The sequence below is a fragment of the Cyprinus carpio genome, chromosome B23 (assembly GCF_018340385.1).
Source record: "Cyprinus carpio isolate SPL01 chromosome B23, ASM1834038v1, whole genome shotgun sequence".
In the NCBI taxonomy this organism is placed as follows: Eukaryota; Metazoa; Chordata; class Actinopteri; order Cypriniformes; family Cyprinidae; genus Cyprinus; species Cyprinus carpio.
Genome location: NC_056619.1, coordinates 18,726,015 through 18,848,719, shown reverse-complemented (window position 1 = coordinate 18,848,719; position 122,705 = coordinate 18,726,015). Strand labels below are relative to the sequence as shown.

Sequence of the window (122,705 nt, the reverse complement as noted above, 5' to 3'; positions counted from 1 at the left end):
CGACAACTGCCCGTTTAAAAATAGTATTTGTCATTGAATCGTTCATTCAGGAGATTCCAACTGTGAAACAGGTCTTTGTGAAATGAGACACTAACTCTTTGATTGATTTTTTTTTTTTTTTTTATTTTGTTCAAATAAATGTATTTTTGAAAAAGACTTAAGCAATGAACATTTTGTCAGAACCACTAGTAAATTACGTTATTTTGTTTAATTTTCTAATATTTTTTTTCTTCAGAATCGTGAGAGAATCATGATCTGCAATTTATATATACAAAACATGATTCTCAATTCATCCAGAATCGTGCAGCTCTAGTTTACGTTGTTTATTGCTGCATATAATTCATTAAAACATAAGTTTAATTTCATAAAGTACAAGGTGATTTCAAAATGCACCTACTTTTTTGCATTTTGTGTTTTTCAGTTGAATAAAAGACTATTTTCCCCTATAAATTTAATCATTGAGGATTTCTTTAAAAAAAGTCTAAAAATCTTGTCTCATCTCGTGAACACAGTCTCGTGTCTCATCTCATGGGATAAGTGTCTCGTCACACTCCTAATATATATATATACATATGTATATATATATATATATATATATATATATATTTTCAAATTTCAGTGTTTTAAACAAAATATATATATATATACACATGCACAAACCCGATTCCAAAAAACTTGGGACACTGTACAAATTGTGAATAAAAACAGAATGCAAGGATGTGGAAGTTTCAAATTTCAGTGTTTTATTCAGAATACAACATAGATGACATATCAAATGTTTAAACTGAGAAAATGTATAATTTTAAGGGAAAAAGAAGTTGATTTTAAATTTCATGGCATCAACACATCTCCAAAAAGTTGGGACAAGGCCATGTTTACCACTGTCTGCAAACGTCTGGGGACTGAGGAGACAAGTTGCTCAAGTTTAGGAATAGGAATGTTGTCCCATTCTTGTCTAATACAGGCTTCTAGTTGCTCAACTGTCTTAGGTCTTCTTTGTTGCATCTTCCTCTTTATGATGCGCCAAATGTTTTCTATGGGTGAAAGATCTGGACTGCAGGCTGGCCATTTCAGCACCCAGATCCTTCTTCTACACAGCCATGATGTTGTAATTGATGCAGTATGTGGTCTGGCATTGTCATGTTGGAAAATGCAAGGTCTTCCCTGAAAGAGACGACGTCTGAATGGGAGCATATGTTGTTCTAGAACTTAGATATACCTTTCAGCATTGAAGGTGCCTTTCCAGATGTGTAAGCTGCCCATGCCACACGCACTCATGCAACCCCATACCATCAGAGATGCAGGCTTCTGAACTGAGTGCTGATAAAAACTTGGGTTGTCCTTGTCCTCTTTAGTCTGGATGACATGGCGCCCCAGTTTTCCAAAAAGAACTTCAAATTTTGACTCATCTGACCACAGAACAGTTTTCCACTTTGCCACAGTCCATTTTAAATGAGCCTTGACCCAGAGGAATGACCTGCACTTCTGGATCAGGATTTAGATATGGCTTCTTTTCTGACCTATAGAGTTTTAGCCAGCAACGGCAAATGGCACGGTGTATTGTGTTCACCGACAATGTTTTCTGGAAGTATTCCTGAGCCAATGTTGTGATTTCCATTACAGTAGCATTCCTGTATGTGATGCAGTTCAGTCTAAGGGCCCGAAGATCACGGGCATCCAGTATGGTTTTTCCGGTCTTGACCCTTATGCACAGAGATTGTTCCAGATTCTCTGAATCTCTGGATGATATTATGCACTGAAGATGATGATAACTTCAAACTCTTTGCAATTTTTCTCTGAGAAACTCCTTTCTGATATTGCTTCACTATTTTTTACCACAGCATTGGGGGAATTGGTGATCCTCTGCCCATCTTGACTTCTGAGAGACACTGCCACTCTGAGAGGCTCTTTTTATACCCAATCATGTTGCCACTTGACCTAATAAGTTACAAACTGGTCCTCCAGCTGTTCCTTATATGTACATTTAACTTTTCCGGCCTCTTATTGCTACCTGTCCCAACTTTTTTGGAATGTTTAGCTCTCATGAAATCCAAAATGAGCCAATATTTGGCATGACAGTTCAAAATGTCTCACTTTCAACATTTGATATGTTATCTATATTCTATTGTGAATAAAATATAAGTCTATGGGATTTGTAAATTATTCCATTCCTTTTTTACTCACAATTTGTACAGTGTCCTAACTTTTTTGGAATCGTATCATTATACACATTTTCCAAGGTTTTTATTATTATTATTATTATTATTATTACATTTTTAAATGGTATTAATTTGGTCATTAGCATGTTTTTAAAATTGTATTATTATTATTATTTTTATTATTATTATTATTATTATTATTACATTTTTAAATGGTATTAATTTGGTCATTAGCATGTTTGTTCTTACTGTGAAGACATAAAAAATCTATTTTAAATCTGAAATGTTTTAAATCAATGGGTATCAAAAATCAAATTTGTATTATTTTCATTTTATTTAGATATCTATCATTTTTATTTAGCATTGTTTCTATTGAAAATAGATATTTTAACCATCTCATAATTTATCTATCACGTGAGTGTTATCATCACTAAGTGCTATCATACTAACACCAATCAGACTCGAAACTCGCTTAAATATCTTTCTGACGGGTTTCTGCTCCTTTAAAGCATTACCGACGCCTCACGCCTGTCTGTCAATGGAACATCAGCCGTGCTCAACAAGTGGTGACGGACAGGGGCGCGCACGTTGCCATGGCGAAGCGTCACTATGACACCGGTAGCAGAAGACGAGGCGCGGATTCAGAGATTTCACCAACTCCTTCAGTAAAGCACATATTCCTCTTCAAAAGCTACAATCTCCGCCATAATCGACCTCAGAAACTACCGCTTTCGCCCTCTGTTTACCGGATCGAATAAGGTTTTGCTAATGGTTTGGCGTCGTCTCTACAGTAGAGTGTGTTGTGTGTTGTCCTAGTTGCACGATATAATCCCAGCTAGCTCATGTACGTTAGCTGGCTAGCGAGTCTGCGAGCCGTTAATCGAGCCACATTATGAAGAAACTGACTGTATAGATATGAATACTTAGAAGGGCAAGAAACTGGTAAGTAACGTTACTTTTAAAATGATTTCACGAGCGTTGTTGCAGCAGTGTACGTACAGCGTTTGCTATTGCTTTTGCCACTTTTTTCATCAACACAAAGTACGAACAATCAGGTTGTAAACAAGAAACACTAGCAACAGCTTAAGATATACATACACGTATTAAGATACAGCCTTGCATTGTTTTGTTTTAAACGAAGACACGTTGATCGGTTTGTTTATTGTTTAAGGACAACTTATTTATTGTTAATAACTCCATTATTGTAAGTTCATCACAATATTATTTTATATATCTCTGAATATAGCCTATATAGTTTTATATCATCACTTTAGGCTCCTATTAACTCAGATTTGAGTCAATTTTATAGAAATATCAACCAAACTGATTGACATTTGTTGCTGTTATGGTTTCTAAGGCCATTCAAACTGGCGTCAAGTGCAGATGCTAGCATGTCATATATATCCAAAACACAACGGGCTCCTCATTGGCAAAATACTATTTTTTACTATTAGACTATGCATAGAAAACTCTCTTAACTTGTGTGGTATTGTATCTTTTTTTTTATTTGCGTAAGGTTCCTTACCTAAAGGCAAGACGGGTTCTTGGCAGAAAAAATGGATTTCAATTTCTAATGGATCCAGATCTTTATTCTGTTTTATTACATTTTTGCTTTTATTATGATAGGGCAGATCAGAATCTGACAAGAAGGGAAGTGGGAAAGAGATTGGGGGGGTGGGATCGGGAAAGGTTCTTGTGTCAGGATTTGAACTCGGGACGCCCAGAGCAACAGCACTGTATGTCGACATGCTGCCCGCAAACCTATCGGCACCGACATGAATGCAAATCCAATTTATTATAATTTGTTTATTATTATTATTATTATTAGTAGTAGTAGTAGTAGGTCTGCACCTGCAGGTAGGAAATAGGGCTGATATTTATTTGGTGAAGGCCTCATATAACTCAGGATTTCCTTAATTCAGATATTTAAATATTAACTTTAAATATTTGATCCTAACTTTTAAAGAATTTGTTTCTTTTTGCAAAAATAAAGATTCATGGCACTTCATAATGGGTGTCATAAACATTTTACCAAAAAAAGAGGGAGGTGAAAGGTCAGGCAGTAATTATTGTGTTTAGCATGCCATTATGGAATGAATGATATTATTGGCCACTTACAAAAGGGCAGACTCAATCTCCATGGTGACGGTGACCAGAGAGGATATCAGGATTCTGCAGGTTCTGGGAAAGAAAGAGGAGGACTTGCCAGTAGCCTTACAAACGGGTCATAAATCAAGCTTTTTTATGAGGATACAACCAATCTCCTGTAGCTCATTTTTGTCTTTTTCCAGCTCTATTGTTTTTTGTACTTTGTGACACTGGGTGATTCCTTATTTGTACTCCTGATCTTTATCAACTTTTACACTTCACAAACAACAATATATGCCCTGATTTGATAAGACAGTGTCTGGTTAGAACATAATACCAGTTGAATATGCAGTCTAAATGGATTAGTGTTCGAGACATGCTCAGTTGTGACTAAATAATATTAATGTACTTAATTTTATGGCTGAATACATATGTGTTAGTGGCTGGACACTATATCCCCAGCCACATTGCTAGATGAGAATTAATAACACGTCACAGTTGTTAATGAGCAACAAACATGACAGTGGCTTGATGAAGCCTCTCAGACAGCTTGAGTGTTTAGTGTCTGGTTTTATGTCACGATCCGCTGAAGGCTCACACACGATCTAATTTGCATACATGCCGTGCCATAGCAATCATGCCTTTTCTGATTTGTGTGTTTGGATGTGTGTCTGCTGCTTATTAATTGTGAGTGAAGCACACATTCAGTCCAGTCTCAGTCTGATCTGTCTCGATCATTGTGAACTGTATTGCAGGGAGAGACATGGACTTGCATGGGGATAATCAGGAATCAGAGCACAGCCGATTGTCTCACCATAGTGACGGGAAGATCTCAGAATCTCCTTTTCGATCTGGAAAACAGGAGAAATATCGGAAAGACATCGAAAGCTCGGTTGGGGATCAAGCACGAACCAGAACGCGAGATCCGGCTGGAGATCCAGACCGGGATCGGTGTTCGGATGGAGAGCGTAGCAGTCCCTCTTTCTACTCGGATGATTATGAAAACGTCTCACACTCAGATCGGTCTCTCTTGCCGTCAGCCTCTCCATCTCCACAAAGAAGAGGGAGGTCTAGGAGAGTGTCCAGCAGCCCCTTACATCGAGCAGGTATGCGCACACTTTATATGTAAACATACAATTCTGAAGTCATATTAAAAATCTATGTTGAAAATGCAAAACGCAAACCTATAAATAAACAGGACTTTTAAGGATTTTGAAACAAAGAAACTTTATGATGTAAAACGATGAATAAAAATGTATATCTAGGTCACTAATCTAATAAGTACATTTGTAAGTACACTGATAATGTGAACTCATTAACATGATCATCACAATTTGAACAAACTTGTTGAGTACACATACTGTATAACTTCAGCACTGTACCATATTTATGTAAAATCTAGTTTACTTCTCCTTTTCACACATCATAATGGAACAAATTCATCTGCAATTCAGATGGTCAGATCATTTGTGCACATCTTCTGAAGCACATGAAATTAGTCAGACGTCTCCTCTTATCCACCATTTACAGGTATAATGTCATTAACATGATGATCAAGGCCATCAGCAACTGAATCCTGTGGTGATTGGGCATGGCCATTTTTTATTTTTTAAATTTTTTTTTGGGCCCAATCATGTTTCTTGAGACTCTTTGATTGCTGTGCTTCAACCCAGGATCTGAGGGATGGGCGGCAGTGTAATTTTCTCACTCAAAAAATACTTGGTTGTGCAATCATATAAATGAGTCATTGGTTTATATTTCTCATGAAACCTGTGAAGGACATGGCCAGGTCACATTTCACTCCAAAAACTAAAATAAATAATTATATTTTGCTTAAACAATATAAAGCCAATTTTGAGGACCAAGATTTTTGACTTATAAAAATCTGTTGTGTTCTGCAGTACCAGTAATGACCAGCAGATTGCAGAAGAGACATTTAGCGTTGTGTCATGTAAATGGAAAACTATAATGTTTTTTTTTTTTTTTACTTAAATACATCAAATTTGCCAAAAATTACAAAAAAGACACAAAAAATACTACAAAAAAAACACAAAAAAAAAAATGATACAAATAAAAAATTCCCTTATTAAAAACATATTACAAATAATCCTGAAAAATATGCAATTTTTGTGTTTCCACAAAATATTAAGCAGCACAACTGATTTCAACACTCATAATAAAAAGATCTGTTTCTTGAGCACAAAATAAATATTTGAATGATTTCTGAAAGACACTAAAGGCTGAAATTTTAGCTTTGCTATTACAAAAATAAATAACACAAATGCTCTATAAATATTTATTTTATAAAAGTCTATATATATTTTATATTTATATAAATCCCATATATATTTATATATATATTGTATTTATTTATTGATTAATTTTTTGTGGCTTGTAATTACTTATATGTACTTACATTGGTTGTTCTTCTCAGGTGTACGTAAAGGTGTGTCACGCCGTCTCCCACCCCACTCCCATCATCCTCAGCAGCGGTCAGGAGACATCCGATCCCAAACTTTGAGTAAAGACGCTCCATCCAAAGAAGTGGACCCGGTCACCAAACGCATGCTGTCTGCCCGCCTGCTAAAGATCAACGAATTGAAGAACGCATTGTCTGAGCTGAGGTTGCATGCAGACGAGTTGCAGCGTGAGAACCGTTTATTGCGACAGATGCAGCTGCGGCAAGAGAAAGCTCTGCATCGCTACAATGACACAGACAGCGAGATCTCGCAGCTGTTGTCTCGTCACAACAATGAGACTCATGTACTGCGTGAGAGGCTAAGACGCAGTCAAGAGAGCCAGCGCACAGCTGAGCGCAGCCTCAGGGAAACAGACACCCAGCTCCAGCGCTGTCGCAGCCAGCTGCAGAAACTGCAGCAACTCGCAGATGACCAGAATCTTGGAGAAAGGGAGGAACTCTCACGAAAACTAACGTACACTCAAAGCAAATTGCAAGAAAGTGAACGCAGAGTGAAGGTAAAAAAAAAAATTACAATCAATCGCACAGTGCAGGGCTCAACAATAAGGATGGCCCACTGTCCCAGGGCGAACGGTCACTTGTTGAGCTAGCACTATATCTTATGTTTTGATAATTTCTATGCACTTTTATGCCTTGCAAACTTATACATTTGGTTGGGAATTCTGCTTATCAACTTTTCAAACTTGTACCACAGGTCAAATTATCCACTGGCAAAAAAAAAAGTTATATTTGGCCGTCATAATTTCCAGAAGTTTTTATGAATTTGTGATCTCTTGTATAATTATAATGTATATATATTTTTCTTTTTAAAGAAAACTTATTTTCTTGAATTCTTATTTATATGTCTGAAATGAATAATAATAAATTATATATTTTTTGAAATTATAATTTTATAATAATTAATTTAAATAATTATTAATTATATAATAATAAAATAAATATTAATAATGAAATACACTTTAAAAATCTAAATATAACATTTACACCTTTAATTTAAATTTATACGTCTATTTTTTTTTTTTGTGTGCGCCCTTAAGATAATGTCTTTCCATAAGATGTAAGTGATATCCTTCTTGTCCAAACCTTCTTATTTTCTTTATATGTTTATTTTTATCATTCTTATATTGATGGAAAAATGAGTTTCAGACATTAATATGCATACATCTGTTAACAGAGAAAACTAACTTTCTTTCAGGTTCTACAGTTTATAAGTAGATTATAACAGATTATAATTACTTCATCCTTCATCATGCAGTCAATGTGTTTGTTTTTTTTTTGTTGTTTTTTTTTATGGCTCTGTGTGTGTAATGTGTGTAATGTGTGTAATGTATGTAATGCATCATCAGGAATTGGAGAAGAACATGGAGCTGAGTAGTGGGAGCTTTCAGAGGCAGCTAGCTAATGAGAGGAAGAGAACTCATGATGCACAACAGGAAGTTAAAGCACTTCAAGAGGAAGTGGAGAGGCTTTGCACTAAACTAAAGGTACCAAATACTTACATAAAACACCCACAAATCATATGCAGATTTTAGTTAGATTTGATTCATTTAATCACAAATCCATCATGTCATAGGTTAATTACTTTTTTGCATCTTATATCAGGAGAAAGAAAAGGAGCTGGATTCTCGGAACATCTACGCTAATAGGATGCTGAAAGCTTCCTCCAGAAAAGAAGCTGAGAATGGCAGCAAGCGAAAAGGTAGATCTAAATCCCATTACACAGCTGTACTAGGCACCTTCCTCCCAGGGCCTTCTTACACACTTAAACATTGGATTCATAATTATTATTAGCAGACAGGTAATGACTCCACAACAAACATCTTCCTATGGTGATTCTATTCTCGTGAGATTCACTAGTGACTCCAGCTTTAATTACAGTGGTTCTGTGGATTAGATATATCACTTTCACATTCATATAACAGACTTCATTCAAACAAATCAAGTGTTTGAAGAGATATTTTAGGGGCTCTAAAGGGTGGAGTATTACATTATGTATATCTGTGTGCCTTTAACCTATGCATTTTGCCACATGTTTGTTTGTTTGTATATGTATTAGTCTCCAATACAACCAGCACTAAGGCAGTACAGACAGAGGACAGGACGTCCTCACTGGACTTCCCATCACCGCCTCCAGCTCTTACCAACGAACTCCCACATGACGACCAGACTGATGATTACCTCTCCCTTAAGGCATGTATGATCTGCTCAGTAGAGATCTTATAAATTACATGTCTTTTTGTATTTCATTTTCTGAATCTTATTTATTTATTAAACATAAGAGAACTGTTAACTGTTAAAATTGCGATTAGCTTCAGTTTGAGATGTCATGACTGTAATTAGACCAATGTTCTATATAGCTTTGTTTAAAAATCTAGTGAGCTGCTTGTTGTCTTCGACAGCAACTCGCAAATAGCACTCCATTTAGGAGATTTCAATAGATTTTGAATAGTGAGAATGAAAGTACATCACACTCAGATATATATATCTTTTTTTTTAATGAATGCTAAATAATAAATAGATATAAATAATTTATATATTATTTATATATATATATATATATATATATATATATATCTTTTTTTTTAATTAATGCTAAATAATAAAATATATATATATCTTTTTTTTTAATGAATGCTAAATAATAAATAGATATAAATAAATATTTTATCTTGTGAATAACTTATTTAATTTATTTGTATGTAATGTTTATTATTATTAATGTTAATTAATTTTATTTATTAAGTAATTAATTTATTATTTCTTTTCTGAGCTCATTGAACTTCACAGTATTTTTTTCTGTGAAGGATACATATAATGATTCCTTAGTTTTTGGCTTAAATAATCTTTTGAAATCTTTTGGTCAAGCTCCAAAAATGACACCATAGAGCATCATTTAAGTAGACCATATTCTCTGCAATAGCTGTTTTTGATATATTTTCAGATACGTTGCAGATGTCAAATGTCATTGATTCTTGTGTGTCTTTTAACTGATTGCAAACTGCCAAATTAAAACATCATCAGGATTTTGTGCAGACTTAAATAGTATTTCATTGAGCAAACTTTGTGTTTTACTCTAATCCAGTCATTTGTTTGTCATCCATTTTCTTCAATAATATATCAGCAGGATCAGCAAGGCAGGGAGCAGAGTCCAAGAGAAGCAAAAGAATGGAAGATTCAAGAGTTTTGGAGGGAAAGGGAGAAAGAAAGAGACATGGAATCTGAGATGGTACGAACAAGGGAGAAGGAGAGAGAAGAAGAGGGAATGCTGCTGAAAGAGAAGGAGAGGCAAAGACTAGATCAACAGCAGAGCTCAAATCAGAAGAACTCAAAGGGAAACAGAGGTAGGAAAATAACTGGTCATAGATGCCATCCTGCTGTCTCAGTTAAAAACAAATGGACGTACACAAATAAATTATATAATTAACAGAACAATTTGAGTAAGTTAAATACTGTTAGCTAAAATATAGTTAAAATAGTATAACCAAAAAAGAAGCTCAAATAACTAAAGTTTTCAATCATGTACAGATGTATAGGATGACAAATATTTAATGTACACAACAGTTCAAAAGTTTCTTATTCTCACCAAGTCTGCATATATTTAATCAAAAGACAGTAAAAACAGTAATATTGTAAAATATTATTGCAATTTTAAATAACATTTTTTAAAGTATATTTTAAAATGTAATTTATTCCTGTGATTGTAAAGCTGAATTTTCAGTAGCCATTACTCCAGTCTTCACTGTCTCATGATCCTACAGAAATCATTATAACATGCTAATTTGGTACTCAAGGAACAATTCTTAATATTGTTCATGTTGAAAACGTTGAAATGTTATACTTTTTTTTTTCCAGGATTCTTTGATGAATAGAAATTGCAAAAATAAAATGTAATATAAATAATTTTTTGTAACAATGTAAATGTCTTTACTGACATTATTCAGTGCATCCTTGCTGAATAAAAATATTATTGGTACTGACCCCAAACTTCTGAACAGTACTTGTTGAAATGCATGTTCGCATCTACAGTAATTCTGTTTCTTTTAAATAGGCCTGGACAGAAAGGAAGAAGATTGGAAGAGGATTGGCCTGTCTATATCTCAAAAGGAGGAAGAGAGCAGGAAGCAGAGTGAACTAGAAGAGGAACAACTTAAAGCAAGGAATCTGAAGATCCAGGCCGTCAATCAAGAGAGTGCAGAAGAGGAACATCAGCGCAAAGAACAGCTACTGTTTAAGATGCGTGAGATTGACATGCAGACTCAAGGTCAGGACTCAGACTTCTTTTCCGATGACACAGGAAGTGTCCGCTCTCCTCCACAGTTGTCCGAGCAACGGAACCACAGCGGTATTTTCAAATCCACAGAACCAAAAGAGAACACAAACACACTGGTGAGTGGGAGAAGAGCTGGTGGTCTCCGAACACATGGACCAAGTGAGGATCTTAATCTTGCTTTTGGCAGCTACGCCCCTTCTTTTGGTAAATCTGCTCCCCGTGCTGGTTTAGGTGCACGCAATGCAAATCAGCCACCTCGAGAACTAGATGAAGGGCTGGATCTGGGTGGGCTAGTCAAAGAAAGGAAGTCCAACCTCATGCAGCAGCTTTTTGGTGCCTCTGCCACACCACCTCCTTCAGATCCATCCAGCAGGATGGAGATCCTAAGCCCCCCTCTAACAAGCCAGTTCCCATCAGGACCAGTGGGTGGACGCAGAAGGGACACAGACACACCGAATGGACTAAACATCAGTTCTCTCCCCAACAATAGGAGCACTCTGCATGTCTCTGAGAGCCGACCCGCGGTCAGGGCCATTACGTCATTTGATGATGACATAGAAGAAGTCACACTCTGAATAGGGTGCTTTCATAGCCAATACGAAAGAATCCAGAAACGTCTGATATTTTGTTCTGAGCTCCCTTATGAAGTAATCGCTGATTAAACAATGCTTAGTTTGCTAACATGCCTCTGTTTTCTAACACTTCCGGCAAAATCACAGAGGAAGACTTTTTCAGTGATACTTTTTTCATGGTTAGGTTTGCAAAGCATCCAATATTAACACTCGCTGCACACTAAAGGCTGTAAAAGCACGGAAGGGAGTGGAAAGTTCTGTGGATGATCTGCTGACATTGAGCAAATTAAAGAACACAGACACATCCAGATCCATAACGACCGAAGTAATCTACCAAGAGCTGCGGCAGTTAGCAACTATGGCTGCCATGTCAAATGCAAAATGGGTTAATTGGTGGCAAATATTTGGTAAACTGAGTTTGTATGATATATTTAAATACTCCCCACCTATATATTTTGCATCTGAAAGGGAGATTCCTACAAATGCATATACTTCGCAGTAGTTTTTTTAACACCAACTGAGGGTTTGCGCTGGCGCAAGCTTTTAGCAAATCTGGCCCTAAATGTAAAAAAAAGTCAGGTGTAGGCAAGTAACTTTTAAGGAACCACAGTGTAATATATGGTCAGACTGTAAGAATGATGATCTAACCCTTGCTGATGTAATCAAAAAGAGTGATTCATATCAAGAATGTACGACCCGTCGAATAGGGAAAACATCCGTTGTGACTTGCACGTCGTCTGAACTTATACCTCAGTGGAAAATTATGAAGTTTATCAGAGACGCTTAAAAGGATTTAGGTACTTATTTTTTGTCAAAAATCAGACACATAGTGACCTTGCTGATCATGTTTTTGTTTTGGTGGCCAAACATTTTGAAAATTGTGGGGGCAAAATATCAGGTATTTTGTTTAATAAAAATAATTCATAAAACACTTTCATGTTGAGTAAGAAATATTTAAGGGCTATAAAACTTTACATTGCGCCCTTGATTGGTGTGGGAGACTAGGTCATTTTGGACTTTTCCTCTGTGTGTTGTTTTTATTGCTGAGAAACTTCCTTGCATACCACATGGAAGGAAGTTAAAGTTATTGTTGCATTTGGATTTTCTCACCATTTTACAAGAACGTGATATTTCGAGCTAGAGGGTGGTATGCATTATCTGATAGACTTGTGTAAGATTCAGTTTATGCTCTGCACTTTCAGTACTGATATGAGTGTGACAGAGCTTTGCCCTCTCAGAGAGCTACGCTGCGGCTTGGCTGACTCAGGCCTGGCCTGCGTCTTCTCCCACACATCACTTTTAGTCCTTCTCCCCTTCTCTCATTTTAGACAGATGTTAAATGTAAAGTTTGTGGTTTATAGATGAAACAATGAGACAAATACTCAAATTATATCTATACAGGACACCCACAAATATGGAGAGTTACAAATGTGTGAATTTCTTTGCATTAGATAGCAAAATATCTAACCAAGTGGCATTTTCTCAAATCGAAAACAAACCAGTCCCAATTTGAGATTTTGTTGCACTATTTAACATTTATAAAGCTTCTGATTCTAAATTGAACTGGTGCTGTTAAATGGCTCTTGGTTTGATATTTTATTTAATACAGTGATTCTATGTGTGGTACGTGGGGGCCAATGTATACGTTTTTGATTATGTGCACAGTATGATCCTTTTTACTTTAACCTTTTAGTAACCAGAAAACTCTGAAGTAATTTGACTTGCACTTGAATTCTCAGCTAATACAGTGTCTTTGTTTGCCTGCTTTCACATAATGAGTTTTCATTTTTATAAATGCGGGGTTATCTGTGAGAATTTTTCAAGTGGTTGTGATAAATTTTTTAGTGTAATTAGAATATATGGTTTGCTCTATACAAACTGTAGTAATTTGGTATTTATTAAAGCATTTCAGGGTTTGTCAAGTACTAAGACATCTGTTGTGAAATACTAGAAATAATGTGGTTGATGTTGCTTATTGTGACTTTTTAATGAGGGATGTCACAATTTATACATGGACTTAAAGCAAGATAGATTTACATTTGTAAGACACTGTAAACACGAATCAAATACTTAACTATGTTTCATTTTCAAAATACTCCCAGACTTTTCATCTCATGGCCACCATTACTCAGCTTTTTTAAAAGAACAAAATCTGGCAATAATCTAGTACTCACTGGTGAGTTTTATTGTTCTGTCAAAATTCTCACTGCAGACAGACTGATGCTTTTAATGGTGATTCATCAATCAGTTTTCCAAAGCACTGCAGCATGTTACTGTAGCGCTAAAATGGTTCATTGTGAAAGCAAATTCTATTATTTATGATATTACAATGGCTTGAGGTTGATTTTGTGCATGTTTTTTGTTATCTGACTTTGTATTGTATAGTAGATTTTGAAATGGTGATCCTCGATGATCATTCAAATACAGTTTTTATGGTTAAAGTGTGTTTATGTCTTTCCACAAGCTTTTGAAAGAGAGATGTCATCAACATCATACACACTGGAATACGCATAACCATTAGTCAGCACATGACATTGTGTATGGAGTGATCTCCAGAATCAGATCCATAGACGTGTGTGACCTAGAAATTTATGTTTGCTACATGAACATCCTCTGTCATTAACAGGAAACCTCTGATTGTCTTCTCTGGAGTGGCAGCAAGCTTCCAGAGGTACATGTGTGTTGTGAAGCATGGTACAATGTTAACCATTGTCAAGTTACTATAGAATGTCATCCATTGTAAGGTCGTGGCAGAGATGTGCTGTTGTGAGCATGTGGGCGAATGGTTCTGTGCATTTGATCTCAATCACATGACTGTCGTGTGAATCAGTTATATCAGTTATATCAATGATGAGACAATTATAGGTTTATAGTGTGAATCTTGTGACACCTGTCAAGAAAATGTCACATTTCTGTATGTAACATTTTATAAAGATGTTTTGCCATGTATCAGAGATGCCCAAACCAGGGCCTGTGGGCCAAAGTTGGTCATGATAAACTTTTGATTTAGATTTAATAATATATTTAAATATTATTATTTTATTTTTTTGTACTTTTAAAAATTTATAAAATAAAATTTTTAAAATTAAATATAATAAAAAATAATTAAAATTATTTTTGCATTTAAATGTTAAAAAGCAATATTACTAAAACTGATTAAAATACCTTAAAATAAAACATATATATTTACATTTTTTCTTGAATTATTTAATTTTATTATAATATAACTGGATATAATGCAAAATGTCCCTCAGACAGGTTTGATTTTTGGCCCTTTGTATTATAAGTTTGGGCGCCTTTAGGCTTGTATAAATAATGGACAATGCCATGAAGATATTTTTTGCCACATAAATTGACTATAATTATTTATTAAATCATGGTGGTATTTATTGTATTACTTTCAATGTATGTTTATTAAATAGGCCATTTTTGGGATTGTGTATTACAGTCATTTTAAGGCAATTTAAGGTTTAAGGTAATGTTCTTTTTTGATTTTGGGGTGAAATGTGGCCTTGTCTGTGACCCTTCTGTGATATTTATAACTTTAAGTTGTAATATTCCAGTTTGAACATTCATTTCCTTAATTCATTCATATTTATTTAACAGGAGTGATACTGAATTAGAGGCGTCAGCGGAGGTAAGTAAATGTTATTTTAATACAAGTAAATGTTATTCTGTTATTGGATACGTTGCAGAGTTACTTAGCACATTAATGGTCACCATTTCTCCATTTCAGTGTACGCTTGCATTTCTTTTGAGGCCGCGCATACGTTTCCCATACAGCCGAGCGTGCGGTGTCAAGCTTGGATTGGTGTGTCGTCGCTTTATCCCCCTCTCACGCGGACCTTTAAACCCATCCAATACAAAGCGCTCTCATTTGCATACAGTGAGCGCGTAACCAATGAGGTTGGGCGGCTAAAGAGCTTTCCTAAACTCAAACCAATGACTGAGCGCGTTAACATTAACATATTTGCCTCGCAGACCAATCGCTTTGAGGAATGGCGGGTAAGTGTGGACCGAACTGACCAATGGACAAAGACGAGGGTAGAGTCTGAGGTCTGCATAATATTAACATGTTATTACCAGAGGTGTTTTAGATATTGATCCTGTAGTCGGTGGTAGTTAAACTCACTCCCCCACTTCACAGGTCCATACCTGCTTTTCTAATTTAATAAGACAAGTGACAGGAAATTTTGTAAAAATGCCCAAGAGGAAGGTAAGCCAGTTTATACTTTAAAATCCTCACATATCCTTGATTTTCCCTGATTTGTTTTAATAAATAGCGGCTCGCGTTTCAACGACGAGAACGTACGCAGCGTCGAGCAGGTAAGACAAGGATCAAGTTTTTAAAAGCGTTCTATTGGATTATGGAATCCTGCAGAAGCAATGGAACGTTCGGTCTTCTTTGCATTCGATCATCGTCACATTTGCTGATTTCCTCCATGATAGTTGGCGGTTTAATAACCCGATGCCTCTTTCGCAGTGAAGTCGCCACTTTGTGCGCACTTGTGCTGAATGTCACTTTGCGGTGATGCTTCAGTCGCTCTCGCTTAGAATCAAAACCGAGCGCTCTCCTCTCGCCGAATGCGTACGATACTCGCTCACCTCCATTTTAAGATGTTCGTTTCTTATTAGCTCATTTTCGTCGATCGATAGAGGTCCTCATTATTTTTGTATAGCCATGTTTGAACCGACAGGCTCTTCCTCCACCCCCATTGCGGAGCGGCAGACCCGTATGTAACCGAGCGCTCTTTCAGTCACACTCAACTCTCTATAAAGGCGATTGTGGCGGTTAGACAAAACAAAACACGGTTGAACTGTGGACTTAGTAGGGGAAAAATGATTAACAAATAACCATACTAACCACAATATGTTTCATTTTAAAAAATGCTCAAATGATGCTTTATTGATATTGATCCACAGTCCACCGAGCTTCACCGTCCTACATCAGCGGAAGACATCGAATAATGCCTAGCATTGTGGGGATTTTTTTCTTCCAGAAATCAAAAATCTATCGAGATTGCGCTCATGCTTTATCAAGCAGAGATATGTTCATGATAGAGGCGCTGAAGCTTGAGTTTCCCGAGGGGGAGTGTCTCTTCAATTACTGAGGCTAAACAAATAATGGACACTTTACAAGAATAGGCGCCAAAATAATGTTTTCTACCATATATAAAATAAATTAAGAGCGTTTTAAGTTTTTTAAATTGAGCTGCCTACCATCCAGACAAAGTTCAACCACAACCACAGGTCAGATTATATGAGCAGCTTTAGTTTCTATTCAGTTTATAGTATGGGTTTAAAACAATGATTTTGTTTGTTCCCCCCATGTATAAACATTATATAAACAAAATAGAATTAGTCCAAATTTATTGAAACAAAAAAGAGAAAATGAAATGATATTATTTAAACGTTTTTCTGCCATGGTGTAAATATTACCTTTTGGTTCTCAAAAAAAAAAAAAAAAAAAATGTACTAAGTGTTTTTGTAAGGTGGTATGTATCAATATTGCAGATAAAATGTAGAACACAAATAAATAGTATGTTTTTGGTCGTTAAAATAACCTCATCAAATATTTCATCACAATGAATTGACTATCAACAGATTATGTCAAATTACATTGTTGTATGATTTAATGGTTGGATACAATTGATAAGGTGTAGACCTCTGAGATGAAGCTACTTTATTAAATAATGGTTCATAATATCTACTATAATATATATATATATATATATATATATATATATATATATATATATATATATATATATATATATATATATATATATATATAAATCTATTAAACAATGTATAGTTCTCACATCAAGAAAAGATTAGATTTGTGTATCTAATTCTCTCATGTATACACATGTGTATATATAAACTTTGAGTATATTATGAAATGTAATAAATACAGATCCACAGCATTAGTTAACAAAACAGCAAACTACCAGAGCCAAATTACCAAACACACTGTAGGCCTATGTTACATCTGTGACCAAAGTGGTATATCTGATTATACCAGTGAAGTCTGACAGACAAAAGCTACTGAACATTGTGTATGAACTGAACTGAATTATCATTATCTTTGCAAGTTTCACTTTATCAGTTAAAAAGATATCACCCTTTAGATTCCAACAGGTTAAGTACTTTGTCTCAGAAGTCTTTTGGAATCTTATTTACTCTGTATCTGTCACATGAAATAAAAATGTATTTGTGTGAAGAAATGTCTGTATGTACAAATTCTGCATGTTTGTTTTGTCTGTACAGTCACCCGAGGGAGCAGAGGCCAAAGACGCCACCAAAGTTACAAAGCAGGAGGTAAACTACCATTCAGTTTCATTTCTTTTTCAGATGTAGAACTGTGCAGTTTAACCCTAAATATCAGTTTATGTACATATTTGTTTGACTGACATTGCTGATGCCAATAAAATCGATTAAAAATGTCATTATTGTGGTTTAGCTATTGCCAATTTGATCAACTTTCTGCACGCTTTCAATGTTTCTTCTCTTAGCCCACTCGGAGGTCAGAGCGTCTTTCCTCAGTAAGTGTCTTTTCTTTCTTTCCATACGCCCAGATGTCATTTGCACATCCCCTAGAAGGGTTAAAAAGCAGAGGAAACCAGTTCTAGGAACGAGTTTTTCATAAACATAAGCAATAAAGTGCTATCACATGCCCTCTAGGTATCTTCAAGTAAAAACACATTGATAGTGTCTATGTATTATTCAGTGATATGGTTAAGATGTGTTTGCTTTAATTGAACTTGCACCTAACTACTTTATTATTGTAATGCATAAATTTGCCATTTTTTGTGGGCTTTGTGTTATCGGTTTTGAAATCCTCACATTGTTTTTAACTTCTTTCAACCCGTAGAAACCAGCTCCTCCTAAACCTGAACCAAAAGCCAAAAAGCCAGCTGCCAAGGTAATAGCTCTCTTTTCTTATTTTCTGTCTCTATCTTTGTGACATTTTAGCATGTTTTTGCATGTGCTTTGCATTGTAGATAAGTTCTTTCCTGAATATATGAAAGCATGTTGAAGTTTGTGTGTTGTATGGATGTTATAAACTTTTAGTAGCCAGTTTAGTAGCATTTCCACAGTAGAGAGAACTGGCGCGATCTGGTGCTGGCCGGTGTATTTTGGAGCAATTAAACTGGTTTGGGACAGAATTATTTAACTCGTTGTCCCATTTGTGTTTTCTGCACAGAAGCCATCCAATGACAAAGTGGTAAAGGAGAAGAAGGGCGGAGCCAAAGGAAAGAAAGAGGAGAAAGAATCGGCGCCCACTGCAAATGGAGAGACCAAGCCAGAGGAGGTGCGCTAACTCTTTTTGGTTGCTAATACCATTGTGTTGCATTTGCAGTAAGACCTTATGAATGTTTGGCCATTTGAGAAAATAAAAGGAATATCTATGTGGCCTTAATAAAGAAAGAGTGTGAATTTACTCATGAAGAACAAATTAAGTATGACCCTAATGATATTTACTCCTAAGCCTTTGTTTTTACATTACCATTCAAAAGTTTGGTGGTGGTAAGATATTTTGATGTTTTCAAAAGTGTTCTCTGAGGCTACCATTAATTTAATCTAAAATACATTAAAAAAAAAAAATAAATAATATATATATATATATATATATATATATATATATATATATATATATATATATATATTATATTTTAAATAATGCAACTTATTCATATAGTTATGTTATAAATTAAAGAAAATGATAATTAAAAAATATTCCTGTGATAGCAAAGCTACATTTTCAGCATCCGTTTCTCCAGTCTTTAGTGTCACATGATCCTTCAGAAATCATTCTGATATGCTCATTTGAAAAACATGAATACTTTTTTCAGGATTGTTTGATTAATAGAAGATTCAAAAGAACAGCATTCATTTGAAATAGAAATATTTTGCAACATATTAAATTTCTTTACTGCTATTTTTGATGAATTAATGCATGCTTACTTAATAAAAGTATTAATTTCTTTAAAAAAAAAAAGTAAATCTTATTTACCCCAACTTTTTGAAAAGAACTGTATATCTACTTTTAGTTTAGCATTGGTCATTTTATATTGTATATGGCATATAAAGTTGCTATGTAGCTATTACATGAATTTTGTCTCCCCTTCCTCAAAATGCTCTGAGATTACTTGAATCGTACATGAAAATTATTTGAATAGAACATTTGTTGTGTGCACGAGAATGAAAGAGCAGACATGTGAGGGGGGAAAGAATGACCTTGTTATAGGCATGTTGTGGTGAAGTGTATTCCGGAAGGTTTGCACTTAAATGACTGGGTGTGAATTGGTGGTATTCATGTAAACTTCAGATGGGCTGATAGCGCCAATGGCAACTTTGATTTTGAGGCTTTATTATTGCTTTAAAAATAATGCAACTTAAATGATAATATTCCTTATTCTTTTGTATTAAATGTGTTGTTTCGTCAAATTAACTACTGTAAACCAGCTATTACTCTTGTAATCTTAATCATTTTTCAATTTCGTTAAATAGTCACAAACAGCATATTTCCATCCTCATATAATTTGTCCTTGTTTCCTCCTTGCTTTTCCAATTTTCGTGTCAAAATGAATAAGGAAACATTACACATCAGGATTTTTCAGTGCTCTGTACTAACATGAATTACATTATATTGACCAAATGTCTAAACATCTTTTGATATATCCCTTTTCATGGCTTCTGAAACACCTGCATGTGCCTGAACCCTCCCTCACTCACACACACGCACGCATGCACAGATCTGTGTCTCACGCTCATCTGTCAGTGTGTCATCATGGAGAAGTTCCGCCCCCTCCTTCCTGTCCATCCGAGGGCAGAGTGAGAGTGTTAGAGTCAAGGGTATGAGAGTTTGTAGAGTGCAGTGTGTGCTTGTGTGCTCTTCACCATCAGATCTAGATATATTCAACCATCTCTAACAAAAAGCAGAATTAATTACATTGTGAATGATTGGTAGCCAAGGTTACCAAAATGTTCAGTGCATTAATTTTTTTTGATATTATGGATCACACTTTTTTGTGATTTTGAAGTGTGATATTCCAGAGTGTACCCAATTGTAATAATAATTACTGTTTTCAAAAAGGTTTCCTGAACATTCATTGGTCAAATAAACACATTTTGTCAGTCTATCCACATATGGTTAGGATAAAAGAAAGTGTTTATTTAAAAATACACACTTTTACCTTGAATTTAATTAATTAAAATTTAAGTTGATTTACTTGTAATTACGTAAACATAAGTATATGAATGCACTCTTTTATCTGTTTTGTTCTGTTGTTTATTATAAGGAAAGTTGTTGAGTTTTAAGGAAAAATTCACCCAAAAATGAAAAATTGCTTAAAAATGTACTCACCCTCAGGCCATCCAAAATATAGATGAGTTTGTTTCTTCATCAGAACAGATTTGGAGAAATTCAGCACTACATCACTTTCTCACCAATGGATCCTCTGCAGTGAATGGGTGCCATCAGTATGAGAGTCCCAAAAGCTGATAAAACCATCAATAATCCATAAGTAATCCAAACGACTCCAGTCTGTAAATTAACATCTTGTGAAGCGTAGAGCTGCGTGTTTATAAAAAACAAATCCATCATTTAGACGTTTTTAACATCAAACCATTACAAGTCCTCTTTGATTAATACTACATTCTGTAGTGAAAAAGTCATCTCATCTGAATCAAGAGAGAAATATGCTGAGATCAAGCACCACTTCAAAACAGTTAAAGATAAAACACCTTAATACTACAAACAAAGCAGCTTTTCACTTTACAGGATACTAATTAATGGACTAGAGCTTTGCCGATTACTTGTGGATTATTGTGATGTGTTTATCTGTTGTTTGGACTCTCAACTTGACGGCACCCATTCACTTAAGAGGATCCATTGGAGAACAAGTGAAGTGCTAAATTTCTCCAAATCTGTTCCGATGAAGAAACAAATGGAAATAGAATGAGTACATTTTCAGCCATTTTCATTTTTGAGTGAACTATTCTGTTAACATATTCTTTTATGATTTCCAATATGAGGTAAGTTGTGGTCATCATTTGTATGTGGATTTACTCATACTAACTGAGTGGCTTTTGTTCTGTCTGTCTGACTTCACATCAGGTAATCTAACAGTTTTAGAAAAACTTAAGTCCTATCAAAACATTCTATGCATTAGGAAATCATATTCTTTTTCTTCTGTGCTTTTTTCCCCTCTGTATAGGAAACTGAGCCCAAGACTGAGGCGAAAGAGTGATTGAAGTTATCTTTGAATTACAAAGAACATTTTTATTCCTATTGAGTATTTTGTAAAATGCAAACTTTTTTTAGACTTACCGTACTAGATATCCTTAGCTAAAAGTCGACTCACACTCCCCGCTGAAGCACCGTACCTGTCTCCTTCTTTTTCATCTGACAGAAAGATAGATTAATTTCAAGGAAAAGCAACAGTTATTCTTGAAAATTTCACCAGCAGCTTGCCTGCCAGATGCAGCCACTTGGAACATGTCACATCCAACCTGTTAAAAGCAACCAGTTCATCTTTTGCCACCAGAGCGCATACCCTTAGCTCCATATATATGGTTACTAAGGTGCAAGTCTTTGGTGTGTATTGTCTTTAAGTCTTGTTATTTAATTGGTTAAATATCATTAAAAAAAGAGTGAGTGATACAGAAAGAGGGAGCAAATGGCGCCGAGAGATTTAAATAGTAACCCTTTGCTTATTTATCTCCTTTGTAGCATTTTGAGATTCAAATGTGTTCTTTTAAAATTGCTGAATTAAACATGACCCTTAACAGTGGCAGAAATCCATAGCAATAAACAAGTGGTGCTTTGTGCTAGAAGGTTAGGAAGACTCTACAAGAACTGAATCTCAGAAAGATGTACAAGTCCACTGAACTGGTTTGAGATACTCTGTAAAATGTTTTCAAATAAAAGATGAATAAACGGTCAATTGACTCTTGTGTGTTTCTTACTAGTTGTTGCTTTAATGCTTCACAAGTACTAGACTCTCTTTATACAAAAGTTCAAAGCAGGCTTAGTGTTGGGCTAATATTTTTGACTACAATTAATTTGTAATTAGAATTGAGTGAAACTTAATATCCTTTAATAATGCTCTTAAAGGCCTAGCTCACTCTCAGTTGGCATTTCTTTATAATATTTCTTTTTTTTTGTGAATACATGAAATATAAAACATAAGCTTATTATTTATTCAAAAACACAACTACATCCCTTTTTTCAGTAACAATTGATGGCACTATGAAACTGCACATGATGAAATTGACATAAAAACATGTTTATTTTTCCGCTGTGGCTTGTATTTTTTCAGTGTATTATAAAATTATGTTAGATAAACATCTATGAACGAAAACAGGTATTTAACTTCTCGATGCATCAGAAATTCAGATATAAAAAAAAAGGTAGTGCATTTTCAGCATGTGTCTTCCTCAGGAAAAATGTTGAAATATGACATCAAATGTTGCATGATTTAAAACAGCATTTTACTGGTTACTATAAAGACTACTTTTAATTCCAAAAATGCAATTCACAGGGAGAAAGACAATAAAAAAAATAATGGCAACACTGTAACATAGTTAACTTTGTGGAAAACTCTTGAGGGTCCAGGGTGTTTAGTCTAAAGCTACAAAAGCCTTTCAGTATAGTTCTTTATACACAGACACGTGACCCTAAACACACACGCACACACTCACTAAATACAACTGCTGATGTCAGAAAGTGAAAGGTCAGCAATGCCATGTGGAGGCAGGAACAGAAAAGAGGAAATGAATGGACTGACAGCACTCGTTGGTCTGGACTCCTGTCTTTCTGCAGGCCCAGCCAATAGACCAAAAGCACCATATTGTAATAAATCTGTTTAATGATCACACAAGCAACATATTTCTGAAGTACAGAAATGAAAGTGCTTCTTTCTTTTTAAAAGTGATCGAGTTGTTTTAAAAGATCTACACTTGTCAGGAACACTGTTACTTGTTTGTGATAAGGATGCCTTTACAACGTAGACCCACTAAATTTCATGAACAGACATTTAAAATAATTATTTAACACTGAATATTAGTGTAAATGTGCTCTAAATAAAATGGAACAGGAAACTTTATTCACGTTATTCTTATCATCCACACTGCTTAAGTTTAAATAAACATACCATGAAAACTATATGTAAGAACAAATAATATTGCATCAACAAAATCGAGATATATTATGTAATATACATTGAAGTATAGAATTAAGCCCAGATTTATGTACTGATTAATTCTGATACAGAATTGTTGTGGATGATGCTTACATTATTATATCCCTCACTTTAAATATTTTTATAAAGCCAATATTTACTGATTATTATTAGAGATTACTCTTTGTGAAGTGTTTTTAATCATCACGCTTTCATTAATAATTATTATTTTAGGAAACTATAACAATCTGGAATGCTCTGTTGAATCTACCAAGATCCAAGGAGGCAAAACCCTCCAACTTGATTTATTTACCCTAATAACCTTTGACCCATGCTTGGCCCCTGAACTCATCAACCAAAATAAAAGACATTACCTACATCCACAAGAAAGAAAAAATAATGCAACCCACCAACAAACAAAAAAAAACATTCTTCCATTTTAGAATCTTTAATCCAATATATTTTAAAAAGGAGTTTATGATTTGTATTTTTAGTATTCTGGATCAAAATGAGTCACACTTTAAAAGGATTTTTTTTTTCTATTGTCAGAACTTACTTGTTAAGTTTAATGCCTACTCAGCCACTTCACCAGATCATCCCTGTTACTCAAAAGTGTGATAAATTGCATCAGTTTTTCTTAAGTAGCCTCAAAGCCAAAGCTGCTATATTCATGTAGTCCTTAAGTATATGACTGCTTTTCTCCTCCACACTTATACTCCTAGTGTCAGTAGTTTAGCAAGTGTTACACCACCAAATGCAGTTAAAACTAACTGTTGAACTCAGGATTGCTCTAGCAAGGGCACATAGCAAAAAGTCACAGACTGTATGTATCAAAGTCACCTTTTTAGCTCAGAGGAAAAACGGAAAGGCAAACCTCAAACACTTCCTTTGTCTAATGCCTCACTTTGATGCCTCACCCCTTAAAACAAGAGTGCAGTATATCTTTCTGAATTTGTGGTTATGGCAATGTCAGTATGTGCAGACATACATAAATACAATGCTAACTAAGCATACAAATTTTCAATTATTATTTTATTTTGCAGTTTTAGAATTTTTTTTATTTACTTATTTATCAAAAAGGGACACCCTGAATATCCTTAAAGAATAGTTTTTTCAGATTTAACTCCCTTTTGGGGATTATATTGGTAAGTGCATACACACATTCAACAATTCACGAACACTATTGTATATGTGAAATGTATATGTAAATGTGCATCATATGCAGATGAAAATGCATTCAAAATACATAAAACGACATGAAAAAATCTGTTAAAAATAGTCTATAAAACTATGTTATTATATTCTTTTAATGCTTGCTGGGATATTAAGCCTAAGTTTGAATAAGTTTGAAGTTTGATTTGCATCACTTGCAAAATATGGTCAAAGCAAAAAAGTAGGTTTAGCCTCTTGAACTTCACAAGCATTGGCTGTAAAACAGCTGGTGGTGTTTATTTAACGTGGATAACTAATTAGGGAACTTAGTATTTAGACTGGTTAGATCATGAACTCCACCACTACTTTACTCAGCACTGTCCTTACAGATGGTGTAAACTCAACAGGCCTTTTCAATGTCGTATGACTTACTCATAAAAACTTTATCTAAATTAAGTCTGTAGGACACATAAAGCACAACTTCAGTTGGCTCATTTAAAGCAGACATCCTCACTGCTTGCTTATGCCTTTGATTGCTTAGATAAGAAGAAAAAATATATATAATACTTATATGCAATGAATATAGTGTTGTGGACAGAAGCATTAAAACAAGTTTTACACAACCTTTAACTAGACATGGACACAGTCTGTATGTTGTTTCTTTAAAATAGACAGACCTTATGACATATAAATATGATCACCAATGTCCTATTTTGTCTGGTGTTGCTATTAGTCACTGGATTCCTGTAACTTACAAGGTTTAATTCATTACATTCTCCCTGTTTACAACCCTTCCCCCATTTTACTGCCCGCTCGCTTTTGGGAAAGAAATGGAGGACTTCTCAATCCAAATCACTACCGAGAGAGGGGGTGGGTTCCTGGTTTAAGATTAAAACGAATGGACTTTTACACACTTTACAAACACACGAATACGGGGGTAGTACTCAGGTGTTTGATAGTGAGCTTCAATATGCTGTTGTGAGAGAAACATGGTGTGAGATCCGAGCTTCGCTGCCCGAAACGTCGACAGACCGAGGAACAAGAGGCGCCATTATAGCTCAGGGTCTGGGACTTAACAGACAAATAACCGTAGCCTGAATAAATAGTTAAATTATTGCATAAAATGAGCCATTGCATTCCTTTCCCCCTTCAGCGTTAGCATCGCAGCCTGCCTGACAGCACAGTCCTGCGCGTACGTACTAGACGCTACTCGTGTATTCATGCGCAAAGAGGTTGTGCTTTTTGGAGGAAGGAGGGGGGTGAGGAGCGTAAACCGAAACCCAAAATATTCACGAACACCTTAAGGTGCATTAAACTGCACGTTTTAGAAACATCGTTTCTTGTCCACCCCAAAAGCCCCGGCGCTCGGGATGCTTGTCCGCATCGACGCGTGGCACGTTGTTCCTGAGAGCGGACTATTTTGCGAGAGCGCGGAAGCCTCGCGCGATGTGCCGGATCTGCTTTCTGTGTGTGTTGGGTGAATGGAGGCGCAGCTCTTCCTGGTGAACAAACAACTATAGGGCAGCCTAGCGATACCCGCTTCCCAGAACGGCCACACACACCTTCTCCTTCACCCCCAAAAATGGCTGCTGAGCGTAAACACATCGCGCAGTTGAAATCCGGTGAGTAAAAGGGATTGAAAAAGGTGACGTTGGAATATTTTTATATACATCTGCCTTTACCACCACGTCCTTCTCGAAAGCTAATGTAGCTCATTCTCCCCCATCTCGCAGAACTGTACTTCCTAATAGCCCGGTTTTTAGAAGCTGGACCCTGTCAGGACGCGGCAGAGGTGGGTGATTTTGTAATTTAGGACTGTAAACGACATTTCTGGAAAAGATCGAAGCGTAATTTGCTATTTTTGTGCTTTTTTCAGACCTTGATACGGGAGGTTCAGGAGAAGGAGGTAAGCAGCGCGAGCCCTACTCGCGTCGCATCTCGCTGCGCTGCACTTCAGCCTGTTAATTTCACCCAGATTTTATATTTATGCTTCAAAAACACAAAATCGAGCCCTTAGAATTTACCTAGACCCATTTAACACTGTTTTCCCATTACAGCTGTTACCCAAAAGGATTGACTGGACTGGCAAAGAACACCCAGGGAGTTACGAAAATTTGGTAAGGCATCCCTATAACCGAGAGAAAACTTTTTAGAGAGCAAAATAAGAAATTGAATTTCCCGCAATTTTTAAATCAGGAAAAAAAACGTAACCCGAACACACGGGAAAAACCAACCTCGGGGTTAGAAAGGACCGCCAACGGGTGAACCCAGAGCCTGGCCTGACCTCAGGGATGTGAGTTTTGTCACAGGGCTGTCCGCAAGGTGTAAATAGATGTTAAAATTGATGTAGAAATAAAGAGACGTCATGAATGTGCTGCTATAAGGGGAAGGGAGCGGAGGGAGGAGGGACCAGTGCGCCAGAGACTGAAAGCGGGGAGGGATGGAGGCGCTCTGCTCCATGCAATACAACCATAGACAGGGTAAAACACTCATTTTACCTTAGTTTATTTCACTTAAACTAAGCTTTTGGAGCAGGAAGCAACAAAGCCGGAGTCGTAGAGGATCTTAACAGAGTGCTGGGGATTTTTTTTAGTGGCCCTGACAATTTGTTCCTTCGGAGGAAATTATTTTTGAACAGAAAGCACTGAGAGACTTGAGGCCAATAATACAAATGAGAGGTACTTCGAAATGAGTACGTATTGATGATTTAATTAATTACGATATTTAGAATGGTAAATAAATGATTAATCGGATTACTTGCGTTTTTCGGTAGCTCGCTTTTTCATTTAGGAATATCACTTGAGAAGGCAGTTTGATTTCGCTTTCGAAGTGAGGGATACAAAAATATCTTGATTTTAAAACTTAGTGTGTTTTGTGATCCAGCCCCTGTTATGGCCAGCCCCCAATAGGCTATATATCAGTTGCGTAACTAATAGACTCAGCTGTCTGTTAATCACACAGTCTGTTACTGCTGTGTCGCCGTCGTCTCTTCTGCACGGTGAAATTCACACACATTGTAGCGATAATCTGTTATTTTGTATTCGCGATCGTCTCGCGTCTGATCTCGCGCGCCGCTACGCCACTAGATCCCAGTTAGTGTATTATAGTGAGTGAATGCGTGCGTGTGTTTTGTGTGTGTGTGTGTGTGTGTGTGTGACCGTTCGTGGATGATTTCACTGCCGTGTCTGGAGATGTTAAAGCCAGTGTCTGCAGATTGTGGGTAGGAATAGCGCGCACGAGACTTTACCGCCTGATGTTGGCGCTGTCAATTACATTTTTTTTTTTTGGTCAGGTCTCGAGTCCCTCGATCAATATGTTAATGAGCTATGCAATCTGCATTAATTATCATTATTCATAAGATTAATTAAGTAATGACGATGATAACAATATTGCATTAAAATTGTAATGAAAAATAAATGAGGCTATATTTTAATATACATTTTTTTAAATATATATAAATGCATTTATTCTAACAATTTTTTTTTAGTAATTACTGTTTCGTCCGCAAAATAATTAATATACAATACATTAACAGCTGAACAGTATTCTAATTAGAAGGATGATTCATTAACAAAACTGTAGATATATTTAGATTTTAATTTATAATTTGTGTTTTAATACGCATATCCTGATTCACTCAATGTTAACATCGTTGTGTGTGTGTGTGCGCGCGCGCGTGTGTGGATAGATATGGAATGTGTTTGTGTGTGTGTGCGCGTGTAGACCAGTAGGATGACGCTAAATGCAATTAAAGCCACATTAATTACTGTTCTGCCTTTGGAAGCTGGATCTGCTGAACAGGCTTGATAAAAGATGCCCGGACTGACGCGTTGCACGGGGGGAGAACATTTTACACTGTAGATTAGATTCATCTCTAGGGGAAATATGGAAAGATAAAAAGCGCTTTGCAATACGGCAGTAACACTGTATTGTTTTAAAACGAAGTGTCGAATATAATCCTCTATAAGATTGTAATTATGCTATTATGTGAACGTTTTTTTTATGTGTGCACTGTCAATGTCTGGTAAATGCCTTTTTAAGTATATGCCTTTATTTTGTTATCTATTTTTTTTTAAAATACACGTTCATTAAGATAATTTCACGTTGATACTGGTTATTTTTAACGAAAGCATTCACATGACATGCTTTGATTAAATTTGAATATAGTAGTAGAAAATGTAATTATTGAATTATATAACTGTAATTATATTTAAAAGGGTATTAATGTAGATTAGCATTAAGATTGTAAATTAACTGCAAGGTTGCAAAATGTTTGCATTATACTTGCACAAAATCATGTTCTTGCATTTTTGCTTCCTTTTTCCAATATCTAATTTCTATGCATGCATTATTACAACCAAATAATTGAGCATATTGTACATTATATTAGAAATATATTTTCAAATGTGTTTAAATACAAATGTAGATCCATTTGCCTTAATGCACTTTTGTGATTGTGTGTGTATAGGTCAAATTATACAGGCACATTTCTCCAGATCACCTGTTGCAGGTGTGTGAGCGAGTGAGTCCACTTTTAGAGAGAGAAGTGCCAGCCAGCGTACCTGGAGTTAACTCACTGCTGGGAGCTGGACGCCAGTCAGTGCTACGTACAAACAAGAGTGAGTGTTTCTATTTTCTGATTAAATGAATTCATCAACCATTTTATAATAAGCTAGTTAACCAGTTTACAGCCAAGTTAAGCAAAAAAAAATGTTTTGAATGTCTTTTTTTTTTTTTACCATATTAACACCATAACTGCTGTAAAGCACTTTAATAATGAATTGATCAAATGTGTATTTTGTGCCACTGTTTTTTCTATGTAAAAAGCTGATGACAGGGAAAAATCTTAACATTGGGCAAATTCATTAAAGGATTTAACTTAATCGTTAAATGTTTACAAATGGCATCTCACGACTGAGTCAGATATATAAGCAAGTATGTGAAAGAAGGAGGAATGATAATTGATGGTGGATTTAATAATAATGCTGCCTTCAAATAAAAACAGATTCCATAGCAATTCAAACTTCAGCATGTCTATAACATTATCAAGAATACTGCAACTGGCCTTCATAGAAATAAAACAAAAGCATATAATTACACATTGCTTTACAGTGAATGTGTGTGACAATACCAGTTTGTGTAAGTGTGCCTAGGGATTCAGTCAGTTCTACAGTGTATGTTTAGTGACAATCCCACGTGTTTGTTGCAAGGTTGTAAGCACGTGGTATGGAAGGGGTCTGCCCTCGCAGCCCTGCACTGTGGCAGGCCACCCGAGCCGCCAGTCATCTACGGAAGCCCGCCCAATATTGGTAAGTCACCTCTTATTGGTTGTTTTGTTGATGTATTCCAGTGGAAGGAAGTTTCAACATTCATACACACCCTCATACCTTTTAAAGACAGTTTTTCATTGATTTGATTACTGAAATAGAATTTAAATTTCAAATATAAAAAGTAGAACATTTTGAAATCTGTGGACCATGTATTAAAAAACGTTATTTGTTGTAAATGAAATGGTTATATTAAGAGTTTACTTAGGAAGCTGAAGATTCAAATGTATTTGCTCTTGTGTGCTGTAGTGGAAACAATATACAGTCGGAGGCTGAATGGCTCATATCGGTTGGGTCAGTTGGTTCCTACAGCTGTTTACCAACATATGAAGATGCACAAGAGAATTCTGGGACACCTGTCATCTGTGTACTGTGTCACCTTCGACCGCACCGGTCACCGCATCTTCACAGTAAGACATCTGGTTTTATGACAGACTATGCTTTTTTTTATTCTGGAGGAAAAAAAATTGAAATGAGCTTTCCTTTTTTTTCTGAAATTGAGGATATGGACAAAATGTAAAGTATTGTGTATGCATGGAATTGCATGTTTTTAAAACATAGTATGTTTCTGAAATGTTATAATTAGTATTTGAATTGTGAGCCCTCCCTTTGTTTCCTTTTTGAGTACAGTATTCTGGAGTGTAGTATTACATCAGGTTATGGAATTTTGATTTGTTTGTCATGTTCTTGTGCTGTCAGTGTGCTTTTGTGTGTGTGTACAGTATGTGCTTGCATGTGTATCCGGAAACATATTTGAATGGTTTAACCACAGGGAGAAGATTTTTTGAACATATTAATTTATTGTTGCGTTTTATTGGGAGAGTTAATTGGATGGTTCGAAGAGTTTGCTTCAATATCAGCTTTTCAAAAGAGATTTCAAAAACGTTGAAAATGATTTATTTAAGTGATGAAAACATTCAGAGGGGGACTGCACGCTATTGAGTTTGTTTGAAAACACTTCGGAATAGGAAGTGTTGTTCTTATATTTATAACAGGTTCTCAAGGACATTCCAAAAAAATATATAAGGGAGGGCTGCACGATTGTTTAATTGAATTAATATGAATTGTCTTGCTATTCTAAGCTCATTTTTACTTGTTAACAATTAACCAATGATAACAAAAGTAAAGGCAAGAAAGCACTAATGATACATATTTGATATATAATCTCTGTAAAATTGTATGTATTTTAAATACTTATCCAGTGATCACAAAAGTCTAGGCCAGAAATAGAAATTTATTGGTCAGAATTTGTGGAATCCTTGTTTACAGTGTATAGTGTGCAACTCCATATATCGCACATTATAAATATGCATTTATACACCATCATTTACCATGACCTATGATGTTTTTGCTTTTAGCAATATCTAATATCCAATATATTTAAAATGTAAATAAATTCTGGAATATCTGTGTGTTCATAAATTTAATGTACTGATCAAGCAGTCTGAAGAAACAAAAACTGATGTGCAATGTAGTAGATTTAAATAGCTTTGCGTTGAAGCCAGTGTGCCTTTAATTAGTCTGTATGCCTCATTAAACTGTATACATACAACTGTATGCCTATCCATTATGGAATTTAAAGGGATGTCACTAAAGTTTTTAGGGTGCTGTTAAGTTGTCATAATAATAAAACACTTAAGGTCAAAAGCTTTAACACTGAAAATCCCCCAGTGAACATAATGGTCTCAAATGAACAATTGAATGGAGGGATCTGATCGCTGTTTGGTCCAGATGTCTGACTGGGTTTGGGTTTTTAAGGGTTCTGAAAGCAGCTGTGGTTTTATGAGTTGATCAGGGACTTGCCCCTAAGAGAGTTATATGTTCACACTGTATGTAGGTCCTCTGGTTCAAAAGTGCTGTTCTATAGTTTATAATGGAGTACCATTAACAGAGCCATTAACTTAACTTGTGTTTATTTTACATGGCATAATGGTTTGGATAAAAGCATACAGAAATATGTGTAAATGCAGATTGCTCTTATCATATTTTGAAGTGTCGCAGTATCGATTTCTGGCCTGTTTTGATGCGTCCAATCAACACATAAATAACATAATTTGCATTCAATCCAATCCAATAAATTAAAGTAAAAAGGATTATATTTTACTTTTTCTAGTTGAAAACTATTTTTTTTTTATTACAGCTTATATTATCAGCATATCAGTATAAGTCTCTTAGTATTTGGTTGTCCTCTTTACTTCAGTGACAGCAGCACTTGAGCTGCAAACTCCACAAGTTTGTGTAAAACCTGATGATCATGTTCCGTTGCATGATTTAATGATGATCCTAAGAGCATATTGTGCTTCATTGGTAAAAAGAACATCTGAAAGTCTGTCTGTACACATGATCAGTGTCAGAAATGTATGTATTTGATCAGTGACCCAGGAATAGGGAAGAAATTTAGGAATATTTCATGTCTAAGAATTTTTACTTTGTTTTACATTTTGGTAACTCTTTAGTATAGGGACCAATTCTTACTATTAACTAGTTGCTTATTAGCATGCATATTTTAAACATATTGGCTGTTTATTAGTACTTAGAAAGCACATATTCTGCATGACCATATTCTACAACCAAATACTGAAACATTGCAACTACTTTACTAACTATTAATAAGCAGCAAAGTAGGAGTTTAAAGGCAAAAGTCATAGTTAAAGGTTTGTTAATAGTGAGAATTGAACCTTGAATTAAAGTGTGATGACATTTTTCAAAATATTGAAACTTGTTTACAGGTTTGAATAAAAAAAATACAGTCTGTGGACTTTTTAAAGACTTTGCACACTACATTCAAAACTTGGGAGTCAGTAAGATACATTTTTTTAATTCATACTTTTGTTCAGTAGGGATGCATGATTAAACTGAACAAAAGTGACAGTAAAGACATGATGTAATTTTTTTTTAGTTTTTTAAACTTGCTATTCATCAAAGAATGCTAAAAAAAATGAAAACTCACAAAAATATTGTCGTTATAAATACTGCACTGTTATAAGGCTTTGCCATCACAGGAATACATTATACTTTTAAATGTAATATTACAAATTGAAAAGTTATTGTAAGACATTATTTCAGTTTTTACTGTATTACTGACCAAATAAATACAGGCTTGGTGAGAATAAGAGATTCTTTCAAAAATATACAAAAAAATCTTACTGACCCCTAACATTTGAACAGTTAGTGTGTGTCCTTAATAAATCGGACTCTATGGCCCTTTGTTGGAATTTCAATGAGTAGTTCTTTTCTTTCGTCCGATGTTGTGCTACACTGGAAACTCTGTCTTAATTTCCTAGTGACTAAAAGGGTATTTTTAGACAGTGAGCCTTCTGATCTCACAGGGACAGATAATGTTTTGACTCTGGGGTAAGTGTAGAGGTCAAAGGTTGTTCACATGTCCTGCCTGGGGAAGCATACTGTTGCTTGGTGACATCATGACGTCTTCAAACTTCTTAAAGATTTTGTGGGTGTGTGTGTGTGTGTGTGTGGGTTAGTGCACATGTTTTGATTCAGGCATTTCTCGGACATTACCTCACTCTCAGCCGTTGGCGTGAGCTGTAGTTAAGGTTTGTCAGAGCTCTGTAGGATCGTGCTTGTGTGTGTTTTGCTGATGTGTGTTTTTGAGTGTGCACTCTTGGGTTCCATTTTACTCTGCAAGTTTTTAATGCTCCAAAAATGGCTGAACAGCAAGGATTACTCCCCCTCTTTCTGCCTCTCCCTCCCTTTTCCCTCTATCTCTCTCTCCTACTCCTGTTCTCTTTGTCTTTTCCTCTTTCGATCAGGGTCTCTCTGTGTTTTCTCCTCTTTTTTTTTTCTTCCCTGTCTATAGGTCTTTTTCTCCTGGCTTGGGGGGTGTGTCTGTGCGCGCATGCATGTTGAAAAAAGTGTTTCTTTTGTGGAATTGGCTGCGAGCCACAAATAAAATCATCTCTTTCATATTCCTGAGCCATTAGCCAGTGTGTCATTGGCATTCCATCTGTGTTTAACAGATCTTCGGGAATGTTCGTCTCTGTGTGTGGCTTTGGGATCATTTTTCTTTGCTCAATTCGATATGCATGTGTGGCCTGCTAAAATCAATGTTATTATCACAGTTAATTCCAGTGTTTCTGGAAACAACTGTGATATTTTCATGTTGTTAAAATCACGTTTATTAAATGAGGAGGAAGATGGCAAGCTGATTATCTTTGGGGAAAAGCCTCTTTCAATCAAGCTGTGAATTAAAGATGGGGTTCAAGTTGTTATAGGTAGCGCTTGCTTTTTTTATGGTCCTCTGCCTGTTGTCATGGAAATGCAATGCCACAGTGCTGTGTTTTTAGGTTAAAAGCATTTTTGATTTACCTTGCAATAAATTCACATTGGACTCGATTAATGTAGTATTTGTAACAAATAGTAACATATGTGTTGGAAGACAGTTGTAATGTTTCTGCAGGAAAGGGATGATATACACTCAAAAGTTTGGGGTCAGAAAGAATTTAAGGCTTTTGTAAGAAGTCTCTTAAGTTTACCAAGGCCACATTTACTTATTTATTTATTTATTTATTTATTTATTTATTTATTTATTTTAATCAAAAATACAAACAGTGAAATGAAATATGTGTGATATGAAATATTGAAATATGTGTGATATTTGATATAAATATTAAGATAAATTAATATTAATAAAATTTCAACTACAGTTTAAAACCTTTTTCTATTTTAATATTTTAATGTAATGCCATTTATTCCTGTGATGTCAAAGCTGAATTTTCAACAGTCTTTACTCCAGCCTTCAGTTTCACACAATCCTTCAGAAACCATTCTAATATGCTGATTTGGTGAAATCAAGAAACATTTCATCTTTTTATTATTATTATCAATCTTGTGCAAATTTTTTTTTTCAGGATTCTTTGATGAACAGGAATTTTGAAAAGCAGCATTTATTTAAAAAATAGTAAATTGTAAATGTTTTTACAGTCATTTGCGCAATTTAATGTGGCCTTGCTGAAAAATTTTCAATTTATATATAAGATCTTACTGACCCCAAACCTTTGACCAACACCTTTATTTTACATATTTTACAATTAATGAATATTCAGGGTGATACATAAAAACATTTTTTTTTTTTTTTTACAATAATCAATATATTTAGTGTTAGATATTGTTAATAATACTGTATAAGCATATTAGTAAAATTTGACATAAGATAGCTTTTATGTAAGATTGGTCTGTTTTCAATTATTATCCACAAATAGCTATTTGGCTATTGGTTAACATTATCCAATTGCTCATTTTATCTAGAAATCTAAAAGATAAAATATATATACAGGTCCTTCTCAAAAAATTGATAAAAGTTCATTATTTTCCATAATGTAATGATAAAAATTAAACTTTCATATATTTTAGATTCATTGCACACCAACTGAAATATTTCAGGTCTTTTATTGTTTTAATACTGATGATTTTGGCATACAGCTCATGAAAACCCCAAAATCCTATCTCAAAAAATTAGCATATCATGAAAAGGTTCTCTAAAACGAGCTATTAACCTAATCATCTGAATCAACTAATTAACTCTAAACACCTGCAAAAGATTCCTGAGGCTTTTAAAAAACTCCCAGCCTGGTTCATTACTCAAAACCGCAATCATGGGTAAGACTGCCGACCTGACACCCTCAAGCGAGAGGGTAAGACACAGAAAGAAATTTCTGAACGAATAGGTTCCCAGAGTGCTGTATCAAGGCACCTCAGTGGGAAGTCTGTGGGAAGGAAAAAGTGTGGCAAAAAACGCTGCACACACAACGAGAAGAGGTGACTGGACCCTGAGGAAGATTGTGGAGAAGGACCCGATTCCAGACCTTGGGGGACTTGCGGAAGCAGTGGAATGAGTCTGGAGTAGAAACATCCAGAGCCACCGTGCACAGGCGTGTGCTTTTGAACCAGAAACAGCGGCAGAAGCGCCTGACCTGGGTTACAGAGAAGCAGCACTGGACTGTTGCTCAGTGGTCCAAAGTACTTTTTTCGGATGAAAGCAAATTTTGGAAATCAAGGTGCCAGAGTCTGGAGGAAGACTGGGGAGAAGGAAATGCCAAAATGCCTGAAGTCCAGTGTCAAGTACCCACAGTCAGTGATGGTCTGGGGTGCCATGTCAGCTGCTGGTGTTGGTCCACTGTGTTTTATCAAGGGCAGGGTCAATGCAGCTAGCTATCAGGAGATTTTGGAGCACTTCATGCTTCCATCTGCTGAAAAGCTTTATGGAGATGAAGATTTCGTTTTTCAGCACGACCTGGCTTCTGCTCACAGTGCCAAAACCACTGGGTAAATGGTTTACTGACCATGGTATTACTGTGCTCAATTGGCCTGCCAACTCTCCTGACCTGAAACCCATAGAGAATCTGTGGGATATTGTGAAGAGAAAGTTGAGAGACGGAAAGACCCAACACTCTGGATGAGCTTAAGGCCGCTATCGAAGCATCCTGGGCCTCCATAACACCTCAGCAGTGCCACAGGCTGATTGCCTCCATGCCACGCCGCATTGAAGCAGTCATTTCTGCAAAAGGATTCCCGACCAATTATTGAGTGCATAACTGAACATAATTATTTGAAGGTTGACTTTTTTTTTGTATTAAAAAACACTTTTCTTTTATTGGTCGGATGAAATATGCTAATTTTTTGAGATAGGAATTTTGGGTTTTCATGAGCTGTATGCCAAAATCATCAGTATTAAAACAATAAAAGACCTGAAATATTTCAGTTGGTGTGCAATGAATCTAAAATATATGAAAGTTTAATTTTTATCATTACATTATGGAAAATAATGAACTTTTTCACAATATGCTAATTTTTTGAGAAGGACCTATGTGTGTATATATATATATATATATATATATATATATATATATATATATATATATATATATATATATATATATATATAAGGAAAATAATTTAAGAGGAAGAGGGAAGGTAATAGTTTTTTATTTTATTGGTATAACATGCACTGATGAGTTGTTCACAATAAGACCAGGAACAGGAATTCAAGTAATTAAGTAAATAGACTGCATTTTGATTTCATGCTGACTTTATGAGCAAGGTAAATTTCTCAAGTGGTTTTGGATACATAAAACAATAGGTTTGATTTAGGGTGACATCTGTTTTGTTTTTGGTTATTGTTACTCACTCTTGTGTAATGTGCTTCTCTTGGCGTAGTCTGAACTTGATATCTGAGCCTATGTAATTGTATTAAGGAAATTTAAATGACTTGATATGCCCATCTTTAGAGGCCCAGGCGGGATTGGTTTAACTTCAGACGTTTGGCTGGAATCTCTGCTTGACTTAATTAATTTGCAAAACACTTGAGTAAATTCTAGTGGGTTTTATTTGGCTGCACAGAAACCAAACTTTCTGGAGAGAACTTCTGAAGGAAGGCTGAGTCTGAAAATCATTCTGACGCACGACTTTGGCAGGGTCTGAGGGGTTACCATGTGTGACGTGTCTCCTCAGGGTTCAGACGACTGTTTGGTGAAGATCTGGGCAACGGATGATGGGCGTTTGCTTGCAACACTGAGAGGTCATGCGGCAGAGATTTCAGACATGGCTGTGAATTATGAGAACACCCTGCTGGCAGCCGGCAGCTGTGATAAAATGATCAGAGTGTGGTGCCTGCAGACCTGCGCCCCGCTGGCAGTACTGGAGGGACACTCGGCATCCATCACGTCATTACAGGTGTGCGACACATTTACATTCACATTTCAACAGACACAATGTTATGAGACATGCATGAGCATTTCACCATTACAAAGAATTCTGTATAAGATTTAACAGTAATTTCTTACAATAAAAGAGTGTTGTTGTTGCTTTTAGATTTTTACTGTGAAATCAATTGCAGTCTAGGTCTTTTTTTTCTGTGGTAGCACAATAAATTACTGCGAAAGACGACCATGTTGCACACCATTCCAGGATAATAGTGTAAACAGTCACCATTATGGTGATTCATGTTTTCTTTGGCTGGGAACTTGGACCTTTTAATTAATTTTCTCCCAGCCAATATTACAGAACACAATTGGTTGTACATTGAGAAAATAAACTAATAATTGCAATTTATTGTTTTATGTTATAATGCAAAAGCATAGTCTTTAATGAACAATTAACCTTAATTGTACTCTTGTTAAAATAGTGCTGTTGTAAGGAGGCAGACTTTTATTATGAGTTGCCAACCAGGCCAGCAAAATAGTTTATTTCAAGTTGATTTGATTAGCGCTTTTCACAATACTTGTTGCTTCAAAGCAGCTTCACAGAAAATGCTTGTTTCAATGTTGCACTTAGCAGTGAAATAAATACTACTAAAACAATACAACAACATAATTTATTCAATCGGCAGTGCATGCTAGGAACCAAAGTGCCAGCCACAATATACAGAGATTATTATAATGCAGACATGGCTAATTATTGTGTGTACAGCTCAGTGCTGTTGCGTTACAGTCACTTCCTGATCCTGTTCACTGTCAAGTCAAAATATAGTGTTACTTAATTATAATAAACTGCAGAACTACTGTAAAAATGACTGTGAAACTTCTAGTAGGCAGAAATATACATTACCTTTCAAAGAAAGGCTCTGTGCTCACCAAGACAACATTTATTTAATCAGTGAAAACAATAATATTGTGAAATTTTGTTAAACTAACTGTTTTCTATTTTAATATATTTTAAAATGTAGTTTATTTATTTGATGGCAAGCTGAATTTCAAGCAGCCATTACTCCAGTCTTCAGTGTCATATCCTTCAGAAATCATTCTGATATGCTAAATAAAGCAGTTTTGCTACTTTATGTGGAAACTGTAATACGTTTTTGTCAGGATTCTTTAATGAATCAAAAGTTAAAAATTTATGTATCTGTTTGTATCTATGTATCTTTACTGTCACTTTTGATCAATTTAATGCATCCTTGCTGAATAAAAGTAATTTCTCTCTCTCTCACTCTCTCTCTAAAAAAATAAATAAAAAAAATTACTGACCTCAAAATTTCACATTAAATTTACAATGTATGTTTTGCAGTGTATATAGGCATGCACAATCACACACCCACTCACAGAGACAACATTTACTGTGTTGTAATCCTGTTTCATCTGTGTGTGTGTTTAGTTTTCTCCTCTGTGCAGTGGAAATAAGAGATTCCTGTCCTCCACTGGAGCTGATGGCACCATCTGTTTCTGGCAGTGGGATGCACGCACGCTCAAATTCGGGTGTGTTTCCTTCATTCTTGCACTCGTCTATGGGGTTTTAAGTTTTGAAATCTTTCCTTTGCTATTCAGAGCAAGTATTTAAAGCTCTTTTTGTTTAGTTGAATTCATGCAAAGGAGAAACATGGAATTGTAGCATGCCATTTTCTTTTGAACCAATCTAAAATATGTTTCAGTGTTTTGATATTTCATTTATTGTTTTTGCAATTCCATTTTAGTGCAGAAATGACACCTTTCCCCTTTAAATAAGGTCACTAAGAGAATATATTCTGGCACTCATCATGTTTCTGTGTGTGCAGGCAGCGACCCAGCAAATTCATCGAGCGGCCCAGACCAGGCGTGCAGATGATCTGTTCCTCTTTTAGTGCAGGTAGGCCAGAAGTGTCAAAGCTCTTTTCTCACCTCTACCTGCTCCCGTTTTATCAGTTATACTTTATCATTCACAGCCTGTCACAGGAACCTGTATAACAAATGCCTTTGTTACAACACTGAGCTTGTAGTAAAACTTGATGTTTTCAGAAATGGGACAGAAAACATTTTTGAGTTTAGAGAAACTGATCAGTGGTATCTGCCAGTTTGCATAACTGCTTTACAATATGACATATGATACAGTTGTGATCTTATATTTTGTATGCGATAGCAAATTAAATAAATCTTGTGAGAAAATCTATATTTATTAGGGCTGTCAACATAATGCACAGTCTTGTGTAAATGGCCCCTAAATCTTTCTTGGACAGATTGACAAGTTTGATTAAATGGATTGCTGTGGACTTTAGGCCAGTGATGGAACTAAAGTCAATAGTATGGAAATAAAAGAAACAATACTGACTCTAATTCACTTTGTCAATGCTTTTGTTTGCCATTATTACCTTAGTTTTGGGGCCTTTCTAGGCAATTATTTATATATGTGATTAATTGCAGTTAATTTGATTAATTCATCTTCAAATTTGTAATTCGACTACAAATTGTAATCAGCTGACAGCCATGATATTTAAGACGTATGCCCATGATTATATGAATTCATGTGCTCCCATAGAAACGTGATATTAAGTGATTATTTATTCCCATGTTTTCATTGTTCTGAAAGCTGATAGCAGATTATAGAGTGACAGCGGATCGTTTTGGCTTAAACATTTTTCTGCAAGTGAAGCTATAAATATCCTGTTGTCAGACAGATATCACACACTTTTTAAAAAGAGAGTGTTTAGCACTGCAGGAGCTCTTCAAATACACATTACTGAAGAAAGCAAACACACAGCTGGCTTTTACCCAGATAGACACATACACACTTACACAAAGATAGAAACAGGTTCTGGTTCCTTCCTCTTCATGTCTTTGGTAATACATGTTCTGAATTCATTTGAGTTTCTTGTTTTTGAATGAATATTGTGATTATTGCTGATACTTGCGGGATTGTGCCTGCATGAAAATTGACAAAGCGTTTATTAATGATGGACTTTTTCTGTTTTTTATGCTCATTAATACTGTGTTATTGATGATGATGATGATGATGCAATTTTTGTAATGTTAAACAATATTTGATGATATTTCAGGTGGGATGTTCCTTGCGACAGGCAGCACTGATCACATCATTAGGGTTTATTACTTTGGAGATGGACAACCAGAGAAGATATCTGAGCTGGAGTCTCACACTGTATGTAATGCTTTTTGTGTGTTGTTTGCATTTTGTTTGTGCATGTGTTTTCTTATAAGTGTAATAATATTATAGTGTGGAACCAAACATAAAATGCAATTTAGAATGGTAAAACACTCTTCTATGAAATATAAAACAAAATAATAAACTATTACACTATTTTGTAAGTTAGTAATACTATATAATTATACATATATAATAATAGTATAAAATAAATAGCATATATACTATCATATTTTATAAGTCTAATAGTTACATTATAGACAGGGGTGCACATAATTTTTTCAGCCTGGTTCTCATAAGAGAACCTGGAGATTTGGTTTGTTCCTTAACTAAACTTAAAAATAAAATGCTAATATTTACTTCTACTTTCTTTGTTTGCCTCTTTAAGAAGAATCATTTTATGTATTCCCCAATTGTAAGTCGCTTTGGATAAAAGCGTCTAAAAATAAATAAATAAAAGCGTTTTCATCATTTCATCAGGCTTTTATTTTGGCAGGTTGTATACGCGCTTCCGGATTTAGTGCTGCTGCTGATTAAAGAGTGTCAGTGAATTAATGTCACAGTTTTGCATTGTGCTTTGAAAACGGCATCGGATAGCCTAGATTTAGGCTTTCAGTTTGAAAATAAATCTTATATAGTATAGTTTGTAGAGAGTTTGACTCCTAACCCTAAGGTTGTGGGTTCGAGTCTCGGGCCGGCAATACCACGACTGAGGTGCCCTTGAGGAAGGCACCGAATCCCCATCTGCTCCCCGGGTGCCGCAGCATAAATCGCTGCCCACTGCTCCGGGTTTGTGTTCACGGTGTGTGTGTGTTCACTACTGTGTGTGCGCACTTTGGATGTGTTAAATGCCGAGCACGAATTCTGAGTATGGGTCACCATACTGTATGTCACGTCACTTTCACTTTTTTTCATCTAAAATGGTAATTGTGTATTAACAGCTGTCAACCATGTCGGTACGCAAATGCGCTGTCAGAACTTATTTATATAGCGCATTTTTTATTTTGGTCACTCATGCGTACCTGCGGACCACTTATGTTCACCCCTGATTATAGATTATACTTTATCAGGTTCAGTACTATGTATTACAATTCAGCACCTTCCCAGCGTATGTTTGTGTGTGTAATATGCTGCTGTCAAAATACAAATATGTTAATTTCGTAAAATTATTATTTTTAAAGGGATAGTTTTCCCAAAATGAAAATTATGTCATTCATTTCTCATCCTCATGATGTTCCAAACCCGAAAGACATTTGTTCATCTTCAGAACATAAAATAATATAATTTGGATGAAATCTGAGAGCTTTCTGACCATGCATAGACAGAAGTGAACTACCATGTTAAAGGCCCAGAAAGGTAGTATGGACATCGTTAAAATAGTCCATGTGACATCAGTAGTTCTACCGTAATGTTATGAAGCTACGAGAATACTTTTTGTGCGCAAAAAAAAACAAAAATAACAACTTTATTCAACTTTAAGTATTTAAATGTAAATTTAAAATGTATTTAGTAAACACAAATTTAGTCATCATAAATTAAAAAAAAATGCATTTAACAGAGGCATCAGTATCAATGTTAGTTTTGATATTTTCTTGCCTTTATTCACAGTACTTCGTAAAAAGGTGGTAGAAATCAAATAAATATAAAATATACCTTCACGTTGTTTTTAATTAATTTGGTGACTAAGTGTGAAAATAAATATGATTGCAAATTTTTAAATGCTGTGTTTATTTACAGAAAAATGTGTGGTTAATTAGTTAATTAAAACATATAAACTATCTTCTTTGATTGATTGAAAGCACTAACATATGGAACCCTGGACCACAAAACCAGTCTTAAGTGTAAATTTTTCAAAATTGAGATTTATACATCATCTAAAAGCTGCATAAATAATCTTTCCATTAATGTATGGTTTATTAGGATCAGACAATATTTGGCCGAGATACAGCTATTTGAAAAATCTGGAATCTGAGGGTCTGACAAAATCACCTTTAAAGTTGTTCAAATGTAGAGCTTAGCAACGCATATTACTAATCAAAAATTAAGTTTTGATATATTTATGGTTGGAAATTTACAAAATATCTTCATGGAACATGATCTTTACTTAATTTTCTAATGATTTTTGGCATAAAAGAAAAATCGATAATTTTGACCCATGCAATATATTTTTGGCTATTGCTACAAACATACCCCAGCGACTTAAGACAAATAAATAAATAACAACTTCAACCTAAAACAATTCTCAGAATTTTTAAAATAGTGTGTATATTGATGTATTGTTTAAAGCGTCTCATTTTTCTTCTCTTTACTGGATTCACTGTTGCAGGAATTCATTATTATTTTGAGGTTCCCCTCATGTTTTTTAATGACTTCATCTTTTTCCTCAGGACAAAGTCGACAGCATCCAGTTCTCCCATGGTGGCGATCGGTGAGCAACACTGGCTTCATTTATCTGTGTACATGTGCGATCGTGAGAGAGAGAGAGTGTGTGTGTGTGTTTGTTGGATTAATGGAACCTGGGGGTTCTTATAATTATTACAAGCTGATGTTGTCAGCAGAAAAACATCCTTGTTCCCAACACACACAAACATGCGTTTCAGATGCACATCGTAAAAGAATTCAAGTGGAAAAAATGTCTTTTTACTTAAACAACAGGCATGTGACACAACAGCTCTTTATTCAGTCTCTCCAAGCTCTTTTATGTTCCTCACTCGCTCTACTTTAATGAGCAAATGTTTTTGCATTGGGGGAGGGGGAAAATAGTGAGTGTGACAGAGAAGAGGGAGAAAAGGAGGAGTAAGAGAGAAAAGGAGAGTAATAAGATGGAGAGGTCTGTAACAGGTCCCTAAGGAATTAAAAAGATGGATGTTCACATGAACAGATTCCTTGCACCGAAGGAGACAGCATCCAGTGTTACATATATAAGAAGGGTAGAAACCTCACCAATCAATAGAACTGCAGAGTGTACTGTCAAAAAAGAAGAAAACCGTGTCACAAATGAGTAGATTGCACACAGTAACAGACAATGCACAGCAAACTGTTTCCAGTGCTGGTAATAAATCAGTATATTAGAAAGATCTCTGAAGGATCAAATGACTCTGAAAACTGGAGTAACAGCTGATGAAAATTCTGATTTGCATCACTGAATTAAATTATATTTTAAAGTATATTAATTATGTATTATATATGTATAAATAACCTCTGACATGGAGAAGTATGAAAACTCCTCACATGACCGCTAAGTTACTGAACATCTGAACATAACGAACCAAATGCACATTGACTGAGCTTCTTCCGTCTGTTCTGCAAAATGTAAACAAATGTAAATTTCTGCAAGTGTAAATATTGTGGAAATATCCATATTAATTGTGTCTAGGCAAAAGCATTCCTCCTGGAACAGAGGAGGAATGTATTCATTTCATACTCTGTGACAGCTTATTTAATGTAAAAATTATACATTGCATTTAATGTATAAGTTACACGTACAACAAACTGGTAATGTCATAGTGGTATCGTGTACTGTAATCGAATGTAGCCTATCTAAGTTATACCTGTTGAACCGTAGACAGCACACGCTGTGTTCATCTAATAAAGATCTTCATCGCTAGCAAACAATAGCCATTGCAGATTTGCTTTCAATTGACTGTAGATCCAAAGCCATGTCTTCAACGCTCTTGATGTTCTTAAACTTTCTGTTACAACTCTGAGTGAACCGCTTCAGATTTCTTTTTTTTTCACTAAAAATGTACTTAAGAGTAAAAGTACCCATCTTTAAATAATATACTCCAAAAGTATTAGTTGCCCAAAAAATTTACTCAAGTAAATGTAACGAAGTAAATGTAACTCGATACTACCCACCTCTGGATATTGTTACTGGAAAACAATACATTACTATTTGAGAAAATGTTTATTTTTTGCTGTTTAATTCACATACAGCACACATCAGTAAAAATTGTTTTATGGAGTGGTGCACATACACGTACACACATTTATGTAAATGTTAACATTAATACTACGTCTTCTCAACAATACCACTTTTATGGTGTTTATGGAGGTCCTAAAGGCATAGTAACAAAAACTAACCATATAATTTTAAGGGTCAGAAAGAGGGAAAATTGTCATACTCAATTATGTGTGTTCTCGAGAAAAATATTTAATAAAAATTCTGCTGTATGAGCACATAAGATGCCTTATAGAGTAATATATAGTCAACAATACAAGAGCCACGTTCAGTACACTGTAAAACAAAAACCCTTCATCATCCATTTAACTTAATTTTAACTCTTATTTTTGCTCAGTTTTATGAGTTTTAATTTTTCTGTAAGTAATTTCAAAATTTTTGAAGTGGAATTAATTTATCATTGTTGTACCACGTTTTACTAAACATTTTAAGACAGCAATGAAATTTTCAAATTTAGTGGATTCAAATTTTATCAGTGTGCCTCATTAATTCTTTTTTCTTGAAGCGTCAGAGTTTGTATTTGTATAGATTACATTTCTGAGCATAAACCTATGCTTGTGTAGGTTTGTGAGTGGCAGTAGAGACGGCACAGCACGGATATGGCAGCTGCAGCAGCAGGACTGGCGAAGCATTCTCCTGGACATGGCCACTAAGCTACCTGGGTAAGATAAATGTTAATCACTGTTCATAGGTATGGCTTGATTAATTGTGCATTAATGTTACATTTTGTTTGCTAAACAATTGATCGTTAACAACATATAATTACTTTGGAGCCCCAAGAGGGCCATTGATTCTGACTGCAAAGGAGCGACTGAGATGAAACCTGTAAAGCCACCAACAGAATCATGATCATGAATCATTTGAATGCATGTTTATATATGTCTTTTTGTATACTGGTTTGTCTCTCATTGCTCTTGCTCTTTAAAAAGTAGTCCAGCTGTAAAGCAAGTTAGAAATGTCACACTATTTTATATAAAGTACTTTTCTTATTTCTGTCTTTTTAGCAAGTACAACCCTCCACCTTTAGAGGACAAAGTTACCAAACTGAAGGTGACTATGGTGGCCTGGGATTGCAATGACAACACAGTCATTACCGCTGCGAACAACTTGACATTGAAAGTGTGGAACTCGTACACAGGGAACCTTATTCATATATTGATGGTAAGAGTGCAGAGATCTCTCCACAATGACTGAAAGGAGGCAATATGTGATAATATATAATATTGTCATTATGGCCTTCACCCACAGGGCCATGAGGATGAGGTGTTTGTGTTGGAGCCGCATCCTTTTGATTCCAGAGTGCTTTTCTCTGCTGGGCATGACGGAAATGCCATTGTCTGGGATCTGGCAAGAGGAGTCAAAATACGCTCTTACTTTAACATGGTAAACTGAATGGCTACACTATATTTCTTTAATCAGATTGCATCACATGCTTTACTAAAAAAAAATCTATGCAAATCTATTGATTTATTTGTGTTTTATTGTGCCTCACAAACATCCTTTCTCTACGTGTGTGTGTGTAGATCGAGGGTCAGGGCCATGGTGCGGTCTTTGACTGTAAGTGCTCTCCAGATGGGCAGCACTTCGCTTGCACAGACTCCCATGGTCACCTGCTCATCTTTGGCTTCGGCTCTAGCAGCAGATACGACAAGGTACTGAATTCCAATCTATGTCTCAGTTGCTATGTTCAGAATGAAATATTAGCATACTATTTGGTGCATTTTGCTCTCTCCATATCATGAATAGTATATTGTCACATAACCTCATCACATTGCATGTTTAATTCAGTGATTTCATTTTAATTATAGTTTAAGTTTTAGTGCTTTTGCCATTTTGTATGAGCTTTTTAATATTTCTATTTGGCATTAATTCATTTTTATAATTTTAAAAACATTTATTTTTCATATTTTATTTTATTTCAGCTTTATTTCAAATACTAAAAATTCTAAGATTTGAATAGTTTTCATTTTAGTTAACAACTGCAACAGATAAGTCGATAACTTACCAAAAACTGATAAACAGACAGTGTTGATATTTTATATTTCATTGGAATACATTAAAAAATAAAACGCTGACAAATAAAAATAATTATTTTAAATGAAGTAAATTTAGGCATCACAACATTATAATGTACAGTATAAAAAAGGATGTTCATTGAAACATTTGCTGAAGATTATATTTAATAGTGTTATTCAATTATTTTTTAAAACATTTTTTTTTAAGTGAGTGTTAAATGAAAGAAATGGTTATATAAATATAAAAAACTGGGGAAATGAGCATGAACAAATACATATTCAGTACTGGCAGATGTCAGTATTTGTATACATCAGTCAATAACTGATATGATACTAATATGTAGTGCACCCGTAGCAGAGGTAATAAGAATAATAGGTTTCTGTGTTCTGAACAGTCTGAAGCCCTGTTTGTCTTACTCAGTTAGTATATGTGTATTTGTTGTAAATGTATCTTTTGATCTGTTCTCTAGATAGCAGATCAGATGTTCTTCCACACTGATTATCGGCCGCTTATCCGTGATGCCCATAACTTTGTGCTGGACGAGCAGACCCAGCAGGCACCTCACCTCATGCCGCCACCATTCCTGGTGGATGTGGACGGGAATCCTCACCCTCCACGCTACCAGAGACTGGTTCCTGGCAGAGAGGACTGCAGAGAGGAACAGCTCATACCCCAGATGGGGCTCACATCATCAGGTAAGAAATGCAAATAGACAGTGTCTCTTTGGTCCCTTTCTGTGTTTTTATTACTTAAAGTAATTATCGGCCATTTGTGTATGCAAACATACACCTGCAAGCGGTCACTGAACAGTAATAAAGTGTTCAAATGTCTCTGTGTTTGTTTCTTATTACTTCACTCAGGGCTGAATCAGGTGGTTAGTCAGCAGGCTGCAGAAGGCTCTAGTCCTCTTGATGGTATTATCCAGAGACTACAGCAGGAGCAGGACCAGAGACTGGGGTCTGACACCAGAGCCAGCAGAGGTAATGCATACATTTTTTTGTAGTGTAGTGACATAATACTAAAATGTTTGATCAGTGTCAATAGTGAAATTTCATGATTCTTGATACCAGTTTATTTTAACATTTATCAATTTACTTACATAATCAAAAAGTACTTTATACCTCAATTATACAATTTAATAATTAAAAAATGATCACAAAACAATTGTGTACAAATTATACTGGAATTATTTATATATTATATGCTGTTTTAATTTTTTATTTTTTTTGGTTTTTCACCTAGTATTTATATGTTAATTTAAGCTTTATTTTTATTTATTTTATTTCAGTTTACATTTTTACATTTATTTTAGTTTTAGTTAACAATAACACTGAATAAGACTAATTAAAATAGCAAAAAGCACTCAACATTTTTCAGCCATATCAATTAATAAAAAATAAAAGTAAATAAGTAAATAAAAAAAACATACCAAATGTAGAATAAAAATTGTTGCATTATATTACAAAAACAATAAAACAAGCTAACTAAAAAAAAAGACAATAACACGTGCATTCAGCAGTCTACAGTTAAAACAATTAAAGAGCTAGACAATCTAATTTGACTTTATTTCCAAATCGATTTCTTCAAAAACAACCAAAAAAAGAGCCAAAATAAACAATTAAAAAAACAACAAAAAATCCATAAAAACAACTCTATAAACCAGTGGGGGGGTGATTGTAATACTGTTAACAGTATTGTTGATGCTGGTTGCATGTCTGGTTTGTGTGTGTAGGATCTGTCAGTTCTCCCACAGAGGTCTCTTCTCCACCTAACGTGGGTCTGAGACGCAGTGGACAGATCGAAGGTGTTCGCCAGATGCATAGTAACGCTCCACGTAGTGAGATTGCCACCGAGAGAGACCTGGTGGCATGGAGTCGAAGGGTTCTCGTTCCTGAACTATCACCAGCTATAGCTTGGTAAAACACACATTCATATACAGTGGACTCCAAAAGTCTGACAATGATTTTCATTGAATGAATTTTAAATCTGGCTTTGAAATGTTATTTTAATCCTTGAAAAAAGCAGAAAGGATTAAAAAAATTAAAACAAACAAACCGTATGATGTAAAATGTCGAAACATTTGTATATCTGTTTTATTTAATATTTTGACAGACACCTGCAACTCAAACAAGACCTTCTTGTGTCTTCTTTCTATTGTTTCTTACAGTGTAATGCAGTTTGTCTGTTTTGTGTGTCTGTTTGTGAATACAGTAAGCAGGAGATTTGGCGTGCAGCTAAAGGAGAAGAGGAAATCAACATCTACAGGTCAGAAAGGAGGAGACGCAGCGTGCACAGCCAGTACCACAGAGAAAACCGGGTAAATGATCATATATGATCATCAGTTTGAAAATATATACAAATCTGGATAAACTTGTCTGCCTCACTGATTGATTGGGATGAAATGTACTGTTTGTGTGCAGCATCATTCATCACCAAATTTTTACATCCAACTAAATGTTGCTAAAGCTTTAGTTGCTGTTTAACATGGAAATTAATTTGTGTATTTATCATTCCAGCATGCTACAGAAAATTCTGCGGAGGAGGGGCGGCGTCACCACCATAACAACCATAACAACCACAAAACACTATCCGCCGAGGAAACAACTAGTCGTCAGAGTGAACCCAACGAGGAAGAACACAGTGCTTCTGAGGTACTGTCAAAAGATGTCCCTTTAGGGAAAAGTAAAGTCACTGTAACTGCCCATTTAATGAACTAACACTATCATTCAAAAGTTTTTAGTTGGAAAGATTATTACAATTTAAAATAACTGTTTTCTATTTGAAAATAACTTAAAATGTAGTTAATTCCTGTAATGGCAAAGCTGATGAATATGAAGTTCCAAAAAACAGCATTATGAAAGTCTTTATTGTCAATTTTGATCTATTTAATGCATCCTTGATGAATAAAAGACATCTTACACTGTGTCCTAACTACACATGACGCAACAAGATTCCAGCGACAAGAAATTTGGGTGTCCACACCAGACGCTACGCAACACTATGACGCGACAGAATCAATCAAATATCACAGCCAATCAAAAGTGTGTGTGAGCGGGCTTTCTCTGGAAGCTCACTGCACTCGCAACTAAATGGAGTTTATAATCTAATTCAAAAATATCAAATATTTTTTACATAATTAAAGTCCCCATGAAATCAAAATTAAAGTTTTTTTGGGTGTTAGTATCAATTTGTTAGTCTTAAGTTTATCTATAAGCCAGTGTGCAGTGTGAAATTTTTTTTATTTATTTTTTGACGTACACTTTAGATTCTCATCAAATCTTCTGACCAATCAAATGCTCTCTAGAATCTGAAGCGCCCGCCCTCTACACTATAAATAGACGCTGAAGTGCCAGCTGAGGTCGGTCACTTGTTCACAGTGTAGTATTTCCTGTACGGTGAATGGCACGTAGTGCACAGATGTGTTCTCAGTTTTAACGTAAATGTTTGCTTGAATTTATTTTTAAGATCTGAGGTAAACTATCTGTTGTTACTTTCAGTATGGCTATAAGGTCACGCAAAATGATATTCAAACTCACATCAGACACGTTTAAATTTGAATAAAGCACATAATCAGTACCTGAGATTACCACTGTCATAGTTTGTATGTTGTTGTTTTAGCCGCAATGTCGCGGAAATAGAAATGTGGATGATTTAAGAGAAAAATGTATGGGACTTTCACCAGGTTATTGAGTGAATTGGGGAAAAAAGATTTCTGTATGACAGGTGGTTGAAATGTAAAAGGGCCTAGAGGCATCAATTAAAAAGGGAAGTTCCATTTCAGAGGCAGCGCAAGTTATTACCTTTAGACTGTCAGAGATCAATCATTTACTATACAAGAATGTGTATTACGGAAGAACATAGTGTCAGTTTTTACATTCATATTGACTTGAACATTTAAAACTGAGAATGTTTAATTTATTGTTAAAATTCTCTTTATTGACATCCATTCTATATAGATATTTATCCATCCATATTTATAAAAAAAATCTCTGTTAAAAGTGTGAGTGGTCTATTCACAGTGTTAATGTTGCATCCATAGCAAGTTTCTCAATCTATAGAACGAGTTATAACAGATTCAGTGTAACTGCAACTACAGTGCAAATGCCTACTAACACCAAATCATAATTTTCAGCATGAAAAAGATGAATGACAATTTTTAAAAACAAATGATCTACTTCACACTGAAATAGAATGATTGAACTGAAGATCCATATATATATATATTTTTTTTACTTTGATTTTAGAATCTTTTTTTTTTTTAAATAGCAGTTATTGGTCCATTTGGATAGCAGTCATTCTGCTCACTTTTCAAACAATCGTCAGATTGTCATCAGATCATATTTGTGAATATCTTAAACACTCTGGTTTTATTCAAATCAGGATTTGGTGTGAACAGGCTTGTTTGGGAATATTATTTACTTTCCAGTTTTTACACTGCAAAAAAAATATTTTTTTCTTAATCAGTAGTATATACTGTAGGGTCATATGATTTCCGTAATGCGGAAAACACGTACTGAATCACAGAATCCTGTCATAAAAACAGAATTTCCTGTATAATGTGGAATGTCATGGTATTTGCCAAATTCTGAATGGATACATCAAATGTTGGTCTGTACACTTAAATCAAAATGTGATTTGAACTAGTGTCTGTTAATATTAAGCAACAAAAATACCATTTAAATATGAATCCTGCATATTCTGTGTCTATGTGTGAATGAATGGTGCAGACACGCAGTTAATTTAACACACATATACTGAAGAACGTGTGATGCTCACAGTGTTTTCAGCCTTTGCCGCCTCAATATATGAGTACATGAACACATGAACATAATCTCTAAAACTACTCTGAGAGTAACTTCATGAGCATTTTACACCTTCCTTTGAGTAAAATTTTCGTCTTATCATATACAAACAGAAACCTAAAAGTCTTCATAGCAACCCGTCAAAATAAAGGTTCGGTTTAACTTGATGAAACTTTGACAGTTATACTTCTTAATGTAATCATAGTACTACTACTAATAACATTATTGTTAAAACATTATTTTTAAAGGAATATTTACCAGAATTAATTTAGCAGAAAAATGTAAATACACAACAGTATTTCTTGGAGAAAAAAAATACATAAAATGATAATAATTTACTTTTTTAATAAAATCAATTAATTAGAGATGCTTTTGATTACTATTATTTAATGAAACCATAAAGTGGAATCCAGAAAATTAATGGAAAACAGAATTAGTTAAAAATAATCTGAATTAAAAAAAAAAAAACATTTCATAGGGCCTTAAAATGTAATTTTAATATGCTTTTGATAAATTGCTGTTTAATATTGTAAGTTTCCTGATTTAAATTAATTAGACTTGCTTTTTGATGAATACAAATTTATTTAATCATTAAAACAGAGTCTAGAAAAATTAAAATGGGGAAAATATGGAATCCGGAAAATTGTAAACACACATAAAAAAAAAAAAATTGGGGAAAAATCTAAAATGAATTTCAGAGAGCCCTAAGTATAGCTAGAGAAAAATACTGAATTATAAAATGGATTTTCTGGAGTAGTGACATCAGACTTGTTGCGTATATGTGAAAACCAAATTTCAGTTTTTTAATAAAATCTGTTAAAAATTTTTTTTTGGAACCGTTGGTGTGTTCTAAGAATGGCATAAAAAGTGTGTGGTAATCTTCAGTCTCAACGTGTCTGTTGTTTTTTTTTAGGGAGAAAACGAAGCAAGACCTCCGAGCAGAGAATCATCAGATGAGGAAAGAGAGGAAAAAGAACCCTGGCCTGATGATAACAGCAGCTCCAGGTAAATGTTCATTACCCTCAAACTTCATATGACATAGTGCCATATATCTGACATACACATACGTCAGCCAGAGCCACACATATATGCTGGGTCTGTTTATAATTACAGCGATTACTCCAGCGATTACTCAGACTGGACAGCAGATGCTGGAATAAACCTGGAACCGCCCAAGAAGACCAGCGTGAAGAAAAAGAAGAAGAATGCCAGCAGCTCGGAAGAAGATGGAGAGAAGAAAAAAGACTCCAAGAAGGAGAGGAGGAAAGAAAAGCAGGACAAAGATGGTACACTACCAAAGAAGAAGAAGCCAAAGGAGAAACGGAAGGTCAGTGGTCTTTAGAGTGTTGTTTCAGCTATGGACTCCTCCCTTAAAACATGCTTATCAAGCTCACTAGTTTCTTGAATTTGTCCATTGACAATGGTCATTACAGCTTTAATGAGTGACAGAAGAGTTCTGTCATTCTGTTTTTATATACGTTTCTATAAATCATTATTTCCACCGTATCACCATTAATTTTTATGCTGGAAATAATATTGGAAACATTTTTGGAATAAAATGTGAAAAGGGAATTTAAAAAATGTTTAGAATAAAATGACAGATTCCTTTCTCTTGCCATAACTAATTTCATAGCTAGTATTTGATGTTTTCCAAATACACACAATTGAGTAATATTTTCACACTTTCTGCATAATTTTACAATAACATCTTGATTGGAAATTACATTTACTGTGAAAAACCTTGTTGAAAACCTTGATTCCTTCCCTACCTCTTTGCATTCTTCACACATCAAATGTCTCATATTTCATCTCAAGTTCTTCACTGATGTTGTTGTCTCCTTGGTAACCAAGTGCACAAACTTTTGAAAGAACTTTATTAATGGCAAATATTTGGTTGTTGTGGAAATGATGCCATAGCGGAGTCATCAGTCTTTATTTGAGTAAAAATATGACTCATTTTTATGTAATAAAAGTTCAAATATTTTATTTCACTTCATGAGGAGATCATCATGGATCTAAAAAGTCTACATCTGAGACCGAGATCTTTTTTATAATTTAATTAAAATAAAGAATTACCCCTGGGACATAGTTAATTACATTGACAGTTTCAGTTCACTTTCAGATTTGTGTGATAGTCCTGCTCTGTTTTTAAGTTAGTCTGAACTTGCTATATATAAATGTGTGTGTGTTTATATGTTCAGAGGATACCTGAAATGCAGAACCAGGGTTTGACATTAGAGGAATGGCTGCCCTCCGCCTGGATCACTGACACCATGCCACGGAGATGCCCCTTCACCCCACAGATGGGCGATGAGGTACAAAACACAGTCTTCAGTACAACAGTCTGCTAAAGCATCATAAAATGTGGAATATTATTATTTATGTGGTGTGTGGAATCATGCTTGTAGCAAAGTTCGTAGATACGGGAACCGGCGAACATTTAAACGCTTTAATAATAAAATAAACACAAAATGAAAGCAGAGCGGCAGCCCCTTGCGGACGACTGCCGCACACAAAATACAAAATAAAGTCCAGGCCCGGTCCTCTCTCATCTTGCACTGTTGTCACTCCTCCTTTTATCCTTCCGGAGCTCTTCCGTGGGACTTGAGACCGGTGAGTGGCACAAGTGTCGCTCATTATCATTAACGCTCCACTCCCACGGCTATCTCCCCCACCCCACTCATCACAATGCTTATAACAGAAAGCTGCTTGTTGTGTTTGTGAACAGGTATATTATTTCCATCAAGGCCATGAAGCTTATGTGGAGATGGCCAAAAAAAACAAGATCTTCAGTATAAATCCTAAAAAACAGCCCTGGAACAAGTTAGAGCTCAGGGTAAGTCTTCAATGAAATGAACTTTAACCTCACAGTATTTTTTATGCACATGATAAAACATACTGGAAATGGTTTGTGATCGTGTGCCTGCAGGAGCAGGAGCTGTTGAAGATTGTGGGCATCAAGTATGAGGTTGGTTTGCCTACTCTGTGCTGTCTGAAGCTGGCCTTCCTGGACCCAGACACTGGCAAACTGACGGGCGGCTCTTTCTCATTGAAGTGAGTACTGTCTGCATGAGTCACAGTGACTTATTCACCATGATCTTCACTGAGTGGCTTTTAACCTGTGACTCGCATTTCTGTTGTGGTCTTAGATACCACGACATGCCTGATGTCATCGACTTCCTGGTACTTCGGCAGCAGTTTGATAATGCAAGACAGAGGAACTGGATGATAGGTTAGTGTGTGAATTGAGTGCATTTCTGCACAGATATTTGTTTTTTACAGGTTTAAATGGGTCAGTGACACACAGGGAGGTTTGAGATGATGAAAAGGAGGTCTTTATAAAATCTAGTTCAAAATCCAAGTGCTAAATTCCTAAAAATGTCATCTTTGTTTTCATCTTGGTTTATTCACGTTGTAAAAAAAAATGCAATCTACCAAAAATTTTGACTAAAATGTCAAAGTATTTAAATAATTTTCTTAGACATTGAACAGGTGTGATTGTACACACTCCTTTTTACCTGAAATAATGTTGCTATTTCATAAAAACCTCTTAAAAACATACTGACCTTGACACAGTATTTCTATTTATCTATCACAAATTTTTAATACATTTTTAATTGTAATAGAAGAGGTATTCAAGTAATTGTCTGTATGAATTGTATTATTAAATTTTTTTTTAACTTAATGTGTTGCTTTCTGTTAATGACTGCTTGTTCCTGATACAGAGTTGATGAGTGTGTGTAATTGTGTCTGATTTGAGATGGATTTATTTTGTCAGGTGATCGTTTCCGTGCAGTGATAGATGATGCCTGGTGGTTTGGTACGATTGAGAGTCAGGAGCCTTACCAAGCCGAATATCCAGACTCTCTGTGTCCAGTGCTACAACAAACGTCTGGTCAGTTCTCTGTGTCCATCTACACATCTTTACACGTGTTATAGAGCAATTCAATTATTGTTACATTGTGTCCTAACCAGTTATGAAGCCATGAGACCACAACAGCACACATTGTTAGTTGTCTTAACCACATTAACAAATAGCCAGTTTAAAACCCACAAATCTTTCTGGATTTAATTGCTCTGTAATTTCACTTCCTCTTCAACTTGTGTTATTGTGTGATGCAGCTGGGATAATGGAGATACAGAAAAGATGAGCCCATGGGACATGGAGGAGATTCCCAATGAAGGTATGAATCACTACAGCTGTCAGTAAAATAAAAAACGTTGTCTATTTAATTAATATAAAATTATATGTGTACAGTAAATTAGATTTAATTTGCCTAGAAATAAATATATAGAGATTCTATTTGAAATTTCACAATTGTGCCAAATAAGTTGCAAGTTAATGTACATTTTTAGCTACACTACTCTTTTTTTTAAAGAAATTAATATTCTACTAATAAAATAAAATCTAACGAAAGCAAGCATACATAAAAATGATCAAAAGTGACTTTTACATTTATACATAAAGACTTGCATTACATTATTACAAAAAATATTTTTCAATAAATGCTGTTGTTTTTAACTTTCTATTCAAGAATGAAAAATCTATGTATTTTTCTTTTTTTTTTTCTTTTTCTTTTTCTTTTTTTTTTAATAAATATCACGATTCACCGTTTTATCATGATTCTTTGTCATGTTGGTTTAACTATTTTGCAAGTTGTCTGAGCATTACACAAGTTGCCAAACTAAATTTCCCTATTTTAAAAGACAAAGCCTTTCAAGGTAACAAAAAAAAGAATGACAGATATTTAGGCCAAAGAGGGTGAAGATAAAAAAAATCTTTTTTCTTATTTTTAATAACAAAAGATAAAAGAATGACAAAGATACACCATTACAACAACACATAGTATACAAATAAAACAAAGAGTGCTTTTTTTTCAGGTAATGGGTGTATTTAGCAGAGCGGTTCAAGAAATTGAATGAAACAATATAAAAATAAAACACTATATTAACTGATTCCTAAACAAAACTGTATTTACATTTTTTCAGTCAAGAGCAGTGATTTGTCGCTTTGTGTTTTGTTGTTTTATTGACGTTAAAGGAATAAAAATAAAAACTCTCTGTCATCTGTCTGTCAATTTGCTGTCATAGTGTTTTATTTTTTATACCACCATTTCCTCACTCAAAAGTTGTTTTAAAACCTGAATGAGTTTCTTTCTTCTGCTGAACATAAACGCTATTCTGAGGAACGTGGAAAACAAAACAGTTTGACTGCGTCCACAGTGACTTCCATAGTATTTTCTTTTGCTACTATAAAATTAAATGTGGACCAGCAAATGCTTGGTTCCCCACATTCTTCAAAATGTCTTCCTTTGTGTTCAGCAAAAGAAAGAAATTAATACAGGTTTGGGACAACATGACAGTGAGTCCCAACAACGACAGTCGCATGTTTAATAGGCCTACTGTCCCTTTAAGACCTGGGGTGCATCTAATATACAGGCCAACGTATACGTTTTTTCTTGCAATTGTTTACTTTCATTTTAGACATAACCAACTGAGTCTACATGTAAACCTTGTGGGTTTGGACAGTATTAGTGCAAAAGATAACTTAGTTCAGTAATCAGGCGCTGGTTGACAGGCTTTAGCGCGCGTGCTTCGGGTGTATGCGGTGCTCAGAAAAAAGCACAGGTCAGACAAGCATGCGAATGAAACATTTAATAGTACATGCAAATAATGAGAGAGTATCTCCTGTGAGAGTAACTCTACCGCTGAGTCAACACTGATGTGAATGCATGTGGCTTTGTACAGTATATGACGGAGGCGCCAGAACTGCAGCTGATAGAATGTGCGCTGTAGCACCATACTAAGATATTCTTCAAAAGCAGATCGTGGAGACATTTGTATCGTCCACGATCAAAAATCGTCATATCGCACACCCCTAGTTTGATCAAATAAATGCAGGCTTGGTGAACATATAAGGTGTATTTCAAAACAATCTTAATGATCCCAAACTTTTCTATGAATTATGACTTGTGTGTTTTTTTAACTGGATCAATTAAAAAAATTTTTTTTTTCCCTATCATTTTTAAATATAACATTGTTTTGGGTGTATTGAACCACCTGTGCTAAAGCAATAGTCTGCAGAAAATCTCACTCTCAAAAAACAGAATGAAGCTGTTGTAAGATCACATTAGATACATGCATTAGCTTAAATTTACTGATGTTAAAACATGTTTAATTAAATCTCATAGCACATTCATTTTCACAGCACTAATAAAAAGCAAGCACATAAAGCACGTTGAGAAGATCAAAAGTGACTTTTGACATTTATACATAAAGACTTGCATTACATTATTACAAAAAATATTTTTCAATAAATGCTGTTGTTTTTAACTTTCTATTCAAGAATGAAAAATCTATGTATTTTTCTTTTTTATAATGTATAATCAAAATTTATTTTTTTAATAAATATCACGATTCACCGTTTTATCATGATTCTTTGTCATGTTGGTTTAACTATTTTGCAAGTTGTCTGAGCATTACAGCCAAACTAATTTCCCTATTATAAAGACAAAGCCTTTCAAGGTAACAAAAAAAAGAATGACAGATATTTAGGCCAAAGAGGGTGAAGATAAAAATCTTTTTTCTTATTTTTAATAACAAAGATAAAAGAATGACAAAGAAACACATTACAACAACACATAATATACAAATAAAACAAAGAGTGCTTTATTTTCAGGTAATGGGTGTATTTAGCAGGAGCATTCAAGATATTGAATGAACAAATATAAAAATAAAACACTATATAAACTGATTCCTAAAGCAACTGTATTACATTTTTTCAGTCAAGAGCAGTGATTTGTCGCTTTGTGTTTTGTTGTTTTATTGACGTTAAAGGAATAAAATAAAAACTCTGTCATCTGTCTGTCAATTCTGTCAGTTTTATTTTTATACCACCATTTACTCACTCAAAAGTTGTTTTAAACCTGAATGAGTTTCTTTCTTCTGCTGAACATAAACGCTATTCTGAGGAACGTGGAAAACCAAACAGTTACTGGTCCACAGTGACTTCCATAGTATTTTTTGCTACTATAAAATTAAATGTGGACCAGCAACTATTTGGTTACCCACATTCTACAAAATGTCTTATTTTTGTGTTAAGCACAAGAAAGAAATTAATACAGGTTTGGGACAACATTACAGTGAGTCCCAACAACGACAGTCGCATGTTTAATAGGCCTACTGTCCCTTTAAGACCTGCACGCATCTAATATACAGGCACGTATACGTTTTTCTCTCAATTGTTTACTTTCATTTTAGACATAACCAACTGAGTCTACATGTAAACCTTGTGTGTTTTGACAGTATTAGCGCAAAAGATAACTTAGTTCAGTAATCAGGCTCTGTTTGACAGGCTTTAGCGCGCGTGCTTCGGGTGTATGCGGTGCTCAGAAAAAGCACAGGTCAGACAAGCATGCGAATGAAACATTTAATAGTACATGCAAATAATGAGAGAGTATCTCCTGTGAGAGTAACTCTACCGCTGAGTCAACACTGATGTGAATGCATGTGGCTTTGTACAGTATATGACGGAGGCACCATTACTGCAGCTGATAGAATGTGCGCTGTAGCACGATACTACGATATTTCTTCAAAAGCAGATCATGGAGACATTTTTATCGTCCACGATCAAAAATCGTCATATCGCACACCCCTAGTTTGATCAAATAAATGCAGGCTTGGTGAACATATAAGGTGTATTTCAAAACAATCTTAATGATCCCAAACTTTTCTATGAATTATGACTTGTGTGTTTTAACTGGATCAATTAAAAATATTTTTTCCCCCTATAATTTTTAAATATAAGATTGTTTTGGGTGTATTGAACCACCTGTGCTAAAGCAACTAGTCTGCAGAAATCTCTCTCAAAACAGAATGAAGCTGTTGTAAGATCACATTAGATTAGCTTAAATTTAATGATGTTAAACATGTTTAATTAATCTCATAGCACATTCATTTTCACAGCACTAATAAAAGCAAGCACATAAGCACGTTGAGAAATATAACACTGCTCTGATTTCACACAGGGTACCACACTCCAAACATATTTTAAAATATTTTCAGCTCTGATAAAAGACTTTGAGTGCAGTTCTTTAGGTAATTGGCTTTGTGACCTTTGTTTTATTGTATTTTATTTTTTTTATTTCCATTAAAATATAATAGAGCATGTTTATTGAGCATAAGTTTCCTATTGGGAACTCTTGGCAGGTCTCCAAAATGTTACAGATTTCAGGTTTTACTGTCCTTGTGGTGACATTTGGTCCCCATAACATAGGCAAAACACGCATGCACACACACAATGTTTAGTAGTCGTCACAGCAACCATCAGATTGAGAGTATCAACTGTTCTGATGTCCAGCTGGCATTGTTTTAATAAGTAATCCAAACAGGGTTGTTATTGTCTGTCTTTTTGTTTTCCTCCATCTCATTTTCTCTGTCTGTGTGCAGCAGCATTTCCTGACGAGTTAGGTCTGAGTGTGCCTCTAACTGAGGAGGAGCAGAAAGCCTTATTGTACAAGCCACTAGAAGGAGAGTGGGGCTCACGCACACGTGACCAAGAGTGTGAGCGCATCATCAGAAGCATCGACCAGCTTTGCACTTTGGGTATGTCGTTATCATATCTCAAAATTCTTCCTATGGTTGTGTCTGGAATATAACAGTGGTTCTTTCTCTCCTCCAGATGTGGCTGCACCATTTGAACTGCCAGTGGACTTGCAGGCATATCCAACATATTGCACCGTAGTTGCTTACGTCACAGATCTGAGCACTATCCGACAAAGACTGCAGAACCGTTTCTATAGGTCAGCACAAAGTTAATGGACATGACAGTCAAATACCTGTGTAAACACTTGATATATTCCAAAAATCAGTGTGTACTTCTAATGTAGATTATATCAAATTATATATGTATCTGTTATTTGCTTGCTTTTGTCAGGCGAATGTCATCGTTGATGTGGGAGGTACGCTACATTGAACACAATGCTCAAACCTTCAATGAACCAGGCGCTTTCATTGTCAAAACTGCCAAATTCGTATCTGACCTCATGCTACAATTTATCAAGTAAGTCAATCACAAATAAAAATTATAAATAAAACTTAACCAGTGGCGTTGAATTGGGATGCACAATATATTTATAGCAAATTGATTATCGGTCATTATCATTTTAATTTATCTGTATTGCCAAATAGTGTATGGTCAATTACGCGTGTTCATTTTCTGTATTTTTACATTTATATTACTTTTGCAGTCATCATCAAATGATCACTTAAAGTTCATATCTAAAAAAAACACTAATGATTTAACACTCTAAAATTTAAGAGTTAGCAAATCTCAGAAGTAATATACTAAGCTACTACTAAATATTGTAGAAACTTAATTTACTGTAAAGTTGCTTTGCAATGATTTGTATCGTAAAAAGCGCTATACAAATAAACTTGAATTGAATTGAATTAATATCCATTATTGATATGCATTGTTATAATTTTGTGATGCATAAATTAACTTGTAGCATTTAAATTAGATTATTATTTTTTTTAATTGTTGTTTTTATTTATTTAGACATAATAGTATACATTTTATTATTGTGCTTTTATTAATGGCAAAAAGCAATTGAATTTAATCGGTGCATACGGTGGACTGGTTTTGACTGTCTGTTTCTGTCTGTGTTCTTTAGGGACCAAAGCTGTACAGATATTATTCCACTGTATAACAGTATGAAGAAAACTGCTTTCTCAGATTCAAGCGATGTAAGTGTCATTGAAACACACACCTGTAAACCACTCATAAGTGAAAGAGATTTAATACATTACAGTGCCTTTAAGACTGTTCTTTTGCTGCCTTGCAAGCACTAAATGTAAATTTGTGTATTTCTATGACTTTCTATGATACCTTTTTCCCAACCTAGGATGAAGATGAGGATGAAGAACGCGAGGCACCTTGTACATCTAGCCGCAATAAGAAGGTAACTTTAACTGATATAATTTAAACAGGGCCAGAAAGATAAGACTTGATTATACATCAAGATTGTTTACATCTGGCTAATTGCGAGTGTGTATCTGTTTCAGAGGCAGCGGCAGCAGCCTATCCTGAGGAGTCTGCGCAGTAAACCAACATCAGACCCCCAGAGCTGGAAGGGGCGCTGCAGAGAGCTGCTGGAGCTCATCTTTCAATGTGAAGATTCAGAGCCTTTCAGACAACCTGTGGATCTGGAGGAGTATCCGGTAACACATTGACACACATAGAAAACACATACAGGTGCATCTAAATAAATTAGAATGTCGTGGAAAAGTTAATTTATTTCAGTAATTCAACTCAAATTGTGAAACTCATTTATTAAATAAATTCAGTGCACACAGACTAAAGTACTTTAAGTCTTTGGTTCTTTTAATTGTGATGATTTTGGATCACATTTAACAAAAACCCACCAATTCATCTCAACAAATTAGAATAATTCATAAGACCAATAAAAAAAAAAACATTTTTAGTGAATTGTTGGCCTTCTGGAAAGTATGTTCATTTACTGTACATGTACTCAATACTTGGTAGGGCCTTTGCTTTAATTACTGCCTCAATTCTTTGTGGCATGGAGGTGATCGGTTTGTGGCACTGCTGAGGTGGTATGGAAGCCCAGGTTTCTTTGACAGTGGCCTTCAGCTAATCTGCATTTTTTGGTCTCTTGTTTCTAATTTTCCTCTTGACAATACCCCATAGATTCTGTATGGGGTTCAGGTCTGGTGAGTTTGCTGGCCAGTCAAGCACACCAACACCAAGGTCATTTAACCAACTTTTGGTGCTTTTGGAAGTGTGGGCAGATGCCAAATTCTGCTGGAAAATGAAATCAGCATCTTCAAAAAGCTGGTCAGCAGGAGGAAGCATGAAGTGCTCCAAAATTTCTTGGTAAACAGTGACTTTGGTTTTCAAAAAACACAATGGACCAACACCAGCAGATAACATTGCACCCCAAATCATCACAGACTGTGGAAACTTAACACTGGACTTCAAGCAACTTGGGCTATGAGCTTCTCCACCCTTCCTCCAGACTCTAAGACCTTGGTTTCCAAATGAAATACAAAACTTGCTCTCATCTGAAAAGAGGACTTTGGACCACTGGACAACAGTACAGTTCTTCTTCTACTTAGACCAGGTAAGACGCCTCTGACGTTGTCTGTGGTTCAGGAGTGGCTTAACAAGAGGAATACGACAACTGTAGCCAAATTCCTTGACACAACAGTGTGTGGTGGCTCTTGATGCCTTGACCTCAGCCTCAGTCCATTCCTTGTGAAGTTCACTCAAATTCTTGAATCGATTTTGCTTGACAATCCTCAATTCCACACGTTTTCCTTCCACTCAACTTTCTGTTAACATGCTTGAATACAGGACTCTGTGAACAGCCAGCTTCTTTGGCAATGAATGTTTGTGGCTTACCCTCCTTGTGAAGGGTGTCCATTAGGGCTGTGCGATTAATCGAAATCAAATCGAATTGCAATCGCGATTTGAGACGTTGCGATTTTGCTAATGGCAAAGCCTGCGATGTGGACGTGATATAACTCTATTCCAGAGCACATGCATTACTGAGTGGCAGTCTTACTAACCAATAGAGTGAGTGCACCTCCGTTCTCAATCAAACTGAGAGACCATTTTGAAGGCTCAGGAAACCTTTGCAGGTGTTTTGAGTTGATTAGCTGATTGGCATGTCACCATATTCTTATTTTTTGAGATAGTGAATTGGTGGGTTTTTTGTTAAATGTGAGCCAAAATCATCACAATTAAAAGAACCAAAGACTTAAACTACTTCAGTCTGTGTGCATTGAATTTATTCAAATAAATGAACTTTTCCACGACATTCTAATTTATTGAGATGCACCTGTACACACAGAACTGTAGCTTATACCTGTAAATTCAGGTGGGAATTATGAAGGATGCTGTATTCTCAGCCTCAGACCACCTGCTGTTTGATGACATATCAATATTTATTACCTTTGGACAAACAAAAAATCAAAACTTGTGACAGAGCATATATTTTCCACTAATTTTCCAGGAATATTTGTGTAACTATAACAGTGTCAGCTACACGTATACACAGCCTATATGTACACACACACACACACACACATACTGTTTTATCTTGTTTTCCAGTAAAAATACCTATACATGCTTGCATCAAGATAAATAAGTAACTAGATGGTTGTCACAAAACAGCAAAACCATAAAAACAACAATTTGTCAATTGGGTAGGAAAAATAAACTTAAGTTAAATTCTCTTCTTATCTTGTCTTTTTATGATTATTTAATATAAACTACCATTTAAAGGTTTGGGGGTAGTAAGATTCAGCGAGGATGCTTTAAATTAATTAAAAGTGACAGTAAAATAATTTTTTTAGCCTTGATAATAAGACATTTTTCTTAAGCACCAAATCAGCATATTAGAATGATTTCCAAAGGATCACGTGATACTGAAGACTGGCGTAATGCCTGCTGAAATGCCAACTTTGTCATCACAGGAATCAATTAAATTGTAAAATATATAAAAAATTAAAGCAGTTATTTTAAATGGTTAAAAAAAATCACAATATTACTTTTTTATCAAATAAATGCAGCTTTGGTAAGCATAAGAGACCCCAACCTTTTCACCGGTAGTGTAGATCTTGTTTAAAGGATGTTTGGGTATTTGTACTGGAAAACAAAACAAAAATACTGATTAAGAAAATAATTTTTTGCAGTGCACTGTCTACTTGCATGCCCTGTTTATCAAAAATACCTCTCTCAGGACTACTTGGACATTGTGGACACTCCTATGGACTTTACGACTGTCTTGAACCGCCTGTTAGAAGGAGAGTATGACACTCCCATGGATCTTTGTAAAGATGTACGCCTCATCTTCAGCAACTCCAAAGCCTATACACCCAGCAAAAAGTCCAGGGTATGAGATCATGTCCGATTATTACCTTTTCATTTTAAAAACAGACATGTTGTAATGCTGTAGCTGAACCAGTTCATCTAGTTTATTTAATACATGTGTGTTTTTGTGTGTGCAGATCTACAGCATGAGTCTGCGATTGTCTGCTCTGTTTGAAGAGCATATCAGTTCGATCCTGACCCATTTTAAAGCTGCTCAAAGTCTGCACAGTGAGCGATTCACCCGTCAGCGGCTGCACACCGAGCGCTTGACCAGACAGTCTGTAAAGAGGACGAGGAGCTCTTCACCTTCAAGCTCCGCTTCTAGGTACAAACAGTATCTGATTGGTCATTGCAGAACATTATGTTCTAGAATTGGTCACTGTTTCTAAATGTTGCCTACACATTTTCTTCTTTTCTGATTTGCAGTCCAGAAAGGAAGCGTCGGGTTTCGTCTCGCGCTCCTCCTCGATCGGACAATGCAGCTCCACCCACTCCCGCTGGACCTTCCCGGGCTCCTTCTTTACGGCAAACACATCCACAGATCAACGGCAAGACTGAGCCTCCTGTTGTCCCCGGTCGGACACGAAGCTCAGCCCGCTTTGGAACCCAACTCACAGATGCACCTTCTACACTGTCAGCTCCTCCCCCTCCACCCAGCCACAGTAAGACAGCAGAGCCCTCCTCTAGAGTCCTGCGCACACAGAACTCTCATTCCATTGGTGCCTCGAGGGAAACTGAGAGCTCTGCGGTTCCCCACACAAATGAATGCGGGGCCAGAGAGTCTCGCAGGAAACTTCGGACACCTGTAAAACTCACACCAGGTCAGTAACAGATGATAAGTATTTGTTGTGAAAAGCTAATGTTATCACGGGAAAGAGGATTTTTGAATGTTTCCTGGAAACCTTCGGTGCACAAACAGTGTAGTTCCTGTAGGCTCAAAGTAATCACCTTTTTTCTGCTCATTAAAACTTTTTCCTAAATAGATTTATAACTTTCTTTTAAACTGGTTTTGTGGAAAATCTGTGAAATTTTGCTGATTTCAACATTAAATATTGTTAAAATTGCTGAGATTGCTTCTATGAATTAATTTTGGGGAGAATCTGTAGATTTTTCTAGATTTAAATGTGGTAAAACATTTTAAACTGATATGAGAATAGATTTAAATGTTTTGAAATGATTTTACCTTTTTTTCTAATTATATATAATTATTTAAGAGAAAATCTTTAGAATTTTGCAGATTTAGACGTGATAAAATGCTATTAGAGTATTACACACTTAATCTTGGCTAAAATAAATAATAATATTATTCAGAATTAAATTTACTAAAATTGATGTGACGTGTAGAATAACAGCTATGTGAAGTCTATATAAATCTGTGGATCTTTCCATGGGTCACCATGGGCTTGATTACCAGGGAACACGCATGCTGATTAAAAAATAAAATGAAATGCATTATTAGCCGCTTTGAAAAAAAAAAAGGAGCATCTGTTGAATGCATATATGTGAACAACTAAACCAGGGCTATACAACACATCCCAATCTAACACCAATCTCATTTTGTCAGTAAAGCCGGTTCCCTGATTAGCGCTAAATCTCCATCACCTGCTTTCAAATGGAGCGGCATTTAATAGACAGAGCCGTAGATCACTTACAAGCTACGCAATATCGCGTTCATTATCGCACATGAATCGCCTTCGATAATGGACGCGATATTGCGTAGCTTGTAAGTGATCTACGGCTCTGTCTATTAAATGCCGCTCCATTTGAAAGCAGGTGATGGAGATTTAGCGCTAATCAGGAAACCGGCTTTACTGACAAAATGCGCGTGACAAACGAGAGGTATATATCCCAAAGCCCTAGTTTCAACTGTACTTACATTCTAATTCTCTCTTAGGTCCAATCGATCACGACTCTTCTCCTCAAAACAGTTTGCATTTAAATGGTCATAGTCAAGTGACTCTTGGAGTGGTACGAAGAGGCCGGGGCCGACCCAGATCAGACGCACAAATACAAACGCCAGTAGCAGTACCGCTGCCCCCACTGCCCCAGGCCTCTGGAAAAAAGAGAGGGAGGAAAAGCAAGAAAGAGCTGGAGTCCCTACGAAGAAGCTCCTCCCATGAGGAGGAGCTTCATCTGTCTACTGGTGATGAGGGCGGGGCTTCTTCTACAGCCCAGGACAGTAGTCTTTCAGATTCAGGTGTAGTGACTCCAGAGTTTCCCAAACAACGAGGCAGACCACGAGTCATCAGGATGCCAGATACCCCAGCTCCTTCAAGCCCCAAAGCTCTCAGAAGGAGCAGTCGGCGTGGAAACGAAGAAACCACACCTCCTATGCCAGGCCCCACCCAAAGGGAGGAGCCTGACATTTATATGGGAGAGGATGGGAGCTCGAAAGGGCAGATGAGAACGCGTAACCAAGGCCGAAGGACAGCTTTCTATAACGAAGAAGACTCTGAGGAAGAGCAAAGACAGCTTTTGTTTGAGGATGCTTCGATTACTTTCGGCACGTCAAGCAAAGGGAGAGTCCGCAAGCTCACTGAGAAGGCCAAAGCCAACCTTATTGGCTGGTAACAGTGCCAACTTTGCATGTCCTATGTGACACAACCCCTTATCCTCGCCCCATTGGGGAGGGGGAACCATTCCTGCTGCTATCAGACTGTCATGATTATCTGAATCTTTCATTCTGACTCTCTAAATTGATTCTCATGTTTTGAATCTTTGACTCTTTTGGTGACTTCAAGAGTCACGGCCCCTTGAAATCCCCCACCTTATACATTTTCTTCCACGGAAAATCACAAATGCAGTTAAATACTGATTTTCATATGCACTATTTGAATGCCAGTGAAGAAAGGTACTTATACAGTCTTATGAATCCAAATACCTGATTTCATCTCTCAAGAAAGCACTTATTTGAGGACGTTCGAGTGTGTGTGAGTGTGGTATAACTTGAGCTTTTACTCTGTCTCGTTTCTTGAAACTGTTAATTTTATGCATTGTTTTTACACGGTTGTTGCTAAGGGCAACAAATCAAACACTTGTTCAAAAAAAATCTATTTTTAACAGATCATTGTGTAAGTGGCTGTAAAGCTGTAGTGGCGTGCAGAGAAGGACCTCATAAATCGCGTGTTGTCTTTTTAACGTCTTTCTCTGCGAGTCAAGATCAGTGGCAGTGGTAATTCACGCATGTTTTTATATAATTAGCAATACCTTGTGCCTTTTCATACATTCAATACATTTTGGCTCCTTTGTACTCCCCAGTTAGTGTGAGAGAGTGTGTTTGATGCTTCAGCGCATTGATTCATCCAGTACAAACGTGTGTTATTGATCTGTTGCTGGGATAGAGATTAGTAAGCAGCATATCTACCCATGACCACTGTGTGTGTGTGTGTATGCTTGCGTTGAGTTCATGCAGTTGTTGAGATGTGTAATAGTAGTGACATTATCACTCCAAGCCTGTTTTATCAGGCTCCCAAAATGCACTGTGATCCCTAACTAGAACCATGACTTTAAAAATACAGTGGCCACAAGAAGTGTTTGAACACTGAAAACTGTTTTAAAATGTCTGAATGTCATTGTATTAGAGAATGAAATATCAAAGCAGGTGGCATCTGCAGAAAAATGATGGTAGAGATTTTCACAGAACTAACTTTTGAAATTATTTTTTAAAATATGGCTGACAATATAATGTAAATTCGGAAATTATGTGATTAGTTAATGATGAATAATAACGTATAATAATTGTTAATTAATGTTAGTTATTTTTTAATAGTTATCTAAAAATGATTGCAAATTAATGCAAAAATAATTTTAGTTTTAAACTGATTTGACTTTTGTCAGCATTTTGGGGCATTTTCTTATTCTCACCATGGCTTTTTATTAGAAATACAGTAAAAATAGTAATATTGTGAATTATTATTATTATTATTATAACAAATTAAAGTAATTTAATATGTTAATGTATTTAATTTATAACCAGTGATTTCTTTTTAAATATATTTTATAATGTAATATATTTCCGTGATGGCAAAGCTTAATTTCCAGCAGCCATTACTTCAGTCTTCAGTGTCACATGATCCTTCAGAAATCATTGAAATGTGCTGATTGGTGTTCAAGAAACATTCCTCTAAACTATCAATGTTGAAAACAGTCATGCTGATTAATATTGTTACAGTTTTGATGCGACACTATTTTTCAGGATTGTTTAAGGAATAGAAAGTTCAAATAAGCAGCGTTTATTTGAAATGATACCTTTTGTAACATTATAGATTTCTTTACTGTGAATTTTTCAGTTTAAAGCATCTTTGTTGAATTAAAGTATTCATTTCTTTCAAAAAAAAAAAAAAACTTTGGAAGGTAGAAAACAATTACTTGTATCTACCTCAATTCATAGAACAATTATGATCAAATTAATTTTGATTCATTCTTAATCCAACAACAGCCCTACTTTTTTTTAACCTAACAATATACCTAATCAACAAATGTTTTTGTAAAATATATTGTGCTTTAACATTTGCTTTGTTCTAAAGTGCCTCTCAGTTTGATATTCTGATATTTAATGCAATGACATTCATATATTTATGGCATTTCTTGTATGTTCAAGTGCTTTTGATGCCACTGTTTGATGCTCCTTCAAACCACTATTCACAGAGTTGTTATTATTATTATGTGTGTGTGTGTGTCTCAACACTCTGCCTGTAGTTTCATCTAGCCCAGAGAGCAGGCCTCTTTCTCTGTATTAGCTAAACTCATTGAATTACCGTGGAACTGCTCGTTTCATTAGCAGAGAGGACTTTGTTTTTGCCCGATCACATTGAAACACTGTTTGATATTTCCAGTCCTGATGCATCGACTCAGCTTCAGTAGAAACCACAGGGCAGCGAATCACACAAGAGGCAGTGTGCATGTCGTAGTCTGATTTGAATGTGCCTTGACTTTTTGTGTGTATGTACGTGTCTGTGTGATGTAAAACTGAAGAATGAAGATATTATATCCCACCTTGAAGTACGGTCTCACATATGCAGCATAGTCTCTTTTTGAGAAAGCCGGATCACATTCAGTCTGGTTTGTCGCCATGTGATTTTGAAGGTTCTTGCATACTTTCAGCAGTTGTGGTCTGGGTCATCCATAACGATAGAGCTAATCCAGCCCATAGCTTTAAATGTGGATTGATGAACCAAAGCCTTTGAATGAGTGTGTGGTTGTTTGATATGCAGCTGACGCATGTCTGAGACTCTCGAGTGTATGTGATGTCCATTTCTGTGTGTTAATGTACAAGCCCCATGTTTTATTGAGCTGGTGTTTCTAATCTGTTGCTACATGAAGACTGTATTGTATCTGACTCACGACCCCTTTATTACCACCATACTGCACAGGAAGTGACATCACACGGACTGATTGACAGGTTTTAGAGTGGAGATCAAAGATGGATGCATGTTAGTATATCCTCCGGTCTTTTAAATCTGAAGGTACAGTCATGTTTGTGGGGTCAGGGTCTTTTTTCCCCTCTCCGGTCTTATATCCTCAGACTGAGAGCTCTTTCTATGTTAGTTTGTATACTTTTATAAAAAGGAAAAAGTGTAAATAAAGACGTTAAATAGAATGTATGTGTAGGGTGTACTGCTGTCACATTAGTTCATACTGATATTTTAAGGAAATAAACATTTGTGTTTCCACATATGGTCTTGTTCTTTAATTCTTAAAAAAAAAAAAGGTTTAAATCTCAGTCAAGGGAAACCTGGGTGTATCATTAAAATTTAAATTGTGATCTCCAGGCCTTAAACAAAGCCATCAAAATAAAATCTTTAAAATCAGACATTTCCGTTGAGAATTTAAAATGATAAATACCACAATGTAAATTTTGCTCTTATGATTGCAAGTATTGGTACCCACATGAATCAGATTGATATTATATGCCATTTCCTAAAATTATTCGACATAATACACTAAATCTAACCTTATGAGGGTCAAGATAACATTTAAAGAGCGTTAAATGGTTGATAAACCATTTCATGGAGAACAGCGCCCTCTTTTGTGCATTAATTGGAACGGCATGTGCAATAAACTACTCGTCTTTTATCGTTAGGAAAGTCCAACTATACACACACACACACACACACTATATAAATTTATATATATATATATATATTTATATATTTATATGACACTATTCCTGTTTTATATTAAATATATATATATACACACACACACACTATATATATATATATATATATATATATATATATTAGAATCTGCTGACATATGACATATATTTATGACACTATTCCTGTTTTATATTAAATGGCCTGTATTAGTATTCCATACATTTATATTAAATTAAATATTTTTAAAGACGTATACTCGATTGTTAATACACTTTCTCTGAAACTTATAACACATTTATCAAAACTATAGCCACAGAATAATAATTAGCTACTAAATCAACTGCACAAACCAGAAGTATGAATGAGTGCATGAGCACGTGGTGTAAACCTACAGTGTTTATAGCCTAGTTTTTAAAAAGAAAAAAATGTTGGTTATGAGTCAGGATATTTGGCTTATGAAACGGATATCAGTTGAGAAAAAAAGACCTGTAAGAGAAATAAAACAAACATGCGCATGCGGCATCCGTTCCTGACGTGGCGGCGCGAGACGCGCACTCAACTCCTCTCGTGGGCTGCCGCTATTGGACGCGCACTGTCTAATAATGTTCAACTTGAGGGCGCAGGTGTCAAACCGAAACTACCCACATGTAAATATCATGCTCAGTTTTCAAGGCAATGCTTACAGAACGCATAACAAACTGAGAGTTTCGGTGAGCTCTTCCTGTTATCAAGTTAAAAAAAAAAAAGTCTGACGATAGTGAATTCTGTTTATTCATTGAACTTCTTGTATAAGGTAAGATACATTGAACTGCAATTTGTTCAAGAAATATTGAAGAATGAATTTAGTGTACCAATATTTCACAAAATTAACATCAACCAACAACAAAAAACACAACAGTAACAGTAACTAGTAACAATGTGCTGAAGTGAATTCTCTGTCATGTTGAATGTACGGGCAGTGATGCCTCACATCACGTCAGGTGTGATCATGCAGCTGACGCTCCTGCTGTCAGCTCTACCTGCGCAGTATCTCATCTCCAAATGGACAAGCGGCACCGAGACACAACGACACATCGCCACTCAGAGGTAAACACTCGTGTGATACACTACGGGACTAGGCCTATTTAAGATGGAAAAAATGTGTTTAAAAAACAGCATTCTATTCTATCTTACACACTAAAAACAACAAATAAGTTTCAGTAAGCAATACTAAACTAAACTAATTTTATTTAGCAAGGATGGAATAAGTTCATCAAAAGTAACAGTTATTTCATTTCTTTTTAGCTTTATGTTCCCCAGAGATTCCTGTAAAAATGTATCAGTACACAACATATTAATCAACATAACTGTTTTTGACTTTGATAGTAATAAAATGTATCTTGAGCAGCAAATCATCATATTAGAATGATTTCCGAAAGAGCATGTGACACTAAATTACTGCTGAAAATGTAGCTTTGGCATCACAGTAATTTATTACATTTTAAAATGTTTTAAAATAGGAACCAGTCATTTTAAATTGTAATGATAGTCCACAGTATTACAGTTTTACTTTTTTTTTTTTTAAATCTTCTTACCCCACACTTGTGAACATTATTGTAAATTCATTAAAATTTTATAAAAAAAAATATTTAATGGACACTGCAATTCAGATTTAGTGGTTGGGTGTTTTTAATAACCTTATTTTGCACTTCTGTGGAGTGCTAAATTAATTTCCCAACTACAGGTCACTCTTTAGTTCTCATTATTGACTATAATTCTCACTATTTACTAACTATTAACTATGACTGCTACATAGCCATAATTTATATTTGTCTAGGAAAAGAGTCTCTTGTATTATTATAATCTAAAAAAAAAATTTCTTCCAAAAAAACTTTTTTTTTTACAGTTCAATCATGGTAAACAAACCATGTCTAAATTTTTGACTGGCACTGTACTTCTCAAGTACCAAGTCGAAATATTTCCAGTAGTTTAAAATGTATTTTAAAAAATTAAAAAATTATAACACACGACACTGTATGAGGCTGTTGTCACTGCTTGAAATATCCCATTACAACTTTCATATTCAGAATCCTTGAAACATGGGACTCCATAAGAAAATCCTACTTGAACACAGCTGCTTGGGTTGACTGGCTAAATACCTGGATTCCCAAACTACCGTAAGTCTATGCTAATCTCTTTTTAAAAGAATTCTGATTCACTCAGATGCTAAGGGTGGAATGTCGTGTTACATGACAGGTCCTTCGGAGAGGAAGAGGAGCAGTACCAAACTCTGGAAGATGCAAACGCGATCGAGCTGATGATGCATGACAATGAGAAAGGATACTTTGCAGGTAAAGTCTCTGAATTATCTCACAGCAGTCATTTAGATCCGCTGTTAAAACCTTCTTTGTCTGGTATATGAATGTGTATTGTAACAGAATACGATTATTATTTTATATGTGATCAGTGTCAAAGGAGGTGCGAAGCCCCAGGCCGGCATATGTGCTGCACCGTGTAGGTCAAGTTGTGATGGAGACACAGAATCAGATGGTGGGGGTGATCATGGGATGGGATGCAGGACTCAGAGCCCCACCAGAGTGGATCAAGAGAAAGAAATACTCAGATGCCGAGGTTTGTAAAATACATAAACACTGTTTTTATTTAAATGAAATAATTCATACACTCTTAAAAATAAAGGTTCCAAATGTGGATTTTCACAGTGATGTCATAGAAGAACCAGTTTTGGGTTCCCCAAAGAACCTTTCAGTGATTAGTTTTTAAAGGAACCCCTTTCTTAGTGTGAAAAGCATTACAATAATCTATAGAACCTTTAGTTTTAAGAGTGTAAATGTTCTAACCTGAAACGTATATTTGTGTGTAGCTGGAGAGAGCCATGGACACTCCTCATTACAGAATTATGTTCACTGGACCTGATTCTTCATCAGTACTGATTGGATACATTCCCCAGTATAATATCAAGCTCTTTCAAGGCTTTCAGGTGCAGAGAAAACTTTTACCTTTATTTCCTTCTTTTAACATTTGTGTTTTCTTGATAGTTTCTTAAGGTTGTTTAGAATCCATCTTAATCAGTGTTTGTGTCTGTCTTGTGCTACAGCCGGACATTCCTAGATTCCTAGAGCACTACTTTTCACACTTTGATGGGGAAAAGTTTGTTATGGAGGAATGGTTGCAAGAAATCTACCCTGACGACTGAAGGAGTGAAAACTTGAGAGAAGTTTTAAAAACACTTTGAAATACCTGGAAACACGTATGATGTCTGCTACCCTTTATTGACAGTATTATTTCTTTTAAAGCAAGGGGGGGCTTTAACGGTTTTGGGGGGGCAACAACAAAGACAAATGGAAGCAAGTAAATTTGAGAGATATGTCGTTTACATACCACATACATTGTGGAATATATGTAAATATAGCCTATGTTAAGCAGCTTTCTCAGGGCAGTACTAAACAACACAAAATGCTATATTTAATATCACTTTTATATTTTTAAAATGATTAATGTCTTGCACACTTTGCAAAAGATATGTAAAGTTGTGAGGAAAATGACTGATGTTAAAAATCAATTATAGATTAAATGAAATGTTTTGTAATATGCATTTCGATCAAAATCCACACATGTTGATCTGACTCAGATGAGTTCCAGAAAATGAATGAACTTAACTTACAGTTAATATTATAGGCTATAGCCTGTTTATTTACATGAGAAAAACAGAAGGATTTGTTGTTTAAAACAGTATTGAGAATGTGGTAAACACTGTTCAAAGTAAAGCCATTAAAACAAACATGATTTCTTAGTAAAGCCTAATTTATTTAAAATAGGCCTCCTCGAAATGGTGTCTTTCCTTCTTAAAAGCCATCAGTCTATGTGCCATTCCCATAGTGCTTTGGGAACCACCGAGTACACACTGCTCCTCTAAAAACACATTTTCATAATAGTAAAAAAAACTTTGTTTTAGCCACATTGACGATGAGTATGGGAACTAAAGTGAATGATAAAAATGATAAAGTGAACTTCTTGCAGGAACATGAAATCTGGGTATGTCACATGCCAGCATCAGGTGTTCGGCAGGTGCAGGTATGTGACTGTTTTTTTTTTTTCCTTCAGGCATTAGTTTTTGAAGTAATGGACCAGAAATAGCAGTCATGAAACTAGTGTGATAGTTCTTATGATCGTGTATTGTTTTCAAACTGTTCATGAACAGCAGATAGATGTTTGTCAATATTTAGCTTCGCTTTTGTGGAAATCTCACTATAAAATATTAGTCCGATGATAGGATGTCCTACATGCCTGTCAACCTATGTATCTCCGCACAGCCAATAGCGAGAGTTCGGGGCGTGGCTACAGTACAAGGCTGAGCCGGAGGGTGTTCAGTCTGTTATAGAGCGTCATTTGCGACAGGACTCTGGATTCCATTATTATAGAAGTGCAAGCAAATTTCGAAAACTTACCAAAATACACATAGGCAGACAACGAGTAAACATGGTAAAACAAGTGTAAACACTGGCAGTGGTTTTACAAGATGGAGGAATTTGATGGAGTGTTTGCCACACGACGAACATACAGAATGTCTTTTCGACAGGTAAACTAAACTTAAGTATTCCTAATTAATATGTTGGACCTTTTATTAAAAGTAGCAGCCTACTTATACCTGTTGACACATACCTTCGCTTTTAAACACATGCAAGAGCTGTGTTTGTGATGTTTAAGTTAGGGAAGGTTTGGCAGGTGAAAGCGGCGTTTGGAAAGGTTGTTTGAAAACATGTAGTTCCACTAGATTACAGCAGCGGTGCAGACACTGCATACTTGCAGGCCTTCTTGGACTTTTTGTCATTTGACTCTTTTGAAAGAGTTTACATGTGGCTTATGTTGTGTTTTAAACCCCGTATTCTCTTTATGATTTTCAGTCTTTGATTTTTTTTTTCAGTACACAATATCTCTCTGTCTAGAGATGCTTTTAATCATTATTATTGTTTTGTGCTCATGTTTGTGGTCTTTTCCCACCCATTGTGTTTTTTTTTTAATGGTTTATTTATTTATTGCTCGCTTGCTGTCTTTTAGGCTAAATTAATCAAGTTACTTTGACATCCACTTTGACGCCATGTTTCTTAATTTAATTTAAATCAGACCTAAGATTTGACTGTATCTCATGTCCCTTCTAGTTGTTTATTATCCTCAGACTGTTCTGTTTATACCGTCCTCTTTGCTTTTAGCTTATTTCCTTGTCTATCTACAAAAGTAGCTGCCGCATCAAACCCTACAGTGTTTTTGCTAGATTTTCCTTCTAATGGATTTTCACAAAGCCTAAATGAATCTGCTTAGGTCATGCAAGACTTGACATCTATTACAAGGGCAGGTGGTAAACATTCACCTTTATATTTTAAAAGAGGCAGAGTAAAGTATGAATAGCCTGTTTAGTGTCAAGATATATCATTTGACAGGGCAAGTGTAAGAGAATATGAAAATTGGTGTAGCATCACAGAAACAAGTAGCATATTTCACACTAGTGTACATTTTCTCCTACATCCAGTGCAAGTTTAAGTTTAGAGACAAATCATGTTAGAGGCAGTGAATAAGATCTTTCTAGTTGTCTAGCACTTGTCTAAACATATGCTGTTGTAGAAACAAACAATGATGTCATCCATTGTGTATGCAAGGCACATCCATGCATAAATATACATGTTTCCCTATTCAAACACAGGCTCATCTTAACTCTTTCATTACACTTTCTTTCAGAATTTAACGTTGTTTTCTATCAATGTTTGGAACAAATTTTAGCATTATCTTTTGAGTTGCATACAGTGCTTTTCAATATATTCTGGAATTTGGAGACTTTATTAAAGGGATACTCCACCCCAAAATGAAAATTTTGTCGTTAATCACTTACCCCATGTCGTTCCAAACCTGTAAAAGCTTCGTTCGTCTTCAGAACACAATTTAAGATATTTTGGATGAAAACCGGGAGGCTTGTGACTGTCCCATAGACTGCCAAGTAAATAACAGTGTCAAGGTCCATAAAAGGTATGAAAGTCGTTGTCAGAATACTCCATCTGCCATCAGACGTGCAATCTGGGTTATATGAAGCGACGAGAACAGTTTTTGTAAGCGAAGAAAACAAAAATAACGACTTTATTCAACAATTCCCTTGTCAACAGTCTCCTCTATGTCTCACCATATCACTGTATGCTGTGTATGCGCTGCAATGTCATCCCTGCCACAAGGATGCGCTGTTTTATTTCAAATCAAAGCTAAATACACGTAGAATCCTTGTGGAGTGGATGACACAGAAGAGCATACACAGCATACGGTGATATGAAGAGACACAGAGGAGACTGTTGACAAAGGAATTATTAAATAAAGTTATTTTTGTTTTCTTCGCTTACAAAAAGTGTTCCCGTCGCTTCATATAACCCAGATTGCACATCTGATGGCAGATGGAGTATTGTGACGACGACTTTCATTTCAGGACCTTGACACTGTTATTTACTTGGCAGTCTATGGGACAGCCTCAAGCCTCCAGCTTTTCATCCAAAATATATTAAATTGTGTTCTGAAGACAAATTTTTACGTGTTTGTAATGACATGGGGGTAAGTGATTGTGAATGACAAAATTTTCATTTTGGGGTGGAGTATTCCTTTAAGTTAAAACAACAGAAGGAACAAGAGGTAACTTTATGTTTAGGCCCTTTTGTGAATATCGGTGGACCTCTATGGTGCTTACTTCACAGGACTATGTGTTTACAGGTTAAAACAACAAATAAAAGAAACTACATGTACTATTATTACTGCTAAACACACAAAATTTTCAAAATTTCCTCCTGTTGTTTTCCTTCGGACGCAACTCAAAGGTCACAAACACGTGTGAAGAGGCATAGACTAATGTAATCCCAGTTTTCTGGTGTAGTGTTAGAGGAGAGACAGTCACTTCATGCTGGCCGCTGGTCCACTCTCGTGATTCCTCCTCACGTACAAGCAGTGGCCGCCCCAGAGCTTGTCCCAGAATGCAACACACCTCGCTGGCTTTTAGCCGGGCGTTGTCCACGGCTTCCAAACATACTCGCCGTCTGCAGAACAGACCAAAAATAAAAATGTTTAGACATCCTTTCAAACAGGCTTATTAATTAATTCTATATAATAAAGCTATGCTCAGGCTAACAGTGGAGGTTTATATGACGGCTGACATCGTTCAAGCATTGTTCACCTTAACAAACTGAGACTTTCCGCACTGTGACTGTAGTAAGGGTCACCAACACACACGATTTTGTCAAGTTTTTCAATCAAAACTGAGCGTGCTTGTTGCATCTTCTCAAAGTCTGAAAACACCACAAGCACCTGCACAGACAAAATGGATAATTAAAGAGTAAATGTATTATAAAATAGGTCAAACAGGACACATGCAACAACTAACTATGTACCTCAGCTTGCATGTGGAAGAGCTCTTCCTCTCTTTGTAAATGCTTGGTCACAGTGATGTTTTCTTCCTGTTTGGAAAGAAACTATTAGAATTGCTTGTTCTCTCTTTGTTTGGGAATACGCAAATTTTAATTATTTAGCACCTTGACATCATTCTGTCTCACAGTCTGTAGTATGTACTCCAGTCGTCGGGTAACGCTGTTAGTCACGTCGTTAACATTTTCTTTACTGTTTTTGACGCTGATGGTGACGGTGGCGCGGTCGGGAGGACACGATAACTCCGCACAGCCCGTCATCTGGACTACTCTTGCGTTGCTTTGAGCGTGTAAAGGTGTTTGTTTGCGTCCCCGGGTAAACACCGATTCGTTTTCGTCTCGGTAAACATCACCAGCATTCGGTGAAATTGTAGCAAAGACACGAGATGGGCTGTGCGCCATGTTTGTTGGTAAACCAACGTGGTGCTATGGCAACGTGTCCAGTGCATGGCGGGAAATGATGTTGTTGTAGTCATATGGTTGTAGTCACAGCGTGTTGTAAATGTCTGAAATGTTGGTAAGTTTTAGTAAGACCGTATTTCATTCTGTACATTTCAAATAGTTAGAATCGTTCAAATAGTTTAAAATATGCTTCATTTTACTCTTACAGAGTTTGAAAGCAAATTATTTTTTAGATGTGACCAGCAGATGGCAGCACAGATCAACAGACTGGTTTAAAGAGCTGAAGACCGCAAGCCATAACTGTATTTATAGACAGACACAATTTGCAAAGATTTTTTTACAAAACAAGTACATTTCCCCCCTTACTTCACTCAATTTTCAAGTATTATTTTTTTATATATATATATATTTTAACAATACAGTTTAGACAACATTTTAACATGTGACTAGGTATAAAGAAAAGGGATTCAAATAAAAAATAGGAAACTAAGAATATCAGAATATCAGATACAATCAATTACTCCCAAGTAGTAAAGCGCAATTAGTTATTCCTAAAAAACAAACAAACAAACAAAAAAGACCCTCAGCAAAAAAAAAAAAAAAAAAAAAAAAAAAATTGCCTTCTGGAATTGTACCAGCAAGTAAGAGAAAATTAAACACTAAATAATACAAGTGTGGTCACCCACTGGGGGAATTGGATAAAATCATTATTTTCAGTTGAGCAGTGGGGTATACATTTCCATATACTCAAGAAAAGAGCCCCAGATTTTATAAAAGTTCTTGGAAGAGCCCTTCAGTGAATGTCAACAAGTACATTTTTATCTGAAAATAAGGTAGACCTCATTTTGTTACGTACAAATGAGTAAATTCCAAAGCATTATTTTTTTAATTTAAAATATTTTTAGTATTTATAATTTAGATGTGTAAATAGTAAAGGCTTCATATGTGATATCACCATAGGAAAAATTTATATTGTCCTGTTTATAGCAAAATAACAATAATAATAATAATACTAATTATTATTATTGCTATTATTACTTATGTATAAACAGGACAATACAAATAAAGTCAAAATATTTAGGCTGACCTGTTTAGTATACAAATTTGTAAATATTTTTGTAGTAATTTTAGTTATAACAGTATTGAAAACAGCAGTGATTAATAGCAGAAATAGCAGTGTGTCTCTTAACACGTTTATTTCATTATTAATTTTGTTTTTTTTCAAGGATCAAACATGCTATTTTAAAACATTGTAATTGCTTATAAGTTATGTTCATTTTATAACCTAACTTATTTACTGATTTCCAAATCAGACACCAACCTTTAATAGTTTACCCAATTCAAAACATATTCATCCCAATACACTAACTGAAAACATATATTTCATAAATGTTTGTATTAAGCACAATTTTTTTTTAAAATATATTTTACTGTGACATCAAAAAGAATAGAATATTATTATTGTTATATTCTGATTATTATTGTACATATTAGAAATAAATAAAGTCAGATATGATGCATGCATGGCCACTGAAGTCCAGTCTGTTTGTTTGTATTAAACCATAAAGTCCTCTGTCTAATCTCGCTCTGAAAATGCGCAGGACGTATTTGTTGATATTGTCTCGGGTTGCGCATAGTTCTATGTTAGCTTTTTGAAATTGTTTATCTGATGATGTGTCTTTGCCAAGATACATGCAATGGCTTCTTTTATTTGCTTAGCCGTGTGGGCTCTGACTCTGGAACGCCGCCATTCTGTTGAAGGAAGGAATATTTAATGTTCAAGCTGGGATCGTGGGTGCAGGAGTGGGGTTTGGAGACACTGAGCGCTTCAAACGGACTGATAAGCGATCCGATAAGTTGCGTACGGAAGCGCAGCAGTCGAGCTGTGGAAACAAGGAAACAAGGCCAGTTCCCAGGAAATGAAAAATAGCATAAACTCTTTATCCCCCTCTCTCTGTGGCCTACATGGAGTTAAAAGAAACGACCTCTGTGTCAGCCGCAGTGAATCTGATCTATTTAAGGGCTTTAACATTTTAATACAGTACATTAACATTTTAACATTAAGATTTATTTTATTGCATTGCATTTATTTTTGTGTTAAATGTGATAAACTGGCCTCTCTCCCCCATTTATAATACTACAAAGCTACACAAATTCATCAAGAAATAGTTTCAGTAATTTCATTTTCATCAGAGATCACCTGCGTAGTCCACCTGTCTGTGATGTCATGTGACACCTCTGTCCACCTGACCTCTCTCTCATTGATTGGCATTGGTTGATCTCCAAAGTGCCCGCTTGCTGTGAACCCTGGGAAAATGCGTTTTGACTTGTCTTCCGTGTTTCTGGACATGATTAGAGACTACAGCAGGGGAGAGGGGGTGCTGAGTCTGCCCTAGGGCATGAATGTATATGTATTTGTGTGTCTTTTCCCATGTGTTAGCCCTGAGGCGCTCCAGTTTAATTCAGATATGTCAGTGACATTGGGAGGCTCTAAAATTCTGCTTGTTTGAACAGTTTCAAAATTAAGCTAAAGCATTTTAGTGGTATGCATATTTTGTGTTTTGGTGTTTTAGATAAGTTTCAACAAATAAAACAATAAAAAAACTTTTATTTAGAGACTACAGTAAATAATATTTGGTGTAAAAAAAAAATCTACATTTCTTGTGTAATAAATCTCAGAAATTTGCTAGTAAATTTCATTAAAAATTCAAATTTAAAGACAAATTGCATGGAAAATGCTAATTTCAAGACTGAAATTTTCTTTTAAAACTTCACTTTGAAAAATAATTTTTAGCAGTGTATAAGTTAAAAAATAAATTGAATAAAAGTTCTGCTTGCAGTTCACAACATTTGGAGCTCATGTTTTTTTTTTTTCTCTCTATGGCCTGTAAATACATATTAGCTCAAATAAACAAACTCATGCACGTTTCAGTGTTGCATGTCATTTGGTAAATTTTTATACACAAAATCTCAATTTTCACTCAGTTATTATTCTTGTTTACATCTTCAGAAATGTGAATGACAGTTTACATAAACATTAAACTTTGTGATAGACATATTACCTAAAATATCAAATTCAGATCAAAGTCCTATATTGTTCTACATAACATTTGTTCATTTTGTAATGAAGGGCTACAAGGATACATGTTGAAGTTATTAAAATATTGTCAGTTTATACACCACATTATAAAAAGGAATTTCCCTCCCCATTTTTTAAAAAAAGTTCACTTATAGGTTTTTACCCCTAAACATGTTTATAGAATATACAATGAAACAGCTTGATTCATACTAAAGCTGGGAAATTATTTTATTTGGTTTTTCAGAATAACCATGCAGGAGATTTTAAATATACTATTTTTATTCTTTTATTTTTACCACTTGTTTTGCTTGTCAGTATGTTAATTGAAAGAAACGTAATACTGTTGTGTATTTTGCAGTATCACGTCAATCACGTCGACCTGTCAATCATGATAAATATGATTGTTTATCCAGTTCTGCCTCATTAGAACTGGTTTGTTAATGCCCCACCTTTGGTTCTGACCAACAGGGCTTGCTATCGAGGGCCACTGCTAAGTCACATCTGGGCAGACCGCTGATGCAAAATTAAGTGCTATTAAGAGTATTCAAGTGGTTTAAGATCTATGAAATCTCTTTTAGTAAGCTCTCAGCTTTCTGTCTCTCGTACGTTTAGTTCTCCCTTGTGCTTTCAGTGTCTCTCTCACCCTCGTACTCTCAGTCTTTCTTTCAGTCTTGCTCTGTTATGCAGAAATGTGTATTTTAAAGGCTGCTTGGATTTCAGAGCTCTATTAAAAGTTCAAAGCTGCAGTTTACTGCTGTAACAAGAGCTACTCCTGATCCAAACACTCGGCTAATGAGAGAGAGCCAGCTGCACCTCCCACCTCCCACCCTGTGGCCTGTGGCACCCATATATGAATGTGTTTTGATGCATTATTGTGTGTGGATAAAGGAACCGCTTTATAAGATCGTAAGCATTTTTTCTTTCCGTCAGTCTTTAAATAGTTCTTTCTCCATGTCCGCCATCTGACTCTGTCTCTCTTCTGTTCTGCTGATAGACTGAAGTTGTAAATCTTTTTGATAATGGAAAATCTTTGCAGGACTTCTCCCTCTTCCCCTAGTCCCCACTAATCTGAAGCTGCTTTTTATTGTCATTCAGACCCTTGATACATTTTTAACCACAGAAAGAATCCTGTGTGTGTTGTTGTGGGAGATTCTTTAATAGTTTAACAGTATATTATTCCAGTATGTATCTATAACAAGAGTGAATTATTGTTCTTCTAAACTCCAGAATGTCACAAACAAATAAATAAACACTTTTAAAGGGGCCTTGTGATTATTTGGCAGCGGTCTTAGAGGATGATAAGATGAGAAACGTGTGATTTGGCTGGCCACGATTCTATTGGGAAAAATTGAGCGTGACCCACTGAGTGAGGAATGGAGTTAAAGAGGCCTTTTTGAGATCCTCCGGCCCTGTAACCTCATAAGACTGGTTCACCACACTAAGCTTTTTTTATGTGATTATTAAATATAAAAATAAAATGTTAGAGAGGAAAATACTCATCTGGGCTCAGAGGAATGGTCTTCTGGACTTCTCTTTAGGACTTTGCCATTTTAAATGCCAGAATTTTTTTTTTACCGGCTAAACTTACTAGAGAGTTTGGTACATTTGCACTTTCACTGTCTAGCAAAAGATTCAGTAGGAGTTACATTGATTTATTGCACACACTTTATTCTGGTTACTCGAATACTTGATTTTGGATTGGCAATTCATTGCATTCTGTGTTCAGATGTTTTTGTATAGTGCCTCTTGTTCCTGACAACCAATTTCTGACATTGTGCCTGTTTCATGTCTTCTGCATCACTCCATGGTCATTTATTTAATCATATGATGAAATCATTTCAATTTATTTCAATATTTAATGTTAATTTATTAATTATTTGAAAGTTAGTTAAGTAGTAAGGAGGATAATGAGCAAATTGCCAGTCACTGTGGCAAAATAAACCTTTTAGCATGATACAAGTTCTTGATTAACCTGTTCTTTGGCTTTTATTTTAATATTTTTGTTGCTGGATTGTTATGGTAATTTCTGATCTTTTTGTCTTTTTAATTTTTGTAAAATTATTTTTACAGCTATTATTGTTAATAATAATAATAATAATAATAATATATAATAATAATAATAAAAATAATTATTATTATTATTGATCACCTTGTTCTTTGTTTATATAATTGTTGAATATTTTGCTTTTTTAAAATGTCTTTTTAAAATCACTTTTATTAGTTTTACATCTATTATTATTATTATAACATGTTGTTCCTGCCAGTTTGTTTGTTTCTGCATTATTTGGGAGGCTTTATTATTTATTTATTTTTTTGCATGTATTATTAATATTATTATCATTATTATATATTTTTAATAAATGCAGTTTTCTATTCATGTTATTAAAAATAACATTATAATTTCTTAAACGTTATTAAGAAGTTAATTATTAATACATTTTCTGCATTATTTAGCAGGTTTAATTTTTATTTCTTAAGTTCATTATTATTATTATTATTGTAAATAAAATCAGAAATAAGAAACTTGTTTGTAAATATTAATTTATAATAATAATAAAAATGGTTTGTTTTCAGCATTATTTGGCAGGTAATCATTTTTTGCTTTTTTCCCCCTTTTTAAATTGTGTAACTTGCCATCTTAACTTAACCATCTAGGCTACATATATGATAAAGAAACTGTAAGAGTTTTAAGTGGTATTTTCAAAGAGTAACACTGGTAGTGCTTCCAAACTCTATAAACTCTATAAAGTAGTGCCATTCTCAGTGCTCATTCACAAGCTAATGTTCATTTTACAAGCGCATATCTTCGCCTTGCCTTGGCACAGCCAAAAAGTCCAGTTCCTCTCATCTCGCTCTCATTTAAACACTTTGGGTTTAGCCTGACTGAGCAATTGGCTCTACAGGGCAGCTCATGCCTGTTCTAAAACCCAGACCTCCCTGAGCTACAGGAAACTGCCACAGCAGAGTCGAGCCAACACAGCGCTGCTCTGGGACACGGTAAGGCTTTAACCCAGACTCCCCGAGCCAAGATGGCGCCCCTGCAGTTGAACTCAGCCTCTACTGGGGTCTCATTTAAACAGGTCCAGTATTTTGTAATGGATCTGGGCGAAACATAGAGGATGAGCCGTGATATTTCTGCCCACAGATTGAGTGGAGATGAATGGGAATGTGTGTGTGTTTGGGTAAGTCGTGGCAGTGGTGTATAATAACAGAGTCTAGAAGGGAGATTAATGTGTAGAGTTATTGGTGTAATGATGGAGTCGGCTCTCTGGGCTTCAGCTTCGAACAGATGAAATTAATGAAGTACCTATTCACATCCAGGACGCACAGGAGACCAAGCAGACAGAAAAATGGCCTTGTGTGTGCGTTTGTACTTTGTGACTGGTGAGGTTGCAGTGAATGAGTGGCGTATTTTAGACAGGGGTTGGCGGAGATATTAGGGTTGGTTTTTGGATGGTAAAAGTGTACCCAAGAAATGCTGATGTGTCTGTTTACATATGTGTTTATAAATGTCAAGGAGAGAGTTAGTGGGAATATTATTGAGTGTTTAATAATGAGAATCGCTGAGAATTTAATGATTCAGGTTCCTCCCAATGATTCCAGATCGTTAATGCTTCAGTTTTATGGTTCATTTAGTACTTTTAAAGTTGCCATGAAATAGAAATTCATGGTATCTACTTTTTATCTGATTGTGAATAATTCATCTATGCATATGTTTCCTTATTTTGACCTCGTAATTCTTAATTTTCTTCTCTTTCTGAATAAAATAGTGATGCACTTGTGTGGTAAGAATATTCTCCTGTGAGTAGACCAATAAGGTGTTGACAGAAATGCCTTCTCCCCCAAAACACACCTAGTAGTCTACCCATCAAAACCTTGAGTTCTCCTTCCTCTGGTCTTTGAACCCTTAAGTGTCAGCTGACCCTTGGATGCCACCCCTCAAAAGAATGATTGGTAGCTAGATGCTGGGGCCGAATTAAAAGCAGTTGAGTCCACAGAAGGAGAAAAACAATGAGAGAAATACTGTCATAAATATGATAAAATGGTTACTGTAAGTTTCCAAACAGTCATTTAAAATTTAAGTGTGTACATTTTTGGGATTAAAATACTTTCTTCGATCCCATCTTAATTTGCAAAGTCAACTGTAAGCAAGTCATTTGTGGGGTGATTTTACCATAAATTTTAAACACTGTGGTTGTGTAATGCTATCAAAACATCCTTTTTGAACCGAAAACAATCCTTTAACCTGTTGTTTTCCAAAATAAAAACAAATACACCAATTAATTAATTACATAATACCATTCACTGTGTTCTCTGTGTGGTTGTATTCACCAAACCTCACCGAGCGTGAGTGCGTGGAGTATGGAGCATGGCCAGCCTTCGCTTAGCAGGCGTTTTAAACGGCCGAGGTGCAAATCTACTGCCCATGTGCCAAGCGGGTGTCAATTTTTCCTTGGCTGACTGGCGGACTAGCAGATCAATAAAGTTAATTTAAAACATTCACACTCTGCCATCTGAAATCAACCATTTAATGACTCTCTGTTCCAGTAAAACTGCAAAAAGGCCCTTCGGATTTACAGCAACAATAAGAGGGAAGAGAAGAGAGGGGGGAAAAACACGGTCACCGAATGCAGTCGGAAAATACGAGAATAAAAAGACAAAAGAGAGGAAACTCTGGCCCTTTGTTTTGTTTTCACCGCAGACCGAGTGGTTTAAGACCTCATTATTGACAGTAAAGGAACAAACGTAGATGAAAGGTACAAACACAAGTCTCTTGATCTCTGTTTTAAGAAGAAATAGACCAAATGGAGGGATAAACTGTGCTGTGGACTGTAAAGAAGTTTATTGATGTGACTTTATATACTTTTAAAATGTTAAGTGTGTAATTTCTGCACCTCTAGCGTCACCAGCCTGAACTGGGGAAAAATAGGTTTCAAATAGGTTTCCCTGAACATGCCTTTTTTTGCCATTGGTCAAACAAACAGATAGTCCCACCCCCAAACTCACATCATTGGTTGAGTCAGTGTTGATTTGTCAGAATGGTCAGGTTTAATGTTTTAATAGTACCATAGCTTCAATTGTTACACTTTTTGGGGAAATAAACCCACAGATGGTTTGCTTATAGTCTGCATATTAAGATGGGATATAAGTCTTAGAAAAAAAAAAATAATCTGTAGAGAAATATTCCAGGTTCAGTATGAGTTGAGCTCAAGTTATGAGTTAACAGTATTTTTGACACTTTCTTTCTTTCTTTCTTTCTTACTTTCTTTCCTGTTAAAATTGTGCATTATTTGAGCTGTAAAACTGAATATATATTTATTATGATTATTATTTTATAATTTTTACAGTCAGGGTCCAGTTGCATCAACATATCTACTGTTATAGTTTGAAATAGTTTGACCAAGTAGCAGTTAGCCAAGAGGTAATCAGTCTTTTCTGACTCAAATTGGGCCAATCTATATTTTTGTAACAGACTTAAAGAAATCATGATCGGTCTTTAAGAAAACAAATTAGATGACTAACTTTTTAAGACTAGTCTAAGCACTTTATGCAACCGGTCCTTCAGTTTAGGGTTTTAGGCTATCTTGTCATGGCAACAAATTTGTAAAATAGTACAGACAAGTTTGAGCTTGATTGACAGGTGATCTGACCAATCATAACACTGAATCCACCATTTTGTCCTACAAACAAATCAGACAGGAGAGCAGATTAACTTCATTGGTCTTTAACTTGAAAAAGGTGTGTATTGATGTCTTTTTGAAGTTGAAATAAAATACCTTCTGATGTTCATTCATGTTTATTTTGTGCTGTAAGTAAATATGAAAAGATGATCAGCTCACATGCCGCTTGGACTGAGGCACTGCAGTGGTCTGTCCCGACACATTAAAGAGCCACAAAATGGTATTTATTGTTTGAATTTCTTACAAAATGACAAAATTTGAAAGCTTTGAATTTGTTTCACACTTAAAGTAACCTGCTCTGTCTTGTCTTTCGGTGCCTTGTCAGTTTTCACTTTGCTCCACAATGTATTTTTCACTTAGAGCACCATGGCTTGTCAGACATAGCAACAGTAACGAAGGGCTGAGTCTTTGCGAAGGGTCAGTTCAGTTTTTTTTTATCGTTTTGCTATTTTATTTTATGGGTGGACAAGTGAAAATTCTTTTTCTGGTAATTAACTGGCCACCAATGCTGTCAATTATGCTTAATTTATACCCAACCCAGAATATCCCTTCAAGCATTATTGTGGCACTTAATGAAGCATAAGCCTCTGGTCCATGTAGACTATCATAAAGCATGAAGCCATGTGTTCCCTCTTAGCAAAGTGAGCGCAGAAGCCCTGTGTGTTTTATCTTAACATTTTCACTATGTGCAAATACACCTGCGACCGGCACGTTAAAGACCTCACATCTTTACAATGCTCTAATTGGCCCTTGCGTTTGTAAAACACTGTGAGAATGAATTACTTAACTACATGCTCATGCCTTTGGCATCATCTGCTCTGGCCCTCGGTTGTTTCTAATTACATGTGCGTTACTTTGAAATGATTCGTCTCTCTTCTAACACAGTGAAGTCATGTTCTAGACTCCTCCGGTTTTCCAGTGAACCTTCTGACATGAGTTTCTGTGGCCGGAACAGGCACGGTTTGCTGTGATCGGTCTCTGGAGAAGACCCTACCTCCTGCAAACGCTTTTCCAATACTGAAGACCACATGACATGCACCATAAACACTCGTTACACCATCCGTCATACACAAAAAACACACACGCTCTCTCGCTCACATATAGTCTCTACAGGACCTCAGGGAGACACGCATTCATCATCATCCGCAACATGCCGGAGATAAGCCTGTGCTAATACACACTAGCCGATGACTGGTCGATGTTTATGAAGCGAAACGACAGAACCTCCCGTTTTCACCTTGACAATTAAATTAGCCGAACGAGGGATGGAGGAGGAGGAGGAATGGCTGAAAGATGGATGATATCATCTGCCTCCCTCTCTCTCTTTTTACAGTGATGTCTTACTTTGGCTTTACATTAAGAGAAAATCCATTTAACAGCTGTGCCTGTTTTAGCGAGATCTTGGTGGAGTGGCCTTTTCAGAGATAGCATTACCAGCTCTCTTTATTTTATGTGTCAGCAGAAGAAAAGCAGCGTATCTTAACAAGCGAGCATGGAATCGATTAGATCTGGAGTCTTTTCTCTCTCTGTTTCTTTTGCACTTTCCTTCTCTTTCACAACAATAATGTGTCAATTTTCACTTTCCTCTCCGCTCCTTTTAATGCAATATTCCTCATGACTCCTTGCTGACAGCACACATCCCCCCTCAGATGGACGTGTGTGTTTTGGTTTGCCGCTGGTTTATTTGAAGAGCCTTTGCGGGGTTCGCAAGCCAGCTTGAAAGTATATGTGCATTATGAGGTGCTGTTATCTTGCTAATTTGGTTTAATTTGATAACCGTTTGGCAGATTTGTCCAAGCTTAGTCAGACCAGCTGTATCTGCCCTGTATATTTTGGTTATATAGCAGGAAATGCACACCAGGTTTTTGCATGCTGTCTTGTCCGAGACTTCTGACAACAAAAAAACGAGTAAGAATAAGACTTGTTTTGAGATCACAGTTTACATGTTTATCCTAAAATAAAATCACACTTTATAAATAAAAAACAACAAACATAACAAACACTTCTGTTGTGTTTTCCAAAAAAAAAACAATTTAATTTAAAATTAAATCACATTTTATATATATAACATTACTAACATAACTACTAACAGTATATAGAATGTCATTGGCTGCAATATGTAATCCTCATAACAGATTTTGACTGTCATTACTCCCTAATTCTGAGGTCTGTAGCACATGTCCAGACTTTAGATTTTTATCTAAATGAATGGTAAATCAGACACTTTGAGATGAAAATAAAATTTAATCTCTAGCGCAGCCAGAGACTGGGAGTGGAGAAGGAAAGAGAGAGAAACAGGGAGGATTGAGAGCAACTCGAGCATCTGTTTCTTGTTACGGTCCACCTCACTCAAGTTTTCAACATTGAGCTTCAAATCATCTGTTTCCTTCAGCTTCTCTGGTGAGACTGGTCAACTGAAAGAAATGAGGACATTGAGTCTCCGACTGTATTTAATAAATGATGGAGAACGGTAGAATGAAAAATTGGAGACATTTTTTTATTGATGACTAATTTATAACAGGTTTTATTTATAAACACTAAGTCAAACTAAGTTAATTGTGTTTTTCTCTTTTTCATAAGGAAATTCCCATCTATATTAGGATTGTGTGAACTGATAAATCTGTATGTATGTGTGAGTGTGTGTGGTCTGAGATAGTGATTGGTTCTGTCATTCTGTGTAGGAAGTTGTCTCGCCCCCTGTTTCCTCTTGTCCTGTCATTCTCAATTTTGACCACACTACACCTCTTCAGAATGAACACTGCTCAAACACACACCACTGAGGTTTTACACACATATCCGGTGAGAATCAGCACACAGCAGAAATAATATTTTTTATGGACAACTGAAAGACAGTTAGTGGTAATATAATGCAGGGTCACACATTAGGAGAACAGAGATGATTGTAACACTTTGGATTTTGCTCATATAAGATTTTTGAGATATTAGCAGTCACTCAGCCTAATGCATAATTTAGTCAGTTTGGGATACTGAAGTAACATTCATGCCATAAAATTATAGCAAAATTAAAAGGCAGAACATTGAATAGTGGAAGTTTGTTGCATTAATTTTTTACATTTTTTAATCATTACCCTGCTCTCCTTTGCTTCAGCAAAACACGCTTTAGATACTTCAAAGAAACCATGCTAAACAACTTCAGACATCTGATTTAACAAGCATCCAGCATCTGAGAAGGGAGGTCTCATTACAAGCAAATTCTTACTCTGCCACTAGAGCTGCCATTTGTTTTTTTGTGCCCTTTAGGTCCTCCTGGACGACCTCTGACCTCTGCTATCCACACCATTTGGTGCTGGTGTACTGGAGGTCTCAATGCTTGGACACACACAGACTGTCACTTGAAAAATATTTTACAGACATATCCATACAAATATATAATATTGACACAATGCTTTTGACAAGAGACATTGATGATCCCAATTGTAATTTCCGAGTTGCTTTTTCATAGCTCAGGAGTCTTGATGGAATTATTAGTTATGTTTCATCAAAGTTTATTTCTCTAAAAAAAGATACAACTAAGGTGATTGTTAATATACAGCACAAATTTTAATGGAGAAAAAAAAAAATCAAATTGCTCATTAAAAATTGCAATTGCATTTTATAATGCCAGGTTTGCTGTATTTGTTTTGTAGGGCTGCAAAAGTGGGCTTAAATTAAAATTAATTAGTAAATATTATTATTAATTAAAAATGTAAAAAAAATATAAATAATCATTACTTAATAAAAATATTAAACAAAGTCTGAAATATAACTTGTCATTCACTGTTAACTTATATTTGTTTTTAATTTTTTTTTTTTTTTTTTTTTTTGCAGTACAACTGTAGAATTATAATGCTAATATTTGTGGCCTTCTTAATTTCTACATTTTCAGATGTTACACTAAGCTTTTACTTTGAAACACTCCTTGCCTTTAAATAATCATACTGTCCAGTGATTTTTGTTTTATTTTAATGCATCATACAGTCTGTATGTACAGTAATATTATAAAACATAAATCTTTGTTTACTTTCTGTTTTGCTCTCATCGGGAAACAATTGAGATATTAAAGAGATTTGATTTTTATTCTCATTTATGACTGTGTGTCCATATTTGAAAATGTGCGCTCACGCGTGTTCTTGTGCGTCCACTATGCGTTCAGACTCTGATGAGGGTCTGAGTTTGTGTGGTTATGTTTTGGCGCATACGGTGGCAGGTGTGTAAGAGCGAATGGCGATCTGAAGAGAAAGACGAACGTACAGACACACACATAAAGAGAAGCTTTGATATATTATACCAGGGAAATCGGAGGGAGGTAAAGTCAAGCTTAGTGTTCACAAACACACACACACATACCCGCGGTCCAGCTCTGATCTGATTCTGTTGGATGTTTTTAGAGCTTACACTCACTTCCTTGTAAACATACCCATGGCTCCCGTGGTGATTGCCGGATTTGATGCGCCTCCAGAAGAGGGCCTCGCTGTCTTCACGGAGACGGAGAACAGCGGGGCACACGCACATACGTGCACACACACGTGCATGCTCGCACACTCTTTCAACTTCGCATGTGGCCTCAGTGTGTGCGTGTGATCGCCATGGATACAGAACGGGTCCCGTTATATGGCTCTACTGCTGCTATGGATATAAAATCAAATCAAATCCCATTAAAACACCTGGAGAGGGAGAGGGAGAGAGAGAGGGAAGCTGGGAGAACTGTAGGGCACACCCTGATGATTAAGCTCCTGGCTGGTGGAGGGTTTGCCGCGGTCCACTGAACACACAAAATCCACACATACTCACCCTATACCCAACAAGTTTATGAGAGAGAGACTTACTGACAGTTTCACTATACAGAGTGTGGGAACGGCAGACCAAATGGAGGAAAGTACACAGAGGAGGGAGGCTACGGGAAAAGAAAGGCTGAAAAGGAGCAAGTCAGTTTAAAGCAATAGTTCAACCAACATTAATGTCGTTCCAAGCCTGTGTGACGTTCTTTCTTCTGTGGAAGGCGAATAGAGATGTTAAGTAAAATGTCCTTGCTGCTCTTGTCTATGCAACAAAGATTGACAGTCACCAAGGGTTATAAAAGGAAAAGGAAATGTACCATAAAAGTCGTCCAAAAACTTTATTGCAGATTTCTGAGGCCATACTATATATTTGTGTGAGGTAAAGACCAAAATCTAGGTTATTTGCTATAGATTTGAAGTCTTGTATTCCATCATTCCGTCAAATCTTTTTTTCAGAGGGATTTTGAAATGAGGTTGAGTAAATGATGACATGAAAATTGTGTATTTTTATTTTGGGTGATCTAACCCGAAATGTTTGTATTTAGGTATGAAAATCTTCAATTTCAGTTATGCTTCCATTAACTACTAAAAAAAAAGAAAAAAATCTTTTAACGAATAGATATTGGGAAAAAGTGAGTCAAATGATGAGTTAATTTCAGTAATAAATTAATTTTAAGCACTTTCCACTGTCTTTTTATGGGCGACATAAATTCAATCCAGTGACTCAACAGAAGTGTGCTAACATATTGCATTCATTAATGTTGATTGGCTGTAATCTGTATGCATTTAGTTCAGAACGAACCTGCTCATAAGAGTCATTCGTTCTGAAATAAGACTTAATTGGTTACACTGTATGTTTTTGATTCAGTAAATCAAACTGGCTCATGAGAATCATTTGGAATCAGAATTGGACTACACTGGTTTTGTTGTATGTTTTTGATTCACCAAAATGAATCCGCATATAAGAATCATTTGTTCAAGAATCAGACTGCATTGGTCATTCTGTAGAGTCAGTAGCAGTTTTGTGAAGCAACTGAATAAGTATTACAGGAAATACTGTCAGAATATTTTATGTTTCTTCCACATTGGCAAACAAATGCACTTGAATGCATTGTTAATGCAACTGAACTTAATGAACTGAACTTTTTCAATAAGATCCACTTCCTGTTTCCCAACACTATTTCGCTAAAATGATGTAATTATTACTCACTGTAAATCCTATGGACAAACTGACTGTATTCTTCTAAACCACATAAATTTTTAGCTCAGTTCCATCTGAAGGAAGGAGCACGTCTTACACAAAATTGCCATTTCTTTTAAACCCTGGTTTGACTTCATCTTTTATCTATATTTCATCATTAGATCCAGTGAGTTTCAAATGATCAAATATATAAATTGCATTTCACACAGTCTCCAGTTTTCTGCAGATCCAGATGACCGAGGTGTTGATGGGTCATATTTGGCTCAGACAGGCCTTGCATTCTCCATCTTTCTAACACTCATTTTGTCCTTCCTTTCTTTCTTTCCACCCTGCACATACCCCCCCAGCGGCAGTTGTGGCTGTTAGACATATGGAGAAAATTGAGGGAAGTTGAAAATAAAAGGAAAAATGTGAAATAAAACGTTTGAGTGGAACCCTCTCCTCAGGGCAGAGTAGACCTCTGCTGGCTCTCAGATCACACAAAACCTCTTTAACAACGGCAAAAGAACTGCTTTCATTGGAGAAATGTCAGACACTTGGACAAGTTTATGCCATCATACCAACTGGATGATAAAATACATTTAATTTATTTAAAAGAATCGCATGCATTTGATTTTTTGTTCTTTTTAACACTAAACCTCTCAAAAATAGTTTCCAGTAATTGAAATAAAGCTGAAATAAAACAGAAATATTAGATGAAAAACTTAAAGAAATGAAATGGCATCTTTGAATGTGAGACTGTATTTTACATGCTAGTAGACAAGAGAAATGAGAAACTAACAGCAGCTCTTGCATTAACAGGTGGGTGATGCGAGTGCGAGAGGTTAGGCCATGTTCGCTCTCTCTCGGTTTTACACACCCTCACACACACACACACACAGGCGATCTGCGGTTTCTCAGCAGGATGCAGAGATTATTTTATCACTGCAGGATTCCAGGACATTCCTGCTGGACTTCCGAGCATTGGTGGGATAAAAGCATAAGCGAATCCCTCCGTTCTTACTTGGATTTCACTCCCTGGGCAACGCTTCTGTTTGGCCAACAGGCTGCGGGCCCCAGGCCGGTGGTGAGAGGCAGGTTTTAAAGGCCTGAGTGTATTTATAGTCATTTCCCTACATCGCTGCACAACTCCAGCACAAATACATTACAAATTCACACTCCTAGAGTGCTGAACACACACACAAACCCCAATTTTTTACATACAAACTTCAGAGTGAAAAGATTAGGAGAAAAATAGCACAGTGTGTGTTTGTAATAGTGTGTTACGTGGAGACAGGAAGAGAGTGAGACTGAAATGGTGAGAAATTCTGCAAACCTCGATGGGGTCCTACAATAACAATATTAAAGTTTTGGGCCCTCTGATCATTCTCCATTTGCACATCAGCCCTTTTCAACTGGGTAAAACGAGTCAGCTTCAAAGGCACAGTGCAGATGAATAGAAGCATAGAGAGAGACCGCTGACCCAGCAGTGTCAAAGAGAACAACACTGACTATATTTCACCTCTGACTCAATAGCCCCGTTTCCATCGCAGGAACTTTCCCCAGGAACAAGGGACTTTGGGCCAGTACTTGGTGTGTTTCCACTGCAGGAACCAGGATCTAAATAAAGTTCCAGGTAAAAATTTGCCCCTCAGAAAGTTCCTGCTCGTGAGGTAGTACTTTTTCAAATGTCTGGAACTTTCGGGGTCGGAACTTGGGCGCTGAACATGCTGATTGACGAAGCACTGTATTTCAACCACCATATATTCACATAATTTTAAAAATATTACTGTTATTGTGTCATGAAATGTAGTTTTAAAAGTATTTCAGGCGAGAATGTAGTTGTTTAAAACTGAAATCTGCGGTTTATTTATAAAGTAAGCGCTTATTTGAAAATGTGCTTCACCGATTTCAGAGACTTGAGCTCCAGGCGATCAGCGGGCGCTCAGTGCTCATGTTTCACGACAAGAGCAGCCTCAACTCAGCTATTTGCGTACTTGGTATTGAGAAACGCACGCAAACCTACATCACCAGACTATTATCCTAATCTTCTCTGTACTTTAGACCACGATGGAAACGGAGACAGCAACACGTCTGTTTTTTTCAAATAGTTTTCAAATAGTTGTATAATAGTTTAATAGATTTTCAGATAGTTGTATCTCAGCCAGATCTGATCCTATCCTAACAAACCTTACATTAGTGGAAAGCTTATTTATTCATAAATCTCGGTTTAAAAAAATTCACCCTTAAGTTTTGTTGTCCAGGGTCACATATTATATTATATTTTATTATCAGTTCTTCCATATTCAGCTCTGATCCAATTCTGGACAGTTAAATGTTGATTTTTATTTGTGTTCTGATCTGATCTGATCTGATCTGATCTATTCTATTCGATTCGATTTGAATTGATTCGATTAGATTCTAAGGTCCTGCCATATGTAGCTCTGATCCATAATACACTACAGTTCTATTCTATTCTATTCTATTCTATTCTATTCTATTCTACACTCCTTCCATATGCAGTTGTATTGTATTGTATTCTGTTCTGATCTGTTCTATTCTACTACAGTTCTTCCATGTGCAGCTCTTATCCAATTCAGTTATGTTAAGTTGAATGTAAATTATTCTATTCTACACTCCTTCCATATGCAGTTGTATTGTATTGTATTCTGTTCTGATCTGTTCTATTCTACTACAGTTCTTCCATGTGCAGCTCTTATCCAAGGAGCATAGAAAGAGATAGCCTTATCACCCATAGATCTTAGATGTGTCTGAGGAACAACCAACAAGTTTGACTGAGAGGAATGCAGTCTATGACTAGGAGTGTATGGATGTAGCAATTCTGTAAGTTAATGTAGTGCCAGTCCATGTAATGCTTTAAAAGTAAGCATCATAATTTTGAAATCCACGCTGAACCTGACCAGGAGCCAGTGCAAAGATTCTAACGCTGGAGTAATATGACTGCCAATCCTAGTCCCATTTAATATTCTGGCGGCTGAATTTTGTACATGTTGCAACTTATTAAGTGTAGATTTGGAAGCTCTGGCTAAAAGAGCATTAGTCTAACCATGAGACAACAAAGGAATTTATCAGCATTTCCGGGACTGTAGAATTTAACATAGGGCGCAATCTAGCGATATTTCTGAGGTGGAAAAATCAAAATCAAAAGACAGATTCGCATCAAAAATAACTCCAAGGTTCTTCACTTGCCTTAATGCAGTACCAGACACACCAAACACTCTTTCAAGATGATTAAGTAAAAGACTGTGATCCACAGTATCATACACAGCTCTAAGATCAAGAAGAATAAGAATAGATGTTGCACCAGAGTCAGAAGCCATCAACAAATCATTGGTGACTTTGACCAAGGTTGTCTCAGTACTGTGAAATTTATGAAAACCCGACTGAAGAGGTTCAAAAGGATTATTAACTGTGAGATGATTACAAAAATGAGAGGCAACAATATTCCCAAGTAATTTTGCCAAAAACGGGAGATTTGAAATAGGACAAAAGTTATTGAAATCGTCCACTGCAACATTTTCTTTTTTAGGTACAGAGGTTACAGCAGCAATCTTCAATGCTGCTAGAACAACCCCAGTCTGTAAGGAGTCATTTATAATCCTGAGAAAAGCAGGATACAAAGCATCAAAGCAAGATTTAAATAAGCTAGTGGGAATAGGGTCAAGCAAGGAAGTGGTAGATTTCATGCTAGATACCTCCCGTTTAAGAGTCTCAGTATCAAGTTGAGGAAAGTTAATAAGAAGAACACCAATGAACTCAGGTGAACAGTGACATGAGGTAGTTGAAACAGGTGAAACGGAAATTTGTTTACGAACATTATCAACTTTTGAATTGAAAAAATGAAGAAATTAATTACATAACTGCTGAGAAATGGTAGAAAAAGCATTAACTTGAAGCAGAGAATTTATAGTTTGAAACAAGTGCCTCGGGTTTCCTTGGTTGTTTTCAATATCTGAGAAAAGTAAGGAGATCTTGCAGTCTTAATTAGTGCTCTGTAATCACCCAGAAGATCCTTCCAAGCTAGATAGTATACATTCAAGCCAGTGAGACGCCATTTATACTCCATTTTCTGACAGGCAGCCTTCTTAGTGCGCAGATTATCATTATACCATGGAGCAGAATGAGCGAAAGTAACCTAATTTGTCCTCAAAGGAGCAAAAGTGTCTAAGTTAGCAATCAACTTTTGCTAACCTTTGCTAACTTTTTTTACAATCAATGTATTATGCAACTGTGAAACTTTCTCGTCCAATGACGTTAAATGCAAATCACCTAAAATGGAAACAACAGAATTTGAAAAAACCTGTTTGATCAATAGATTTCCACTTCCGGAATGTTACAGTTCTAGTGGTATGCACACTTGGTGGATGTAATTCCAAATCAAAGAAGACAGCTGAGTGGTCTGACAGACCAATGTCAACGGATGATAACTGAGATGCAGATGAGCCATTTGTTAGCACAAGATTCAGTGTATGACCTTTGCAATGCATCGGACTTGTTACCAATTTTGAAAATTAAACCGTCCAGAAATGATAGAAATCCCTTTGCCATTACAGAGTCACTTTGGTCCACATGAATATTGAAGTCCCCCACAATAAGGATTCTATGGAACTTCGGGGTTAGCATTGTCAAAAAGTCAGTAAAATCAGACATAAAAGCTGCATGTGACTTAATTTTAGGTAAACAAATCAACAGTCCAAAGTATATAAAATGGCACAACCACATCGCAGCTGCAAGAGTGCAGGAAACAATAAATAAATAAAAATAATGTAGCCAAACAGGGACGGTAAGAGGAGCAGCAGCCAAACGCGCCAGCGTTCCCTCAGCAGCACCGATTCTATTCTATAGTCCTTCCATATGCGGCTCTGATCCTATTCTGGACAGATGAACATGATTTTCCTGTTATATGCAGCTCTGATCCAGTCCTGGTCCTGGAGCTCTACCATCAGTACCTGCAGTTGAGTTCCAACCCTGATCAAACACACCTGTCTGTAATTATCAAGTGCTCTTTTCAGATTCTAATTAGTTGGTTCAGTTTTGTTTGATCAGGGTTGGTGCTGAACTTTGCAGCAAGGTAGATCTCCAGGAAGAGGATTGGGCACCCTTGCTGTAAAACTTTTCATAGGAATCCTCTCTAATGTTAATGTTAAAGGGATAATGTTAATGATGTGTTTTGTTTTTACACATTAAATCTATTGGTGAAAGTTGTTATATAATCAACACCCTTTGTCAGTCAGCTGCTAGTGTGTGTGTGTTTGTGTGTGCTGCTCTGGCTAGTGTTAAATGATGGTCATGGTTAGCTGACCATGAGAGGAACTGGACCGAATCAGTCAGTGAGTGAGACTTTGCTTATGGCTTACTGTGAACACGCACACACAAAACACATACAGTATTCTTAGCATAACATATACTCAAGCAAGTTCTGAGGGCAGATCAACACCCTTGAAAAGTATTCTATAGTTGCCAATGCTTCCCTCAGGCATTATTCAAGCACAGCCAATGCTTTACACAGGCATTATTCTGGGGTTGGGAACAAAAAAAGTTTTTATTCAGAATACTTAACCAGTGGTCTCACATATCTGACATGTTTGTAGTTTTTTAACACATTTTATTTGTGTTTGTTTGTAGTTCTGAACCAAATCCTCCTCCACAGCACAATGGGATGTGTGCAATATTAGATTACTGTGTGGATCTGCTCTTCGAATTTCCAGTAGAAATAGTAGAGCACCCAGGTAGGATGAAGTAGTATGCAAACTGGGACTTTACAGTACAATACAGTACCACCAGACCAGTTACCAAACAAATGACTGTATAAAAAAACGTGCAGAGCCACCAGTGTAGTCTAAGGGGCCATTTGCACAACAACATTTTCAGCCAAAAACTGGAAACCTTTCATGCACTTAACCTGTTTGTTTACACGACAACTGCATTTTGGGGACTGAAAACTGATATTTTTAAAAACGGGATTTCAAAGTGCAAGTTTTTGAAATCGCCACCGTTGTCGTTTCCGTGTAAAAACCCAAAACGGAATCTTTGAAAAAGGTGACATCATGCATGTGCATAGTACATGTTAGGTATGTAGACGTGCAGTACGTGTCGATTTTAAAGGCAAGCGTGAACAAACATACACAACAATGGCGGAGTACATGGTACTGTTGTTTATGTTTAAGAGTTTGCTAACACTTCTTCAGCAAAGTGTAGATTTACTTCACCAATATTACAACCTACAGTGATGATGCATCATATACATACGGCAACAGGTACCGTTTACTAACAAGGTGACAGTGCTACTGGCCTGGCATACGTAATACAGCGTTTTTGGCCGTTTTTGCGGATATGTGTAAACACGAATCGTTTTGAAAATGTTGTCTTGTATAGGTGAAACTTTTTAAAACGCAAGGGAAAAACTTTTCAGTTTTTGACTACATCGTTGTTGTGTAAACGTAGCCTAATTCCAGAGCAAATGATTTTCAGTAAGTTGGTTCTTTACTGAATGTGGTACATTAATTTAACTAACTAACTTAATTACACATTTCAATTATTGGATTACATTAATGAAAAGTCATTTTAAACGTACCTTGTTTAACACTTGTTTTACATGTATTTATTATGGAAAATCTCATTATTGACATCTGTACATTGTGTTTATTTTTCCTTAACAGTACTTAATGAATCATCAATGGAATGGTAACGAAAATTGAATCGTTCAGTTCTTAAAGATTCCCATCGCTATGTTAAAGCAACCAGTGCTTTACTCGGGTCATCATTTAGATCATCTTTAGCTTTAGACAGGAAATGTAAACGTATATAGATAAAATACAAACAAAAAAAAAAAACAAAAAAAAACAAACACACACACACACACACACACACACACACAAAATGTCCTGAAACCGATCATCCAGACTAAGTACTCTCCCAGTGGTTCTCGCACACGCGCACACACGCTTACACCTATATAGACGGTGTGGCCGGGCTTGGTCAGAGTGACACATAGTAAAATTTTACAGGTGCAGTGAGGCGGGTAATTGGTGTGTTAATTCGTCCACGAGCGATCAGTGCAGTCTAATGAAATTTCCACTGGTGTTCTCTTACATCCTGCAGGTCAGGAGGCAACTTCCTGTTTGGATAAGAAACGCTTTAAAGAGAGCGAATAAGGAGAGAGAGAAAAGGGCATACTTTGACTTTCAGCTGTGCAGTGCTGGACTGGGCTGAGGGTAAAGGGGATGGATGGAATTTCAATTTGCCGCTAACCACCCGCATAACTACCTACATACACACACACACACACATGCTTCTTGGATCCCTGTCTGCAGGGGTTGAAAAGATCACAAAAGGAGAATTTGTGCAAATGACTGTGAGAGTCAGTGAGCATCCGACCAATTAATGTTGCAGGTGGAAAAATGCACCCAAGGGCTTGAGACACATGCTTCATTTGAAGAAGCCCCCCCCCTCACCAAAAAAAAAAAAACTGTCTTACATTAAATGAAGAGCTGCATGGCTGCCTAAAACAAGCTTTTGTTTTCAAGTTGAAATTGGACTTGTCACCAAATCACTCTCAGAAACTGTGTTTGTGCGTATGTGTGTTATCATCTGAGAGGAGTTGAGAGGCTCCTGTTGAGAAGACATATGTGTAAGAGCCTGACATTTGACCTTTGACCTTTGGATGGAATTTACACACACACACTCATTCCAGCTGCTGAGGAGAGATCATTGCCACTGTTACGCTTCCTCAGTATTTATTGATACTGATTGATGAGTTCTAAAGTTGTGCCGCTCTTATGCCAAAGACAATATAAAGAGGAAGAGACAATATGCATGTTGAAAAATGAATGAGAGAAATCGTAATGCTCAATACAACTGGTTTAGGAATGGAATTCCCATGTTTAAGAAGAACCAGATGCATTTTTGATACAAATATATTTGTGCATTTTTATACATATACATTTGTATATTTGAAATATGTATAAAAATGTACAAATATATTTTACATTTTATTTTGTCATTTTTATTATTATTATTTTTTAATACCATTATTGTCAGATTATGCAATCTGAAAAGGTCATTTAATATTTAAATCTAGGTAACACTTTACAATTGTGTTTATTTAGTTACTTTAGGCATTAGGTACCATTAACTATGAACTACACTTTTACAGCATTTATTAGTCTAGTATAATGTTAATCTATAAATATACTAGTAGATTTGATTATTTTAAAATCTAGTTAATCTGGTATTATTTTAAAATGGTATCAAAAATCATATAATGATTTAATGACTTATTTAAAATATTATTTGGTTTTGTTAATGTTACTTAAGGCATTATGTTTAATAAACTGACAGTGAACTACATTTTTGGGTTGTTTTACAACTTTTATTAATCTAGGTTAATGGTAATTGATAAATATATATGAAGAGTTTATTTGCAAATACAGATAACTCTTCAAAAATCATGTTTTTTTTTTAAATTATGTTATCATGTATTTATTGTGTTTTATTGTGTTAGTTAGCTAGTATTTTTTTTATACCTAATCAAAATAACCCAACTGCAGTTTAACTGAAATTAATTGGAATGCACAATGAAAAAACATGATTTTTCAAAACTGTTGTCTGTTTTTTTAAAATGGATATTTATTCATGAATTACTACTATTAGTTATTTTGTTGAATTTAGAAATATTCTGTTAAGTAATGTTTGTTCAAAATACTTTTTTTACTACTTGAAATAGCAAAAGCGCATTAATATGTATAAATTAATATTAACCTACTACGTTTAATGCTGTAAATGTATTGCTCGTGTCGTGATCCCTCCTGCTAAAAACTGTTTACATATTGCTTCGAATTGTGAAGTGTTGACAAAATATGTTATTGAAACATAATTTTGACAAATTGTTTTAGAGATTTAAGTAGAAAGTATCTTATTAACATTGCGTTTTAAAAAGCACTGTTCCTGAGATCTGACTGTGTTTCTGTGAGGTTGTGTTTATTTGCATCTTGATACCTGCCTGTCTGTTAAGCCATCTACATGCTTCAGGGTTGCATTTGCCCTTAAATCCATCTGCAATATATGAGACCAGATGTAACTTGTACTGCTGTAATGGGTGACGTGAGTTTGCATTCAAGGGTGCAATGCTGAAAAGCTGTTGTTCCTGTGTCGTCGATCAGATCCTGTGATGTGCAGACCATTCTTTCACGCTCAAACACACACGGTTAACTGCTACAGTCAGTGACATTGACATGTATGGAGTCAAAATTTACCAGATCAGCTTTCCCCTCTGGGAGGAAACTTTATAGGAGTGGCCACTTTTCCCTCTCTGTCTCCCTCCTGAAGAGGAACAGTCCGAAAGGGAATGGATTTTATATAAATATGATGGAGATATCATGTGTGTGACTAAGCCCAGTGGAACAGTAATCAAGGAGATCTGGTCAGCTAACACACACCTGGAACTTCTGCTTTAAACACATGAAACAATAATACATTCACACACACTTATGAAAGGCTCTGCTGAACCTTTGGTAAAATCATGTAGTGTTTGCAATTGGATTAATAATATGTTCTTAATGGAATGGAATTGAGTTAAAAATTGTAATATATGACTTTCATATAGTTGGCTGCTTAAAGGGATGGTTTAGCTAAAATTGATAATCTTGTCATAATTTACTCACCCTAATGTCATCCCGAGCGTGTATGACTTTTCTTTTACTTGCTGGAACACAAAAGGGGGGAAAATTATTATAATTTCTATGCTCTTTTCCATTAAATTATGATTGAGAGGGTCTTTCACTATTCAAAAATGAAGCAAAATAGCACCAAAAGTAGTAGTATTAAGATTATCAGTAAAGAGTCTTTTTTCACAAAAATTATTGTATGACTTCAGATAACTGGTATGTTGAGTCATATGGATGACTTTTGTGGTGCTTCTGTATCAGTTATGAAGACTGAAAATATCAGTCCTCATTCATTGTCATTACACTGAAAAGAAATGCTATAGCGCTGATTTATGAATTCCTTTTTTGTGCCCAAAACAAATTCAGTTTAAAATGACAATGGTGAGTAAAAATGTCAGGAATATGAGTTATGGATGAACTGTAATAAAATGTTTTTTTTTTTAATGTAAATAAAAAAGATTTCTGCAGTCCATTTTACAAGAAAATTTAATTAAATGTGTTACTTGCTGTTTCTTTAGTATTTGTGGAACTTATTAGCAATTTCTGAGTGAAAAATGTTAAAAAGAATATCCTACATCAGATGTTCTTGAGTGTAATTGTCACAACTGCAACATATGAACTTATTTGTTTTAGTAAGTAATAGGTGTAGTTGTCTATATGGATACACTAAGATAGGAACATTGTTAATCATTTTTGAGAGCAACTTTATCTGACAGATAACTGAAAGTAACAATTCATATTGATACACTAGGGGGAGCCAGTCACCATTGTCTCGGTCGCTTTCTCTTATCACACATAGACTTTTGGTACTTTAATGAGACGCCCTGTGAATTGGCAGCATTACTTTCATTTATATGTAATAAACCTTACTGTAGACTACAATGGAAAGCATTTGCTTAACATAATGAGCTGAAATAGCCATACTACTTGAAGGCCTAATCTATCTCTTGAATTTGGTTTTTGATTATTAACTTGTACAATGACAAAGTGTTTGTGGTTTAGCAATATGAATACAGTAATTTAATTATTTAGTTAAGTAAGACATAGTTTAATGACAATGTATTTTGTGTGTTTCAAGACATTAGGAAATTCAATGATCTTATTACTGTCTTAAATTACCAGAGAGTTAATGAACATATGAGATTTACAGTTTGCTTTGGGATTTAATAAATATAAAGCATTTCCTTTGCTTGGTTCTTTTGAACCAGGAAACACGGTTGTATTATCCAACAAGCGCAAAAGAGATCTCCTTCATCTGAAATTTCATTAAATGTAGGCGGTCTAAAAAAGACTGAAAGGAGCATGAGGTTGCATTTGAAGAGAGACTGTTAAAATGTTTGGGATATTTTTCACTGCGTTGGATTCAAAAATACCCTAAACCAAAAGCCACATTCTACGGAAAGCTTTCGACCCGTAGAGAAATCAAACATTTGCAAAAACATGGAAACATAATCATGCTAATCATAAAATCAGGACCAAAATGTCAATCAGTTCTTTTTTTTAAGTTCTGCTCTAAAAACGGTTCATTTCATCTAGTAATTGAAACTTTTTTTTTTTTTTTTTTTTTTTTTTGTAATTAGCTGTTTTTGGGTAATGAGTAATTACAGATTTGCCACATTTCTTTTAAAAATAAACAGACTGTTCGCCAAACGCAAATCACAGATGGAATGATCGTTCAGGCCTTCCGTTTATTTTTCTTTTTGTTCTGATCCGTCTTTTCGCCCACTGTTATTTTGTTGATTCATCTTTTTCATGATTCAAATGGAATTTTCTTATGAAGAGAGAGAGTTAAAACGCAAATTGATTCTCCACACAGTCACTTTCATTTTGTTTTGGGCAGTCATATATGAAATGCATGAAAATTTTTGAGAACCATGTATGAATATAGTTCAACATTGTAAATTATCCTGTCCAAAGGAATCGAATGTTTGCCCCCACAGTTTGGCCTCTCTCTCCTTTATCTGGACAGAGCTGGGTATACACTGGCCCACAAAGCCCTGCAGGGCTGTTTGGACATGCTGTGTATGTGTGTGTGTGCAGTAAAAAAAAAGAGGAAGAGAGAGTGTGTATGTGTGTGTGGTGTGCAGATTTTTCAAAGCCACAGACTAAATAACAAATATTGGAGAGACAGGGTGAAAGCGCATACATACATATACACACTCTGGTCTCTGGATGAATTAAATAGGCTATTTCTGTATGCCCAGTCTACATTTGTTTTGTTAACCATGGCAGAGATCACAAAAGAACACATAAGCATTAGATTCAAGGGATAATCCCCCCAAAAATGTAAATTCTGTCATTTACTTACCTTCATGTAGTTCCAAAACAATATGAATTTCATTTTGCTTTACAAAAAATGCAAAAGCACCACTAAAGTGTGCAGAAGTCGTCCATGTGACTTCTGCCTTATAAGTTCTGTGTGACTATTGAATTATACATTGGTAATTTTTCCCTTCAGTGAGTTGGTAAACTGCTAGGATGGAACATTGAATCAGTGAGTTGATGTAAAAATGAATCGGTCTATTCACTGAATAATTCTATAATTCTCTAGTTCTCCCATGCTAGCCCTTACCAAAAAGTAGTATACTTCAAGTTTAGTTATTAAGTATATTTAAGTAAAGTTCAAGTATATTTTTAAGTACCCTTTTATGTAGCAAGTATACAAATATCAGTGTTCTAGGGACTAAATTGGCCCACTTTCTAGTATATAAAAATATACTTTTAAGTTTACTTTAAGTATAACAGTAGCAAACTTTGAGTACACAGCTAGTTTACCTCTATGTCTGTAGTTTGTACTGCAATTATATTAAAAGTGAACTTATAGGTATACTGATAGTTTACTAATTAAATACTTTGTACACTTTGAAGTATAATCTCAGTAAACTACTACTAGTTTAGTTTTATACTGCAAGTATACTCATAAGTTTTCTTTAAGTGAACTTTACATCATACTTTAGGTATACTACTATGTCCCTATTTAGGTTTTAATTTGTATATATTTGTTATATGAATATTTGAACATACAAAACATCCAAAGAAAGAACAGGGTATCTGCTTGTAAACAAAAACATTTTATTCTAGCTCCATGCATTCTTTTTTTAAACACTTTAATGTGGCTAAGTTTCATAAAAAATAAAGAAATAACATTTTGAACAAAAAGCTGAAAAAAGACTATGAATTGGATTCAGAATGATAATCAAAACGTAGTCAATCAACACCCCAAAGCTTGACTGTAATTATTACTTCTTCATCTGTAGACATTTTATTCCATAACATTACAGTTTTGATGCTGTTTCATGTCAGATGATCCTGTTCGATTACATGTGTTAGTATCTGTTGTTTCTTTTTCTTCTTCACTTGTGTTTTTTTTTTGGAAATTCTGTAAGGAAGATGTGTACTAGCTCCTTCTACCATATAACAATGAAAACACAGATTCTACGAGCACAAGTATAAGCTCAAATATATTTAGACTTTTTGTAAGTATCAAAAATACACAAAAATCACATTAAAAATATATCTGAGAAGTACATAAAGCCCATTTCTGAGAAGTACATAAAAAGTAAACTAAAAGCATACTTTCCTATTTTTAGTTTAAAAGAAGTATACTAATAGCACACTTGAATAAACTTATTTTTCGTAAGGGTAGGGCAGATTTTCAGTGAATAGTAACTGAAATGTTGGCCTGTTCCTTTCACAAATCTATTATATGATTTAAGAAGATTTAGAATGAAGCAGTCTTAAGCTATTTATACTTTATGATTTTTTTTCTGGCCTTTCTAAAGCTTGAGCTCTCCAGTTCCTATTGTTTGAATATGTAGAAAGGTATAGAGGACTAGCACATTCTGCTAAATATTTCTGTTTGCTTTTACACAGAATAAAGAAGTCTTACAGGTTTGGAAATTGCATGAGTAAAAACTTTGATTTTAAACTGAATTAGCATTTTAGGGTTTACTAATCTTTTAAAGGCTAATGTTTGTCCAGGCAACAGGTTATGAAATATTTTTTCATTCCCCCCGGATACACACATAGACACAGTCTCTTCTCTTTATCTTGCTCTTACTGTCTGTGATAGTGTGTTTTATGATTCCTGTGTGAAAATGGTCTGGCTGCAGTGGGCCAGCAGGGTCTGGTTTATTGAGAGGAAGAGACCAGTCATATGCATACACAATGGAAAATATGAAAACATTACTGAGCTGCTGAATTTATGGGGAGGGTATTGATGAGACACCTGCAGACAGCACCATAAATATCTGTCATATTTTACAGTGTCAGCCAACCAATCGACAGATGTCCATCTCTGCTGAAGAATACATCAGAAATGGAGAACTAACTGGTCCTGGGTTGGAGTTTAGGATCTGAACTGAATCAAATGCACTGTTTTGTAGAATATTACAGTAGTGGTCCTAAGTTGGGTTTGATTCCGGATCCACTTTAACATAGGACAAAACTCATCAAAAAATTGTATCATACAAACATCACAAATTATTTAAATGAACTACATGACCAATAATATAGGCTGAAAAGGAAGGTTAACTGCATTGTGTGACTGGTTTAGTTTTATTTTGCTTAGTGTGTCAAGGTTGATCATTTTACCTTTTTCCCCATTGTTTTTATTTTATATATATGTGTGTATGTGTATGTTTTACATTTATCTTATTACTTTACAAGTACTATATATACATGATTACTATATACACAGAGAGTGGGTTTTTAATTATTGCTTAAAATTTACTATATTTCTTGCTTAAAATGAACCCAAAATAGGTTAAATTAGAAAACCGGACACATATTTACTAAATGCACCAGCAATAATCAAAAGGTGAACATTTATTAAGACATTTAAAAAGTGTTTATTATTTATTCAACATATTATTAAATGTTCATTTATTGAACAAATTAATAAATGTCCATTTCCAAGTGATTTTGGGTTCATTTTATGCAAGAAATGTAGTAATTTAATAGGTTGGAAATTAACATTTATTAATATGTTCAATAAAGTTTAATATTTCCAATTTCCAAGCTATCCAACCGAATTTCCAAACTATTGCTTAGATTACTATATTTCTTGCTTAAAATGAACCCAAAATAGGTTGAATAAATAATAAATAATAATAATAAAAAAATAAATTTCTTAATAAAATCTTCACCTGTTGATTATTGCTGAAGCCTCAAGTAAATATGTGTCAGATTTATAATTTACAACCTATTTTGGGTTCATTTTAAGCAAGATATACAGTAATTTAAGCAATAGTTGGAAATTAGGTTGGATAGGTTGAAAATGAACATTTATCAATATGTTCAACAAAGTAGACAACCTCTAGAGAATTAGTTGTAGCGTTTGTAAATTCTTTCTCTGAAGTGTATATGTATGTTCAGCTAATAGCATCAGCTCCCCCCTGTGCCCAAAGTACTGGAGCAGACTGGATATTAGAGGATTGTTTCTGTCTCCAGGCAGCAGAGGAGAATGTTGTAATAGTGATAATGGTAATCTGCTGGGTGCATTGAGAGTAATTGTAGATGATTTGCAGATGACAAAAAGATTGAAGAAAAAAATAATGTTGAAACCAGTACAGGCCAAATGATGTCATTTTTGGGCTTTAATCTGGTTTTGTTGTAGAAGGGTGAATTCTCTGGAAGCTTTTGAATTTCACTGGCACCTTCAGTCCTGTATCTAACCTCTCCCTAATTCTCCTTTCCTTTTAAAATAGAAATGATAAAAATGATAGAATTTAGTTTTGAATGTAACATTTCATTTCCTCATTTCATTTTAATTGAAGTGTGTGTCCTTCCCTTTCTGGCATGACTGAGATGGTAAAGCCATCAGAGGGGAGTGACAATGGGTGACACTCTCTACAGGGGGCAGAAGGCTGATACAAGACCAGCCTTAATGGATTTCACACCCTCCAACATGCACACATAATCACACATCACTAAATGCATGCAAGATTTTTTCTAAGGGACAGAGAGCACAGTGGGGCTGAAGGCTTTTATCACATTCATTCTTTACAGTCATCTTTTGTGCGTAAATAAAGTGGAGTCCTAAAGTCTAAGATGTTCTTTGCCATTGTCGCCTTATGGGTTGCTTAGTTTAAGATGCTTAATATTTGGCAATATTATCGACTTGATTGCACAGAATCTATTGGATGAGAACTGAACTGAGCTGGATGATGACAACGCTGTTTTCTCCAGAGCTGCTTTGTAAATGACTGAAACTTATTCCATAATTGATAAACTTTACACAGTTATTAAACAGAACTGAATCAACAATGAACTGACTTTAACTGAAAAATTGACTGTTTACTGTTGTCCTCTTTTTTAGCAGAATTTAAATATGTTTGCATCATTGAAACATTTTTTAACATTTTTAACATTTTTATAAGGCACTGTGTTAATAAAGGTGACTTGACTTTAGCTAAACATGCTTTAAAAACATTAATAAAAAATCATTACAGATTATATTGTTAGCATATTAGCTATTAAAAGTAGCTATATTGTGAACTTACAAAATAAATCTGACCTTTGACCCAGAAATATGAAAATGTAATATTGTTTATATTCTTTATTGTACATTAACCTCTTATACTAAATACATATTAAATATTTTCACCTTTAAAAGGGGGGAAAAAACTGTGGTTACTCACTGTTCACAGACTTTTGGACCCACAATATTTTTAGAGTATGAATATACACTATTGGTCAAACATGTGGAATAATATTTTTGATGCTAATTTGGTGCTCAATTATCATTTATCAATTATCATCAATTATTTATAATGATTCTTATTATCAATATGCCCTTGCTGAATAAAAGCAATATTTTCTTTCCTTATTTTAAATATTTTTCTCACCCCAAATATTTAAGTGGTAGTGTATCACAGTTTCCACAAAAATAGTAATCAGCACGACATTGAAACATTTAAAATAATAAGATTTTTTTTTCTTAAGCACTAAATCAGAATGATTTCTGAAGGATTATGTGGCACTGAAGACTGAAGTAATGGCTACTGAAAGTTCAGCTTTGCCATCACAGGAATAAATTAAAAATATATTAAATTAAATTGTAATAATATTTCACAATGTTAAAGTTTTTACTTATTATGATCATATAAATGCAGCCTTGGTGAGCTTATGGACATCTTTTCAAAAGCATTTGGAAAAATCTTAATTATTCCAAACTTTTGACTGATAGTATATGTACTAAATTAATTTTGAACTTTTATATTGTCACAACACATGTCTTTACTGTGTGCCATTTAGTTCTGACTTCGTGTTTCTCTTTTCACTGCATGTCTGTGTGTGCGCACTGTATGGGTAAGTGGGTGCATGAGATTTTTTACTAATGAAATCCATAATAGGCCTGTCTTTATTGCACATTTCTGGTGTCTTTATGTGGTTGCTGTTCCACTTTATAATCTGCCTGGTTATTTTGATGTATAAACTTGGTAACACAGGCATTGTGCCATTAACAAATGCCACCTCTCTCCCCCTCTCTCTGGTTTAGAATAGAAATGCTAGCGTGTCAAAAGAAGTCGTTTCCCTGCGGATGCAATTAAAACCTTAAAAAGGGAAATGCAGGCTTTTCGCAGTTCCAAAACAGGAATGTGTGCGCCTGCCTCTGTGTGTGTGTGTATGTATTGATGGAGAGCTTTTACATATAAAAATCCTTTCCACTGTTTTATAAGTAATCCACTCAGATATGTCAGATTGTAATACCTCAAAACAGAGTGTCTTGAAATTAGTAGTTTGAAGAGAACAAACAATCAAAGAAACAACCACACAAGTCACATTTCCATCCACCTTTATTCATGCAGATTTTTTCATGATGGATTTTTCCCCCTTTTTTTTATTATTAAGTTAATTCTTTCACCATCGGTTTAAAATCTAATTACTGTACACATCCAGATTTTTATTTTAAATTTAGCATGTAAATGCAGGTATCAGTAGAGTTTAGAATTACTTCAAATTTGGCATGATGCATTTTGATGTACTGATATATTTAAACAACCTAGGTTCATTAGGAAAATATTAATCTACATACTGTACTAATAGCTAATATATATACAATTTACTGTGGTTTCCAGCTGAAATTAATACTAATGGCAGTTAAACACAAACATTTATTCCTTTTCACAAATCATTTAGAGGGGCAGATTAATGATTAATGAAGGCTTATCTTCATGTGGTTCCTTGCACAATAATCTTATGACTGACATGCTTACACATACATGATTTGTTATGCATTTTGATGTTTGCATTACATAACCAGCTATATGTATGATTTTTTTGATGTAGCTACATGCTCAGTAGCCCCCCTGGTACATCACTATTTGTGATGTGGAGCACTCGGTACACATGCTGAATGACCAATGCATTATCTCACGTTTAGTGTATGTTATTTTCAAACGCGATAGAGCATAACCTTTTAACCTTTTAACATCTCTCACCATCTCTATACATACAACGACCAATGTAATAAAACATTGCCAGATTCACGTTCATCAGTTTCAGATAAAACTGAACATGATTTTAGTGCCAATCACTGGACATTTCTTTTCAAAAGTGTTACGAAACATGCACAAAGCAACCTATGCATCACAGGCAATGAGTCTGGGATGCATTTGAATGTGTGAGCACAAATGGGATTTAAGAGCTACTGTGGAGTATGGCTGCACAATTATGACAAAAATCATAATTGTTGATTATTTCCTTGAAATTGTAATTGCGATTATTAATAACGATTATCACAATTTACACTGAATGATGTTTATACCATTGTTTGATGCAACTGCATGCTGTATTTTTATATGAAAATAAACAAGCTGAAAACACTCTAACTGAAAAACTTTTAGTGCTTTTCTATACTATTACACCTCAAATGTCAACTATACAGTGGATTGGTTTCTTCTTTAAATTATAAAAAAGTAAAAATATGAATGGTATTATAATGTTATACTAAAACTAAAATTTAAATAATGGGAAAAACCCTTAAGATAACATGTAGAAAGAAAAAATGTAAATTAATGCTTAATCTCAAAGCCACTTTTGTATGGCTTCAGAAGAGTGGCTCAAGGGTATACGGACAATTTATGATGTTTAATGGCAGTTTGACAGCATCCGTCCCCATTTATATTGGTTACATGAAAAAAGAAGTCAGGGTTTAAAAACGGTTTAAAACAAGGGTGAGTAATTGATAGAACATTCATTTTGTGTAAACTAGCCTAACCCTTTACATTTAATACACATCAAGTCATCAAGGTTCAGAGGATTTTCAGGCTGATTTTGCAAAAGTTCGAGGACATACAGTATGCAGAACATCAATAAAAGTATGAAAGTTTACTGTTCATGTCCTTCAGATGTAGGAGTTTCAGTCGACTTGACAAATTCCACCTGGTTGCTTATCTTAAAAGATCCATTCTTGTTAGTTTACTATACCTACTATACTATACTATACTGTCCCAGAGTCACATGTGCATTACTTTGCTGTGTGTATGTGTGTTTAAAAATAGATAAAGCAAGAGAGCCACAGTTTTCCACATTAACGATAAGGATAACTTCTGCTGCACAAAAATATACAGTTTGAGCTTCTCAGGCGCCCCATTTAATCACTTATTCATTCCCTTCTGTCTCTGCTTCAGTGAAATCTTTCTGCTTGTCTATAGGAGACTGAAAGAACCATGTCAGATATGTAGAAAGGGAAGGAGAGAGAGAATACACACTTATGCAAACACTGTGGTTTTCCCTTAAAATCCTGTGTGGGAACAATATGGAGTAGCTGACCCACAAATAACCCACTAAATATCTTAGCGAGGATAGAACACATAGTTAACATAGTCATATACCTAAACATGTAGTATCAGTTACTCAACCAGTCAGAATCAGGTAAATTTAGCATATTCTGTAGAAAGTGAACATCTATGTAACACTTAGCTGGATTCTTCTGAATGTGTGTTTGTGACAGAAACCAGCAGTGCAATGATATGGTCTTGTTTTGTGTGTATGTGATAATGGGTGACATCTCCTGGCATCCCATCACATAAAGATAAAATAGGGGTGACATACATATGTTTCAGGGCTGTCTGGAGACGTTCAAACGTAGAGTTATCGCACATAGACGAGTCAGAGTGACGGGGCTGATAGCATGAAGTGAGTGCCGCTTTCATGGAGCAAAGATGATATGCTGCTTTTTATGTCTGATGTCACTGAGACACACTGTGTGTGTGTGTGTTAATGTGGTTGTTGACCTCACAGTCAGACTCATGAGTGTGTTTGAGTGTGTGTGACATTTGAGATTCTTGCTGAAAGACTCAAGAGGGTTGAGAGTGATGGAGGAAGGAGCACAATTGTCTGTGTGACAGGGAGAAGGATATGGAATAGTTCACCTAAAATGAAAATTCTGACCCTCACATTTATGAAAAATGTCAAAGTTGTTGAAACATTTTTAATCTGGACTTCGACTAGATGGAAATTATACCGAAGGTGAAAAGACAAGCACCTGTGGACAGGGCAAAAATGATAACAACTGCTCAAACAAAGAGAGTGAAATTATTATTAATATAGAAGTTACCAAATTTGACAGTATTAGTATTGTTTTATTCTGCTTCCTAAAGGCTAATTATTTTGTCAATTTATTTGTCATTCACTGGTCATTCAGAGTTTCCCTGAAAATAATTGCACACCTTAGAATGTTTGTCAGCCAAACAGATTCAAGCATTATAATTATGTTTAATACACACACATACACACCTCTCTTATGTTCAGCAAGGTTGCATTTTTGATCAAAAATAAAACAGTATTATTATGAAATATTATTATAATTAAAAACAACTTTTCTTTTTATTTTTATTATTTAAAATGCAATTTATTTCTGAGATGACAGCAGAATTTTCAGCAGCTATTACTTCAGTCTTCAGTGCCCATGATCCTTCAGAAATCATTCTGATATGCTAAGTTGGTGCTCAAGAAAGATTTCTTATTAATATTAATATTCAAAACATTAGTGCTGCTTACTTAATATTTAGTAAAATACTTTAATAAATATTTATTTAAAACTCTCTAAATAAAAAAAAATTGATAATAAAATCAAATATTTGAAATAATAGAATTTTTGTAACATTATAAATGTCTTTACTGTCAATTTTGATCAATGTAATGCCACCTGATGAAAATAAAGGTATTAATTTCTTTCACATAAATAAATAAATCTTGAACTCTGATATGCCTAGGATCATCATATTTAGTCCATGGCATCAAAACCAGGCCATATATGAACTAGACCATATATGATGGAGACATGAAAATGTACTTTATAACAGCAATGACCTAACTGAGTGGTTTGTGGAGGTCATTTCATTTTTCTTGCTTTTGCTCATTTTCTTCATGCTTTTCACAGTCTGTAAATGCTTTGGCAAGTGAGAAGCCAATATGAGCCGAAAAATTAAATAAAACAGAGCAAGAGAGAGCAAGCAAGCGAGTGAGAGTCAAAGACCACCTCTTTGTTTCTTGATGGCTTTCACAGATGTTAAACACCAACCGCTCACTCCGAGCTCTTTATTAGCGCCGGATGCCTTTTAGAACATGAGCATGAAAACAGCTCACACACACTTTTCCCCTCTCTCTTTCTCTGTCACTGTCTTTCCATTCATCTTTTGGCTTTTTCTTTCACACAAACCCACAAATGGCCATATTTACTCTGCCCAAAGTACTCACAGAGTAACTGTGTGTGTGAATATGTTCAATACTGTGCCATGTTTCCCCCTTCAGAGAGTCAGATTAAAACATGCTGTGTCATTAAGGTTCATAAGAAACATTTCTCAAGATTTGCTTCCCTCTAAAAGTGTGTGTGTGACATCTTCTTGCTTAATTTATTTAGCCTTAAAACAGTAAAATAATGAATTCCATAATGTTGGACTCAGACTTACAGTGGGTAATGGTGTTTTTCATGTATGTAATTGTCTGTGTCTGTGTGTGTGAGTGTGAGTGTGTGTATGTTTGTGGGTTAAGGCTCTTATGAAGCTGAACTAATGCGGCTCTGTTGTAAATCACACTAATAAGGCCGCAGCCGATCACACACTCACTCATTCCTCTCTTTCCTCATCCCTCGCTCTCCCTCTCCCCTTTTCCTCTCCTCCGTCGGCCAATAAATAACCTCTGGCCTGGCTGTGGACAAAACGCTCATACTACAAAGGTTCCCAGTCCAATATTTTCTGCGTAACGAAGTCTGAAAAGGTAGGAGGGACCGCTGCTATCAGCAAATGAAATGCCATAAATGTGATTCATGAAGGAATGAAGGCGTCAGCTTATTCCCTTCATATTATCGCTCTATCACTGGCTCCTGCTATTTTTTCCCATTCTTTTTCCCTACTTGATCCTAATTATCTTCGCAAGTGTTTTGATCAGAGTTCATGTAGTATTCCCTAAGGCCCCGCCCACATTTGGCACATTGCCATGAGGACAACTATCTGAGAGAATGTTCTCATGTCTCATCATGATGTCATAAATTATCGCCACCGCTTCCCTCTCCACTTATCAGAGGAAGATAGAGATGTCTTCCCTGCAGACAGATGGAGAGGGGAGGAGAAAGGGGGAAGATGATGTTTATGAGAGAAGTTAGAAAGAGACAGAAAGAAAGGATGGGAGTACATGGTCTGGTGTGTGTATGTGCTGTGATACTGAGCTGTTGATTTTGTGTGTGTAATAAATGAGTCAATAGTTTAAAAAAATTTCATGATGAGGTCGTAGTGTGTGGGCTGCACGATCCTCTTTGGCTTTCAGCACACTTCCTCCTCTGACTTCCTTTCCTATATATAAAACATTGCGTTTTTGAAAAAAAGTCTCTTATGTTTACCAAAACTGTTTATTTGATAAAAATATAGTAGAAGCAACACTATTGTGAAATATTATTACAGTTTAAAAGAATAGTTTTGTATTTAAATATATATTAAAATGTAATGTATTCCTACGATGGCAAAGCTGACTTTTCTGAAGTCTTCAGTGTTACATGATCCTTCAGAAATCATTCTGATATGCTGCTCAAAAAACTTTTATTACTATCACTTATACCATGATATATATATTTTTTCCTTACAGGATTCTTTGATAAATGAAACATTCAAAAGAACAGCATTTATTTATAAGATAAATCTTTTGTAGCAGTTTATGAAAATATTGTAGTCTTAATTGTCACTTTTTATTAATTTTGTGCATCCTTGATGAATCAACATACTGTATTAATTTCTTTCAAAAAACTTTTTTGAACAGTAGTGTAAGATGGGAAAATGTACAGTAATTTTACTTTGTTTATCTCACATATAATCTCTCTCTATTTCTTTCTAGGCAAAAATATAAGTTTAAATTACTGTTTTACATATTAAAAAATCTTATAAATGTAATGTATTAAATCTTAATTTGATATTAATTCAATCGTAAGCAGCCACAGTGTTTGAGTGAGTGACAATATGAGGTATAAATCATGTGCTGCTTATGTGATACTTTTTTCCCTACATTTTTTTGATAAATAGAAAGTTTAAAAGAACAGCATTATTTGAATGTCCATCAGCTTATTCTCTCTCAGAAACTCCTCTCAGTTACTGAAAGTCAGTACAAAATGCTCAAAGAATATCTTTATCTGTTAACAACATCATAAGCCCTCTTGATTTTTATTGTACTGCTAGAGCTTACAATCAGAAACAGATTGTTACTCCCTTTAATCAGCTTCTCTACCAGTGGTTATTTAATTAAGTTGGTGAATGGTCAGGCATCGACAATCATTATATACACACATGCCACTCTAAAACACAGTGCCAAGGGGCAAGAGCGTGCACATGTAATTGACCATATGAATATGGGTTTCTGTTTAAGTTTTTTATAACTTTTGAAAATGTGAAATAGTTTTTCTTTGATCTAATATTAAAGCAATGTGCTTGACCTTTGCTTGTGTTTATGTAAGTTCAGTGGGAATTGAAATATGTAAATCTGTATGTGTTTATTGTTGAGTGCATGTGGTTTATGTACAAGTGTGCTGTACTCTCGAATATCCATATGGACTTTTATGCGTTATGCTTCAGCTAATAAACCTCAGGATATTAATGTAGTGTTAATCCAGGTGCTTCCAAACAGGCAGCCATTACATTTCTCTCCAGTCATGACCTCGCTATCTCAGCCTCATTAAGTCTGGAGAAAAACCTCCTACCTACCACAACTACCGACAAAATACCAACCTCTCGCTCTCTCTCCAGGATATCATGAGTGTTTTTGTAAGCCCAGCTAATTAGTTTCTCTCTCTCTCTGGCTCTCTGTATGTTTAACTGGTCATCAGTGGTCGTAAATGTGCTGTTGATTTGGTTACTTCCTGAGACAATGGCAAAATTGTTTTATGTGCCATTCAATTAGCAGCTGCTGCTTGGCTGCTCCATCTGGAGCTCTTTATGCTGAGAGAGTGATGAGGAGAGAGAGAAGTGCAAAGCCACAACCTCCGCTGATGCAGGATGACATGACAGGGAGAACCGTGGCGTCCCCAAAAGCCTGAACCCAAACAGAGGAAAGGGGAGGGAAAGTCTCTTTGCATTTCAAGATTCTTTCAGGTGCCTGACCAGCCTGTGGACATAGATTGAAATAATTCATTAAATCAATGCTAAATTTGATTGGTGTCCATAATTGTATGTCAGTACAAACAAATGAGTCACATTTTGACACAAAAATGTTTGTAGCCTTATTTAAATACAATACACTGCAAGTATTTTATTGCATATCCAAAACATAGGTTTCTGAACTATTGGCGCTCTCTAAGAATATTTAAAGCCAAACAAAGTGGCGGCTGTTATGAAATCCTATGCTTTACAGTTGGTCTCCGTTTCCAAGAACTGTATTGCTGCCTTTCTCCATTTCTAGTTTCCCTAGGGTATAAATATGAGTTTGCACGCATGTAAAATACCTTTGTCCATCACCATGGGTAAAACCGCAGAGCTTTCAGCAGAAAAGTGACAGATGATTGTTGAACTGCTCAGATCAGGTAACAGATATAAAAGAATACATAAACAGTTGAAAATACCGCTAAGCACAAAGGCTAAAATCAAAATGGTTCAGAAGTCTGGAACAACTGCAGATTTGCCAGAAAATTATGCGTGTGGATTTTGCCCCCACACTGAGTGAGGAACACGATGAGAGAGGGGTAGAGGATTCCAGGGGTCATAGGCTCAGAATTCCACACTTGAAAATCAGCTGTTAGATGACACGTCAGTGTCAACAAGTGCTTAGGAAAGGATGCACAAATGAAGCCATTACTGAGCACAGACCACAAACTGCAGTGCCTGAACTTTGCTGGGAGTTATATTTCAACTGGAATTGTGTCTTGTGGTCAGACCAAAACAGACCAAAACTGACCTTTTTGCCCATATACAATGCAATAATTTATGGTGTCAGAGAAAGGCATGCAAGGAAAAGCACCTGACACACAATAAAGTATTGTGGTGGATCTTTGGTGCTTTAGGAATGTTTTGCTCCTATAGTCTGGAGAAATTTGCAAAGGTGAATTGTGTAATGAATTCCACACAATATTATACTGTTAAAAATACATCATTTTAACAGCAATATTCATGAGAATACTTAAGTAAAACATAAGTTTTCTGCAATTATTAATCAAAATGATATACAAATTGAATGAAAATTAAGTATTAAATAATATATATAATTTAAGAGTTATGTCATTACTTATGCACTTTATGGTGTTTTATGTTACATTTTATGTAGTTTAGGTAATATTTACATTATTATATTAACCTTGTGTGTTACCCTGATGGTGTTTTGCCTTTTAATGGGTAACACAGCACTCTTTTATGCATGTTTATTAGCCTCTGTTCACAGAAAGGCCAATTTTGATTAATTTTAAGTCATCATGTGGCTTTCTGTTTTACCGCTTGTTTTGTTATGGTGGTTGTCAGTATATTTTACAGTATAACATACTGTTTAACGTACGGTTTAAGTGTTCAGGTTATATTATAATGATATATGGTTGTGACCTGTAAAACATGCAGCCTCCAAAATGACATCCCATAATTCCGTGAACATTGTCACTGTATTTTTTTTAGTAAGTTTTACCACGGCTGCCCAAAACCTGCTTGCTTCTGCCAGGAGGTTCAGACTTGGCCACCGTTTGGACCTTTCAGCAAGATTATATCACAGAAATGGTTTCTAGAACCATAAAATTAAGCTTTTTATGAAGGCCACCCAGGATTTGAATCTTATTTAAAACACCGGAATGTTTTGTCTTCAGTAGTTAACTCCAGAAATGTTGTTCTTGAGAACAAGCTTCTAGCTTAACTCCAGAGCATCAGTAGCGATGGTGTTTTCTGGATATCTGTATTTTGTGTATGAATAACATAGTGATTTGCTTTCAGGATATAGGGCTGAACTTTAGACTCATCAGCCCGCAAAGTTTTCTTCTAACGCTTTTCAGGTTTTGTCAGTTAGCTTCTAACAAACTCCAGGCGTTACTTAATATTGGCCGTTCTTTGAAGTGGTTTTCTTTCAGCCATTCTCTGAAAGAGGCAGAATATGCTGAAGACTGTTGATGTCAGAACATTTTGTTTTCCATTTTAGCCAAAGAGTTTAAGTTGAGAGATCTCCTAAATGTCAGTGATATTTATTGTGCAATCAAGCATTTGAACACAACTATAATAATGCATTAATGTGTTTGTGTGATCTCCATAAGATAAAATATTCACTCACTGTAAAGGTGTATATGCTATACAGTATATACCAATTAAATCTATTTCTGGAAAACAAACACAGAGCATTTTACAGATTTAGATTCTGTCAGAGTGATTTTTGTTGTTGTTAATTTTAGAATTACAGAAATGGTTTGCTACATGTGTTATGTAAATTGTTTAATAAAGAGTGCTAATAATTCTTAATTTTCTCTACCATTGTCAATAATAATAGTTAAATATATTCTAATTTACACTGAACAAGTGGAACTTTAGAAGTAATGCAATTTTTTTTTTTTTTTTTTTTTTTTGCACTTTGCAAATATTATGGTGCTATATTTTTGCATAAAACAAACAAATGTTAGATTGGGTCTTCACACCATATGGTAATTAGGATCCAGCCCCGGACACCAGATCCCATCAGAAAATATCAGTTTAACAGAACAACTAGTCAGCAGCGCTGTTAATACCCATCCCTGTTAACAGCAAGTCTTGTCTGGTATCCCAACACCCAAAACGAGTGTTTAACAGTCTTCTGTCAGTCAAGAAGTTGACCGAGGAAAGCCAGAGAAGAGCAGAAGCAGGGGACGAAGTAATGATGTTAAAAAGTAAAAAGAGTTTATTGAACAATCTTAGTTGCGTATGTCTCAGTGGTCAAACTTTGTCTGACCAGCACAAATTCAACAGGTACTGTTATACCAAAACTGCTTCACAGCAACTTCCCATAAACCTTGGCTTTCCATAAACATTCCCTCTTATCTAGCTCTTATTCATATAGACAAAACAGTTCATAAAACCCCACAAGCATGAGACTGAACAACATTGGAAATGCATAAGCTAGGGAAAATTAACAAGAAATATAACATACAGAAATATAATAAAGGAATAAACATAATAAATGAATGAACAATAAAAATACTTAAATAATATAATGATAAATAATAATAAAGAATCAGATGATAATAATAATAAAATAACCATGAATGACTAATAATTATAAAATGATTATAAATGAATAAGGAAAAACATAAAAATAATAACGCAACACACACAATTTGCACGTGAGGATCTAAGGATCCTTCACAAAGCTGTGCCTGATTTGTAGTTGCTTGGTGACATTGTTGACTAGGACAAACCATAAAGGCTTTGGCTACTGGAACTGTTAGAAGAAGTGCGGTTCTTCTTTCTTAAGAAAGAAATGAAATGTTTTAGGTGGTGGTTAGTTAGCATAAAAATGACATAGTTACGCAAGTATACACTTAAGATTCTTATTTTAATTGTGTTTAAGGTCTCTGAAATATAAACCGTGATTGTAGGATGAAACCTTGACCTGTTTTGCTGAGCAAGGTCTGATTTTTTTTATTTTTGAGGTTATTGGTGTGACTGAATCTTTATAAACTAGATACCAATCCCGTTACAGGTCAGAATTATCATCGTTTATTCATTTTCAAAGGGCAGCATTACTGATCTCTGAACTTCCATAGTACACACATAAACAATTCCAACACAAACTGCCTTTCAGACATATAGTTTGTTTGTGATGAAACTGTTTCCCTTTTTGGATTAATGTGTGGTTTTCTATGATTTTTGTCTCTGAAGGGAATTACTGGAGTGGTACGGACTGTGTACTTTAGTCTTAGTGATGCTTCACTATGTATGTATGTGTGTGTGTGAAGATGGTCCCTCTTGATAGTTCCCGAGTGGAATGTGCGAGCAGACGCTGTCATCGCCCGTTGCTGTGGCACCTCCTCATGGTAGTGTTTTCCTTAGCGATAGCATTATTTTGACTAGTCCAGAGTTTCTGGATGAAGGAATGGCAGGAGAGACATATGAAGGGATGGAGGGAGACTCTGTTTTCCTTTCTGTGAATGTGTGATAGGAGGTGGGCCTGATGACAGATAGAGCAAACAGAGTGGACCAAGAGAAAGTGAACAATGAGAATTTAAGTCTGAAAAAAAAGAATGTGAATAGGAGGGACATGTAGAGGAGGACTATATGCTATTTAAAGGGATAGTTCCCCCAAAAATGAAAATTCTATTATCATTTACTGACCTTGTTGTTGTTTCTAAGTTTTTTTCATCTGTTGTGAAAAAAAGACATATATTGAAGAATCTCGGTAATGAAACAGTTGAAAGTAGATATGGTAGATGGTAGAAATTATTGCTAACTGTCAACTGTTTGGTCACTTCCATTCTTCAAAATATCTTCTTTTGTGTTCGTTTTCTTTTTTGGGTGAACTATCCATTTAGTGTATACTAGTATATAGAGATTTAGACTTGAGTATTTAATATTATTCTGATGTGTACAAATGTTATTAACACATTTCCTGTGTTGCCATATTTTGAACTAATTAAAATATAACGAAATACACATTAATAATAATTATTTAATTATATAAAACCATTACTCCAGTCTTCAGTGTCATATGACCATTCTTAAACCATCCTAAAAGTTGTGATTAATATTTTTCTGGAAAACATGATACTTTTCAGGATTATACTGTATAATGGATAGCAAGTTCAAAAGAACAACATTTATTGATAATAGAAGCCGTTTGTGACATAATAGATGTCTTTACAGTCATTTAATGGATCGTTGCTGAATAAAATCTTACTGAACCCATATCTTTGAATGGTAGTTTATAAATGTAACATTTTATTTAATACTCTTATTTGTCATTTTTGCATTTTATTGTCTTGAATGACATGAGTAAAGCATGTGCAGTACACAGTTTACACATTGTTATTTTTAATTCATATTGTAAACATGTTCCTAGAGCTTTCTGCCCCTCCATAGACCACAACGGAACTTAAACGTTCAAGGTAGTAAGGAGATCGTTAAAATAATCCATGCGACATCAGCAGTTCAACCTTAATTTTATAAA

At 35.4% G+C, this 122,705-nt stretch overlaps 5 protein-coding genes across 8 annotated transcripts; 4 read left to right on the top strand and 1 right to left on the bottom strand.

The window, feature by feature from the left end:
- The first annotated feature begins 2,667 nt into the window (after positions 1-2,667).
- Positions 2,668-11,675, top strand: LOC109080849 (lebercilin-like). Of its 3 annotated transcripts, none has more exons than XM_042750289.1 (8): positions 2,668-3,101; positions 5,003-5,353; positions 6,682-7,223; positions 8,073-8,210; positions 8,329-8,425; positions 8,783-8,916; positions 9,848-10,067; positions 10,775-11,675. In XM_042750289.1, exons 2-8 carry the CDS (start codon positions 5,011-5,013, stop codon positions 11,569-11,571), a joined length of 2,271 nt encoding a protein of 756 aa, XP_042606223.1. In that variant the 5' UTR covers positions 2,668-3,101; positions 5,003-5,010; the 3' UTR covers positions 11,572-11,675. The 3 variants fall into 3 exon arrangements, with proteins under 3 accessions (XP_042606223.1, XP_042606225.1, XP_042606224.1); XM_042750291.1 differs by having other exon boundaries at positions 2,669-3,101; positions 9,851-10,067; XM_042750290.1 differs by having other exon boundaries at positions 2,675-2,824.
- A 3,949-nt stretch (positions 11,676-15,624) lies between these two features.
- Positions 15,625-22,520, top strand: hmgn3 (high mobility group nucleosomal binding domain 3). 2 transcript variants are annotated; one of them, XM_019095857.2, is made up of 6 exons: positions 15,625-15,784; positions 17,839-17,889; positions 18,084-18,113; positions 18,443-18,493; positions 18,776-18,883; positions 21,792-22,520. In XM_019095857.2, exons 1-6 carry the CDS (start codon positions 15,770-15,772, stop codon positions 21,822-21,824), a joined length of 288 nt encoding a protein of 95 aa, XP_018951402.1. In that variant the 5' UTR covers positions 15,625-15,769; the 3' UTR covers positions 21,825-22,520. The 2 variants fall into 2 exon arrangements, with proteins under 2 accessions (XP_018951402.1, XP_018951403.1); XM_019095858.2 differs by having other exon boundaries at positions 20,328-21,844.
- Positions 22,521-25,814: 3,294 nt separating this feature from the next.
- On the top strand, positions 25,815-67,434 carry LOC109080845 (PH-interacting protein-like). Its single transcript, XM_042750338.1, has 39 exons — positions 25,815-26,530; positions 26,642-26,700; positions 26,785-26,814; positions 26,966-27,025; positions 29,377-29,527; positions 30,119-30,217; positions 30,485-30,645; positions 37,703-37,924; positions 39,341-39,441; positions 39,738-39,808; positions 40,992-41,092; positions 43,483-43,523; positions 45,620-45,718; positions 46,061-46,217; positions 46,305-46,439; positions 46,580-46,708; positions 47,542-47,767; positions 47,933-48,052; positions 48,805-48,988; positions 49,284-49,389; positions 49,589-49,723; positions 52,788-52,879; positions 52,988-53,201; positions 54,076-54,189; positions 54,603-54,710; positions 54,804-54,928; positions 55,024-55,106; positions 55,653-55,764; positions 55,997-56,058; positions 60,323-60,478; positions 60,555-60,675; positions 60,810-60,935; positions 61,549-61,621; positions 61,780-61,836; positions 61,940-62,095; positions 64,642-64,794; positions 64,910-65,097; positions 65,199-65,593; positions 66,667-67,434. The coding sequence occupies exons 1-39, from the start codon at positions 26,491-26,493 to the stop codon at positions 67,341-67,343; spliced, it is 5,439 nt and encodes a 1,812-aa protein (XP_042606272.1). The 5' UTR covers positions 25,815-26,490; the 3' UTR covers positions 67,344-67,434.
- Positions 67,435-71,322: 3,888 nt separating this feature from the next.
- LOC109064343 lies at positions 71,323-74,656 on the top strand. Its single transcript, XM_019081386.2, has 7 exons — positions 71,323-71,666; positions 71,833-71,959; positions 72,940-73,029; positions 73,109-73,203; positions 73,320-73,483; positions 73,734-73,850; positions 73,968-74,656. The coding sequence occupies exons 2-7, from the start codon at positions 71,835-71,837 to the stop codon at positions 74,064-74,066; spliced, it is 690 nt and encodes a 229-aa protein (XP_018936931.1). The 5' UTR covers positions 71,323-71,666; positions 71,833-71,834; the 3' UTR covers positions 74,067-74,656.
- A 2,729-nt stretch (positions 74,657-77,385) lies between these two features.
- Positions 77,386-78,776, bottom strand: LOC109056128 (interleukin-1 receptor-associated kinase 1-binding protein 1 homolog). Its single transcript, XM_019073358.2, has 4 exons — positions 78,424-78,776; positions 78,283-78,348; positions 78,069-78,199; positions 77,386-77,931 (listed from the first exon to the last, which is right to left on the bottom strand). Exons 1-4 carry the CDS (start codon positions 78,715-78,717, stop codon positions 77,673-77,675), a joined length of 750 nt encoding a protein of 249 aa, XP_018928903.1. The 5' UTR covers positions 78,718-78,776; the 3' UTR covers positions 77,386-77,672.
- Between the last annotated feature and the right edge of the window lie 43,929 nt (positions 78,777-122,705).

What these genes read in the sequence shown, in the direction of transcription:
- LOC109080849 (XM_042750289.1), top strand. Translation starts at nt 5,011, where the DNA reads ATGGACTTGCATGGGGATAATCAGGAATCAGAGCACAGCCGATTGTCT. An exon ending in AAAGTGAACGCAGAGTGAAG is followed by an intron (nt 7,224 to 8,072) that starts GTAAAAAAAAAA and finishes ATGCATCATCAG; the next exon opens with GAATTGGAGAAGAACATGGA. An exon ending in ATGATTACCTCTCCCTTAAG is followed by an intron (nt 8,917 to 9,847) that starts GCATGTATGATC and finishes ATAATATATCAG; the next exon opens with CAGGATCAGCAAGGCAGGGA.
- hmgn3 (XM_019095858.2), top strand. An exon ending in CCAAAGTTACAAAGCAGGAG is followed by an intron (nt 17,890 to 18,083) that starts GTAAACTACCAT and finishes TTCTTCTCTTAG; the next exon opens with CCCACTCGGAGGTCAGAGCG. An exon ending in GAGAGACCAAGCCAGAGGAG is followed by an intron (nt 18,884 to 20,327) that starts GTGCGCTAACTC and finishes ACGCATGCACAG; the next exon opens with ATCTGTGTCTCACGCTCATC.
- LOC109080845 (XM_042750338.1), top strand. Translation starts at nt 26,491, where the DNA reads ATGGCTGCTGAGCGTAAACACATCGCGCAGTTGAAATCCG. An exon ending in CCCCACAGATGGGCGATGAG is followed by an intron (nt 54,190 to 54,602) that starts GTACAAAACACA and finishes GTTTGTGAACAG; the next exon opens with GTATATTATTTCCATCAAGG. An exon ending in CGACCAGCTTTGCACTTTGG is followed by an intron (nt 60,479 to 60,554) that starts GTATGTCGTTAT and finishes TCTCTCCTCCAG; the next exon opens with ATGTGGCTGCACCATTTGAA.
- LOC109064343 (XM_019081386.2), top strand. Translation starts at nt 71,835, where the DNA reads ATGCCTCACATCACGTCAGGTGTGATCATGCAGCTGACGCTCCTGCTG. An exon ending in CGACACATCGCCACTCAGAG is followed by an intron (nt 71,960 to 72,939) that starts GTAAACACTCGT and finishes TTTCATATTCAG; the next exon opens with AATCCTTGAAACATGGGACT. An exon ending in ACCTGGATTCCCAAACTACC is followed by an intron (nt 73,030 to 73,108) that starts GTAAGTCTATGC and finishes GTTACATGACAG; the next exon opens with GTCCTTCGGAGAGGAAGAGG.
- LOC109056128 (XM_019073358.2), bottom strand. Translation starts at nt 78,717, where the DNA reads ATGGCGCACAGCCCATCTCGTGTCTTTGCTACAATTTCACCGAATGCT. An exon ending in TCTTCCACATGCAAGCTGAG is followed by an intron (nt 78,200 to 78,282) that starts GTACATAGTTAG and finishes TTGTCTGTGCAG; the next exon opens with GTGCTTGTGGTGTTTTCAGA. An exon ending in GAAAGTCTCAGTTTGTTAAG is followed by an intron (nt 77,932 to 78,068) that starts GTGAACAATGCT and finishes TCTGTTCTGCAG; the next exon opens with ACGGCGAGTATGTTTGGAAG.